The sequence below is a fragment of the Elaeis guineensis genome, chromosome 1, assembly GCF_000442705.2.
Source record: "Elaeis guineensis isolate ETL-2024a chromosome 1, EG11, whole genome shotgun sequence".
In the NCBI taxonomy this organism is placed as follows: Eukaryota; Viridiplantae; Streptophyta; class Magnoliopsida; order Arecales; family Arecaceae; genus Elaeis; species Elaeis guineensis.
This window is the reverse complement of record NC_025993.2, coordinates 7,705,211-7,843,320: the sequence shown is the minus strand read 5'-3', so window position 1 is coordinate 7,843,320 and position 138,110 is coordinate 7,705,211. Positions and strand designations below refer to the sequence as shown.

General features: G+C 38.5%; 5 protein-coding genes across 8 annotated transcripts in view; 1 reads left to right on the top strand and 4 right to left on the bottom strand.

Moving 5' to 3' along the window:
* Positions 1-17,254: 17,254 nt before the first annotated feature.
* LOC105037157 (PHD finger protein EHD3) lies at positions 17,255-37,030 on the bottom strand. Of its 2 annotated transcripts, XM_010912854.4 has the most exons (7): positions 36,577-37,030; positions 25,950-26,426; positions 20,696-20,926; positions 20,313-20,606; positions 19,139-19,228; positions 18,854-18,898; positions 17,255-18,752 (listed from the first exon to the last, which is right to left on the bottom strand). In XM_010912854.4, the coding sequence occupies exons 1-7, from the start codon at positions 36,691-36,693 to the stop codon at positions 17,784-17,786; spliced, it is 2,223 nt and encodes a 740-aa protein (XP_010911156.1). In that variant the 5' UTR covers positions 36,694-37,030; the 3' UTR covers positions 17,255-17,783. The 2 variants fall into 2 exon arrangements, with proteins under 2 accessions (XP_010911156.1, XP_073102738.1); XM_073246637.1 differs by lacking the exon at positions 25,950-26,426.
* A 5,542-nt stretch (positions 37,031-42,572) lies between these two features.
* LOC105037169 (BTB/POZ domain-containing protein At4g08455) lies at positions 42,573-48,951 on the top strand. Its single transcript, XM_010912864.4, has 2 exons — positions 42,573-42,961; positions 48,267-48,951. Exons 1-2 carry the CDS (start codon positions 42,683-42,685, stop codon positions 48,735-48,737), a joined length of 750 nt encoding a protein of 249 aa, XP_010911166.1. The 5' UTR covers positions 42,573-42,682; the 3' UTR covers positions 48,738-48,951.
* A 6,535-nt stretch (positions 48,952-55,486) lies between these two features.
* On the bottom strand, positions 55,487-90,616 carry LOC105037179 (SNF2 domain-containing protein ENL1). Its single transcript, XM_010912873.4, has 20 exons — positions 90,375-90,616; positions 89,603-90,303; positions 88,104-88,234; positions 87,953-88,007; positions 87,540-87,776; positions 87,336-87,391; positions 87,160-87,250; positions 85,316-85,453; positions 85,074-85,151; positions 83,408-83,617; positions 83,248-83,319; positions 81,737-81,817; positions 81,527-81,645; positions 65,107-65,218; positions 64,650-64,718; positions 64,370-64,464; positions 63,305-63,433; positions 56,167-56,232; positions 55,935-56,076; positions 55,487-55,814 (listed from the first exon to the last, which is right to left on the bottom strand). The coding sequence occupies exons 1-20, from the start codon at positions 90,472-90,474 to the stop codon at positions 55,635-55,637; spliced, it is 2,862 nt and encodes a 953-aa protein (XP_010911175.1). The 5' UTR covers positions 90,475-90,616; the 3' UTR covers positions 55,487-55,634.
* Positions 90,617-100,506: 9,890 nt separating this feature from the next.
* LOC105037194 (putative pentatricopeptide repeat-containing protein At5g52630) lies at positions 100,507-107,444 on the bottom strand. Of its 2 annotated transcripts, none has more exons than XR_003799733.2 (2): positions 107,144-107,444; positions 100,507-100,910 (listed from the first exon to the last, which is right to left on the bottom strand). XR_003799733.2 is itself a non-coding variant. In XM_010912887.4 (2 exons), the coding sequence occupies exon 2, from the start codon at positions 106,876-106,878 to the stop codon at positions 104,713-104,715; it is 2,166 nt and encodes a 721-aa protein (XP_010911189.1). In that variant the 5' UTR covers positions 106,879-107,008; positions 107,144-107,386; the 3' UTR covers positions 104,650-104,712. The 2 variants fall into 2 exon arrangements, 1 of the variants encoding a protein (XP_010911189.1); XM_010912887.4 differs by lacking the exon at positions 100,507-100,910 and adding an exon at positions 104,650-107,008 and having other exon boundaries at positions 107,144-107,386.
* Positions 107,445-132,269: 24,825 nt separating this feature from the next.
* The window catches only part of LOC105037205 (F-box protein At5g39450), a 7,487-nt gene continuing 1,646 nt past the window's right edge, over positions 132,270-138,110 (bottom strand). Inside the window, exons 1-3 of one of the 2 annotated variants that reach the window (XR_012135769.1) lie at positions 137,835-138,110; positions 132,621-132,700; positions 132,270-132,530 (exon numbers count right to left, since the gene is read on the bottom strand). The exon at positions 137,835-138,110 is cut by the window's right edge and continues 1,646 nt beyond it. Coding sequence is in view for 1 of the 2 variants with exons in the window: in XM_010912896.4 (XP_010911198.1) it covers positions 132,688-132,700; positions 137,835-138,110 (289 nt within the window). In the remaining variant the exon portion in view is untranslated. Of the gene's footprint in view, positions 132,701-137,834 lie in introns of both variants that reach the window. The other variant, XM_010912896.4, reaches the window with a different exon arrangement.

The window sequence follows — 138,110 nt, the reverse complement described above, 5'->3', positions numbered from 1 at the left end:
CTTTCAGTCCCCTATGGCCGTCCCCCTCCTCCTCTCCGATGGCCCTCCCTCCTCTCGATGCGAGAACCCCGATCCCTCTCTCTCAGTCCCCCGCGGTCGTCCCCCTCCTCTCCAGCGGCCCTTTCTCCTCTCAGCGCGAGAACCCCGACCCCTCCCTGCTCGATCCCCGGTTCTTCTTCTCTTGGCCTGCCCCCCTCCTCCTCGGTGCACTGCCGCCGATATTCCTTGGTGCGTCGTTCCACCCCCATCTAGAGAGGCACTCAAGGATAATTTTTTTTAATTTTTATGATTTATTTTTTATTTGAATTATAAATTTATTTTTATAATATTTATTTATATTTTTACAATGGAAGGTAATTTGTACAGGAGGAAGGTAATTTAACGTAAATATAATATTTATTTATAAATAAATTATCAAAATAATTTTTTACTTGAAATTGTTTGGTTGGTTGGGTCTAAAATCTCACGGGATTCATGGTCCAACCACCATAAGTATTGGATTACAAGCTAGTTAAGCCTATATTTTTTAAAAATTTTATATTACATAGATTCATAGACCCATCTTTTGATTAATGTACATATTCTAAAACATCCATACAGTTATACTTTTTTGTACGGATAGAAGAATTATGTATATTGATCAATTGATTGTCCAGTTTGGACAGTTTAAGAATTGTAATTAATTCTATAGATAATTATGGTAATCAACTGATGCACAATAAGGGCCGAAAGAAATTTTGGATAGTATTTTTCTTTAGTTCTCTTCACACATTTTCAGCCATATGGGAAGAACTAAAGAAAAATACTGTCAAAATTTTTTTTGGCTCCTATTGCATATCGGTTGATTATTATAATTATCTATAAAATTAATACAATTTTTGAATGAAATAAGATCTAATTTTACCTAGTAGACAGCGATAGGATGTATTTATTATGTAGTCATTTGAAATATTAAGTACTTCCTCCTAGTGAACATCTATTTATATGTTCATGCAGTTATTTCTCACAATAATTTTCAACAAAATAGATCTAAGTCTTGTCACTGTTATCTTCTATTGGGATTGGAGGATCAGTCATAATGCTAATGGTGCATATTATGATAGTGGAAGGATCCGGATGACTATAGTGGATCGTAACGTAACATACCTAGAACTTGTGCGAGTCTGCTATGCTGTCACCGAATGAAAACCTAATTACTATGGAGTTTTCTTATTATGTAGATTTCCGACGCATATCGTTGAACAGTATTTGGCGGTACCTATTGAAGATGATCAGAACACGAACACCATATTGGGCATCACATCGGAGGAGATTTTTCAAGCAGTTGAATTTTTTATTGAGCCGATAGCGATAGAAGTTTCGGACGGTGGCGAACAGCATGTTAATGTGTCTCAAGCTGTATCTGCCCCACTTGCGCAGTCGAAGATGGATGGTTCTCTACCTGATACAGCTCCAATGATCGATGAAACTGAATATGAGTACGGAGGCATCCCTGTATGTACCATTGGTGGATCAGCAACATCCGTGACTGGTAGTCCTCAATACATAATAGGTACAGAGTCTACATATCAATATTCATATAACACTATATTTGATGATACGGATGACGGTCTTAGTTATGTAGCAGCTACTATAGAGCATATGGAGCACGAATCTTACAATCTTGTATCACTTAATCAGCCATATACAATATGTGCCAGACTAGGAAGATTGAAAACTATAATGGTTGAGACAACTTTATTTGAAAATAAAGCTGCTTAATTATGATTCTAATCCTACTGATGATGAAGATGAAGATGATGATGCAGAGTCAGATGGCAGTGATAGTGGAGAATCTAGTGCAGAAGAGGATATCCCACCAAATGAGGCACCACTTGTTCCTAAATTTAAGCTAGTTGATGCATCCGACGACGATGAGGCCGCATCTTATAGAGCATTGCCAGCACATCCATTCTTTGGTGGAAATGAAGAGTTAAGAAAAAGAATGGTATTTAGATCAAAAAAATAAGTCCAACGTATCGTGAAACAATATGCTATTCGCACCCACCATCCTTTCAAAGTCGTCGAGTCAGATAGAGTTAAATAGAGCATCATGTGTAAACAGTCTGATACTTATAATTGGCATCTCCGTGCATTCCTTCGGACCAAGATGCAGCGATGGGAGATTATGGTATATAAAGGGCCACATACATACTTGAATACAGATATGATGCGAGATCATTCACAACTTGATACACGCATGATTGCAGATATCATTAGAGGATCAATTAGAGCAGAGATATCCATATCCATATCAGCCAGCCCGGCTTATGTACGTGATGCATGGCAGTGCGAGGCATTTCACAGAAAAATATGGATAGCTAAATAACTTGTTATAGGCAAGCTGTTTGGAGATTGGATAGAGTCCTATAATGCATTGAGTCCTTGGCTAGCTGTGGTTCATCATACCAACGAGGGGACCGTGGTAGATTTTGTAAAATTTTCTACAACATAGACAAACACAGAGGTGTTCTATTGAGTTTTTTGAGCATTTGGTCCATGTATTCAAGGCTTCCAGTTCTGTTACCCACTGATTAGTATCGATGTAATGCATCTATACGGTCGATATAAGAGTACTCTCATGATAGCTGTGGGAAGGGATAAAAATGAAAGTATCTATCCTCTAGCATTTGCCATTTGTGAAGGTGAGAACCATAGTAGTTGATCATGATTTTTATGACGTTTGCACTATTATATGGCACGTGATCGAATGAGGATTGGCATAATTTCAAACAGACATAAAGAAATATTAGCTGCTGTTTCAGATGAATCTATCGGATGGACAGTACTATATGGGTATCATAGATTATATCTTAGACGTATTGAGATTAATCTAAATGATCGATTTTATGATGCTATATTTTAAATTTATTTCCATCAAACTGCAAAGCAAAATCAACCCTGAAAGTTTGATTGAAGCATGCAACACATTGAGGGAACATGACCCAATTGCTTTCCATATCTGAAAACATATCCACTAGATGATCTGAGTAAATAGGCACTGGTGCATGATATAGGTGGATATAGGTATGGAATAATGAATACCAATCTATCTGAAAGCTTCAATAAGATATTGAAGAGGGCTCGCTCATTGTCCATTACCGCTCTTGTTCGTCTTTCCTTCAAACGCTTGTTGAAGTGGTTCAGCGTCAGATGTGCAATTGCAGCACAAAGAAGGAAGACTAACAGGATATTCACAAATAGGATTAGATGAAAATTAAATGGACAGCAACTAAAGTCTAGAGAGCATTGTGTGATTAAGTATAATAACCAACCAAATTTGTATGAGATTCGATTGAGATGAAGGTATTATAACCCTGATGAACCTGATTATACACAGACAATCGACTTAGGGGCACGTACATGCATATGTAGGAAGTGGCAGTTACTGCATTATCCATGCTCTCACTTGTTTGCTGTTTGTGCCAGCGAGAACTTAGACTGAAATCAGTTCGTTGATGACTGTTATACTATTGCACATTATGAGCAGTCATATATATTTACCTTCCATCTTCCAGAGAGTCCATATTATTGGCCTGAGTGAACTGCATCGAGACTGATACCGCATATATCCACAAAAAGATAAGGAAAGAAGCATCCACAGTCAAGAAGGATTCAAAATGATATGGATGTAATGGAGCGTCAAAATATTGTACGGTGTGGATTGTACAAGGAGATAGGGCATAATCGACGTAGATATCCCCAACGGCACTGATTTATCTCTATTTTTCATATGGACTATCTTTATGTAATGCTTGTGTTCTTTTTAAACTATTTTGATTATGTAATCATATCATGTAAACGTTTGAAAAAATATATGAAATGATCATGTTGTTAATATTGGCTATTTAATATTCTTACTATCTTTGTTGTACACTTGTCTTTATATTTTGCACCTCAGACATGGCTAGTTCAGACTCCAACGTACATCCGGGGCCGATTGATCCTATCGTACTCTATCTCTAGACTCGACATCATAGTGATAGTATATATTCTGAGGAGGACATGGGGTCCCTACACTACAGACACAGAGGCTCCACCGTGATGCGCACCTGACGGTCACATCAGAAGATTGTAGAGTATCTTTATGTGGCTGATTTTTATGAAATTTTTAGAGTTTATGACATACAGCTTGATTAGGCCCGCATTACAGTTATGGTAGAGTGATGGCATCAGGAGACTCACACTTTTCACCTCTGCATCGAAAAGGCGATAATCACGTTGTAGGACATTGCTGTTTTCCTTGGATTACGAGTGCATGGGTCTGCTATCACCGGTACTATGCAGATCATTTGGTCGGATCTCTGTGAGGAGTTGCTTGAGATTAGACTATCAGAGATGATATTGTCGAGGTCTTCATTGAGATTTCACTAGCTTCGCGATATATTCCACCACTTATCGGATGATGCAGATGATAAGACCGTACGGAGGCATACAAGGATATTTATTCTTTGTCTTATTGGTGGCCATCTGTTCATCGATAAGTTCGATTTGCATATGCAGTTATTGTACTTACTCCTGCTACGTGATCTTGACGCATGTGGGCAGTGGAGTTAGGGCAGTGCTACGTTAGCCTTTTTGTATCGCGGGCTCTGTAGGGCCGGTATATCAGATGCACGTGAGATAGTAGGGCCATTGGTGTTGCTTCAGCTTTGAATCTGGGAGCATTTACATATCGGACAGTCAGATCGGGTACTTCCCAGAGTAGGAGCCCACCAGCCGACAGCGGGAGGTGATGTAGCAAGACATGTTCTGTTAGATGTGGATGATGCTGGTTTTGAAGATCCATTTAGTAGCGTATAGCATGATCAAGCTGATTCATTATGATGCAGGTATGTAACCAGTAGTGCTGATTTTATATGATAAATGACTGTATGTTTTCACATAATAACATAGTGGCTTTATTTTGGACAGGTAGAGGACTCGACTGACTGGTGCTAGCAATCCGATGCCGCACACAATCATATATTATAGAGATCAGCAGTGCGATGATCAGATACTGTGGGTGCCTTACACACCAGAGATATTGACCGTATTGCTCGAGATATGCCGATCAGATCAGCATGTATGGAGGACAAGCGCACCTTTTATTTGCTTCGACATCATGAAGATCTATTGTCCAAAGTATGTAATGCGACAGTTTGGCATACATCAGGACGTCCCCCCACCATGCGATACTCGTGACGCCCTCCACCATTTGGATCGACGAGGGTGGCATCACCATGATTGGGTTCGAGAGCATCGGGAGTATATTGTCGCATAGGAGCAGCGAGAGGATTTGATTGTGGCTGGTCCACCTATACTTTCCATGATGGATTATTATGATCTATATCTGCAGTGGTATAGGAGCATCACTAGGCGATTCATCTCGCCAATGATGAGTGAGCGGTCCAAGATGAGGTTCTGTACTTTGGACGGCATGACGGATATTGTCGTAAGTACATTTTGCTTTTATCTCATTTTATTATGTTATTATTGATATACCTATGAATAATATTTATTTTTCTTTTCATACTGACAATTTTAGAGGATCATGTCGTTACACTATGCGGCAAGAAGCAATTTTCATTAGATCACTATTAGATGCAAGGATCGAGCACTTATCGATATTATAGATGGTCTTATTGATACTATGCGAGTTATCTTAGAGGATAGACGGCTTCAGACTATGCCATCGGTAGATGATCCGAGTACCTCTTCATAGCCCAGCACACCTCATACCCTAGCTTTTCGGATTTTGACCATCCCGTAGATAATGCGCCTCTATCACAGAGGATGAGCGAGTCTCCACCTCCCTTCCCACCGATCGATACCGCACCTGAGCCATCACGCCAGCGGCTAGAGATGACACATGTTTACGAGAGACAGATGCACAGGAGGCTCAACTATCTTGATATATATACCTCTCGATAGTTATGATATTTATATATTTTTCTTGCTAAAATAATTTTGTAATCAACTATTGAGTTATATTATTTTGAAAGTAATGTTACAAATTTTTTCATCTGAAAGCACACATTACAATTTATGTTAGTTGCACAAAAAATTAATTATTGATCTTGATACAGGTTATATGGTTGGAGTTTGAGATTATCTAACATTTTTGATATATTATAATAATATAATAATATATAATATATTATACTATATTATTATATATAATTATATTATATATTACATATTATATTATATTAATATAAAATATTGATATAATATAATACTATAATATCATATCCATTATATTATCATAATGTATAATAGTAAAATAATATCATATATTATATTACAAATTGATATAATACTATAATAATATCATAATAGAGTATAATATATTATCTATTAATATTTATAATATATTATAACACATAATAACATAATATTATATGATATAATATTATAATAATATAATAATATATTATATTATTATTTTATAATATAATATTATAAATAATAATATAATAATAAAATATATGATATTATATTATAATTATATAATATACAATAATAAAATATAATAGTCATATAATATATTATAATTATATAATATATTATAATCATATAATATATTTTTATATACTATATGTATATTAATATAATGTAAGAAAAATACATAAAGTAGCCCTATCAAAGGGCGATTTTTTTCGCTGACTCAACCCTTCCACATAGCGTGGAAGGTGGTCCAGTTAGTATCTAAAGTCGTCCTATCATTGGACAACTTTTTTCTGGATAGCATTTGGATAAATACTTTTTAAGAAATATTATTTTGATAAATTATTCTAAAATTAATAGTAAATATACAAAAAAATCCCTTCTTTTGGGTGTGGGAGGGAGATTTCTTGGAGAAAAAATAAATAAAAATATATATTGTATATATAGCATGGAAAGAGAGAAGTAGTCTTAGCTATAAAATTATATATATATATACAAAGGAGAAGAATGAAGAAGAGAGAGAGAAGTAGCGATGTGGGGGGAGAGAGAGGAGTGGAAAAGAATAAGTTTAGCGGCACACCTAAGGGTGCAAATGGGTAGGATCGGATCGGGTCATGAGTGATCTCGATTCGATACGATTTTTTGATCGGATCTTAATGCTGAATTCAAACTCAATCAAATTGAAAATCAGATCAGATCGAATCGGATCCATGATCAAAAAATCTATCCAATTGGATCTTTTGGATCGAGTCGGATCCATATATAATCTGATCTCAATCTAAAAAATTTGGATCTGACTCGGATCCAAATTCTAATCGGACTCGATTCGTATGATAAACTAACATATGCAAAGTTTATGACAAAGAAAAATAAATATTATTTTACTTTGACTATTAATTTATAAGTAATTTCTTAAAATCTTATGGTCAAATTGAGTAAAACTATATAAAAAATAATAATGCTATAATAGCATTTGAAATTTTCATCCCACTCTATTTACTTTATAATTTACATATTAAATTCAATATTGAATTTAGATTAGGTCGGGTCCTAATTCAATAAAATCAAATTCAACCTATTGAACGGGTTCAATTTTAAAATCCGACCTGACTTCGTGTGTCACGCCTCAAATTCAGGACATAACACAACCATGCTACCGAGGGATGGAGCCCACGATAATATGAAGCCAATCCATCATAATCATCTAAAATCTATCAAATAAAAAAATTCAATTCTATTATTTATCAAATAATTGGACCAATATTGGTCCAGAGCATCTAAATCCAAAATCAAATACAAATCTATATCTTAAAATTCATACTTATTTACTATAAGTTCGTGATCATCAAATAACTAAACTTCAACGACAAAATTTCTCAGCTTGCATCACAGATTTCCAAACCTGAATTCTCTTTGTCGGTCCTAACCTTATTCTTCTGTAAAAGAAAAAGAAAATAAAAAAAATATGAGCTACACTAGCCCAGTAAGTAGAACTTGTGCTTTCTTATCGGATTAAGCATAAGTTTTTCATGATAATACATTATCTAAAAAATAACAGATAATACAAAATAAATTATTTCATAAAATATATAATAAAATAAGTAATAAACCAATCATGCATGCATAAATCATGAACATTTCATAAACATATTTTGAAAATCATTCTTGTCATGTGTCCATATCATGTTTTCAAATCTTGCTCACAGATATTCGTGCTATGGTCACTTTATACCCGTGATAGGACCAGTATTCTTAATCGACAAGTTCATGTTTCGTATGCCAACTTTATACTCACTGGCAGGGCCTGTGTTCTTATAGATGCTAGTTCCGGATGTTGACCTTCCCGAAAATATTCGTTTATAGCTATCTGAGAGCCTTTAAAATTATTATATCTTTTTCTTAAAACATACATATACATAGGTGGCAAAATCATAAAATTCAAACTTCATAACCATACTATTTTCATAGGACATATTCATGAAATTAATGCTCATAATAAAACATATTTTTTCATACCACATATGCTGATCCTTATTTTATGAAAAATATGATTTCATCAATAAAAGATCATATACATGAAAACATGGAGATTTAAAAATAAATAAGGAGCGTAAGATCCACTTACCTCAATCATCCTAGATCTTTAGTCTTCCTTAAATGAATCAGATAATCTTATTTAAAATATTAAATCAGGATCAATTTTTATTTTATTTATTTAATAAAATTTAATAATAATAGAAAGTGGTTGATTGGGTGACCAGTCCGATAGACTACTTGGGCACTGAATCGATTCGGGGTCATAGGTCCCCAGAAAAAGAAAAGATGGCATTATACGAGATCTATAGGTCTTTCTTAGAGACAGAAAGAAGGAGAGAGAAAATATGTAGAGAGATAAAGTAGAGAGATAAAGTGGAGAGAGAAAAGAGAAAAAGAGGGACAAAAAGGGGAGAGAGGAGAGAGAAATTTTCTTTTCTTTTCTTTTTTCTTTTCTTTTCTCTTTTTTTTTCTTTTTCTTTTCCTTTCTTCTTCCCGTGGCCCTCTTTGGGTGAAACAGGGGACCGAATGGTCCCCTCCCTTTGATCGACAGTCCAGGGTCGCAGCCGGCATGACGGTGACCGACGATAAGAGGTGTCGACGGAGCGGCCCAGAAGAACCCAAAGCTGGCGGTCAGCGGTGACCACTGGTGCCGAAAAATCAAGAAAAAAGGGATGGAACAAGGGCTGTCTTCCTAGGCAAAAATCCGACGACTCCGATCGCCGGCGACGTGGACACTGATAAAGGAAGGAAGGGAGAGAAGAGAGGAAGAGAGATTGCGGCTTACCTCGAACTCCGATGATCTCTCCGGCGAAGAATTGTGGCGAGCACGGTGATAGTTTTCGTGAGCAATTTCCGACGATCCTCGCCGTTTCGCTTCGAGACTTCTCGATGGGAGGAAGGGGGAAGGGTCCCCCCTTAAATAGAGTCAGAGGGGAGGAGTTTGACTCCTCCCCGACGGGCTTTTCCGACTCCGATTAGGAGTCATCGATGGTGGAAGAAGACTCCCTGCGGGAGTCTTCTTCAAATTTTTATTTTTTTATTTTTTTTGGACTTTTGGGTTTAAGGCCCAACAAATCGGGTGTTACATTCTTCCCCCTAAAAATAAATTTCATCCTCGAAATTTGGTATATCCTCACTCTTTTACCAATAAGGATCTTAATCTTTATACTATCTTTACTATACTCTTAAATCAGGTTCTATCGATCCTAACTTTTTTTTTCCTAAAATGAGATAATTTAATTCAAATTTTTTTTCAAAAGATGTAAAGGAATGAGAAAATTCATAATCAAATAGTATATGAGCATCTATGAGGTAACTAGAATGGTACCTGAAACTACTTGATTGCTTGCACTGACACCTTGTTGGGTCAAAGCAGACATCCGTGCATTTCTTTGTTGTTTCTGATATGCTAGCTTGGAAGTTTTTATACTATCCTTTTTCTTAATAGGACAATCTCATGCCACATGTCCTATTCTGCCGCATGAAAAATATACTCCCAGCTTTTTGAGACATGGTCCATAATGATTTTTGCTACAATATTTGTAGATCATAGCTTCTTTATTATTCTCCATAATAGTAGAAGAATTTTTTTGTTGATCATTTGAATTTTCTATTGGTCTCGATCTCTTTTTGTTACTCCTCTCCTGTTCTGATCTTTTTATCTCGGATTCCACTTTCAAGGTAAGTTCTAACACATCTTTATAATCATTAAAAATATGAGAAGATAATTGAGATCGAATTCTATATCTTGACCCTTACTTAAATCTATTAACTTTGCTCTTTTCGAACTCCATAAGCTAGGGACAGAAGCGACCTAGCTTGTTAAATTTGTTGGCATATTTCAATACTGTCATGTTATCCTTTTGTTTTAAGATCAGAAACTCATTCTCTTTTATCAATCTCATTGTCCCAGGGAAGTACTGACATAAAATATCTCTTTGAACTCCTCCCAAGTCAGTTGGTCATTATTATTCCCATAAGCAGCTTTTATTGCGGTCCACCAAAACTCAGCGTTCCCTTTTAACATAGGCACGGCTAATCTAACCTTCATGTTCTCGGGATACTGCAAGGCATCAAACATCTTTTCCATCTCTCGAATCCATATCTCTGCAACTAGAGAGTCAGGTCCACCCTCAAACAGTGGTAGATTAAGCCTTCTAAATCTCTCATAATATGACTCTAAAGATGGTGCAGGTTGAGGAGCAGCTTGTGTCTGCTGTTGTTGCTGAATAAGTTGAGCCACCACTTGACATACTCCAGCAATATCAGCCTGAGTGGCTGGTGCATTAGGAGCATGCTCAGCCGACTGGTTGGCATCTCTCCTCGTAGTTCTTCTTGCTTCTCTCTTTCTATTAACAGGATTTGTCAAGACTTTATTCCCTCTGTTGCTCATCGCCACCTAAAAATACTAGCATTAATTAACTTCCTTAAATGAGCAATAGAAACTTTAAAAAGAAATTTATCTATTCTTATTTAATTAAATATGATCTAGCTAAATGAGATCTATCTATCCATTTTTAGACTTTTAAGTCTACCCATGATCAAACTTATTACTCTGATACCATTAAATGTCATGCTCCAAATCTAGGACATAATACGATCATGCTATCGAGGGATAGAGCCCACGATAACACGAAGCCAATCCATCATAATCATCTAAAATCCATCAAATAAAAAGATTTGATTCCATTATTCATTAAATAATTGGACCAATATTGGTTCAAAGCATCTAAATCCAAAATCAAATACAAATCTATATCTTAAAATTCATACTTATTTACTATAAGTTTGTAATCATCAAATAACTAAACTTCAGCTACAAAATTTCCAAGCTTGCATCGCAGATCTCCAAACTTGAATTTTCTTTGTCGGTCCTAACCTTATTTCTCTGTAAAAAAAAAATTAAAAAAATATGAGCTACACTAGCCCAGTAAGTAGAACTTGTACTTTCTTATCAGATCAAGTATAAATTTTTCATGATAATGTATTATTTAGAAAATAACAGATAATATAAAATAAAGTATTTCATAGAGCATATAATAAAACAAGTCATAAATCAATCATGCATGTATAAATCATGAACATTTCATAAACATGTTTTGAAAATTATTTTTGTCATGTGTCCATATCATGTTTTCAAATCTTGCTCACAGATATTCATGCTATGATCACTTTATACCCATGACAGGGTCAGTGTTCTTAATCGATAAGTTCATATTTCGTATACCAACTTTATATCCGCTGGCAGGACCTGTGTTCTTATAGATGCTAGCTCCAGATGTCGACCTTCCCGAAAGGATTCATTCATAGCTATTTGAGAGCCTTTGAAATTATTATATCTTTTTCTTAAAACATACATATATATAGATAGCAAAATCATAAAATTCATACTTCATAACCATGCTATTTTCATAGGACATATTCATGAAATCAATGCTTATAATAAAATATACTTTTTCATATCACATATGCTGATCCTTATTTTATGAAAAATATGATTTCATCAATAAAAGATCAGATGCATGAAAATCATAAAAATTTAAAAATAAATAAGGAGCGTAAGATCCACTTACCTCAATCGTCTTAGATCTTTAGTCATCCTTAAATGAATCAGATAGTCTTATTTAAAATATTAAATCAGGATCAATTTTTATTCTATATATTCAATAAAATTTAATAATAATAGAAAGTGGTTGATTGGATGACCAGTCCGATAGACCATCTAAGCACTGAATCGATTCGAGGTCATAGGTCCCTAGAAAAAGAAAAAATGGCATGATACGAGATCTATAGGTCTTTCTTAGAGAGAGAAAAGAGGAGAGAGAAAATATTTAGAGAGAGAAAGTAGAGAGATAAAGTGGAGAGAGAATAGAGGAAAAGAGGGACAAAGAGGGGAGAGAGGAGAGAGAAAATTTTCTCTTTTTTTTTTCTTTTCTTTTCTCTTTTCTTTTTTTTTTCTTTTTCTTTTCCTTTCTTCTTCCCGTGGCCCTCTTTGGGTGAAATAGGGGACCGAATGGTCCCCTCCCTTTGATCGACCATCCAAGGCCGCAGCTGGCACAATGGTAGTCGATGGCAAGAGGTGTCGACGGAGCAGCCCAGAGGAACCCAAAGCCGACTGTCAGCAGTGACCACTGGTGCCGAAAAATCAAGAAAAAAGGGATGGAACAGGGGCTATCTTCCTAGGCAAAATTCAGTGACTCCGGTCGTCGGTGACCATGCACACTGATAAGGAAAGGAAGGAAGAGAGATTGCAGCTTACCTCAAACTCCGATGACCTCTCCGGCGAGAAATTGTGGCGAGCACGGTGATGGCTTTCGCGAGCGATTTCCGACGATCCTCGTCGTTTCACTTCGAGACTTCTTGGTGGGAAGAAAGGGGAAGGATCCCCCCTTAAATAGAGTCGGAGGGGAGGAGTTTGACTCCTCTCCGATGGGCTTTTCCGACTCCGATTAGGAGTCGTCGGTGGTGGAAGAAGACTCCCTACGGGAGTCTTCTTCAAATTTTTTTTTTATTTTTTTTTTTGGGCTTTTGGATTTAAGGCCCAACAAGCCGGATGTTACATTAAAATTATCTAAAATCCATCAAATAAAAAGATTCAATTCCATTATTCATCAAATAATCGGATCAATATTGATTCAGAGCATGTAAATCCAAAATCAAATACAAATCTATATCTTAAAATTCATACTTATTTACTATAAGTTCATGATCATCAAATAACTAAACTTCAGGTACAAAATTTTCAAGCTTGCATCGCAGATCTCTAAACCTGAATTTTCTTTGCCGGTCCTAACCTTATTCCTCTATAAAAGAAAAAGAAAATAAAAAGAATATGAGCTACACTAGCCCAGTAAGTAGAATTTGTGCTTTCTTATCGGATCAAGCATAAGTTTTTCATGATAATGCATTATTTAAAAAATAACAGATAATATAAAATAAAACATTTCATAGAGCATATAATAAAATAAGTGATAAACCAATCATGCATGTATAAATCATGAACATTTCATAAACATATTTTGAAAATCATTTTTGTCATGTGTCCATATGATATTTTCAAATCTTGCTCATAGATATTCGTGCTATAGTCACTTTATACCCATGACAGGGCCAGTGTTTTTAATCGATAAGTTTATGTTTCGTATGCCAACTTTATACGTGCTGGTAGGGCCTGTGTTCTTATGGATGCTAGCTCCGGATGTCGACCTTTCCGAAGGAATTCGTTCATAGCTATCTGAGAGCCTTTGAAATCATTATATCTTTTGCTTAAAACATACATATACATAGGTGGCAAAATCATAAAATTCATACTTTATAATCATGCTATTTTCATAAGATATATTCATGAAATCAATACTCATAATAAAACATGCTTTTTCATATCACATATGCTGATCCTTATTTTATGAAACATATGATTTCATCAATAAAAGATCATATGCATGAAAATCATGGAGATTTAAAAATAAATAAGAAGCGTAAGATCCACTTACCTCGATCGTCGTAGATCTTTAGTCTTCCTTAAATGAATCAGATAACTCTATTTAAAATATTAAATCAAGATCAATTTTCATTCCATATATTCAATAAAATTTAATAATAATAATAAGTGATTGATTGGGTGACTAGTCCGATAGACCACCTGGGCACTGAATCGATTCGGGGTCATAAGTCCCTAGAAAAGAAAAAGATGGCATGATACGAGATCTATAGGTCTTTCTTAGAGAGAGAAAGGAGGAGAGAGAAAATATTTAGAGAGAAAAATTTTAGAGAGAGAAAGTAGAGAGATAAAGTGGAGAGAGAAGAAAGGAAAAAAAGGACAAAGAGGGGAGAAAGGAGAGAGTAAATCTTCTCTTTTTTTTTCTTTTCTTTTTTTTTTCTTTTCTCTTTTTCTTTTTTTTTTCTTTTCCTTTCTTCTTCCCGTGGCCCTTTTTGGGTGAAACAGGAGATCAATGGTCCCCTCCCTTTGATCGGCAGTCCAGGGCCGCAGCCGGCACGGCGGTGGCCGACAGCAGGAGGTATCGACGGAGCGACCCACAGGAACCTAAAGCCGACGGTCGGCGATGACCACCGGTGCCAGAAAATCAAGAAAAAAGGGATGGAACAGGGACCGTCTTCCTAGGCAAAATCCAACGACTCCGGTCACCGGCAACCGTGCACAGCAGTAAGGGAAGGAAGGGAGAGAAGAGAGGAAGAGAGATTGCGGCTTACCTCAAACTCCAATAACCTCTCCGGTGAGAAATTGCGGCGAGCACGGTGACAGCTTCCGCAAACGATTTCCAACGATCCTTGCCTTTTCACTTCGAGACTTCTCGGTGGGAGGAAGGGGGAAGGGTCCCCTCCTTAAATAGAGCCAGAGGAGAGGAGTTTGACTCTTTCCCGGTGGGTTTTTTCGACTTCGATTAGGAGTCGTCGGCAGTGGAAGAAGACTCCAAATTTTTATTTTTTTATTTTTTTTGGCTTTTGGGTTTAAGGCCCAACAGGCCGGGTGTTAAATTCTTCCCCTCACTCTTTTACCAATAAGGATCTTAATTTTTATACTATCTTTACTATACTCTTAAATCAGATTCTATCAATCCTAGCTTTTATTATTATTTTTTTTTGGAGCTTTTGGGTTTAAGGGCCAACAAGCCGGGTATTACATCGTGGATCTTTTTAAATTGGTCGGATTGGATTTAAATAGATCGGACTGGATTGGGTCACGGATGCAATGTATTGGTAAGGAGAAATTATTAGTTAGAACTGTTCCACTGCATATATTCTATACCATCCAATAAAAAATTATCATGATATTCATTATTGAAAAAAATACTGTTATCCAAATTTGATTGGAAACTTTGAATGGAAGAAAGTTTACTTTATTCACTAATTGATACTTTTGGTTGATTTCAATAAAAAAATTTATTTTTTCGAATTGATATGATAATTTTTTATTGAATGGTACGGGATACAAGTGGTTGAACCATTCTATCCAATAATTTCTTGTTGAGGAGAGAAAAAGGTAATCGCGAGATGCAGGGAAGGTAGAGTGGACTTCAATATAGGTAGGTTTCATCCGAGGCAGGCTCGTTTGATGCTAGTGTGTTATATATAAAATAGTAGATTGGTAGTTTTTGTAAGGAAAATAGTTTTGGTGTCTAAACGCAGGCAATCCGCTGATGCCCGAGGTAAATATTTTTATTGGAGACAAAGAGGGTAAAAATATTTATATATATGAATCGTCTCTTGCAAAGGTTGAACCGGAAGCATCCAATATGGACCCTGGTGATCCTAGCATATTACTCCTTTAATTTGTATAAATAGCATGGATCCAGATTGGATTAGAGAATTCCTAGGACTAGGGTTGGTTTTGAAAACCTACATCTTGGAATGAGATCATCTAGAGATGAGCATTAAATTATTACTTAGATTAGTTAAATTATGGATCGAGTTGGTGATTATTCAAATTTTTATAATCATGTTAAATACTCATATCAGGTGTATGTTTGCACTCGTTGTCACATCTTGATGGGGTGTTGCTTTCCTCGTTATGAGTATGATTCCTTGTGTTAAAAGTTCATGCATGTTGTAATGAATACAATCGGCCATGTCCCTTCTTGAATATAAATATCTTGATTTTGAGTTTTGTGGTAAAACGACAATGACCAAATTGGAATTCATGTTTGGAAAACATGAATTTTGAATTTTAAGAAAGATTAGTGATAAAACCATCACTTGGACAAAATGCTTACAGAGAGGCATCAAATAAAGGCTACAAACGACAAGTGCTCTGCCGATGCAAACAATGATTCAATGTCATGACATATTCCTCGACATAATTAACGCATCATTCACCTAATACTGTAGCTCCCCCTACCAAGATGGAAGATTTCATACATCCAGTCCCCAAGATGCATCTGTGCGTCCTCAAGGCTTAAAAAATAAAATAAGTTTTATCTCCATGCTTCTCCATTGTTTGCATCTCTTCACCTTCCACAGGTTTAGAATACTCCTTTAATAAATACACCATCTTGGTTCACTTACAATCTCTCTTATAGAGGAAGAAATCAAGTTGCATCAGCCAAAAGCTAGTATATTTATTGTCAGAAAAACAAAGAAAAGCAAAAAAAATTCTCTACTCAGAAGTCCACAGCCATCCATGCATTAAAACACATGCAGCGCAGATGCCAACAACAGTAAATTTAATTTCCTGGTAATCGAAAATGATTATTGCACTGCATTTTAGACTTGGAGACATGAAAGCTTTAAAATTAATAAGAATATCTAAGATTGTTCAAGTACATTGAAGGAAAGAAACAACAGTATTTTCATGAAAGAACAATATCAAGGGATGGTCCTTGAGAAAGCCATACCTTCAATGATTGGAATTTTGTGCAATGAAAAATCATTACAGAGCATCAAATATGTTGCAAAATTGTTGAACCCTCCTCTCTAATCTCTTTCAACTTCATATTTATTCCTCCCCTCCAGAGAAATGTTTTTCCCTGTGGGCTTCCAGCTCTCATTTTTACCTCAAAAATGGAGAACTGAAATTGTTTATCCATTAACTAGTTTATCTAAAACTGCAGCTACATACTGATCAATGAAAGCAAGTGTGGTTATATGTAAATAAAGATAATCTAGCTTTTGGACAAATCAATTGTTTACTGGTTTTTTTATAGTTCAAGATCAAACTAGACATTTGAGTAGGAACACTAACACTCTTCACTGACAAATGCACTAGTGCATTATAGTGAAAAAAGTAGGCATCTGAGTAGAAAAAACTAGCATTCTTCTCTGGAAAATTCAGTACATTATACTGGAAACTACAAAGGTGATGTGTCAACCAAGAATGCTTTTAGAAAAGATACAGCAATTTGTTGCAACAGCAGAAAATTTTAGGGGAAAAAGAATAAAGAGACATGACCCTCTTGTTGTTATCGGACTGTGTTAAGAAAAAATCCATAGCACACAGCTTCTTCCAATTCCCTTATCATCCCCCAGCAGTTCCTGCCATTATGCATGTCGAGCATTAAGATTCTCATTCGAGGAATAATACCCACTTTGGCAGAACTCTTATATGATAAATCATTCTAAGCTAACATCTAATTGAAGCTACAACGAAAAGAAAAACGGCCCAAGCATCTCTATGGAAGACACAGAAAAGATTTCTAAGTTGGCTGTCACAAAATCAAAATCCTTAGGTGTATAGCACAAGGCTGCAAGCAGTGTGGTAATCTACTTGCTTCCCAATCAGAATCCTTAGGCGTATAGCACAAGGCTGCAAGCAGTGTGATAATCTACTTATCTTGCTTCCCTGATACCAACCGCTCTTCCGAGCTCAGCTTCTCAGCAGCACTCAGTAGCAAATCCATCGACCTATTGGCCTCCCTAACTTGCCTGACATCATTCTTCCTATGTTGCTGTAAGACCCATTGTTCATACCTTCTCATCCCTTCCCTCGCCCTGGTCACATTGCATGGGACACAGTACCAATGGCCCTTAGGAATGCAAGTACGAGCTGGTTTCATGCAGTAGGTATGGTAGGCCTCATCACAACCATCGCATAAGACAATCTTGTCATCATCTTTATCGCAGAGACAAGCTCTACAGAGGCAAGATGGGCAGTACCAATAAGGCTTGTTTTGTTGTTGTGCACTAGCTATCTGACTAGTTTTCAGGCATCTGACGTGGTAGAACTTGTAAGGGCAGTGAGCATGACCACATATCAGGAATCTCTTATCTTCGTCCTCACAAGTTCCACATAGCTTGCACAACCGTGACATAGCGGTCCTTGACTTTTCTGGTGATTCATCAGACTCCATACTTGAAACTGAGCTCTCTCTGGAGTCATCAGCAAGCACAGTCCTGCTTCCACTATCATTTTCTTCTTGTGTTTCTGAAAATTCTAGTCGATCACAGACTGCACAGTCCTGGTGCAAGCTGTCTGGCTGGATATGGGCAGAGACAGGTTCGGATGGTTCCCTCTTGTTTGTACAACAAGCAGAACAGTGCCAGCTTCGACTTGGAATCTCCTCAACAGCCGGCTCAATGCAAGAGAAATGGTACATTGCCTCACATCCATCACAAATGAGGCTGCGGTCACCATTCACATCGACACCACATTTCTTGCAAATGCAAACTTTGTACAAACCAGAGGCCTCAGTTTGATCTGGTTTAGTGGAACGGTCTGACTCACATGAAGTCAACTGTATTGTCGTATATGATTCCGTAGAATTCTTTTGTTCACCAACTACACGGCAAGTCTCCTGCAAGAGTGAAAAGTGAGAATGTGCTATGCAATAAAAGTAGCCAGCATTATGACAGTCCGCATTGTATGAAACATAATTTTCAATTAAATACCACTTGCCTCAGATTTATGTTCACTAGCCCCATTAACCAAGACTTGTCCAACCTGTACACTTTTCAGATCAGCAAATCTTGTCCGCAATTTTAGTGCAGAATATCACAAGCACAAATCAAATATAAACAGCGAATTAATTGATGTAAAATGCCTAGACAGTACAAGGAAGTCCCCTTTTGTCTTAAGTACCGGCAAATATTATATTTTAACAAGCCATTATTTTCCACATAGCACATGAAAGAATCAATGTGGTATGGGCAGTATAAATTATGAAAGGTCCATGACTCATACCTGCTTCTGGTAAGACACCCGTGATACATTTGAAAGACCAGTTGCTAGAAGAACCATTTCTCGGCCAATTTTTTGTAACTTATCCCATACCTGCAGTACAAGGCCTGAGATATTTATTCAGCAAATCTCTAATGAATCCCTGTAACTAATTCAAACAATTACATGGTAATTTGAGTTTCCCCTTGATCCAGGGACTTTTGAATTTAAGGTCCGTTTGAACCAGATAAATCAGATATATCAAAAAGAAGAGAGAGAGAGAGAGAGAATCAGTAATGTTCTACACAATCAACCATATCCCAAAACAGATATAAAACTAGTTCCACAAGATTCAACCTCGGTCCCAGACAATAACATATTATTCCAGCTACAAGAATGATTATCAAAGTAATAAAACATTATCATATCATGTATAATAACTGTACTCTATGGTTCAATTGTAAGTCACAAAAATTCAAGGCAAGTGAACACCGTGTTATCCCCATATCTCCTTTTTGTGTTATCACCTTAACAAATTAGCAGCATCTATAATATCATAGCAATGACTAGATCTTGAACAATCAGGCATCCTCCAAAGATTGGCATTCAGGATTTCAAAACAAATGCATGTCTTGATATATCAAGAAGTTTTAGTCATCAGCAAACAGAATACTGCGGGCCATTATATTGATGAATCAATAACTTACTTGTAGAAGAGAGAAGGATGTCATGTAACAAGATTTGTACAACGTAGCTACTTCAAAATGAAAGATCAAAGAGTATACAGATGCTGCTGAACCATGAAACAAAGTGAAATAAACAATATGATAACCTGGAATTTGATGTATCAATTGCAAACAAACCAAAACTTCAGCAAAGGCACACAAAAGAGACGACAAAACACCAACATAACCAATAAAGTTTACATAACATTCATCAACCAATGATTGTGAATAGAAACAACCAAGTTATTGGTCTTTTTACAATATTGAAGCTTCCCACAAAAGGCACTCAATATGCAGTGAGCTTCTGAAAAAATGCATTCCCAAAAAGCACCTGCCTGAAGGCGTATGCAAATGCATTCTGAAATCTCAATATAGCACTTAATAACTTACATCAAGAAATCACCAAAATATACATCGAAGAAAGGGCACCTTTATAAGATTGCTGACTACAAGATGAATAATTAAATAAATACCTGTTGGATATCTTGATCAAATGACCCAGGCAATTTCTCATAATCCCCATTTTTCATCTTTGAATTTATCAGGCTGAAGTCGAAAAATCTTTTGCCCTTGTCATCTTGCAAGGTCACACAAAGTAAATCGCACAATAAAGCAAATTTCTCCGAGCGAAGAATATCAAGGAAAACATTTTGGCACTTTATAGTGTTGGCATTTACATCTGAAATCCCAGTTTTTGATACATCTGATGTAGAACTATCCAGTATCTGAGACTGACTTTTAAGTTCATTATGGCCATCAGGTCTATCCTGGTAATGATGAATGCATACTCAATTATAAAACTATTTAATCTAAACTTATGAGGATAACTAAGGCAACAAGATAAAATCAATAATACCTTTGGCTGTATAGTGTCCCTGGGAGAATCAACCATCCTGAATTCCCTGGGGAACCCAGAACCACAAATGAGTGCATCATGGATGCAGCTTTGAATACCATTACCTTCTCTCACATCTGGCAACTGCAGCAAGTGTTCCAGTACCTGTCTCCAGTGACTATCTATTCTAGCATGATCATCTTTCTCATAGGTGCTACTGTACAAATCTGTATCACGAGCTTCCTTCATATCCTGCTCAATGTCAACCGACCACAATATAGATTAAAATGGAAATGAAATCGTCCAAATAAGATTACCGCAGACTTACTTGACTGATGACCACACAACAAAGTATGGGAATGGAAACTAGATTAGGAATTAAAATTTTTAACTCTTGGTAAAAGTCAGTTGGCAATAAGCTAGTAGTACGTTAAGCATGTTTCTACACAGGGAAATACAAAGGATGATACAAGATGTGTTCAAACTCTCATTCTCATGCATCAATTAAGGGGTCCTATATACATCCATGTATCTCCTGCATGAAGCATTTACATTTCCATAAATTTGAATATGAACTTCTTCTTTTAAAGATGACGCACAGCACTTTTTAATTATCAGCTGTATATATGCTGTATTTGAGCTAATTACATCCCAAATGAGAAAGCATTCATCATTTTAGCACAAAGTTTTGGCAATGAGATGCTGTCATAGACAGCATAAAACAGATGTTCAGGTACGAAATAATTGATGTGTCCCAATAAATCATACACCAACAACGATTAAAATCATGAATCAACCAAACTAGTATCTTTGAAGACTAGGTATTGCAACAGCTGATAACAGCTCAATTTCTGACCCTAAAGAGCCCTGAAGGACATTAGCTGTTGTACTGCAGAAATCAAATCAATCTAAACTTATTCCCCTATAGCAAATAAGCACGGGTATTTATTCAGTAAGATCAAGTATATAAAAGGATATCCTGTGCACAAGGCTCCCACCACTGCAGGGTTTGGGGATGGTCAGACGTACACGGCCTTACCCCCACATATGTATAGGTGTGCTTTTTTTTTTGAACCCATAGCAACTAGGTACCTGTGCCACAGCCTGCCCTCAGAAAAAACTATACAATGTGTAAAGATAACAAAGAATGAAATTAAATCGGACGACAAAAAGAAGAGGAAGAGAAGGGGAGTGAAGAGTTCAACCATGAATGGCTCCAATGAACTTCCTAATACAGGCGGCCACCTGTTGGTGGATAAACGACTATGGTTATGCATAGGTTCATCCACTAATAGGTATATATATGCTATGTTATGGATCTACAACCAGCTTGTTAAGGCCAATATGCAGTGAATCAAACATACCAAATCTGATACAATAAAACAAAACTGGTATTACACCAAATCACATCAAATGGCACATAAATTTGAAACTCCCTCCTCTAAATTTAGTATGGAAAGCCTCCAAGCTCATAGCAGCATCTGAACAACTATGTTCTTGCTCAATCTTGTGAATATTATGAGCGCACGGTTGGGGGTTGGTGTCTAAATGTCCAATCTTTTCTCTAAGAACTTATTATGGAACCATTCATAAATATCATACTCATACCTATATCCAAGTGTAAGATGCAAGTACATTGGGTTAAACAGACAGGCCCTTGACTAGGTAAATACAACAGCCACATAACCTTGAGACCCAAATATTAATGTGATTAACTGTTTCCCCAAATTGATCATGGACGAAGGCCACTATGCCTGGTCCTAGGGTTAGCCAAACCATGCTGAACTAGGTGGTTCAAAGCTTCAAGCTATATTGAATAGAATCGACCAAGAACCAGGAGGTTTGGACCCATGAGCCCCCATAGTGACCCCTTTGGACATCAACTGTTCGACATCTCTCTCCCTCTCTCTCCTCCCCCCTCCAATTCCATCATGATCAGAGTTTCAAAGCTCCACAGGACCTGATCGAAGGCTCCCCAATTATGGCGAAACCAACGCTCTCCATGATCGATGCCAATGGCTAATTCGATGCCCTAAATCATGGTCCAACCCAGATATGCCTCGCTCTTTCTCCTCCCTCTCCTTTCTCTCCCCCCTCTCCCTGTCCTTCTTTCTCCCCTTCTCTCCGGACCATTAGTTCTACAAGGGTCCGGGTTAGGTAAGGGTTTACTCTCCCTCTCCACCCTCCCTCCCCGCCCTCTCTCTCTTCCCGTCTTCCTCTCCCCCCAGGCCCCTCCCTCTCCACCCTCCCTCCCCGCCCTCTCTCTCTTCCCGTCTTCCTCTCCCCCCAGGCCCCTCCCTCTCATTGTTTTAGTACGCTTTAGCACAGTGCGATGCAAACCCATACCATACCAAACCAGTCATCGACTGATACGAGCCCTGATACCCATCTAGTAGACCTTGCTTGGTTCTCTCATAGTACAATGATAATTATCAATATACAATATTTTTTTATTTTATATTAAAGCTAATTTCCTTGCAAGAAAGGCCATGCCTAAGAGGAAAAGCTTTTAGCGATAATTTAAGCCAAGGCAAAATATTTGTCTTCTAGGCTGCAAACAAACGTCGCAATTTGCTTATTACTCCACCATGTAATTGTAATGCCACCAACAATTCTGTAAAATCTAGTTGTTCCTGTCTGAGAGCCTGCCAATTTTTATAGCAGAATCAATCAATTCAAGACCATTCCTATGACTTTATCCAAAAAAAAAAAAAAGATCATTCCTATGAGAAGCATGCCTTGAACTAGAGCCACTCTCAAAATACTAATAAGTATGGACCTTGGCATCAAGATGACATTTTCTAGGAGCATGCATGAAAAGCTATCTGCATCGACCAAAAACACAAAAAAAGTTGGCAATGAAATACCAGATAAATCAAGTAGCCAATTGGTTTTCGAATATGTCCAGCATCCTCCAACCAATCTCCTGATTTGTGACCATCCTCAAATCAGGATCTGTTAGAAGTACCTATAGCCTTGGTCCAAAAAGGTAATTTTACTACAAAGATTGACAAGCTGTTTTGTCTGACAGAAATTTATTCCATTATAGAGATTATCAACCTCCTTTGTGCGAAAATGATGTCCTAGAAACTTTTTCTTTTCTGATGTTCCCCATATGTGAAAATGATGTCCAAGGCAAAGGATGGCTAAAAAAAATATGTAGAGCAACAAATGCAAAATGATATGCCAAAACAGATGAGGACAAACGAAAACAAATGGGAAACCATAGAGAACCATGAAGAAATAAATAAGAAACGAATCCGTAGCTGTTTCTCATCAGTTTCCTAATAAGTAATGCATGAATCTCCTTTCTTGTTTCCCCTTGCATCCTATATACAACTTCTACATTTTTCCCCATTTTGAAGAGGCTGAATCAAATTCATTTCCTAACTTGTTTCCTAAAGAATTGAGTCGGGATATGTTTTCCCAGATACTACAATGACATATAACATGGAATGAGATATAATGAAATACAATGTGGTATTATGGACGACCCAGATCATTCACATTTTTCTCGAGCTTTACCATTACACTTGAAGGCCTACAAAAACACCAAAGAGCAAAGGGAACTGACATCTATTCTTTCTATGTTGTACATACATCAGTTTTCCCACACCAAGTAATAGACAGAAGCCATAGTCCCCCCTCTTTTCAATTCTATTACCTCATAATGGTCAAACATAATTGTAATAGCACATGTTAGGTCCTAGTCATGACCTAGGTGCAAGCGAATTCAATGGAGACTAATATTCAACCAAGTTATGTAGGCCCCGTTTGGCTGCAGGATAGCAAGTAATCCTAGCTCTTACAAACCCTCCAAGATTCCCTTAATTCTTAGTAAAAAAGTAATGTTTGGTTCAAGTTTCAGGGCTAGTAAGAAAGGTGAGAAAAGAGCGTGAAAAAGAGAGAGAAGAGCACTCTGCAAATTCACTACATCCCACCTTTTTGATGGGATGGAACAAACTGAGTTATCTGACCTCTTGGCCTGTTGATTGAATAAATTCTATCTCTCAAAAGCAACCTCTTTGGAGGGTTAGCAAGATAGCCCAGTCATATGTTGCAGTTATCACGCAACCAAAAAGGGTCTTAAGAATTTGCTTTGGGTTTCTACTCAGACTTAATTTTACAAGGTACACTCCGAAATTTGGATTTTTTTTTTTCAACTGCCAGCCATGTCTAGGTGGGTCATGTAAACCATGTTGAATCCCCTATTCCATTCAACTTAATTAAAAATAGGGTGTAGGTTTAGGTACCGAATCCAAGCCAACTCAGACCTAATCAACCAATATCCAACCTAATCAAAATTCTTGTCACTCTTCATACTGAAATCAATTTCAATAGATTGGCAAGCCCTAAACACACAAAACCACATAAAGTTAAACAACTAACATAAATTTGACACAAGTTACAAGTATGCAGCCCAATCAGGTACAGCTACTTGATTACACTGACAAAAATGCTGCATAAAAGGCAACATTCTTAGAATAATGTGCCTCATTAATTAGTGCCCAATGCCTACAGCTTGTCCATTCAAGTGATACATTACAGTCATCATTGCATTATTATATGAGGTCAATACCTAATAATGTCTAATAATTATTTTTTTCTTTTGCCTCTGATTATTATAACAAATGAGCCACTTCTATTTTAATAAAGGAATGGCAAGTTGTACACCAAAAAAAGAGTGGCAACGTGACTCATAACTCACACCCATTTTTCATTTAACTTTGGGTAGGATGAACAACTTTATAATAAGAAAAGAACAAGTTATCAACAGCGTGAAATAGGAAACAAAATGAAGGAAAAATCATAGATCAGCACAAGGGAGTGAGAATTAGAACGATTGATGTTTATGTATATATGTAGTAGATTTATAGCATTGTGGATCATCTTATACATGGATGTGATCCAATCCATAAAGTGAGAGTGTGTATCGTATGGAATTATGTCAAATTAGCTTGCATTGAAATGGAAAGAAGCACATTCGCAGATAACACATTTATCTATGTTGTAGGTTAACTTCTTTTCAGTTAATAATGTTTTTAAATAATAATTTAATGTAAAAAGAAAATGTCATGAGCATTATGAATGATGTGTTTGGGTCTTTCAAACAAATCTTAAATCTCAAAACATCTAGAACATACATGTTGAAGCTAACAACTATAACCAGAACAACATGAAATACAACATATAAATAACTCATCTCATTTAATTATATCAAGCATGGATCATGGCTATGAATTTAAAAGGATCCACCAATAATAGCATTAGATACCTTAACCATGCCAATATTAAACAGCTGAGTAGTTGGTCTTGATCGCTGACTAGTAGTCCTGGACCGCTGACTAGCAACCCCATATTGTTTAGCGGCTTTCTTAGATACTTGGCTGGCATTCCTCCCCTTCATCTCTAGGTCAATTTTTACAATATCCTTACCACCTAAATCTTCTTCATGATGAAACTTGGACTTCATCTTATCAATACCATCGCGTGCGGCTATCTTCATCCTTCTGTCCTTTTGCTTTGCTATCAGATGGTTCATCATGTTCTTTGCAACATCTTCTGGAACCTTTAGGCATTTTTGAACATGACAAGTACCAGCAATATGTTGCTTAAGCCTAGACACCCCACCACCATATCTAACCAAGCCACACCAATTGCATTTCCAGTGAAACCTATTTCCATCAACTATCACTCCATGCTCCCACCCAATATCCCTAATTTTCCCTTTATGCACAGGCATGTTGGAAACCTACAAATCCACACACATGATCAATTGAACACATAGACAAAACAAAAACTAAAATAAAGATGTGGACAAAATATTCAAAACAAAAACATTATATGCGTATTGTATACATTTTTCTACTAATCAGATTGTGAGGAATATGCAAGAACAAAGTTTGAAACTATAATATAACCAAAATAGATCAAAAACTAAAGTGGCACATGGCATCATTTCCATCTTTTTTATTTTCACAATAGAAAATTATTTGTCCTATTCTATTTGTAATTTTTTTGACAACATAAACATGGTTGGTATGTTATGTTTTAAAAACATACACATGATGATGATGGTCAAGGTGGTTATAGTGGTGGCAAAAATAACGGAGGCCACAATGGTGGTGGCAGTAATAAGGGTGGTGGCGGCACCTATGATGTGGTGGTGTGGCAAAGGTCATGGTAGTGGTAGCAATGGTGGGGGTGGCAGTAGCAACATTATGACAGTGATGGTGGTGGCGACAGTTATAACGATCGAGACAATGGTAGCACTGGCAATGATAGTGGTGGTGGAAACAACAACAACAATGATGGTGACAATGGTGGTAATGGAGATGCATAGCAACGATTAAAGGTGGTGGCGATAATGGTGGAGACGACAATGACAATAGTGACGGTAATAGCAATAATGGTGGTGGTGGTGCCAGTGGTAGTGGTAAAAGACATGAGTTTCACATTTCTAAAAATAGTGAAAGTAAACTTCTTTCTTTCATTTTTTTTAGAATTAATGGAAATAATTTTTGAAACATAGAAAATAAAAATAATAGCACCAAACATGTTTTTGTTCGATTTATATGATTTTATTTTAAAAATAAAAATAAGAAATAAAAGTGATGCCAAACAAGCCCTAAGTTTAAATAAAACTTCCGATAATACATAAAGATATAAGCAAAAGAATTTTCCCATTCAACAATTTCAATCAAAACAACAAAGACCAAAGTTTTTAGCAAGCAACCCCCTCCAACAAAAAGGTTATATGCACTGCAAATTTTGGAATAATTGTGGAACAATCCTATACCATGGCCAAAAATTGAATAAACTAATAGCTATTTTAACAGAACCATAACAACTAATTGTTATCAATGTACACATAAGAATATTTTTATGGATTCTGGAAAACTATAAGCAGAAATAGATTCCACGAATTTCCAATGAAGAAGAGGTTTATGACTTATTCTTGAATTGATTGGTTTCAAAAACAAAAAACAAAAAAAAAAAAAGAACAGCCTAATTTAAAGAAATCATCCATATATTGATGCATGGTTTAAAAACCAATTTGAGTCATTTTAAACCCAAGCCACACCGGCCCCCAACACACGCACACTCCCACGCCCGGCCGCCGGCACGCACACACACACATACGCACACACGCGTAGGCACGCACTCACATGCACGCGCGCATGCACACACACACACGTAGAAACGCACACATGCATGCACAAGAGGAGAGAGAGAGAGAGGGAGAGGAGGGGAAAAAAGCTCCTATGGAATTTAGGCATGTTACATAATGGACCAAGTGGTTGTATTATGGACTAAGCTTAAATATTAGTGAGAGGAATGTTAAGTGTCTATTGCCTATTAATTAGTAGTTTATTGCATTATACTAGACTACCAACTTACTCCCAAAGTCACGGAATCAAAGCGAAAATCATGGATTCTTTGTATTGAATATGACCGCTTAATTATCCTTTATACAACAAAAACTCCTATTAGGTTTCCCACTAGATGGTCACCACAAATGGACAACCTGTTCATTGACTATTGTTGGAAAGGTCACCTATTTTACCAATTAAGGGCATTGCCTTTAAAATCCTTTGGCAAATCAAAATTTAATCTTCAAACATTTTCCGTGTTTGTCTGCCACATTATGTAGTCTGCACCATTTAGATCTTAGGGCAATGTCCAAAAGCATTAAAAAATGAAAAAGTTCACCTTGTCCAAGTGGCCTTTGAAACTCTTTTTTCCCTTTCAAGAATCAAGGAAAAAAAAGGACCTTGCCTCCTAAACAAATCTCCATCTGCTAACACTAGTCCGCAAGAATCTATTTAGGATCACTGCCCCATAGTCCCTAATTTGTTTTTTCTCTTTTTTCAATCATATGGGGCTATAGTGTGGCCCAGTGAAGTTTATTTCTCAATTGTTTGGCCCTCTTTTGCCTCAAGATGTTCCTTGTGGTTTAAATGCCTTTTGTCCTGCTCGATAGTCACCCAATTCCACTTTCATCCCTCGCATTCATTAAGAACCTTACAAGCCCTATTAGAGCTTATGCATCCTCCTCAAACTTACTTGATCATAATTAGAATCTAACATCTCTTTTTCCTCTTACACAGATTACCAAGAGGTTGACATTTTTGTGCCTACAAACAGACTTCTATGGCCTATCGAATGCTTGATCCATTTGTTTACTGAACCCCACTAGCCCACAGATTGTGACTCAGTTTTATGGCAACCAAACAATACCATGATGATGGATGTCTCTACCTGCCAATAGCCAGCATTGAATTGAATGGCACAAACAATTATCATGGTCCATGATCATTTATGCACACACCTGAAGGATCATGATATATCAGGCTGTCATAATGAGTCAAACTAACATAATCACTAAAACAACTTAAGATATGATTTCTGACATAACATGATTGTTGGTATCCTCATCTAGCCCAAATTGGCATCCAGTTCCTAAATGTCCTAGTCCTGCTTCTTTCCATATGGACCCCTAACTGCTTTTTTGAGTCCAATCCATCTCTTGGCTCGACACTAATTCTTGAATCCACCCCACCTCCTGGATGACCACCTTGATTCAAGTCCAATCTCATTGTCCCCAAGCATACCCTAAGGCCACCTCTACTTTTTGCTAATCATAAGGGTTGCTGATCTGCTGATTCTCGTGCAAAGTATTCCTATTCTTTTTTCTTTTCTTTTTTTTTTTTTTGCCATGCTCTTCAGAGAATGGTTATCTAATTTCCTTATCGGCCCAAATGCAATATGCCATCAGAAATGCTACATCACAAGCAAAACAACTGGAACTCCTTCAAAATGTTTCTTAGCATCTATGATCTTTAAAGCCTTTTACTCTTGCAAAGCCTTGACCATATTATGAGGCAACCCTGTAACCTACATGGAAAGCAATAATAGCTCATAAACTTAAGCTCTAAAAGGCATAAACAATTGGGATCATGTTCAACAGCCCATGGACAAGGTAAAAATCAGCCCTAAATAGCACCAAATAATTACAGCCTGTTTTGAGGAATACAGCTGTCTTGTCACTTGAAGTATTACTCTAGCCATGACAAGCCCAAGACACTTAGGGCAAAGGGGACCATTTTCTACATTAGCCCATGTTGTGGTCCATGGCTAATAATTTTATTTTATAGGCTTAAACAGCGCCTATATGCAGTACCCTCCCCCCTCTCCCCCATTAATGTTCGCAGCCTCCCCAATCTCCATCACTTTTTTATCCTACTTAGTGGCTCAGACAAGCCCTTCGTGCATTAAAGCTGCTTCCATGAAATAAGAAGAGAATAACTTCATTAAATGTTCCAGTAATTAATATTATCTTCATCTCATTTTCCTTCAACAGCACCCTATGATACAAATATGTTAGATAATAATTATTTTGGTGATAATGATTACACCATCATATTGAATTAGAATTCATTTCTAGGTCTCAACTTAATATAAACTATCCATTTCTTCCTGAGCTTGTAGATGATAATTATTTTGCTGATAATATGCATGCTATATATAAAATTAGGATTCATTTCTAGGTCTGAACTTAGCATCAACCATCCTTTCTTATAGAGCTTGGGACTAGCACTGCGGTGATGATACATGGCATGGTCCATTGATGGTTCTGTTATCATCGATATGAAGCAAAGCAAAATCTCAAATGATATAAGAAGACAGGCCTTACGCCCTTTAATATCTATGAATATTAGGATTGAGTTCTTTATATGTAAGGGTATTTAAGGAAAAAAAATGTGCCAATCTAACCACCTTACAATGTGAAATAACAAGCTTTATGCCTTTTTGCTACTTCAGAGGTGCTAAGATTACTCTCACCATGCCTAAAAAACATTTACAGGAAAGAAAATGTACAGAAAATGATCAAATGAAGCTCCGTTTGATCAATGTATATATATATTCAGATTTTCTTGTAGAGATTTCTAGCTCTTCTTCTAATGTTCTGTATGATTGTTTCAGAAATATCTGGAATTGAAAGTAAATAATCAATGGCCAGGAAATGCATTGTCCAAAATTCTTTCAAATCTGGAAAACTTATTACCATCCAAACAGCTGGGAAGAAAATTCTAAAAATTTCCTTTTCCACACCATCATAATGATAGACATAAAACTTGTTGGATTAGAAGTTAGCTTCAAAATAGGCAAGGTGACTCTAGAAAGACAGCTGAATTATAAAGCCCAAGTACTGACAAAATCCTAAATCTAACAGGAATTCTTTTCTTTTTTTTTTTTTGGGTACATAATAGGCATTCTTATTTGCATCACATCCCCATACTTGTCAACTGACAATGCGGAAAAACAAGCCATTGTAAAAATTCTCAGGTCAGCAATTCTTGCATGCATGAACCCCATCAAACTTAAAGCCCACAGAGTGATCAACAATTCAATATCCAAGTCTATAAATGCCCATAAATTAGGACCAGCTCATTTTATCACATCCACAGGAAATGGATGAAGCTTGCAAAATGGTTCTTGGAACTTAAAAAAGTGATCAACAATAGATATCTAGTGTGTATAAATGGCCATCAATCAGGACCAACCCAATTTATCACATCCACAGGAAATCGATAAAGCTTGCAAAATGGTTCTTAAAGAGCTTAAACAAGAATAAATAATAAAGAATAGGGGTGGCAATCATGTCACTTCAGGTCATATATGGGTTGGGTCTGATACAGGTTTGGTCAGAAAATCCTATACCTAAACCAGAGCTGTTTATTATACAGGTCAAGATTTGAAACCTAAACCTATTATGCTTAATTAGTAGGTAATCTAACCTGCCCTATTTAACCTATTTAATAAACAGGTAAGGTCAACCTATTTAGTGATAAGTTTAACCTGTTGAGCATCTGCACTGGTGTTCGAAGATGAATCGGAAAGTGTGATCAGCGAAACAACAAACAGCAGAAAAATAATGGTAACACAAAACAGCATTTAATGGTGCAGTTAAGAAAAAAATAATTTGGTAGGAACTTTTCTTGCGAAAATAAATTTTTGTATTTTTCTAAAGGGAGTTTCCCCAACCCTTGGCCACCACCGCCGGCGATTAGACCTTTAAGGTGGACAGACAACCCTTCGAGGGAAAAAATCGATCTCTTGGAGGGAGAAGAGAAACCCTAAACCCTAGCTACGGGCTTAGGGCTTGAGGGGGATGTCCTACTAGTGCTGACGTCAGAGGGTTTCATAGCAGGATTAAGGGAGGACAAAGTCGGGAGAGGAGGAGAAGGGGGAAGAGAGAGAGAAAAAGAGAGAGGCATACCGATTGAAAGGATGCCTCCGAGGTCAACGGCATTGAGATTGATGGCAGCAGAGAGGGTGAGGCCGAGATCAACAATGACGAAGAGGATGAGGCCAAGATTAATAACAAATGGAGAGGGTGGGTAAGGCCAAAGAAAAAAAAAATGAAAGAACTGAAAATTTTCAAAATGGAAATGGGAAAGAAAGACGACCTTAATTCGAGGAGGAGACCTCCATTTTGCTAGACTCCTCGTCATGGAAGCCCTTGCTGAATCTCAATGCTGACTCCAAGAATCACTTCCTCTCTAGTGCTAAAGCCTATCGTCGTCATCGAAGCCCTAGAGGAAACAAGAAACCAAGAAGAAGTGGCCATGGAGAGACGAGAAGGGCCGCTAACCTAGAGGTAGGGAGAGATTCAAAGCTGTCATTGCCATAGGCAGTGAATAGTGACAGCCACTGCCCTGTGTCCACAAGAAAATCCTAATCAATGATCATTGTACCAGTACCAAGATCCAAATCAGTGTTGTTAAAGGCCCTAGGCGCACCAAGGCGCTAGGGCTCCCTGGAGCCTAGGTACAAGGCACAGGCGCACACCTGAAAGAAGTCAGTCGCCAAAATAGAAAAATAGAGAACTAGCTATAGGCAAGAATTCCAGCAAGTAAAAACTAGCATCCTATTACTAAAAAGTAAAAACAGAAAAAGATCTAGCTATAGGCAAGAAGTCCAGTATGTAAAAACTAGCTCTAACCCAAAAATAATCAAATAAGTGTTTTCTAAATTCCTAATTGGCTAATCCTCATCATCATCAAGCAAACCAACTTCATCATTTTCTTCTTGTTCCTCTCCAATATCTTTCTCATACTCATTATTTGTCTCCTCCTCTGATTCATTTACAAGCTGCACTTGGGATAGTCTACTAGACTTTGATCTTGATGATGAAGCTGAAGCTCCCTCTTTGGAAGATGTTTTCGCACTAACTCTAATGCGATAAGCAGGCTCATAATCTCCAGAAGCTACAGCAATAAGATCCCATGTCAAACCATCATCACTATCACTAAATACTTGTTCTTGTTCATCATACCCATCTATATGAACTCGCTTCATTCTTCCAATCAACCACTCATTGAAATCGTCAATATCTTTTAATGATATAGGGTTGATGTGATTTCATCTAATATATCTCATAAGAGGTATCTAGGTGCTCTCAAGCATAAAAGGTGGAAAAATGTCAAAGTAGGATTCCACAAAGAATGGAAAGCCATCTTTGAAATCAAAAGCTTGCCACACTTTATGGTAAGTGCAAGCATTTCCGCAAGAGGGTATAAGGCAAAACTGATGAGGTCACCAGAAAGAGTAATGGGAATTGCAAATGCCCAAGTAAGAGACTTCACCCTAAAAGAGGCGATTGAGGCTGCCTATTTTATTGACGTCAGAGTTTGGCTCGTAACAACCCTACTCATTACAGGGGCAATCTGGTGAAATGCCCTTCCCGAAGAGATTTTCAATTAGCCACTGACCATCTGCTCGCCAGAAGCAATACAAGCTATTCAGGACACAAAGGAATGCTGGACCAGAAATACGCCTTCTATCAAGCAGAAGAAAAAGAAAAGGAGAAGAAGCTCGACCGGAGAGAGAGGCGCTATCTAGTACAAAGATTACCTGTCCTTCAGTCTTGCTCTGCCGAAGGACTGACCTCATGAAGGAATGGAGTTAGTCGGGATTGAGAACACAACACAGGAATGGATAATAGATTGAATGACTCTTCTCAAACCTGAAAAGAAACTAATTCATTACATGGCTCGATCTAAGACAAAAGAAGCCATCAAAGATTGGGGACACGGCCAGCTAGGCTCTTAAGCATCTTATTCAGAAACTCACTCTTGTTGTGGTTGATGTTAGCTAGGATCATCGGTTATAGCTTATAAGTCACAAGCTGCTCAATAGATGCATCAAGGCCCTATTATACTTAACAAACACCAGATCATTCAAACATTGTTGAGCAAACCTGGCCAGAAAAGAGAGCATGTCAAAAGAAGAAAAATAAGAAGACAAAGAAGAAGAAGAGGAGAACAGGAGGAGAGATGACTTACATGGTGTTAGGTAATGAGACAAGATGGAGGTGCTTCTTAGGCGATGAGATGAGATGGAGTCTGATGGAGACGCTTCAACTTCTGCCTTCTGATTCTTTTAGGTGATTCTAAGAGCCTCATGTAGATTTTTAAAGTCCATTTGACTTTCAATGGTGCCTTTTCAATCCCTATTTACTCTAATTGATCTTTCCTATGTACTATAATTGATCTTTCCTATTTTTTAGAAACTAAAAATTAATACTTGCTGGAATTCTGCACCTCTAAACAATACAGAGGCGTGTGCCTGAGGCGCCTAGGCTGTGCCAGAGGACTGTCACCTCACCTAGAAGGTACAGAGGTGATGGCCCTTGCGCTTAGCACCTTTTGCACCTGATGTGTGCCTTTAATAACACTGGCCCCGATTGGTTGCCTAGCGGCATGGTCAACACGCCCCATGCCGTTCCGTGCTGGTCCCATACCGATATTGCAAAAAAGGTGGGGGAGAGAGAGAATGGAGAAATGAATGGAGAGAGTGTAAGGGAGGGAGAGAGAGGAAGAGGAAGGGGAAGAGAAAGAGAGCGTAAGGGAGGAAAAGAGAGAACGGGGAGAGAGAGAGACCGGTAGACGATTGACAAAGGACCAGGGAGCCACAGAGGAGGGGCCCCACCTCCGATTCCCCTGTTTCATTTGAAGGGTCTCGAAGGAGGGCACTTTTTTATTTCGAAAAAAAATAATTGAAGTCAACTAAAAGCCTTGATCCTAACCCCAAGAGATGAAGGATCTAAAAACCAAGCTTCACGAATAAAGCGTACACAAGTTGGATCCAAGGTAGTTGAATTCGGGCACGACACCAGTTCTATCCATTATATAACTTAAGCAAGCAAGCAGGTTTAATTAAACATGTTCCACCTAATCCGACTTGAGTAATATTAAACAGGTTAAACAGATTATGAACCTGGAACCTAAACCCAACCCATTTAATATACAGATCAAAATGGGTCGACCTATTTACGACCCAAACATATTTAGACCAAATCTAAACCTACTTATGGTAGATCAGGTACGGATCAGATTAACAAGTCAGATCATTATTTGCTAGCCTTCATAGAGAAGCGATCTAATTGATTCAGACAAGCAAACTTAACAAAATTCTCAAAGAAACAAAGAAAATGTACATTCCCTACAATAATGAGAGCAAAGGACATGTATTAACCTCAAATGATGATCCATTTGATACCTATCATGGTGAAATGAGCTATGACACAAAGCCTTTGATTACCCAAAGGGTGTCTTAACCAATGACCCCTTCAATACATATCATGCTTCAATGAGCTTTAATATAGAGCTATTGAGTGCCCAAAAGGAGTTACATATCCTAGACTCCATAGGAGAAAGCTAACATGATAATAAGGAGCCTAGGAATATGAAACCACGCCTTTGAATATGCCATTGAGCAAATGAAAAGCCTTTTAATATGACACGCTCTAATTGCCCAAAGATTTAATACCTTACATATTTTTAACAAAAAATGAGACTCGATGCCATACAAAATGAAAGGCTTGCACCTTAAGCAATGTTAGTCAGGTAAAAATATGCTTGATAAACAAGGTGAAGAAGTTGGATGCTTGCCACTCAATTTCAACATGTTCATGACCCATGACAAATGATATTGACAATTACACAGTCACAAAAAAAAAAAAAACACTTATTCTTGTATTGGAGATGGCACTGAGGTACATCCCTGCTCTCTATAAACAGCATTTTTCATAAACTGAGATTTACCAAGTCCTAAAGCATATCATAGGAAATGCTTGATCAAAATCAACATAAGATTTAACATTTTGGGTTGGAATTTATCAAGTCATTACCATCCAAAGAGATGAATGTCATGTCCACTATGCTGACCAAGATAACATTTCCATATGAATGATACCAAATTTGTAACTCAAGGATGGTATTCTTTTGAGAATATGATCTGCATGTTCTCAGAGGTTTCTATAAACCAACAACAAAGAAGAATTTCAACCAAGTAGGATTTCGTATTAATTTTCACCATCTTGGGATTGAAGGTCATAAGATACAATGCATAGGCTGCCATGTCGCTTCTAAATACCTACTAGGGTTCCACAAATGACAGTACAGCACAATTATGTCAACTGCAATGTGAAAGCTTCAAACTCAACTACTCCTCTTTACATAGAAAATAATTTCCCACTTGAAAAAACATCACTTATTTTTTTTCATTTCTTTCTCAGAAAACCTGCCTATGATCGCTTCTTATTGGATACATAAACTTTCATCCCTTTTTCCCTTCTCTTTCCAATTTGTTGCATCAAAAAGTAATCTTAACAAGATCATTGGGTTCAAAGTTCAATTGTACGGCTAAACAATATAACAGCATTCGAATGACTTACCACATCCCCGCAGAGCTCGAGTAACTAAAGCAAACCAGGGAACCAGATCTCAAAGAGGGTAAAACTACGACTCCGAACCCCAATTTTCATGACGGTAAAGTTAAAAAGATCCAATTTTTAGCATAAAAAGTGCAAGAGAACAACAGAACTCCCTTACCTGGCCAGCATCTGAACTTGACCTACCACGCTTCCTCCTCTTGTAGGTGATCAAACCCTCACCAGACGAGTCCTCGAGCTTCACAAAACCATTACATTTCTTCTCTTCGACGGCCATTTTCTAACTAAAAATTCGCCCCACAATCTCGAGTTAGGGTTCCACCGAAACCCAGCCCATGGAGAAGACAACAAAAACCAGATCCACGGCCTGACACCGCAATAAATTACCCAAGAAACCTCCAAAGAACAAATTCTCGGGGGACTCTCAAGCAAAGGGGCTTACAGGCGGGCAGAAGAGGAATAAAGATCGGATCTTGGGAAGCCAAAGATCAAGAATTAGAAGTTGGGGAGGAGGGGGGGGGAAACCCTAGCTTTCGAGGATGAGGTAGTTTTGAATTTGGGGAAGGGAGGGGCGAGCTGAACGTGGGTCAGTTTGTGGTCGCGGACGGTAAGAACGGGGACAGGTCAGGTCTCATAGATCAATGGGCGCCTGACACCACGCTGATAAAAGCACTCCTGGTTTTTAGATATCTGCGCTTCTTTTGGTGCCATTCCTAGGCATAGGCCAAGTAGAGGGATAGGGGTAGAAGGGTAATGTTAAGGAGTTCGTATGAAGGGGATTTTCTTGTTCCCATTCCTGGCTTCTAGCCGAAATTTTAAAATTGGGCCACCATTTCTGGGGCAGTGAATGTTATTTGGAGAAATATATTATTTAAGGGATATAAATTTTGTTACTGTTTAAGTAGGCATCCAGATAGGGTGCAATTAGGCTGATAGTAGGGATGTTGCCAGGTTGGGTTTGGACCGTTTGGCTTGATCCCGCTATTGCCTAATTCAGACCTGACCAATTAGACAAAGTCTATTTTCAATCCATACTTGATTATTGAAGAATTGCATCAAATAAGGTTTGTGTTCGATTAAATCTAAGTCTAAGTTGGATCAAGTATGGATCAAGCCCAAATTTGAGTCTCGAGCAGGTACCATTATTTCAAAAATTCAATTTTTTATACCCTCAAAATTATTTATAATAACATAAACTCAAATAATAATTAATCATTCAGCATAAAATGTAAGGGATTTTTTTTTTTAGAAAAAAAAAATCAAACTTAATATATTAAGAAAAGATCGTAGACCCTCCGAACATGTAAAAATAGTTACAAAATTATAACAATACAAGCAACAACAATGTGAGGGATATATGTTTCGAGTTTATAGTACATATTGGGAGAATTACGAGGTATGGATCAACTTTCAGGACATGTTGGGTCGGATCAATAAAAATCAAACCAATGTATGTATGATCAGGTTCAAGTTGGATAAATTTTTAGAGATCTAAACCTAAGCATGAATATAGGGGTCTATCTTTAGACCTATACCCAACTCATACATGTGTAGTTCTATATTGGGTCTAAGTTGGGTAGAAGTCCTGGGTTACATTGACAGGCCTCCCTAATAGCAAACTAACACAATCTAAACTCGGTTTCTAATGGATCTGATTATAATGCCAATCCAAATTAATTAAGTTCAAGAATATTACAGAGGTTCAATGAGCCAACATGGAGCAGACCCCTCAACTTGCTAGGAGAGAGACAATAATCATCCCACAGGAGTCACAAGACTCACAACCAACCTTGATAGCATGGCTTATAATCCATTCTACGACAGATTATCCCTCAACTTGCTAGGAGAGATGATCCATTCTACAACAGATTATCCCTCAACTTGCTAGGATAGAGACAATAATCATCCCATAGAGTCACGAGACTCACGAGCAGCTTTGATAGCATGTTATAACCCATTCTACCATAGATTGCCTACTCCATTGAGGTGAGAGGCTTTAAAGCACGGGCAGAACCAGGACTTCTCCCTAGGGGGCCAATTATTGAACCTATAAAAGTTCATTAATAAACCATCGAAAACTTTATTCTAGCAATATACTAGCAAAAGGATGTATGCAATGCATGGTAAATTATTTTTTAAAAAAATAACAAAGAATAAGAGAGTAAAACGAATGAACTAAAAAAGAATATGGGTGTTTCGATCATTTTTTTTTCTAATTTTACAAAAAAAATTATAGAAACACTTTTACACATTTACTTTAAAAAATGATAAATTATTTCTTCAAATTTTTGAAATATTTCAAAATAATCTTATCCTTCCCCGACCAATAGACGAAATTAATAAACCATTTCAATTAATGAAATGCCCTTATCTTTTTTTTGCCTATTCTAATTTTTAAGATTTGTACAGATGGATGAATAATCCAAATCGTCCACATGGCCGCTTTGAGATTCATCCAAACGAATGAATATTCATATCATTCATGCAACTGCTTTAAGATTTATGCAAATAAATGAATAATTTGGTCATCCATCACGCATATCTCAAAATACTCCAAACTTCTTTATTCATCAACCAACACAAAATTCAATATTCTCCTTTTTCGATCTCGATATAGTGATATCTTCTATAGAAAAGGCTTCTTCTATATGATCTCGAGCCTCTTCTTAATCTCTTTGTATTCTTCTTCAACCCTCATGCATCCAATCTTGCTTTATTTCTCAAATATCATGGCCCTGGTGATTTGCATCACTATCTTCTAATCCAGTTACCTAGCTTAGTCCCTATCTACCTCCATCGGCCTCTGCTATGATAACTATTGCCTCTTTTACCACTTTGCAAGGCCACAACTCCCTCTCCCTCTTTCACCGGCCATTGCCACTTCGACAATGACCATCCATCGCTCTCGACTCCGACCGTGGTTTCAATTGATCCAGGGCTTCTAATTGGTTCAAGACCCCAAGTTTCAAGTTCTCATCATCTTCTCCAAAGATCCCTTGATGAAGGATTGCCACATGCCAAATATGACTATTGGCTTGCTCTTTGTCCTGGTTTCTAGCTTTGGCTTGTCAACATCTGGCATCAAAATTTTTGGGATCTCACCTTCTATGGCAATATGGTTCAATTCCTTGTTGCTGCTTCCATTTTTGCGCAATAGAGTAGTTGCTATGACATCCTTGCAAATGAATTAATATTTGGATCTTCACAATTGCTTTGAAATCTGTGCAAATGTATGAATAATCATGATCATACACTAATCATTTTAAGATCTATGCAAAAGGATGAATGATCTGGATCATCCATATGGTTGTTTTGAGATTTGCATAGGCATATGAATAATCTAGATTATCTACTAATTGCTTTTGAGATACATGTAGATAGATGGATGATGCTAATTATACACTAGTTGCTTTGACATCCATACACATGGATGATCCAACGGTGGATTTGCATAGAGGAAGGTTAGTCTTGACACCATTGTGTAATAGGATCTTTTTGATATAAAAGGTAGTTTGATCAGAATATAATTTTATATTATCATGTGATGGTTACATAATGTCACTCTGTTAATAGAGATTAACAATGGGATTATTTTGGAATGATTTGTAAACTTAAGAAATCTGTTTGAAACTTTTGGGATATCTTTAAGATTGGCCTAAAGTTGAGAATGTTTCTACATGATTTTTTCAAATTTAAAATAATATGATGGCTGATTAGATGATGGCTGTATAGGACACCAGTAGGGGTGTCATGTATCAGGTCGAAAAGAGTCACGAGCTATCCTGAGTTGATCTAATTTTTTGATCAGATCCTAATATTGAACTTCGACCTAATCCAATAGAAGATCGAGTCGGATCGAGTTCAGGTCCAAAGTCAAAATTTTTGACATAATGGGTCATTTGGTCAGGTCTGATCCATGCATAACTTAGCCTCAACCTAGATATTTGGATCTGGATCAAATTCAATTCAAATTCAGATCAAACATAGCTAATTTTATTTTAATTCATATACTTAATTACTATTGACCATACAAAATAGATAATAAACAATATTGCTCTCAAAATAGATTAAGATATAATTTTTTTAAACCTATCTTTATGTTAAAAATATAACTCATATAAGTCTTAAATCATAACTTAGAGGCTCAAAAAGGTTTGGGTCCTAATGGTATATTAGGTTCGTGTTAGGTTGGATCAAGTTATAGAGTAGAAGATCCAAAAATTAAAAGAATCTAATCGTATGTAACCCATATCTGATTCAAAAAATAAAATAGATCTAATTTTACAATCCGGTCCGGCCCTGTGGATCCTATGAAATGGATCTGATTAGGTCTAAACATGAAGGGTTGGATCAAATCATGGGTTAACTTGATCCACTTGTAGCCTTAGGTGCCAGAGAGTGACTGATAATAACAGAAGCTTCACTATCAGTAATGGAAGCAGATTCGCCAAGATACAAAGGATAAACTAAGCACTATGCTCTTATAGGTCGAGTGTAGAGATTGCTAACTAAATCCAAAGTGTCGGATAGCACATCCGTCTATGCCACATTCTAATCAAAATAAACGGCTGGAAGATCAACTAAAATCTCACATTTTGATCCAAATGCCCATGTACAATCTACTAATTACATCTATGTCCCTTTAGATAATGTGCGAATAAGAGAGGAGCGGAGTGCGCTGCTCAAATCCAAACCCTCATTGGCTAATAACAGAGGACCGTGTTACTCAATTCCAAACCTTCATGAGCCACGGTAGGCCAAGTGGTAATTAAAGAGCGTCGACTGGAATAAGATCAAGCGGTGAGTCATTTGAGATAGAGGCTGGTATCGAAGAAAAATTATGATGAACATAGGATAATTGCAAGTATCGCCTATCTAAGATGTTAAGTCTTAAATTAATAATTTATCATATTCTATGTTGTTTGTGTTGCTATGAGAAGTTATCGACTTGACACAATAGTAAAGACCTGATCAGCTGCAACAGTTATGGGACATGAGAAGTGATGAATAATTTAGAGACAAAACTGACTGTGGCAGGCATTAAGGAAAAGTGACCAAAATAGAGTTAGTTGAAGATAACAAATATCAATCCTTTAGAGAGTCAACTATCTAGCAATAAAAGAGGATGTATAAGTTTTAATTGTAATTGTAATCCTAAGAGTAGGCCTTTCAGCAATCAATGACTAGCAATTTTATTATTTTTATCTATTTAAAATCTATCATATTTTTAAATCTTTAGAAAAAAATGCAAGTGTAGTTATTATAAAAATACTTAAAAATTTAAGCATAATTTTACCAGTATTATTTTAGAATTGAAAAATTAAAAAATTGAGTTACTTTGCATAATCGAATGATAAGGATAAAATAAATCAATATATTGTAAATTCTCGAAATACCAGCATCTCTTTTGTGGCCTTTTTACCTCTATTGGAGAGCCTCCAAAATTTCACGGTCCTTAATTTTCTCTCACAATAATTATATTTACTATGATCATTAGCATGATGAGTGGAGACAAATTTTCTTCTAATATTCAAAAGAACTGAATAGTTACCTCAATGATTGAACAAAATATAATCATAATTATGCCATTGTGCTATTATCAAATATAAAATTAAAATATAATTAAATATAAATCTCGAACATGTAATATAGATTAAGATAAAATATAAACATATATCAAGCAAATTATTTGATTTGTTGCCGCCTTTAGTACGAAAAAATTATTCTCTAAATTTATACTATGATGATGGTACATACCATATATTACGATCGTTCATTTTTATAATAATGCATCAAGATAAGCACTTGATGAGTAAGATCTATAAAAATGACATATTATGGTTGATTGTATGTAAGGATGGTATAATATATATAGTGTAGGAAATAAATTTATTTTGCTAGAAAATAATATTATGGATGGCACTAATACACTGAAAAGCTATATTTAAACCGTTATTATGTACTCACTTAAATGTATAAATTTTAAATAATATTTTTAATGTCTACATATTTGTAAGCGTTTTTATTTTTATATTCGGGCTAAAAAAATGATTTATAAATATATATAAATATTTATATACGTGTAAAGGGATCGACACTGCCATGATGTCAGAAGTCACAAAACCTAGTGCTTGTTTAAGGTAGGCTGTCTCTTCGTTTTGTCCCGTGCGGTCCCATCAAGAAAGCGGCACAATACTCCCCGGGTCGCTCCTCTATCGGTCCCCTCAACGACGGCGGCGGCGAGGGCGGTGATAGGGAGAGAGAGGATGTGGTGCCAGTCTTGCCGAGAGGAGTACGAGGAGGGTGACGCGGGGACGTGCAAGGAGTGCTACGAGGAGGCCAGCGAGACGGAGGAGGAGCTCAAGCGGGAGATCGAGGATCTCAAGGCCAAGATCACCTTTCTCCGCCTATGCTCCCCCCTCGACGGCGCCTACTCCTCCTCCTGCTCGTCCACCGACCTCCTTCTCCTCCACGCCGCCCCTCTCGAGTGTTCCTCCGCCGCCTTCTGCCCTTCGCCCGCGGTTCCTGCCCACCGCGCCGTCCTAGTAACTAACTCATCGCTTTCCCTTTCTGTTCTTTTTTTTTTTTTTCCCTTTCCTGACTGATATGAGCCAGATTTGGAGCAGCAGATGATGCGATTTTTTTTTTTTACGTGAATTTATTTGATTTGCGCTAGAAAGTTTTGGTTTCTTGAATTCTTAAGCGGCAATCGGCTTCTGGATTTTTTTTTTTTTTTTTTTTGTTGCTGCTTCCATCAACATGGATCTGTTTGCTGGCTGGAAATTTTAGCATCGTTTAGTTTATTCCAGGTGAAATTTGTGCTCATTCTCTGGTTTTTGCTTTGGCAGAAGTCCAGTCGATGTCTGAAAGATTTTGGTCGAGAAGAATATTTATTAATGATGGGGGTGCTTCCATCAGTTTGATGGGATCGCAAAATTTTGAAGGAAAGGAGATTTATTTAATTCAAATGGATAAATCTGGCCATTATAATTGCAGATTGTTTGGTTCTATCTCTAAGGAATTCAGGAATATATTTGCTCATATTAGTTTCTAGTCTAGATCCAGATGTTGCAATTTTTGGAACAAGGTATGGCAAAGGGGCAGTGTTCTGATGAGGTTGTGCTCCTCTTTACTTGCTTAATGATGCAAATTGGAGAGGACGGTGGAGGATATGAGAGGCTGCAGGATGAAGCACCATCGTCTTTTACTGTAGGTTTAGGTTTCATCTCCTTTAAGGTTGTCAATATTTGGATCCCTATCCTGCATGACTGGGACGATCATGGATGGAAGGGAACAAATTGCTGAAGGTGGCAACTCTTCAGTCATGTTATTGTTGGAGGTTTGGGAAGGGAGTCTGAATATTCTTTGTGGGTTGCAAGTTTTACAAGGGCATAGTACAGAACATTGCTACTTTCAGCATCTTTATTGGTGTTAATGGTTAGGGGAGTCAGCTAATTGCGATGGCATAAGGGTAATTCTAATGAATCTCTCCCTTCTTTTGTTTTCTTTTTGATAGGCTATGCAAACAATTCTTTTTTTAAAAAAAATTCCCCTTTCCTTTCATTTCTTCTCCCATCTTTTCTCCTTTATCCACTTCTGAAGGATGTAGGCATTCCTATCGGGCAATGGGCAACATCATTAGATTTTGAGATTTTCACTTTTGATTAATGATAAAGAGTCAATTATTGCTATGGTTGATCAAAAAAAAAAAAGAGAGTGCATTCAAACAATATCTGGACAACAAGCTGAAAGGTTTATCTTATTGATGATATCGTTATCGCTGATACTGATGATATCAATATTGATGATGACCTAGATACGGAGCTACTAATTGTGACTGTGATGAATGTGCTAACTATGTGTATGACACAAAAAAATAGACCGATTTGATATTACCCTTCAATTCTAATTAACAAAAGCGACATCTCCTTACATAATATGAATTCCAAACATTTAGGATCTCTATGTGAATGAGTCATTATCAATATTCTTATGGTTACTTCAACTCATATTCCTCAAAGGGTGGATCCTGCTGTAAGATCTCTAAATAAATTAGATACATGCATTAGGATACGGAAGTCATTTTATTCCACAATAGTGAAAGCATTTTCCATTGTTTCATATACTAGGAGATTTGTTTGGAAAAGGAAATGTTCCGTACTATGTTTGAGTCCAAAATCATGGGTTCCGATGCATGAGATCTTGTAGAACTTATCTATGAGGCCTTATCAATGAGTATTACATAGAAAGAAATCAATGATAGAAACTAATATAATTAGATAAGCTCTTCATAAACAAACTTGGGAATTTCGATCTCAGGTAAGATCGGTTCAGGATCATGGGATCATTTTCTATCAGATAGGAAGGACAATTGCACAAATGTACTTCTAAGTAATTATCCAATAGATTCTATATCTGTCTATATGAAGAAGAAATCATATAAGGAAGGGGATTCTTATTTATGCAAATGGTACTTCGAACTTGTAACGAGCATGAAAAAATTAATGATTTTGCTTTATGTTGAGTTGTTGTGATGGATTTGTCACTCAAGATCTTCGGTCTTCACCTAGATCCAATGAATAAATTGGATTAGTTCTTATGGATTCATTGAAAATGATTCTAATGTAGTTCATGATCAATTAGAAGTAGAAAGCACTTTGTGAGATCCTCACAAACCAAAAAAAATTGCAGTAAGTTTGATAATAATCAAGTGACATTACTTCTTCAGTGCGAACCAAGGGATCCAATTATATATGATGCAAAATAGATCTTGTTTTGTCGTTGGTTAGAGAATTCTATATGAAAAATATGTATGGGAGTTTGAAGAAGGGGAAGGAACTGTTGACCCACGACATATAGATGAAGATTTAGTCAATCACATAGTTTGGAATCCTAGAATATGGTATTTTTTTTTGGCAATCTATTTGATTATATCAAAAGGCCCACTAAAAGTGACAAGATTGACCTTATGATGAATGACAGTAAATTGGTATGCTGTGAGTTTTTATGATACTTCTGTAATTTTTTTTTGGATAATAACGATGTTGAGTTGCTCTTGTTTTATTGAAGTTTAAAAGATATCAAGGAATGGTTTTTAACCAAGTGATGAAAAATTAAGGGTCTAAAATGAATTGATCACCTTTTTAAGCTAACTTAGGGCCCGGTGTGATGCTTAACTCTAGTAAATGCAGTCATCATTTTTGTTTATCCAAATTTGGATGCTAAATGGATATCCTATTAGGTTCAACCCGACATAATACAAGAGAAGCAAATAAGGTGCGATCTCATGTAGTTCTTTTTTTTTTTGTATGTGTGTGTGAGAGAGAGCGAGAGGGGGGGGGGGGACCCAAACTATAATTACCTATGTCCAAATTTTTTAGCATGCACCACTCTTGAATCGATCCTTGAACCTTTGGGTGCTAAGCAAAGGGGTTGTTAATGTTGGGGCATGAGCCAATTCACATGTCCTCACATAGTTCAGGGAGAGGCTTGGAAAAATCTAATTAGGTCAAAAGCACGGTAGCTTATAGTGCTTCAAGGCATGTTAGCTCTTGATTTTTTAAGGTGTTCTATTCTCCATTACAAGATTATTCCTGGTTGTGATGGAGGTTTTTTTCCCCTTCTACCTGTGAAGTCAGTGTTTCACCACCTTCTAGATTCCTTACTTGGCTCTCTATGGTAGGAAAATGCACTAAATCAATATAAAGGAAATGTTATACTAATCCCTCTTTTTTAACATTTCCATCCCTATGTAACTTCAGCTATGCCTAAAAAAGAGCAATCTTTCAATACAATTGTGCTTGGGGTTGGGGGTTTGGAATCAGCATTGTGCTGATATTTTCTCATCAACTGCCTCCCATTCCACTTGAAAATCAAATTACATCATCACCTTCTCAAATCCATCTGCCTTTCCTCTAGGTACTTGCATGAATATGATAGACCCTCTAACTTCTGTGTGCTTAGGATGAGATACATCACCCTCAAAGAATGGTTAATGTTTTGTTTCAAACTTCAGAACAGAAATTGAACATTTCTATTTTGGTCGGAATTAATGTGAAATTTGGGATAGATTTAAAGTTTCAGCCAGAACTAGCCTTTGAGGTCAAAATGTTTGTATATCCAATCTATTGTGCCAATTTTGTCAAGATTGAATTTAGTTTCATTGGTTTTGAGAAGATATGGTAGCATATTTCTAGAAGAGCTTTTAATTAAATATTAGACATTGAGATGGCTAAATCCTAAAAGGCTAAAAGTGAAATTTGATAGAAATCTAGATTTTCATATATTAGATTTGTAACCAAATAATAATTGCTGTAATACATTCATCAAGAAAAAAAATTTGCTGTATTACACTCTAGACACTATATTAACTTATAATTTAAATTACTTATTTTCTGAATGTGAAGTCACAGAATCCATGCATCCAGAGGTTCCAAACTATATATACTTTGAGATAATGTCCAATTAACTTTATTAAATAATTTTACTTTTTGTTTGCATGTTATGTCTCTAGTTTTAATTAGCATTATTTAGTATTTTGACAGTTTTCAATTGAAAGTTCTGAATTTTGAACGGCAACCAACAAAGCTGCTGAAACTAAAACTTACTTGGGATAAGCCAAAACTGAAATTGAAATTGAAACTAAACTTTTCCTTGATTCAAACTATTGCCACTTGATGAAACCGAGCTTTATCTGGTCCTTCAAACTACATATATTGACTGAATCTTTGCCTGGGGAGAGATCTGTGGACTTGAGAGTTGCTTCCCTAACCTTTAGCCTCAGGCTTGGTTATTCACTTAAACCACATTTCTGTAGATATTTGATACCCCCCAGAATCCTCCCCACAAACCTTTAGCCTTCGGTTCCCACATTGAAAATCCTTAATCCTTCTCTTGGACTGAAATCTCTCATATTCCATCACTTCTGAATCTTAATTTAATTAAAGTTTGTGCCCATCCTCTAACCATCTTGGAAGTGATCACTTTTGTTCTTGTTTATGAGGACTAGATGTGTTGATCTGTGGTCTAATGTGAAGGAAAGGGCAAATTATAGAACCACTACTTCAGTACTGTGAACTGTTACCCTATTTTGCATCTCTTGCCCTGAGCTAATCTTCCCTTCTTCTCTCCATGTTCTTTTTTATAAGCATTCTGTTTTTTTTTCGCTATTCAGTTTTCAATTTCACTCTTGAAAGCCACTATATATTTTTTTTATGTGCCAGGTATTTATTAAGGTCTACTAACCACCTCAGAGACCACGACTATGTGGTTTTTTTGTGATGCCCTGAGATCTTTTTATCAACCAGGTAGTCGTACCGCATGTTTGTAGATAGGAGTCATTGGCATAAGGGATACCTTTATAGTGGTTATTTTGGGATTGTTAGGGCGTCAAGAGGTGATCACAATAACTTATTCATCGCCAATATTAAAGTATTAGGTGAATACTATACTTTGTACCTTAACAGCCCTATTTTGGCTTTAGGTTTTCCTATCGCTGTAGTTTGCATTAACATGTAACACATAAAACAGATATTCATTCATCTTATGTAAGCACATACAGACTGATAAAGCTGGTAAAATTGACCTTTCTGTGGTGATGTAAGCCAGTGGGATATGTGTACGTATATATGTAAAGAGCTGTTATATTGTTGCATGCGATAAACAGAAATAGTCTTTGCCATATTTGTCGACATTCTGGTGTGAGTGATGATTAACTGTGAAAACTAATATAGTCCTTGCTTTAAAAACATTTCTGAAAGCTAATTGATGTGTACTTTATTTTTGTAATACAGAAATACGATTATTCTCTAATAGAAGTTTCATTAACAATTTTATTTTTTTTCCATTCAGATCAGTAGGTCCCCTGTTTTCAGGGCAATGCTGGAGAATGAGATGGAAGAGAGTAGGAGTGGCATGATTAAGATCCACGACGTCTCATATGATGTTCTTCGGTACTTTGTCCACTTCTTGTACACTGCAGAAGTGCTCCTTGATGAGCAGCTGGCATGTGACCTTCTGGTCTTGGCAGAAAAATACCAGGTGAAGCATCTCAAGGCCTTCTGTGAGAAGTTCATGACATCGAAGGTGAATAATGATAACGCCATCGCACATTATGCCTTTGCTCATCGGCACAATGCCAAGCAACTGCTTGAGGCCGCTCTATCCCTAATCATGGACAACATGGCCACCCTAACTGAACGAGAAGAGTACAAGGAGCTTGTGGAGAAGGACCCGCGGCTTGTAGTGGAGATCTATGAAGCCTACCTAACCCGGCAGGTCAATACTGCTGCCGTTGCCAAGGATTTCATTTTGCCGCCATAGAAATAAAACGAGCGAGCAAGAAGACTGTGTGCCGTACATATACGCTCTATTTTAATGGTAAGGAATGTGGATGATGAATATACTAAAGAACTTGGGCATTTTTGTGTTAATTCTTTTATGTGCATTCTTGTGATTTTATATCCTTGTTAGGTCTAATTTTGTAATCCAACTAAATTGCAACCATGAATCTATGGCTTCTGACCTTTGTTTTCTCGGTGAACGCGTGTATGATGGGAATGAGATGGACATGCCATTACCTGCACAGGCTGCACCGCACTTGTCCGATGATGGGGAACCACGTGCCCGTCTTGAGGATATACTTAAATTCCTAAAACCGCCCTGCTCCCGTCTAAAGTTAGATGGGGTGGTAGATGGGGTGGGAGTCCTTTACCGCATTAATTTTATTTTAAAATTTTTTTAACAGATTGAGGTAAGTTTTAATTTATTTATCAAATTAATATAAAAATTAAAAATATTATTTAGAATGATATTTTTTATTGAAAAAATATCATTTTAAATGATATTTTTTTGATCCAGTCAGCCAGTCTTTCTTGATCTATGTAGAGTTTCATCAAAAATATATATATATATATTATTCAAAATAATATTTTTAAAACTATTATTCTGAATGGTGCTTTAAAAACTGTCATTCTAAATGATATTTTTAAAAATATTTTTTAAAATGATATTTTCAAACTGTTATATATATATATATTAAAAAAAATAAACGATCCTACCCCTTCTTCTTCTTCCTGCGTCCTAAGCTCATTCTCGATGACTTTGCCAACGTCGATCCCTTCCATCCGATGTCTTGCAGTCGGTAAGCCGTCGTGCCCTCTCCCTGTTCTCCTTTTCTTCCCACGGCCCTCTCTTCCTTCTCTCTCCCCTTCCCCCTCTTCCTCCCCCGACCCCCCTAGGCCCTCTCTTCCTCTCTCCCTATGCCCACCCGACCGTCCGTTCGACGCCCCCCTCCCCCATGCCCCTCTTCCTTCTCTCTCCCTCCTCCCTCCAACCCTCTCTTCCTTCTCTCGCTCTCTGCCTGCCTGACCGCTCACCCAGTCACCCTCCTTCCCCCTACTCGACGCCCCCTCTCCCTCCAATCCGACGCCCCCCCCGCCCCTCTTTCTTCTCCCTTCTCCCTGTCCGGCCTTGTCTTCCCATCCAACACCCCCTCCCTCTCTACCCAACCCCCCTACGCACCCCTCTTCCTTCTCTCTCTCTCTCCTTCTGGGCTCTTTCCGTCATCTCTTCTTTTGAGCTAATGTACTCGTTAAATTAATGTATCTGTTAATGTTGTTTGTTATATTATTGAAAATGGGCCCGAATCTAGATTTTCCTAAAATCATCGGTCCTAAGCCTGACTTGAAGCTTGAAAAGAATTTTCGGACCAGACTCGGTTAGGGGTAGTGACCGGTCCAGCCCAGCCCATTTGTAATGCTACTTGATATCGTGGTAGATGGCTAATTTAAAGAATTTAAATATATTACATTACATAGAATCGTAGATCCATCTTTTGATTAATGTATATATTCTAAGGCATCCATACATTTATATATTTTTGTACGAGTTGGAAAATTATATATATTGATCAATTGACTGTCCAGTTTGGACAGTTTGTGAATTACAATTAATTCTATAGATAATTATAGTAATCAAACAATACATAGAGGATTCGAAAAAAATTTCGGACAGTATTTTTCTTTAGTTCTTCTCACATATCTTCAATCGTGTGGGGAGAACTAAGAAAAAATGATGTCGAAATTTCTTTCGATCCCTATTGCGTATCGTTTGATTACTGTAATTATCTATAAAATTAATATAATTTCTGAATGGATAGAATCTATATATACCTATTAGTTGATAATATGATGTATTTATTATGTAAGTCATTTTATTAAAATAATTATTAGTACTAAATATTTTGATTTTGATATTGTCGTAGTATTATCTGAGAAAATGGTCAAAGCTAGGGTTCATCTACTATTGTATTATGATGGCACAATAGAAAATGATGAAGATGGCATGTAGTACAGTCAACTTGCGAGCCGGATGGTTAGACTGTCTTTATCATATCACGTCAAGAATTATTGGATCATTTATACAGTGATATTCCTATAGATAGAGAAAAATATGAAATCAAATTGAGATGGTGATTTCTTAATTTATCGAGACAGTTAATGCAGAGCAAGTATATCTTAGTTCCAATTGATAATGATGAAGATGTCTAAGAAATATTGACATTTTTTTTAAAATTTTCAGAATATCGATATATTAAATTATATTGAAAAGAAAGATATACCCTCTATTAAAAATACTACTCAAATGATGGTACTGAGGTTTGGGTACTGTAGTATGCTTTTAACCCAAGAGGGCAATACTCCTGGACCTTCCTTGCCTTTCATAAGTCCTATGGTGTGAACCGTTGGTATTGAGGCCATGTTTGTAGAACAATATTCTAATATTGTTGGTCTTAATTATCCAATTATTCAAAGTCTTATAGTGACTTCTCCTATGATGATTTCTCCTATGGTAACTTCTCCTATAGTGGAAGTAGCAGTAAGTGCGGGATACGACACTCAAATAGGGGATGATGATTGGATCAGTACTGGAATAAATTTTGATAATCGAGGTTTTGAGTCAGATGAGAATAAGGCTGAAGAAGAATGACTTGATGAAGTAATGTAAGCATTCTATTTCTATTCTTACTATTTATATTTTTATAAAAAAAATTTTGTTAAAGTTATATACGTTATTTAATTATTCTATCTTATTGCAGGAGCCCAGGCACCTTCGATTACGACGAGCTGATGCTGACATATGGAGGACGGAGGACATCTCAGATAGAGTTATAGATTATTTATGATATCTGGGGTTCTATGAAGTGTATCGGATTAGGCAGATATAGATGGACGTTAGTCTTATTACTGCCTTGTTTAAGAGATAGCGCCTAAAGACACACATATTTCATCTTTTATTTGGTGAGGCAACTGTCACATTACATGATGTTAGTGTCCTCACTGGACTATCACTTGATGGTGAGGTAGTTACAGGAGCTGATCCCATTCTTAACATTCCAGAGTGGTAGGTTATGTGTTATTGATTATAATCGTTTCAACTCGAGGCACAGTTCTTTGATCATTCGTGACTGAGGATAGACTATTTGAATGATTATTATTGATATTTGCACATTGGAGATTATGCACCAGAGGAGATGGTGTGACAATATGTCAGGGACTATGTACTGCGGTTACTAGGGGATATCCTTTTGCCTGATACTTCATCTAACAAGATGAAGTTGATGTTTTTACCATTATTAGAGGATTTAAATTTTTCTCGTAGACTCAGTTGGGACAGTACAATACTAGCTTGTCTGTACAGGGCTATGTGCCGGAGTTCTATAGTAGACCAGCCAGAGATTAGTGGTTATTTTGTATTATTGCAGGTATGTGATATACAAATTTTAATTTTCTACATTCTATTGTAACTTTGATTGGGCATATCATGTATGATTTTTTTGGAATTAGTAGATTTAGGCATGAAAGAGGATGTCGACTATCAGTCCATTGTGAAGACAATTGCTTGAGATGCTACCAGAGCAGTACGACTCTGATGTTCCATTCAGACTAAACGCATCTTAGAGATATAGGTATAAAAATATTGATTCCATTATTTGAAACTTGGCACTATTTTTAATCTGATGAAATTTAATTAATGTGAACATACTGTCAAGCAGATGGAATGTTGCATTCAATATTCACCACATGCCGATGAAGGTAGTACGAGTTTATAAATACCAGCTGGATCCATTGACTAGTACACATAGACGGATAATTTTAATTTATGCATAAATATCATTTTATAGTATTCATAATCTCCTAAAAAATGAGCTTACTAATCTAATTTTATTTTTAACTTTATCAATTTTTGTCGGAGCCATACACAGATTAGAACATGTCCATATTACCACAGATTTGAACGGATGGATATGATATATGGACTGCTAGGGTGCTGCTTATTTATTTTGATGTGGTGGAGTGGCACCTTTCGGATCGTATGCTGCAGCAGTTTGGTCAGATTTAGGGCATTCCGAAGCAGTTTGATACCAGCTAGCGACTTCATCATCTTAATCGATGAGGGAGAGCTCATATTGACTGGCGTATCCGACATGTAGAATATATCATCATTTGGAATACACAGTGAGATTATATAGTTCATGATGATGATATATTGGGAGGCCATCCATATACCGAGGACTACATGGCTTGGTTTCTTAGCATTATAATATCGGTCATTGGGCAGCCTTGGTATGCAGTTTTAGGATACGAGGGTGAGAATTTTATTATGCGCATGTCGGTAAGATCATTAAAATTATACTTTATATTAATTTTATATTGAATTTTAATTCATTAAATTTTTATTTTACTTCTAATCATTAATGCAAAATATTTTATGTAGTTCTGTTATATCTTTATTTTATGTTCTATAATGTTATTGCTAATTTTATTTTTGTTATACAGATTGATCATTTATCGGGTCTTATGTTGAACACTCGTCGTGTTCTATCTACGACTGATGAGGATGAGCAGATCCAGATACTGCGGGAGATGGAAAGATCATGTTTAAGGATATTGACGGTGATTAACTATGACCTAGATAGCTGTACACCTTAGCATGGGGCATCCGATGCGTTAGATATGAAATATGCACCGGCACCACATGTTCCACATATGCCATCACTAAATATTCCGCAGATTTCATCGCATCATACTGCACATATGCCACTACTTTTTGATCCACAGATGCCAGAGCCTTCATCTTCCTATATGTCCCAAATGACAGTACCGGATCCGAGTTGGCATCATGAGTTTTCATGTAAGTGGTCTGATCCTTTTGTTACAGACCTATCTTTGGATCCAAATGAGGGGGTCACTCAGCTCGTAGATGCTCTGACAGCACCTGTTATTCTTCATATACATAACCAAGAGACGCCACTGATATAGGAGAGGGGTCATTACAGGTAACACAGGAGCATGAGCGACTGTTGAGAACCTTCCTAAGAAGGTTCAAGCGGCCACGGGCACCACGATGCCCTTGTGGGACTTACTATTTTTGGACTTGTAGACTGTGAGATTTTTTTTTGTAGATTTGATATTTTTATTCTATCTTATATTATTAATTATTGTTTCTATCAGAGTTTTAAATATTTTGCTTGTTTAATTTCAAGTGTTAGGATGCTATGGTTTGTAAACATGGATACAGATCTTCAGATGTTTTTCAAAAAATTGAGGAAGAAAATACCATGCTAAAAGAGCTATATAAATCAAAATATAAATAATAATGAGAAACATATCACGCATCAAAAAAATTAGTTTAAAAAATTAAACTAAGGTGCCAGATCAGGACATCATGCACTAAAAAAAAAAAAATTAAAAATACCATTTGGAATGGCACTTTTAAAATCACTATTCTAAATAATATTTTTAAAAACTCTATTCCGAATGACATTTTTATAGTAAATATTTTTATAGTGGAGTTCTACATAGGCTGAGAAAGGTTGCTGACTAGGCTAAAAAAAATCAGTTGAAATGTCATTTTTTTAGTAGAAAATATCATTTCAAATGATATTTTTAATTTTTATATTATTTTAATAAATAAATTAAAATCTGCATCAATTTGATAAAAAATTTTTAAAACAAACTTAGTACGGTAAAAGATGGGGCGGGCCAAGGCAGGTAAAACTGTAAAAATCTTTTTTTTATCAGCACATAAATTCAAGAAAAAAAGATGTAACATCAGACCTTGTTACCTCATATTACGGTTCCAAAACATAGTGAATCAAATATTCAACAGGAATTTAAACAACAAATAAAAATATTATTTTTTAGAAAAAAAAATATCTTAAATTAAGAAAAGAAAATAATTAAAGATTATTTGAATAAATACCTTGTATCAGATTTAGGGTGGGTATGCTATTACTCACCTCCCCTCCGAACCAACTACAGTTCTTTTCTTTTCTTTCTTTCTTTTTTTTCTTTTCTTTTTTTTTTTTAAATATTTGTCCTTGCCCCTAACCCTAAACAGGCCGTATAAAGACTACCTCGTCAGGCACCGGGCAAGGTCAGGTACCTAACAAGCAATATAAACCAATAGCAGGAACTAAGCCTTTGATTGTGCCTCTGGAGCAATTTGGCCTTGCCGTAGTGGGGAGGAATAGTTTTGTTTGCAATACCATGTAAAGGAAGACATTATTCATGTCCTATTCATGTAACTAATATGCAGATGAAAAAAAAAAAATGTTATCAACATGTTTAGGTTCACTTTGAGGGCACATAGCCAGTTCGATCATTTCACTTTGTTTCAGATAATTAAGATTTGATTTTAGGTCAAAGCAAGAGAAGACACTGGTGAACTATTGGTATTCTACGAAAAGCAACATCGGAAAGAGGTGGACAGCGGGAGTATATGATGCCCTCTTTAAGAATTTTCCAACGCTGACATCCCTGACATGCCTGTTATAGCCCATTCTTTCCAGCTTCCCCATGTTTCTTCGCTGGGAGCTACGCCTCTATGGGTTTTCCAGAGAACTCATGAGTTAACTGGCCTGTAGCTCTTGTGCACTTGTCCAACCCTGTGAAGTTAATTCATACAAGCTTTGGAGCTCAAGGGAAATGATGCTTTACAATGCACATAGCTCAGGCGCAAATCTGTAAATCTGAGATCATCCCCTACATTCGTAAGAAACACTTAACTGTCATGTGAAAAGACAATGCCGCATTATCACTCTAAATTCTGGACAACCAAAACATTTCAGCGATTAAGTTAGCATAGGTGGACATCAGTTGATCAAAACAGTCATTACTCAAATGACCTGAATATGCAAAAGCACATTAGTAACACTTAAACAGATAAAATCCTTTGCATCCCCTCAGTAAGATCATCTACATCAATTATTTCTGGTTCCTTCCTTTCTAATGAGTTGTCAAGTGGTGATTCACTGATTGTACAGATCTGTTGATTTAATTCAGCTATCTGTTTGCGTATCCTATCTCCACGATCTGGAAGTTTTGAAACCAGGACCTGCAACCCATTTTTGTCCAGGGGTTAGCAACCAGTCAGAGATCACAGTTCCACAGTCGCAAATATAAGTATTCACAAACATGCACATGAGGGCACACCAAATAAATCGAGAAATTCTACCTTGTCTGCCAAAGTTTTAGACAAACGTTTGATTCTTTCCTCAATGTTCTCAGGACTGTCTTTTGCTTCATTCGGTGAAGTCCTGGGAGTATATGTTCTGGAAGTGAACTTCAGATCTTTTGGGTTTAGTGCATAAGCTGCCCTGTTAAAACATAAAATGAACATTTGTTAGATTTGTTTCAAAAGCCACTCTTCTATGGTAGATTAAGCATAATAAGTTTCCAGTTCATACCCATTCACTGCACGTTCAAATGATGTCCCTGATGTTGAACTTCTAACAATTCTGTTTCCCATCTTACTGCACAAAACCATCAGTTTGGCATAACTATGTAACCTAAGGAAGAAATTTAGTGAACATAACAAACAAAATGTCCACACAATGGTACAAAGTGAAAAATTTCTATGCTATAATTTCACAACACGAGGCATACCTTACTGAAATGTTGCATCTTTAAGATTTATACGGACATTGATACAAACAGTGGCATTCCACTTAGATATATAACTTTAAAATGCAAAATATCTTCCTAAATTTTCGGTAACCTTTTCTGCTTCTTCATGTCTAGTTTAACCCAAGAATACATGCAAGCAATTCCCTTTTCTATCATGTTAAAACATTCATTTCATCTCGAATTTTAGGGCCTGTATGAATGTATCTAGTCCCCATGGTATTTCATGGTAATCAGGCATACTACGGGAACTCTATAGTCTAGACCATAAGGAAAACATCCCTAACAAACTATTCAGATGACTTTAACAGAAAATCATAGTAAAAAGGTGATTCCATGAGGACAAAAAAATAAAACCCACTATCTTCTGTGGTTTTATTTCCAATGTCTTGTGTTAGGAGCCCCTTTTTCACCCCATAAAAGTTTCCTCCTTGATCCTACTCGGAACTTAACACCCCTGGGCCCCCTCCACCATCCTTTCAAAAGCTCCAAGGCCGAGAGCCTCTCATCACATACAATGACTACCATTGAGTTCCATTCTCAAAGCTCCCACTCCAAGATCTCTCTCTCTCTCTCTCACTCTCTCTCTCTCACACACACGCACAAGCACTCACACATGCACGCACACACGTGCGCACGTGAACACACAACCCACTGACATGGCCACCTGCTCCCCACTCCCAAACCCATCCCACTGGCCACCCACTACTTCTTCCCACTCCAATCCCACCTGTTTGCCTTTCCTTCTCTGTTGCATAAGGGAAAGATAGGTATGATGGGGGCATGTGGAGGCTCAACATGTGGAGTGTTGTGAATATGGAGAATGGGCAAAGGAAGGGAGAGATGAGGAAAATGCCTCATCAATCCTTAATTGCTGAATATGATAATAAAAAAATTAAGTTTAAAAATCAAAACTTGACCTTCTCCTAGCATCAATTTAATCTATGGCAATGAACTGGTAATCAATATTAAAATCAACCTACATATTGCATTGCATGATATATATTCTGATCTTAGCCCAGTTCAAGCGAACTTGAGCAGGCAAGTCTCATGCCAGACCAAGCATTTTTCCTGACCTTGTGTTTTGGGAGGGTGGTATCAAAAAATGACAATACAATAATTTAATTAAGACGAAGAGGAGGTTTCAAGTTCATTTGATTATGAATGTGCCATGTGGTGAATATATTTACTTAATAAGAACATTTTATTTCCCACAAACAAAATGGTCCAATAAATCTCCCCCGAGTTACAAAAACAGCCACCGCAGAAAAGTACAATTTTTATTGGGATTCTGTTGCAAAATCATTCCAAACCTTTACTTTTCCTTAGAAGAACTTCTAGTAATATGTGCCATGGCATCCAAACAAGGCCCTGCACCCTTTTTAGTTCCTGAACAAACATGAATAAAGTTAACCTTTTCACCTTTATCCACATCTATTCGGCCAAACAATTTTATTGGTTCTTGAGGGGCACATTTGGATTTTCATGAAAACTGAAAAGTAACTTTGCGGTACTCAAGCAGTTTTAACATGGTTCGAAATATTTGAGGGAGAGGGTCCAAATAGTTTTAGTTGATTAACGAGTAAATACCTATTTGAATAAAGTTATTCAAATATACTGGTCAGATTTATTCGGGAACTAAACACAACCTTAGTGTCAAAAGAGGAAGCAGAATTAGATGTATTTGAGGTCAAGAAAGCAGTTTGTGACATTAGCAAGAAAACTTCTGACACAGTTTTCCTGAAAAAGATTTCTGTTGCAGTAGAAAAAAAAGGCTACGAGAGCAAAGCTCAAGAAGATGGAATGTGAAATAACCATAGAAGAGAACTACGATAACATGTGTTCTGAGAAACTGAACTACAAAAAAGGTCATATACACAAACATACACGCATAGAAGAAGCACAGACATGCGCCAAGGAAGAATAAAAGATAATTTAGTTGACCAAATTGACTTTTGGGTAAGTGCAACCACTCTCCCTTTTGGAAAAAATCTCTCTGCATGCAGGGTAAGGCTATGCCCATCTGACCTTCGCCACATCCAGTAGTGGCAGCAGGAGGCTCATGCACTAGGCTATCCACCGCAACCCCCCCCCCCCCTCCCACTTTTTTCCTAATTCTGCCATAAAGCATTGTACCTCTGAATTTCTAAATTTCTTTGATGGAGAATCATGAATAGAGATAACCCCATCATTTGAGGAAAGTATCATTCCTTGATGGATCTAATTATGGGATCATCAGCCACAGCAATACGAGTTGTAAGTTGCAACAAAACATTTAGTTAAAAATTGCATAAAAATTTGTCATCTTCAAATGTCTCCTAAAATTAGAAATGTGATGCATCTATTGTTGAAATAGTTCCTGAACAAGCTAAACATTTTTCGATAGTCAAAAGACATTTAAAAGAGGCAATAGATGGGCAAAATTAGTATATCGAATAAAATCCTCTGAAGAAAAATAACCAACTACAAATGTCTTGATCAAACTAAAATCAGAAACTCAGGTGAATGCCACATGGATGCTTTCTGTGGTGCCACATGGTTAACTATAATGGACGGTGATTTGCGAAATTCAACACAAGCAATGGTCCATTTTTTCACCTTGTGGAATATTTTACACCAGATAGAAAGTTTGATGTCATGTACAATTGCTGGCTTAGATTAGCACTCTACCAAATTCTGACTAATAAATTGTTTCTCCACTAAATCTCCATATTTACAGCTGATACATGAAGCATATACCAGGTTTTTCCAGCAGATAATATCTGGCAAATCTTGGGACAAGTAGTCAATATCACTAACAGAACCTCACTCCTTAAGAATAATGAGAATTAGTGACCATCTGCAGAATGAAACTGATAGACTAATTTGGCCACAGCAGGCATGCAATTGTCTGCCAACTGCAGCATTCTTTTGCAACTCTTCCATAGGAAATGGGTGTCAAAACCAACCAATGTCATCAATGTCAATCAAGGTTTGCCATACCATACCGACCCGGGTGGTATAGGGTGTACCATACTGTACCCGTTTAGTATCTGTATACAGTACAGAGGATGTACCGATACTCGGCATGCCAAACAAGCCCCATACCAACACAAAAATAGATTGGCACCGGTATGGGGTCTGTACCGAGTCAGCAAACTTTGCTGTCAATTGTTTTTAAGTTCGGCACAATGTGATCACCAAATGGACAAGTACTAATAAATTGGTAGCCTATCAGCTACTCAGCTAAATGATGGCTTTATGTGTGGATGCTCCATGCATATACATGCCTCATATACACAAATAAAAGGGCACCTCCAACTAAAGAATTCTAGAGTTTCAGAACGAATGTTGCTATAGGTAAAGGGAAGTAAATATCTTGGACTCTTAGTCTTATGATCTGTTTTGGTAAAAGAAAAATGCAATTGTTCTTAAGTTCGGCATAATGTGATCACCAAATGGACAAGTACTAACGGATTGTAGCCTATCAGCTACTCAGCTAAATGATGGCTTTATGTGTGGATGTTTTATGCATATACATGCCTCATATACACAAATAAAAGGGCACCTCCAACTAAAGAATTCTAGAGTTTTGGAATGAATTTTGCTATAGGTAAAGGGAAGTAATTATCTTGGACTCTTAGTCTTATGATCTGTTTTGGTAAAAGAAAAATGCAAAACTCTTGCACTACCTGGAGTCTGTTCAGCTACCTGCATGTAAACTACCTGCATAAGCAGCCGCAGCAACCGGCTCAAACCCTATGTTTAGTTTGCTGCAGCTTGATAGAGCTCAAATGGCTGATCATGCATAGCCATACATTTTTGTTGCATCTTAGACCAAACATAAGCATACATCCTGATGCAATACCTTGTGTCAAAAAGACACCTCGTGCGACTTGAATGGACTGAACGATCACCACCTGCCCTCAATAGAAGTCCTCTCCATCCAACTATCACCCCTTACCCTCCTCAAAAGCCCTCTACATCTCCTCCCACACCCACTGAAAAGTTCGAATTGTCAAGCTGCAAACATCATTTCCAGCGGCTCCCTCCAAAGTCGGTGGATGGGTCTCCCCCTTCAATTTGGACAAGGTTTGCTCCAATCATTTCTAGCCACCATCTCCACTTTCCATAATATTTGATGCTTGAATGTAAACTATACCCTCTGTGTTATCTTACACCACCATCACTGCCATACACCGCCACAATATATGGCCACCTTTCTTCTATTCTACACCCTACCCATCTTCCTTTATCCATCCCTTGACACTGCCCTTTGTAACAGACAGAGACCTCACCCATCCTCTAACTCAGCCATTTGATAAGAGAGCCCCACAAACCTCTTCCACCATCACCTCAATCAGCTCCTCTAGCTCCAACTCCTCATCTACTGCTCATCCATCCACCACTTCTCCCTAGAGCACTGAGGCCTTCCCTTCATCTGCCACAAGAGCTCCGCTTAGCTCAGATTAGGGGGCATAAGGCTTTCTATTGTTGCCTTGTTCTGGTTAATGTGAGCCATGCCCATGTTTGAAGATGTGTACCCTCAGTTTGCCTCCTAAATCCACCTACAAAGGAGTTACATAAATGGTGTTTGATGCATTGCAGTGACTTGCACAGCTAGATGTACTGTTACGCATGTCTGATCTATGTGCTTCGCAAATAGGTTGAGGTTGAGATGATAATTGATTTGTTTTGAAAACAATAAAGATCTAGGATTATACTAAGTGTTGTTACCTATGAAGTCTTGATCTATGAGTTGTGTGTGAAAAAGACAGATGACATCTTTATGTCGAAGGAAGACAGTTATTACAGATATAAAGCTCCACTCTTTTTTGATTAGACTTGTGAAATGGGAAAAACCTCACCGCTCCAAGTATGAAGTCATGAGACTCATAAAGGTTTATCTAACCAAATGGCAGAAACTAGGGCTGAGCATGGGTCGGATTCGGTCGGATTGAGAGAAAAATTTCATCCGACCAAACCCAATCGGATTGAAAAAAATTCAACCCGCTACTCACTGTTTATCATGTATAAACCATTTGAAACTGAAGTGAATGGTTTGTAGCGGGTTCGAATGGGTTGTGTCAGTTTGGGCTTCAATGTTGATTTTAAATCCAATGTTGGTCCACTTAAGCTTATTTACCTTTTTTTTTATCAATTTAATGCAAAAAAAGCCTAAACCTTATGGGCTCGTTCTTTTGTGGGTAAATATCATGGGAAAGTTGGTCAACTTTCCTATTGACGAACTTACCCATGTTCTCACAGATTTCAAGATGGGTAAATTATTTTCCATGGGTGGCATTTACCCATGAAATAGGAGAAAAATTTTACCCATCCAGGGGATGGCTAAATGATTTTCCCATCAACCGGTAAAGTGATCTCTTAATTTTATTCCTAAAATATCCTTTTTCTCATTTCCGATGCCTCTATCGTTAATAACTAATAACTCAGACTAATAAAATATATCTTTATTAGAAGTTGATAATTTTATTATGTTAGGATAATTTGGTATAGACTAAAAGCTTAGTTTGGTACAAAAAAAATTATTTAGTTTGGTACAAAAAAAATTAAGCTTTATAAATAAATCATCAAATTTGACCCAAGAAGCATAAAGGGTATTATGGGAAATATGGATAAAGTTTAGCAACTTACCCGGGAAAGTAATAATGCAAAAGAACATGGGTAACAGATTTCAAAGCCACTTTCCCATGTATAAAAGAACATAGGTAAGATATTTTCCTGTCTAAATGTTACCTGGGAAATACTTACCCAGAAAAATATAGTTTCATGGGTAAATCTTTTACCTACAAAAGAACGGGCCCTATAAGTTACAAATTTTGGATTTATTTTTGAATCTATACAAAACAAAACAGAAAAAGAGAAGATTTACTCATCTGAAAGCAACTACATCTGAAAGTTTTTACTTTAGAATTGTCTCAAATTAATATGCTTCCATTAACAATTCAACGTTAATATTCCCATGAATCCAAATGGGTGGATGGGGTGTTTTTTAGAATGAAGTATTGAAGTCTAAATGATGTCATCCTAAAATAAAAGTGAGTTTGTGAAATATTACATTGGTTAGGTTCGGTTTTGTACGGGCTAAAGGTGTAGGAACTGAATCCGATAGCAAATAATCAATTTTTTACAAATCCCAACCCGATTTCATCCGATTTATGTCTTTCAACTGACTGAAACCGATGTTTATTGGGTCGGATTGGGTGGGTTTCTTCGGATTTTGGTTATTTGCTCAGCCCTAGCGGAAACCTAATTACATTTGCCGAGAGCAGCAGATCTATTGCAATTGCATCAAACCAAATTGGACTAATAACATTTCTCCGAATTAGAGGTGCATGAACTTGTAATTCACTGCAGAAACCAGTTGCAAGAAACCAACTAGTTCCTTAATATGTTAGATTTTCAAGGAAAGCAGTATTACATGCAGAAAATTTATAAATGTTGGACATGTATGAAGGTAAGGTCCCTCATGTGCATGGCAAAGTTGTATCTCAGGGAGTGTACAATCAATGGTTCCAAAGATAGAACTAATTAAGTTCTTCAGCCTAGACTTTTGCTTGTTATAAATGAACTACGATTTGATAACCCATCTGTTGATTCCCAATTTGTTTAGCACAAAGAGTCCATTATGAACCACCATGAATTTGATGAATAAATGAACTTGACAATGGTCGCAAATACATAGCAAACCTACCATAGTTCTTCTAAAATATGACAATCACAAGGTCGGAGAAAAAAAAAAAGATTAAACATAAGATAGATAAAGAGCTTATGACATACTTATACTCAAGCACAATAATTTTATCATACATGTAGGCAATACAGAGATAAGAACAGTCTTAAAAACCTTTTGTATTTTTAAAAGCAACATTCAGCAACATAGAATTAATTCAAAACCAACTAAGATAAGTAAAGACTGACCTCTGGACTTCATTACTCTCATGCACAAGTGGTACAACTGCAGTCTTAGAGAAGAGCAAACTATGATGACTAACACCAGCAATACCTTGACTCTCTAGAAACTTCATATGATTCAGCAAAGAGTCATCCCTGATAGAACACAAAACATCAGGAGAAATACATGATGTTACAAAGACTATTCTATAGTGAAATTTGATATTCAAGGGTATGTTCAACAATACAGAAATAGGAACACAAATCTATTTTAAAAAGGTAATCAGAAAGTTATTTGAGCATTGCCTTTAATGAGCCTCAGGCACCTTGATCTATTTTAGAGAATAACATGCATCGTAAATATACACAATAAAATAACTCTATTATCTTTGATTTGCTATGGAAGACAATAGAACACTACCGTACCTGCAGATAGCTTGCTCAGTGCATAAGGATTCAGAAAGCATACCATATAGTTGGGAAAGGCTTGATATATATGGACATGAGACTAAGTAACACCACCAATGCAACTACCAAACCAAGATCAGCATCTAATACAAGGTCGATAATTAACATCTGGTCAATACTGAGTTATTAAAAGGACCAAAACTTATGAAGCAGAGGAACCAAAATAGTTGGGACAAGTTTGAAGATAATGGTTATGGTTGTGGTAAACTAGATAGCATACATATATATGTATACATACCAATGTATATAACTCTTATAGAGTTAGACCTTTTTTTGAATTGAATGATGAGAGTCCCACATTGATGATCGGATTGTTGGATGTGATCTATTACCTCTAAACTGCTTATACAAAAAAAAAAAAAAAATCATATGATTTGGAGACCCCTAGCCTATGTATCAAGTGGTCAAAAAGTTTCATGTTATTTAAGCCATCCAATTTTAGACTAATATATACAGACAAAATAGACATTGGTATAGATATAGGAAGAAATATAGATAGATTGATTTTGCAAAAAAAAAAAAAAGAAGAAGAAGAAGAAGAAGAAGAAGAAGAAGCAATTATTGCACTAATAAAAGTTCAAACAACATAAAAGGCGGATCAAACTAAGGAAATAGGGTCGATACATTGTTTGCTGCTGATCATGCTCCTCATACAATTGTTGCTGAGTTAGCGAAACATCAAAACCTTGTTCAGGCAGGCTAAAAAGCTCTTGAATGTCCTGATATCATTCAACATTATAATAACCAGAAAACAGTAGTAAGGCATGCTATCACAGGGTACAAAATAAATGTTAAAATGCTGAATATTACTATAGGAAATGATGATAATAAAAAGGAATTAAAATAATAATTATTTCATGAGCAAAAACAAGTTACTAACAATGAAAATAATTTATGAGCGTACCTTCTGGCTGAAGTAACGAGTTTGTTCTTTGTTTTCTGTGGCAGTTCTAAATAAACCACCCTTGAAAACCTGGAAGAATTTTACCCATTCAGGTCCAACATATTTGTTTGAAAAGATTTTGTCAAAAATAATATACAAAAGCACATAAATGGCAGCAGAAGTTTGACATTAATAATGTTGAAGTGTAACCAAATAAAACAAGAAACAAATTTCAGTAAGCTTTAGAAACATATGGTAAACTGATTTTGAATGTACAGCTGAAATAAGACCATACTAGATCAAACTGATCCCTTTTAAGCAGTAAAACTTGATCCCAGAGCTAATGTTTACGACTCCAATGGCATTCTCAAGAAAATAAACCAACAGATTTCAGCAGTCACAAAATATGTATGACATATCTCCTTTTTTTTATAATTATTATTATAACAAAATATGCATAACATATCAAAATCCAGACCTGCATTTTGTAAATCTTTTCTTCAACGGTTCCACAAGTCATCAGTCGATATACAAGGACATCCTTAGTTTGCCCAATTCGATATGCACGGTCCACACTCTGGTTGTCCGTACTATGTAAACAACCAAAGAGCAATAACAATTAAGTAGAGATATCCAAGGTAAAGATAACCAAATCTAAATAACACTAAAGAGAGGTAGAAAAATTCCCTTTGGGGGAAATCGAGACTGATCAAAAAATATAAGCAGTAGAAGCAATAGTACTAGTACTAGAAAACTACACTTAAGAAGGTTAGATGCATATGGACTGGCAAAAGTTTTAATGAGTAAGGTGCTTCTTTAAACAAGGCTTGTTTGACATGAGCAACATTATCCAGTCAATACAAACAGTCATTCAGTTATCACTGTAAGTATAATATGTAAAGCTTACATGGTAGTTAGAGGCGCATGAGACAAAAGAAGATGGGTGGTTCACTAATGAAAGAAAAACAAAACCCAATAAAATGAAGTTAAGAAATGCATAGAAGAGAAAAATAAGGTAAGCAATCACAACTGTATTCCTACTTCTTGTACATTTCATAAATCATAATAATAGTGATCAACAAGATGCCATAAGCCAAGACAGATTATTCCTGAGTGGTCTACAGCATAATCCAAACCAATCATTTGGGGTCGAGTTTTCAACTTGGAATTGCTAAATCACCAAGATTAGTTCGGGGAAGCGGATCTTCTTATTAGAATATCAGTAAGTCAAGTGAGGAAGACTCAAAATGATATCCATAGTTTGGAAATGTTCAACTCAGAATGAATCAAGTCTGGGCCAAAATGAATACAAGTGTGCCCAAAATTCAAATACCACAGTTGGAATAAAGGATGCTGAGGTCAACTTAGACTTATATACAGGGAGCTGTAAATGATCTCAAGAAATTTTCTATGCAGAGCACTTCTCATTGGAACAAACCCATAGTTAAGCAGGAATTGTATGGCTAAGCCAAATTAACGAAAGAAGGAATCAAGCTCCTGCTTATTACTTTGCATTATCAATCTAATCAATCAATTGCTTACCTGACTCCCATTTGTTTTCATTGTATCTGAACCAAGTAAACTGCTTAGTGGTCAAAATCCTAGTGTTGCCACAAGGCTCCGGTGAAGTGCTGATGTGGTTGGAGTAGGACGCCAATCGAGATTTGCAACGCCAGAGAGTACCTACAAAGGAAGTCCACATTCATCGGGGATGTTTCGATGAAAGACCTTTCGATGCTTAAGTTAGCTGAAATTTTGGGAACAATAGAGAGAAAAGATTGCAAGAGATGAGCGAGAGCTCTAGAGTGTTTGTGAGTGTACTTGCATACTTGTCTCCTCCCCATTGAGGTCCGCTTTGAACCTTTTATTTGGAGGTTGGGCTCTTAGGCCGCTAGCCAGAATCTGTGTTTGTTTGGCCTAGCTCTGCAGGCCGTTAGACCACATTCTGACCTTCATCGCGGAAGAAATCTCTCCCATATCTCTATATCGAGGTTGTTAGTCGTGGATATCAGGCGCAGGCTTCACCTACGCGGCTGGCCGAATGGGTGGTCTCTGGATTCACAGCTGGTGTGACCTCACCACCTCACCTTGGGCATGCCTCAATGGAGGATTGGTCCTAATCGGCAGGCCTCTCCTACAACATATGCCCCCCACTCCCGAGTTCGAAGTGGCTTTTGGGTTTTGAGTGAAGGTAATATCCATCTTGGTAGTTGGATGGCCGGTCGGATTCCTTCTTAGCCATGTCTGCATTACTACTTTCAGAAATAATTTTTGGGGATTAATGATGCGTCACTTCGTGACTCGCACCACCTTTATCAAAAAGGAGGCTCGAGGAGTCATGGAACGATGCTTTCGAGAGAAGAAATCCGATGATTGCTCATGAACTCATATAAGATTTGCTATGCAACAAGTTATGGTAAGTTTCAAAGCACGCTTCATGAGTTGTTCCATGCAGTTCGATCAGATAAGGGAGGAACGAAGAGCCACGTGATCTGCCATTTCAGGGCTGACTGAGTGGCACAGTCTGGCGATTTGATGATCGGATCCACATTGTTGGTGGCCTATATAAATGGGCCACCCATCCGATAGGATTTCCTACCATCCAACTCCTACTTGCTCTCTTATCTTTGGGGGGTCCTCATCCAAAAAGGCGAGGAGCACTTAACTAGAGTGTTCTGCCTCTAACTTGTGGCAGTCCTCGATGAAGATTGGGTCGGTCGCGGTTGTAAGGCCACACGCTGCTGCATCGAGGTCGCTCCAGGCTCCTCCTTCATTGGATTGGGCCCCGCCTCCCTTTGGAGGGTTAGTTCGGGGCAGACCCTCGTCTGTCCGGGGATAATCGGGGGTTCATCAAGGCTGTGATGGAGCTTCCCATCGACGCCAGGCTTCAATGCATCAAGGAGCACAAAACCTCGATGGACTTTGAGGATGAGCTAGTCGAGTTGAGGCATCTTCGGCTGGGTTCATCCAAAGCTTCGAGGACTGTAAGACACGCGTAAAGAAGATGGTCCCAAAGATGGATTTAAGGCGCCTCCGCCCTGACAACAGCGACAAGGAGGTCAAGGTATTCTCTTCAGACGAGGACTAGGTTTTCAACCTTTTGTATTCGCTCTTGGGCGCTTTTGCCTAGAAGAAGCTCTGTAATAAAATTTTAATTAATGAAAAACATATTTCATTAGTGTACCACTCGTTTTAAGCCTTTGCTTCTCTATGATGTTGGCGTGATTGGCTTTTCGCCTCAGTCAAGGGCTTGAATGACTTAAATGGATTTGCTGAATTAGTTCCGTGCTCGAGTTGAAATCTTTGTTCGAAGCTTTTACTTCGTATGCATGTAATGAATGGTCTTTTGAAAGTTACGAGTCTACGCACGTGCCAAGTGCTGAAAATCGATTGGTGTTGCATCGCTTTTGTAAATTAAAGAAGACAATTCGCCTCATTATTATGCGGTAAGGAGCCATACAGTCTGAAGGTCCGATCGGGCTTGCATATAACGCTGATATCTATTTTTCCGGGAACACAGCTTTTGAGGCCTTTATGGTGGTGATATTTGTTGCACAACCAGCAAGGCGTTTGAATTCGCCTAGGCCTGCCCCTTCTATAAGTTGGAGCTCTGTTGCTTGGGGCTGGTATTGCCTTGGTTATCTTCATCGATGTCGTGGTAGAGCTGTCTCGCCCGATGTCAATGGGTTGTCAATGCTTTTCTCAGGCTTGGGAGACTTCTCCCTTTTGATCGATCATTGAGTGCTTTGAGGGAACACTTCAGTCGGCATCCTGCTTTGGCACGGGAGGTATTGGAAAATCCCACTGCTCCAGTTGAGGGGTTGCGGAGGCGACCGTCTGAGCTTCTTGTCGCCTTAGCTTTAATGATCAAATCTTGGACCTTTCTAGAGGGTCTGTTTCTTCCCTTGCCTGGTGTAGATTTCTGGTCTTCCTTAAAGATGCATCATGAAGGCGAATGGGTTTCCGATAGGAAAGCACCCGCACCGTCGCCGATATCCTTTTGAAGAGGGTCGATAAGCGTCGCAAGACAGGGAGTTCTATGCTCTTTGTTGGGGATCGCATCGACTCAAAGCTTGGCTCGTGCTTCAAGAGATGTCGATCGAGCCTGAGCTTTGTATTTTTTCTTCTTTCTTTGTTGGAACGAGTTTCACTCAACTGTAATGAGTTTCTCTAAAATATACACGAACCCTCTGAACGAAATGCTCTTTACTTCGAGGCTTTTTTTGGTGTGATGCAAAACGAGAACGGGGATGGGCTAGATAAAGTTCTAACTGATCTAACAAATTCTAAATTCAAGAAATGATTCTTGAGAACAAGAGAACAATAGATAAAGTCAAAAAAATTTCTAATTGAATGGTTCACTACAATTGAGCTTTTACAAGGGCTGTTTATAGTCATAACATTAGAATCTGAAATTTCCTAAATATCAAAATAGAATCTCCTAAATACGGCATTTGAAAATTATAATAAAAAATCTCTTAAATATCAAAACAGAATCTCCTAAATATGGCATTTAAAAATCAAAAAAATATCGAAATAGGATTCCCTAAATATGGTATCTGAAGATCAGAAAATATAGTATGGTTAACTAAACAAATGAAATATCAAAAAGAAAAAAGCCATGATTTCATTCTTGGTCTAAGCTTGACAGCTATTGATCTGGCCAATCCCCTATAATTATGTTCTGCATTAGTCTCCCTTAGAAAGAACTCACTCTTGAGCTATTTCTCAAGATAAAGCAAACCATCAGGTGGGTAGTACTTGTAGATATATAGCCCAAATGGCATTACAAGCCATTTGCATAGGCCCTCTGTTTTGAAAGTAGTCTTCCACTCATATCTTGACCTTTTGCGGATTTGATGGTAGCCACTATGCAAGTCGATCTTCAAAAATACTGTGGAACCCTCCAAGTTGTCCAACATATTTTCAAGCTGGGGAATAGGGATGATGGCAAATTTTTTATCTTTCCAACTAAATAAATAGTAATTCTTTCCACCCCTGTGAGTAGCATCAACATCATACTGTCAAGGCCTTCCCAATAGGAGATGACTAGCATCCATATCAACTACTTCACAAGCAACATCATCCTTATAAAATTTTTCAATTAAAATTGAAACTCGGCAAATTTTACTTGCTGTTAATTTTGGCCCTTTCTTGATCCATCCAAGATCATAAGGCTCTGGATGTGACATTGTTTGTAACTGCAAGTGATCCACTAATGCCTAGGAGACAAAATTTTCATAACTGCCATTGTCAATGATTAATTTGCACATTTTATTGTTGACAGAGAATCTGAGTGAAAAATCCGACGCCGTTGCAAAAAAGTGTCTTGCTTGAGTGTATACAATAGCCTTCAAACAATACTAAAAATTCTCTCACCTTCTTCCTCAGCAATTTCGACATCTTCCAATTCAGATTGAGCTCTACCTCCACCATCGTCCTCATCTCCATAGTCGGTCAAGTGATGCGGATTTGATAGTAGCAACTATGCAAGTCGATCTTCAAAAATACCGTGGAACCTTCCAAATTGTCCAACATATCTTCAAGCTAGGGAATAGGGAATCTGCATCCGACAGTGATTCTGTTGATAGCTCGATTATCGACACACAATTGCCAACGCTTGTCCTCCTTAGGTGCTAGTAATGCAGGGACTGCACAAAGGCTCATACTCTCTCGAATATGGCCTTTGCGAATTAACTCTTCCACCTGTAAAATCTTACTCTCAACTGGATTCATCCTGTAATGTGGTAGGTTTGGCAAGTTGGCTCCAGGAGCTAAGTCAATGTAGTGTTGAATGTCACACATAGGTGGCAAATCAACTGGTAAGTCATTTGGAGCCATCTCCTTGAATTCCTCCAATAAAGGCCGCACAATAGTTAGAACATCCACTGCAGGTGCTTCCTTTCCCTTCAAAACAAGTGCATAGGCCTCACCTTTTAGTTCCTTCTCACTGCTAACGATAGGAAGCAAAGCTTTCCCCTCCTCTAAGGAAATTGTTGGGCTCTCTTTCTTTAGGAATGGTGACAATTTTCTTACCTTTCCAACTAAATAAATAGTAATTCTTTCTACCCTTGTGAGTAGCATCAACATCATACAACCAAGGCCTTCCCAATAAGACATGACCAACATCCTTATCAAACTTCACAAGCAACATCATCCTTACAAAATTTTTCAATTGAGATTAGAACTCGACAAGTTTTACTTACTGTTGGTTTTGGCCCTTTCTTAATCCATCCAAGTGTTAGGATTCAAATGCACAGTAGAATTGAATTTTAAAAATTTTTATCATGCATCAACAATTGAAAACATGTGATCCGAACCCCAATCCCAAAATCACCTTGATGTATTCAATCAAACATAAATTACATAGCATATAAGTGAGAGATTAGAAATGTTATACCAAATATATAGATCTGAATATCCCGATAATCCGTATCCTCGAGGCATCCAAGTGTGTATCCTCCAACAGTGATCCACACGGGTCTCAATCAAGGACTCTCCCCCATCTGGATTCGCTGAATTTTCTTCCCAAGAATTTCAGCAACTGCTCCTATCATCCATTACCAACTCTTGGTAATTCTCTCATCTCTTTGCCATCATGCTGTCCAACAATTGGACCCATATAACCACACCTAAGATCTGAAATTTGTCCTCTTAGATCCAACCCTTTAGATCTGAATTTTGATCTCTCAGATCCACACATCGCTTAGGCCCTTTTGCTGTCCAACATTTGGACCATTTGCTGTCCAACAATTGGACATGGGAAACTCACTCATAAGCCCCATGAAGTCAGCCCTCTTGCTGTCCAACAATTGGACAATTGAAACACCACACATAAGCCCAACCAGATTGACCTTTTTCAGCCCCAAAACATGACTTAAACAGAAGTCATGATAAGGTGTCGAACACCCTTGAACCACACAACTTTTGGGCGTCAAAAACCAGGAGCAAGAAGCCATAACTGGCATGTAAGATGGAGTGCTTCATGGGCGTGAAGACCACCTACATTTCAGCATGAAGACCTTCATTTCAGCATGTAGACCTTCTACATTTCAGCATGAAGACCCTCTTCATTTCAGCATGTAGACCTTCTACATTTCAGCATTTTTTGGGCACAAGCAAAAACCACATGCCAAGCCTTCTCTAGGGGGAATAAATAGTACTTAATGTCCAACTCTTGGACTTCCCAAAACCAAGTGACGTGAGCGCTGAAGATGATTATGAAAAACTCTTTTTTCATATCATTAAATGGCATGAATTTCTAAGGGACTTATGAAACAACCTTTCATATGTCATTAAATGAGAGAATAAATGTGGAATGGATAAAGAGGTGCCATCTCATGGTGCTTGGACCTCTTCCACGTGAATTCCCAAGAGACCTTCAATTAATATGGCATGGAGTTATGGCATGAGGATTTATGGTACCATGAAATTAATGCATGAAAACTCTTCTCATGCAAATGAATCAAAAGATGTGTTGATCATGGCATGGAGAACATTAGGATGCATGAAACTTTTTCATGCAAATGCATTAAATGCATCCAATGCATCCAACACTTGGATGCTCACAATTCAAGGGGCCATGGACCCAATTCATGATAACCCCTTAACCATTTAAAGGTGGTTAGGAGTCCATTTAATTTGGTCTTGACTAATCAAAACCCAAAGCCACAAATGAATCCAAATAGATTAGGCATTAAGGTTTAGACATGTGCTAGCATGCTTCAATCAAACCCATTACGATCAAATCCATATTTAATTAGGTTCAACAAGACCTAACCAAAAGTCCAAGACCAATTTTCTTTTGTGTGTGATCCATTGAGTTCCACATCTAGCCAACAGTAGGTCAGGTTCATGTGTACCTAATCCAATTAAGTCCAATACACAATGAACCCAAATCCATCAATTAAATAGAATCCCTTCTAATTAATTTGCTGAATTAAACTCCTTTAATTCATTGGGATCTACAAGTCAAGATTGATGCCTAGCAACATGTCATGACTACCCAGAAGGTGTGGAATTTGATGGAATACCAAAATTATCCTTCCATGGCGAGTTATCGTGCAATTCAATCCTGCGATCATACAACATTCCAGACAGGCCATGGGCATGGTATCATGTCAAGTCCAAATATCTATCCATATGTATTTCGATCTAATGATGATGACTCGATTGATGAATCAGTAGAAACACTTTTTACTGTTCATCTTCGCTCTGACCAGAGACTCTCCGAGTCATCATCCTATAAGATCATATAGGATGTTCCTCCTCTTACAAGGAGTGACCGATTCCTTGTTGACCACTCACAACTTTCATGCACACTTTACCAAACCCAGAACATCCCACACATATCTCAATGGCATGCTAGGGAATGAACCAAAGTAGGGATCCATATACACAAGATACCATGGTGATCTCAGATCAAAGGATCACTTGCACCACTACCACTGGAGAACCATCTATTGACATACTGTAAGACTCCATCAGATGTTCTCTCTGTAGATCAATTCAGTGAACTTATTCTCCAATGAGCACCAACATTCTTGTATTAGTGTTACCATATAAGTGATTGTGAGATCACTCACCCTCTCCATCGAGTATACATAGGATGTACCAGTCTTACCGATATCATCGATCCCCGACTCGATGATCCAACAACTAAAAATATTTTAGATTGGGGCTAACATGATTTTAGATCTCACTGGCATGATCTCATAATGATCCTAAAATTATTGCCCTAATCTATAGGGTTCGTCATAATCATGAATGTGATACAGCAAATGATGAAACACAATGCCTCATAAACATATATAAAATAATCAATGTCATGCAAATGAGCAAGAAGATAACTCAAAATAGTCCCATCGCATCATCCATGCGATTGGCTTATAAGGTACTATTCTTTCACCAAGATCATAAGGCTCTAGATGTGGCATTGTTTATAACTGCAAGTGATCCACTGGTGCCTGAGAGACAAAATTTTCATAATTGCCATTGTCAATGATTAATTTGCACACCTTATTGTTGACAAAGCACTCTGAGTGAAAAATCCGATACTGCTGTAGAAAAGTTTTTTGCTTGGGTGTATACAACAACCTTCGAACAACACAAGAAATTCTCTCGCCCTCTTCCTCAATAATTTTGGCATCTTCCAATTCAGATTCAGCCCTCCCTCCACCATCGTCCTCATCTCCATAGTCGGTTAAATTCATCATTTGGCGTATAGGGCAAACATTAAAGGTATGACCATGCTCAAGGCATTGGTAGCACCTGACACCTGTATTTGTTGCAGATGATTTGTTGAGTCTGCCTCTGGAATTGGCTCCACTGTGGATTTTGTGGCTCCACAGCCAGTAGTTGCCTGACTAGTAGATGAATGAGTAGGTGCTGCATCAATTTATTTTTTCTTGCTTGCATATAGGTGACTACTGGTTGGACTGTACTCTCCCGACCGACGTGACAAAAACCTTTCCATTTTGAGTGCCAAATTGTGAACTTCATCGACTGACCAAACTATTTGAAGGCCAATCTTCTCTTAATGGCCTGTGTAAATGATGGTCGAGAGTTGAAGTCGAGGCCATCCTTGCTCCGATGAGGCCCATTTTGGGCTTCGTCGAGGCAACGCTCGATGTTCTGAACTCTCTTCTTGAGCTTCCCCTTCCATTGGGTCTTCCAAACTTAGGAAAGTAGGCCGATAATAAACCATCGATGGAGGAAAAGCTCTTCTGATGTGTCCTTTCTCTCAACCTTCGATAGGAAGATGAGCGAACTGGGATGGCAGTGGAGCGGGGGGAGTGCCACCGAAGTGTGGATCTCGAAGTGAGACCATTGGCTAAGATGGGAGGGAACCGTACGAGGGTTCGGTTCCACGTGCTGTTGCCGCTACTTTGTCACTTCTTGGAGCCGCTGCACAGCACCGATCAATGCCTGGATCCGATAAGACAGGGCTCTGAATAGTGGGAGATCTATTATGGTCGGAGACTGCACCACAACGAATCCACGAGCAGCATTGCTCTGGCTACAACGGAAGAATTGTCGGTGGGAGGCAATGAAGTTTTGTACTCATCCACACCATCTTATCTTTTCTTTCAAAGGGGCCCAGATTCTTCCTCTAGCACCAATCTGTTACCGCAAAGCTCTGATCAAGTACTGATGTAGCAGGAGCTGGACGTCGATCGAGATCTGCAACATCGAAGGATACCTGCAAAGGAAGTCCACACTCATCGGGAGTGTTCCGACGAGGGATCCTCCGATGCTTAAGTTAGCCGAAGCTTTGAGAACAATAGAGAAAAAAGATTACAGGAGCAAAGCAAGAGCTCCAGAGTATTTTTGAGTGTTCTTGCTTACTTGCCTCCTCCCCTTTGCGATCCCCTTCGTACCTCTTTTATTTGAAGGTTGCGCTCGTACGCCACAAGTCGGAATCTATATTTGTTAGGCCTAGCTCTACGAGTCATTAAACCATGTTCTGACCTTCATCGTTGGAGGAATCTCTCCCACGTCCCCCGCATCAAGGTTGTTAGTCGTGGATGTTAGAGATAAACTTCACCTACATGGCTGGCCGAATGGGTGGTCCCTGGGTTCACAGCTAGTGTGACCTCACCACCTCACCTTAGGCGCACCTCAATGAAGGATTGGTCTCAGTCGGCAGGTCTCTAATGCAACACAAGTTACCCTAATACATACACTAGGTTTCACCATATGGTATAGATGCATGTGGTGGAGAGACAACACTCAAGGATTTAAATTTAATAATAAAATAAATATGTAGAAACAGGCACATGCACAATTTTTAAGACATCTTTGCATCCAATCCTATGGTCGTCATCAATAAGAACTTATGAGGTATTATCCTGGATAAAAGGGACTAGAAGATAGAAATAAAGTTTATCTATGTCACCTTGTGCTCGTGCTTAACGAGGGAAGAAAATATGACATTAGTTTAGAAAACAAACATAAGAGGAAAATTAAAACCAAAAACAAGATAATTGAAGAAAAGATATCCCCAATAGAATAAAGAGTTAGCATAAGAACGTTTGGAACCTTGAATTTATGGGCAAAACATTAAGTATGAAATCTTATGGAGAAAAGCAATATTAGACAAAAATGTGGTGAATATTTTCATAAGAAATCTTAATCCAACTTGTATGTAGATAATGAATCGATAGTCCACCAACAAGTTTGATGCTATCTTGCAAGTTCAATTTTTCAAGAATTTTTTCTATAGCTGCTTTCCAAGAGGTTTAAGGAGCATAATATTTTTCAATACAAAATGCACAAGCATGATTGAAAATAGCAAAGAACAAATTTTTATGGTTCTAACTTCTAATATATTTCAAAGAAAGCAACAAGTTGGTACGAAGAGTTAGCAGGGGGAGTATGTACAATCTCTACAAGCAGTCACCCTCAACTGAGGACATAGTAAGTGCACCAAGCGCTCCAAACCTTCAAATTATCAACTCAGTTTGGCACGTGAAGGTGATGGAATACAATTAATTATTTAATACAATGTATATAATAGTCCGTCAAATGTATTGCAACACAATTTTGAATTAAGAAATGAAAATACAATACAGCATCTGGAATTCATTATTCTTTTATTGAGATATTATCCTATCCATAATTTTTAAGGAGCATCCTGTTAGAATTAGAGTAGAGTAATAGTTTAGCTTATGTTGTTCCTTTGGAAGAACTTATCCTTAAAATGTCTATTTAAGGGCTGTTTTTTAGTTATAACCATATATTAAGTTCTCACCATATTTAGTATGTGTCCAAGCATATTGTATCTAGCAGCCTATAAAGGTCCTTTGAGAGGCTGAAAGAAAAATGAAAAATATTCTCTTCCTTCAACATAGTATCAGAGCAAAATCCTAGCCGCGCCAAACCCTAGCCATCATCCTCTCCTTCTTCCCGCAGCCTCCAGGTTTTCCCTACTGTTTTGGCCCTGATTATGGTGTAGATTCCCTACTTCTCTTATCTATGCTGTGATCAGGACACCTCTTACTTGTGTGCTGCCACTGTTATCCTCGAATCTATATGGTGTCATCTTCAGAAGTCCCGAAGTCCATTCCTTTAAGCACCACGATCAAGTTGAATGATGATAATTATGTCCTCTAGGCTCAGGCTTTCCGCTTCTTTGTTGGTTCTCAACACAAGTTGAAATATCTCACCGACGCCCCTCCTGATGCCTCCTCTTCCTCCAAGTCTTCTGATGGCGAGACGACAACTAAAACAATGGATAAGTGGCAGGATGATGACTATGCAATTATCATTTGGCTTTTGAATAGTTGTGAATTCTCGGTAAGTGGCAATATTATGTTTCTATCTACTGTGAAAGATATGTGGGATGCTCTCAAGGAGATGTATAGGCATGAGAAAAATATTAGCCGTGTTTATGCCCTATATGAGCAAATCTTTAATCTTCGTTAAGATGGACGATCCATCAATGACTACTTTGCTGCACTTAAGGCAAGTGGGATGAACTAACTGTTTATCATCCCATTACTATTGATGCGACAATCTTGAAGCAACAACATGAGAAATTTCTTATAGCCAAGTTTCTCTCCAGGTTGGATGATAGTCTCAATCATGTTCGGCGGTCTCTCTTGTCTGACTCTGCAATCCCATCATTGACTAGTGCCCTTACTCGTATGCTCCAAGTATCTACTACCACGGCTACTTCTGAATTTTCTCCTACACCTGTTGATCAATCTGCTCATGCTGCTTTTAAGGGACGTGTTCAGGGTCGTGGTCGCAATTTTTCTCCATGTATTCACTGCACTTGCACTAACCATCCTTCTGAGCGGTGCTGGTAGAAGTTTGGTAAACCACAGACCGCTAAACCGACTGTTGTTACTCCTGCTGGTGCTGTCCCTGTTTCTGAGACCACGAGCGATGTTATTACACTTACAAAGATGGAGTATGATAGATCATTATAGCCACATGCCTCTTCATTCCTTGCATCTCTATCTTCTAGGTCTGCATCGACTGCTGCCCATAGTAAGTGCTAGCTTCTAGACTCTGGTGCCTCCACCCATATGACAGGTAATCGATCTCTATTTTTCATTTTGTCCCTTTCTTCTACTCATCCTCCTATATTTATTGCTGATGACTCCTCTCATGTTCTGAGAGAGGGGTCAGTGGTTGCTTCCTCTTCATTCTCTTGACAGAGTTTTCTATGTTCCTAATTTTTCTATTAGTCTTCTATCCATAAGTCACCTCACCCACTCTTTGGACTATTCAATTACTTTTTTTCCTTCCTATGTCTTTCAAGATCTTTGGATCGAGAAGCAGATTGGTGGTGGGCATAAGTTGTGGGGTCTTTACAATCTGGATACGAAACCTACTATCGCTGTTGCTGCTTCTCCTGCTGCTTCTCAGGATTTAAATCTCTCTCTTTGGCATTACAGACCCGACCATCCTGGTATCTCGTCGTTGAGCAAATTTATGTCTGTTCCTTCTATTTTGTCCTATTTGCCATGTGCTGCTTGTGAGTTTGGCAAGCACCATCATGGTTTTTTCCTTCTAGTGTCAATAGGCAGAGTAATACTCCTTTTGAGATTATTCATTTGAACATCTAGGGTCCAAGTCTTGTGTCATTCCGTTTTGAGTTTCGCTACTTTATTATCTTGATTGATGATTGTTCTCAAATCACTTGGGCATATCTTCTTCGGAGTCAATCCGATGTCTTTAGTATATTCAAAGAATTCTATATGAAAATAAAGACTCAATTTTTTGTGTCCATTAAGACTCTTCGCATGGATAGTGCCTTAGAATTTGCAAGCTCTTTGTTTAAAAAATTCTGTGCTTCTAATGATATTGTTCATTAGACCTCCTATGCATATACTTCTCAATAGAATGGAGTTGTTGAACGTAAACATTGTACCCTCCTGAATATGGCCCGCACCTTGATGTTTCAGATGCATGTGTCTAAAAAATATTGGGGGAATGCTATTCTTACTGCTTGCTATCTTGTTAATCATCTCTCATCTTCTGTTCTTACTGTTCAGACACCCTTCTCTTGTCTGTACCCGAACAAATCTCTGTTTCCACTAAGTCCTTGGGTGTTTGTCTGCGTCTGCTTTATTTACTTGCTCGGCCCTGGAATTGACAAACTATCCCCTCGATCTGTTAAGTGTGTTTTCTTGGGTTACTCCCGCACATAAAAGGGGTATAGGTGTTATGATCTAGTTTCCGACGTCACTTTGTTTTTGCTGATGTTACTTTTTTTAAGTCTATCTCATTCTTTTCTCCTTCCGAGGCTACATTAATACCCTCATCTGGACCTTCTCTACCTACACCAGCTCCATCACTACAAGTTATCCCTTCCTCGGATCCTGAACAACCCTCAAAGACACTGCCAATGGCTTCTCCTATTTTGCATGTTTATCGATGCCGCCAGAAACCTACAACTCATGTTCACTCCAATCTACCTTCTCCGGCTCCGGATCCTGAGGTATCTGATCTTGATCTTCCTATTGCTCTACGCAAGCGCAAACATACATATACCATGCACTCTATTGCTAATTATGTCTCCCTAGACCATTTTAGCCCCTCTTTCTGCCATTTTGCCTTTTCTATATCCTCAATGTCTATTCCCATGTCTTATTCGAAAGCACTGTTCGATCCAGCTTGGAAAGCTGCTATGGATGAAGAGATGAATGCTCTTACCAACCGTAGTACATCGAAGCTTGTGCCCCCTCTTATGGATGTTAAGCTTGTTGCGTGCAAATGAGTGTTTACTATCAAACACCTACCGGATGGGTCTATTGATAGATACAAGGCTCGCTTGGTTGCCGAGAGATTTATTCAGACTTACAGGATTGATTATTATGAGACTTTTTCTCCTATGGCTCGGATGAATTCTATTCAGATTGTATTCTCTATTGTGGTTAATCGAGATTGGCCTGTTTTTCAGATGGATGTCAAGAATACGTTTCTTTATGGTGAACTTCTTGAGAATGTCTATATGAAGCAACCACCTGGATATATTGCTCAGGGGGAGAATCCGCTATGCAAGCTCAAGAAGGCCATCTATGGACTGAAGCAGAGCCCTGGAGCTTGGTTTGACAAGTTCACAAAGGTTGTTGCCAGTGTAGGGCTCCAATGCTCACAGCTTGATCACTCGATCTTTGTCCGAAAAAGTTCATAGAAAATTGTTGTACTTGTAGTTTATGTGGATGATATCCTCCTTACCGGTGATGACACTGAAGGCATCACTAAAGTCAAACAATATATTCAATCTCATTTTATTATCAAAAATCTTGGCAGGCCAAGGTACTTCTTAGGTCTTAAGATTGCTTACTGTGCTGATTGGGTTAGTCTTTCTCAGAGAGAGCATGCACTTGACTTGCTAGTAGAAATCGGACTTCTTGGCTGTAAGCTTGTTAGCACTCCCATGGTTACCAGTCACAATAACCCCTCTGAAAATGATGAGGGTTCCCCAGATCCAGCTCAGTACCGTTGATTGGTTGAAAAATTGATATACCTCACCGTTACACGATCAGATATTTCTTTTGCAGTTGGACTGGTCAGCCAATATATGCATAAGCCAAAAAGAGGACATTGGGAGGCAGCCTTTAGAATTCTCCATTATATAAAATGCTCTCCAGGGAAAGGACTACTTTTCCAGAAATCTAGACATCTTAACATCGAACCCTACTCTGATGCAAATTAGGTAGGGTCTGTGGATGATCGGCGCTCGACCTCTGGCTATTGTACTTATATTGGAGAGCACCTAGTCACATGAAAAAGCAAGAAGCAAAATATGGTGGCCAGCTCCAGTGCAGAGGTAAAGTACAGAGCAATAACCCATACTACCTATGAAATGATGTGGCATAAGTCCTTTATGGAGGATTTGGGGGTTGTTTATACAAAGTCTATGTTTATGCATTGTGACAATCAAGTGGATGATCGACGCTCGACCTCTGGCTATTGTACTTATATTGGAGGGCACTTAGTCATATGAAAAAGCAAGAAGCAAAATGTGGTGGTCAGATCCAGTGCAGAGGCAAAGTACAGAGCAATAACCCATACTACCTATGAAATGATGTGGCATAAGTCCTTTATGGAGGATTTGGGGGTTGTTTATACAAAGTCTATGTTTATGCATTGTGACAATCAAGCAACAATTTATATTGTTAGTAATCCAGTCTTTCACCAGCGGACTAAGCATAAAGAGGTGGATTGCCACTTTATTCGAAAAGCTATTTTGAATGGCAAGATTATGACACCCTTCATGAGTTCAGCAGATCAGCTCGCAGACATCTTCACCAAAGCTCTCAACTCTACTAGATTTTCTGCTATATGTTCCAAGCTGGGCTTAATTGATGTATATGCTCTAGCTTGAGGAGTGTTAGAATTAGACTAGAGTAGTAGTTTAGCTTATGTTGTTCTTCTGAAAAAATTTATCCCTGAAATGTCTATTTAAGGGCTTTTTTTTAGTAATAACCATATTATAAGTTCTCACCATATTTAGTATGTGTCCAAGTATATTGTATCTAGTAATGTGTCCGAGTACATTGTCTTTGAGAGGCTGAAAGGAAAATGAAAAATATTCTCTTCCTTCAACACATCCAAACGAAAACTAAGCTTATGAATTATTTTGGTCATCTAAATATTCTTCTGATTGCATTTCTTCTATTATATAAGTAAAAGTCCTAAAAAAAATGCAAATCAACATATTTTTCCGACATTATGACTGACAAAACAATTGCAAGAGAAAGTAGCTTCTACTACAACATATATTTGGAAATAGATAGAAATATTAGACTATCTGAAAACTGAAATGGAACATACATTAAGGACAAAGAAGGCGACATGAAATCAACAGTCACAGGTATCAAAAAACTTGTCAATTATGTGATATAAATGCACGTCACAACAATCATAAATGAATTCACCTTGGGTTCCATGCTGGATCAACCACAATAACACGATCTGCTTTTGTAAGTGTCAACCCAAGGCCACCAACTTGTGAGGTCAACAAGAAGATGGGAGCACCAGCACCTTCTTGAAAATCCTAAAATGGGAAATAAAAACACCTATAAAATGCAAATAACCAAGCAGAAATCACATAGCTCGGTACATATCTAAATGCAGAAAATATTGACCTTCACAATCTTTTCTCTATCAGAAACTTTGGTAGTACCATCAATGCGTAAAAACTTATATCCTTCCAATATCAGTGCTTCCTGCATATATACTTATACAGTATGAAGCCAATAAATATAAACTATGATAATTCAGCATAATTAATATTCAAATGTACAAATTCATCACTTTAAGCATCGATCTTCATACTTCCTTGAACACTAGATCAGAACTATTACTGTGGTACTCAGAAAATAACTCTTCCAAAGAAAGACCCAAAAAGAGAATAATTGTATGAATTTTCTGTAGAAGGGTTGACCAACAGTTCAAGTGTGCTCCATCACTCGCTAATTAGTGAAACTATGCAAAACAAAGAAGCTTGGTAGTGTTTTAAGGCTCTTAATTTGATGATGACAAAATTAGGGATTTCTTATCACAAATATTTCTCTTTGGACTGATAAGTTTGACTTGCAAAAGGTGGCAGTGGTTTTGTCATGCTTCTGTTGGTCATTGTTTCCTCACCATTCTTTCTGCCTACTGTCTTACTTCTCATTTCCTTTCCAGGAATTCTTAATTGTACAAGTTCTACTCATTTAATTTCAGAATAAAACTGAGCCAGAAAATAAGTCAACAGAAAACCTAGGGATTTTATGGATGTTCTGGAAAATCATGTTATTAGAAATTGCTAATCATGATTTTGTAATAAGGTGTATTCAGTTGTGTGATGAGATCGCAAAAAGGTCCTAAAATCAGAAAATTGAGATGTCCACTTTGAGTAGCGTTTTTCAAATTCACAATTTCCTCACTTTCATATCTTCAGTTCTTTAACCATAATAATCAAACACCTCCAAAAAGAATCTCGACTTTTAAAACTCAAAATTTTGAATTCATGAAAGAGATAAATCATGTTTTTAAATCTAAATCCCCCAAAAGCAGACCTAGTTTTGAACATATCCATATGGTTAAACAGTCATATTGACAGAATTCTCACATTTTTGTCTTTGAAATATATACAAAAGCAATGTCTATACATATTAAGATTTTAAGCAAAATAGAAAGTAATATATTGTTTACAAAAATTCCTTGGTAATTGTATGAATCAATTTTCTGAGGATAATAGTGTTACATTGGTCAAACCGCACAGTGTTTTGAAGTCCTGAACTGAATTTTCAACAGTTGACAAGAGCGAATGCCTATTTCATTATTTTTTTGGTACAATGTCTCTTTCATGGCTGACTTGTGGTTAAGGGTAATATCCATGTTTAACAAATAAACATCTAAATTTCCATGGATCCCTGTACCATATAACACATTGCCGATTGGAACTTTAAAATTCAATTCATTCAAATTTTAGCTAACGACACTTAGATTGGTTGTCATGGAAAATGTCATCTTTATCAGCATGTGATTAGGGTACTTTCCTCAACAACTGAAAGAGACATGCTTTAGTGTAACTACTTAATGTATGTTGAGCATCACATGCATGTGAAGGCAAAGAAAAAAAAAAGCATGTACTTAAAGTGACAAGAACCTGAATAAGATTTAACATTTTACGAGTCTGGGAAAAGACCAGCACAACATGTCCCTCTTGAATCAAGTTTTCCTGCCAGATAAGGATCATATTGGATAAAATTTTCCGGAAAAAAGATTGGCATTAAAAAATTATCATCTATAAAAATGAAGATGCTGACCAGTAAGGACAATATAAAAGATATCTTGCATGATACATTGAGATCAACTTGTGGAGCATCACCATGATCAGTCATATTTGCTAAATTCATGGCCATCTCTTCAACCATGCTGAGCTCTTCGCGATTCAACATTGTATCCATCCCTTCAAGCACGCCTTCTGCAGCTTTTTTAGTCAAAAGCAATGGGTGGTCACATATTTTCTTTAATATCTGATTCAAAGCAGACAAGATTGGATTAGGTACTACTGTAAGAAAAAGTTTGCAGCCATAGGACATCATTATATCCAAAAATTTCGAAAAATATGTCTGCACATCCAAATCAGATACCCTTCAAATGTTTTCCATTAAATAAAAAATGATATTTGGTTATATTAGTCAAATTTAGACCAAATTTAGACCATCATATGGAAAAGTTCTCTAATCAATAATATCTTCAACTGAAAAAAAGAAAATCCAACGAGTATCAAATAGAAATCATTAAATTTTAGACAGAATATTGTCATGTAACCATTTGTCTGATGAGGTTGTAAGACCATACCCCCTCATCTAACTGTCAATGAATAAGGCCAAGTAATAGCTTAAAACAAATATCCATAAAAAGATGGGGCGATTGTTAATAACAATGAAATTTTATTCTTTGGCTTATAGTTTGTACTTTAGAGATGAAAATATTTCCATGTTTCAATATTCTCCACTTCACCTGAATTCTTTCCAAGTTGATTGGAACTTCAGAGGGTCACTCCTTGGTTTCATAAGCTTAAGCTGTGAACCAATGACCAATGTAGGTCCCCACATTCACCACTTAACCTTCTAGGTTTCATGGCAAGCCCTCTTTTTGTAAACAGTTGCCATTTTGGCCCCAATTATCAGAGTGTTAACATCATAATTGACAACTAATTGTAAGAATAAGTTAAATCATCGGTAGGAACTTCTTCACTTTGAGTTTTGCCTTCATAGACAAACAAATCTAGTGGAAGTAGACTTGGTTCATGGTGATGATGATAATACTGATTATTTCCCTTCACAATCTGCTCAGAAAGTAATTTCCAGATCATGGTATGTCAAAGTTAACACTGACTCAGGAAAAAGAGTTACTCATTTACAAGCTGAACATTTCTCTTGTTTCCAAGTTTGCTTCCATTTGTTACCAGAGTTCTATAGAGGACAATTTATAAATAAGTGGACTTTTAGAATGACATTTAGCAGCTCAAATGGCCAGTGAATGTTTTAACCAAGTACATAGCTAAAAATGGTTTGGAGATAATAATGTGATAGACTTAAATAATTGAGATTACAAGCATCAACAATTGCATCTTAAGAGTGTGTCAACAGGGCACCACGTATATGACCTGCAGCCCCTAATTTTCCATGATTTCATACTCTGCTCTATTTTTTCTTTGAAAAAAAAGACAAAATTGACAGTAAGAATAAGAGTCTTCAATTAGAACTTAATTGTATATTATATTGAGAACCAATGCCTCAAGAGTAATTTTTCAATGAAGAACATGTAAATAGCATAAGCAGAAATGGTGTCGCTTAGAAGCTATGCAAATTAGATGCATGAGAAAGATGAAATCCAAAGTACGGCATTATAATTTATAAAGATGGAAACATGCTTCTAGTTAAGCATTGGCATGAAAAGCACACAACTGAAGGTGATCATTACTGTTAATGCAGCTAATGGTGAGCCCTTGATTGATGAATGAACTAGGTCGCTATTTAAAAAAGCTTCATATAATTGCCTCTGCAACCAAAAGAGAATTACAATTAACAAAAAAGGTAAAAAGTACAATCAAGTATCAACAAATAATAAGAATCAGAAATGACAAAATTATCATACAAGAAGGATTTCAACAAATAATAAGAAACAGAAATGACAAAATTACCACATGAAGGATTCATACATACCTGACAAGATGTTAGTTTTAGCCAAACGATTATCTCATTCTTCTTAGAAAGTTTAGCATTTGTGGTCGAATCATCTTGAAGAAATACTTCATTCTTTAACCGCCGCAAAAAAAATGGCTTTATACGCTCTCTTAACTCCTGTAGAAAAGACGAAGTACCAGCAAGATTTCAGAAGCCAAAACAAACTAGCATGGACACATAGGTCATGTTATGGATCAAATACATAGAGAAAAAGACAGATTATAAGTGTGATACATTTATGTAGTAAATTAGAAGGTCAATCAGGATTAGATAACTTTAGCTCAGGAAGATAAAGAGAGCACTGTAAAAGGAACAAAATTATAGTTAGCAAGCTTTAACTGGCATCCCAACTATTGTGGATAGGAGATTTTCTCACTATCTTGTATTTACATATCACACAGCTAGGATTTATGTTTCAAATAATACCGATGTGCATCAGCCAAGATAATCAGTACCGGCCATATGCAAGAGAGTAAATGGTCCACAATGCCCTACCTTTCTTTCCATGCATATCAGGCCCCTGGAGATGGACCTTTACAGGCCCATATCAAATGATACTACTATGTGCTACCCACATGCAGCTACCTATCCTTTCTATTCCTTTCTACTCCAGTCAATTCTTTTGTCTGCCAAGGATCATGCATTAAGGCATAATGCTATCAACTCCCACATCTTCTATCCATGAAACTGTTAGTGCAAAATTTTAGCCTGTAATAGAAGGTTAGAGAGTTTTCCAACACACAACATTTACCAGTGGTTTGAGCTCAAATCATAGATAATAATGATGTAGGAACTCTAAGAGATATCTACAAAAAGCAAAGATTTTCAGATCATCAAGAATCCTATCTTCATGGATGCATAATAATTTGTGTATGTCTCTGTATTACTTCAGACAGGTTCACTTATTCTCTGTGCATCATGAATGACAGAACTTTATTTTTGCTCCCTAGATGCACATAGTTGAGTTTCGACATGGGTATTAATATTTTGACATGGGTGTTGGTAGATGAATAAAACTTCCTGAATTTATGTATTTGTACATGCACATTTATTTCACATCACATTTAAGGCATTGGACTTTGGCATAAGTTTTACAAATTGTAATTTCCATGTTGTTCATGCCACATCCTGAAATTACAGAAAGTTTTTGGTATCTATTAAATGTCTTTTGAATCAATGATGTTCTTCACAGTTGCTTGATCTTATCTGTAGGACTATCTTACTATGGCATGTAATTTGTCATCATCAGCTGCCTATACAACTAATATATCCAAAAGACTTAGATACAGCTCCAAAAAATAATTATATTAGTTGCTTATATCCATACAAAAGTAAAAGTTTCTTACTCTAGACAAGGGAGGGTGACAGTATTATACAATCATAAATGCCAATCTCAAACCAACCAACTTGGAGGTTCTAAATCTGAAAAATAACTCTAAGAGCATTGTATTAAAAATTAATAGCTGAGTCTACTTCAGTAATGATTTTTCATGTGTCAAAAATAATATAGAGCTGAAGTCCCTTCATTTTTAGGTGATCCTAAAAATGATTTACCAAATTTTCCATGTTAAAGAATCGGAAAACCAAAAACAAGCACAAATAATAGATTCCATGTAACAAGTTAATCAAGAAGGAACTTAAATACAGAACTTCATATTATCTCCAAAGCCTTTTTGTTTAACATTCAATATAAGTGAAGTGTGAATAACAAATATTCTAAAGATTTTAGCTTCTGAGTAACAGTTATGTTGGAGATGTTAGCTTCTGTAGACATGCAGAAGAGAAAGTACAAAATATGGATGCAACAAATGAAAATTTTAAACCTTTGCAACCATGGAACCAATATGTTTTTCCCGGTCGGAAGCATTTTTGTCATTTCCACGAAGGATTGCATTTTCATATTTTATTTTAAACCTGAAAAAAATAAACAGCATTCAATGTACGGTAACTGGAAAAAAAAAAATGAAGGCCAACTAGAATGATGAAAAAGGTCCATTACTCATCCTTATCACCCAAGATTTCTGGACAGCAAAAGTGGAACAAAGCCCATAGTTCCTAGTCAAAAGAAAAGATCAACATCAAGAACTCTTTAGCTTCAAACAAGTTCACTAATACACACACACATGCATACACATATCCACCATGAGCTTATAAAATGAGAACAATCATGAGAAAGCAAAAAACTCAGAAGAAAAGGTATCACCTTCAGGTTGTTTTGTATTGGTGTCCCACTAATAATAATGCGGTGAGCACTTGGTATCTCAAATAAACTTTGGGCCCTTTGCGTTTTGGGATTCTTTATGATATGCCCCTCGTCAAGCACAGTGTAATGCCATAAGACTTCTTCCTCGCTCCCATCTCCATTAGCATACCAATCACCCCTTATAGCTTTAGAGTTGTTTCGCACAATGTCATATGTTGTGAGAAGAACACCACCTTCCTGTGGGACAGAACCATCAATTCTAAGCAACAGCCTAAGAAAATCATATTCAACCTATTCGACATATATTCATCCTAAAGCATCACAATATGCTTATCCAAGAAGTAACAAAGCAAAATTACAAATTAATATGTAGATGATTCAGAAGCTACTAAAAAGAGAATAAGTAAGAAGACCTTGAGTACATATTGAAGTTCATACTGGCGAAGTTTTGCATTAGCTCCAGAGTAACTACATGAAAAAGAGAAAACATGAGAAAATATCAAATTACCTAACGAAAGTCGATTTGTGACCAGAATAAGGCAAAAGAAGTCAAATGGATCTCACTCTCTAATCTTCTCACCAAGCCCCACGACTGACAGCTCTTTTATCCAATGACCAAGAAGTGTCTTTGGGGCCACAAGCAATGCCCTCTTAATCAAATAAGAATGAAAAAGACCAGCCAAGAAAGCAGAAACCTAAAGAAAAATCAAAATCATCAACAATATAGAAATATTTCACTATGCTCTACAGGAACAAAAAAAAACATGAGGCTTAATAGTCAGAATGACATACTCCAGACTTGTAGGAAAACATTTTCTACTGATTGATTACGGGCTGATCCAGTGGTTAGCTCGGCCATTGATAGAGGAAAAAGCAGGAAGTATTTCCAGGTGGAGCCAATCATCACAAAGATTTGAGAGTTGATCTCAAGTTTAGGGTGACATAAAATATACCAATTTTTTAGTTAATATGACATGTGAATGCATTTAGTCATGTAGAACAAGTATGACATTCATAGCTAAGTAATTTTGACTAGGATTCAAGCATATAGCATACATGGCAACGAAACAATGCCTTGTTGGACCATAAGTTAATATGACATATGAATGCTGAAATAGTAACATGACAAAATAATTTACCCATATTCCCAACTAAGGAAAATAACCCAGTTAAAAGAAATCTTGATCACAAGAAGAGACATAAACTATTATAGCCCCATAATTGTCCACCATATTACTTATTAGAAGAGTAGTTATAAGTATGAGAAATACTTTCTGGTAAAAATGCCAGAAGAATATCTCCTTAAAAAGTTTTTGAAATGGCTTTGGATCCTTCAAACACATGAATGCCACAGGGGTCCTTCAATTTATTTACAGTTTAGTATCATTGAAACACATGAGGGAGAGGGGAGTTTCTAATTTGAATGAGATTTGGAGAGGAGCATAAAGTCAATCAAGCTATATCTGATGGATCCTACCACAATGAAATGCAAAACATGATATGAACATTACATATATGCTGGTGCTCCGACTTGAATGAGGTTTCAAAAGGAGTGTAATGTCAGTCATGCTATGTCCAATGTATCTTACCAGAACATGTGATGCATAACATGAGATAAACATTAGATATATGCTGGTGTCAATGTATTTTGGAGTTCACTCAGCAATGATAATTAGCATACCTTAACCTAAATCAAAACTCACCACTTTTATGGTGTCGACCTTTTAAATCAAGTTTTCGACTCGTTTTACAGTTTTCATTCAACCTAATATTGGCCCTCTATCAAGTTGGTGTTGCAATCTTTCTCTGGCCAAGAGAGAAGCCTGCAATAAAACCTGGAGGGCTAGTGAAAATGTAACCTGACCTAACTCCAGTCACAGGGTTCAAGCTCAATGATGCATGAAGACACCTAAAAGCCGGATATGGTGTATTGACTGCATTCATCCTTTTTTGTCAAGTGCAAATCATAAGCAGTAAAGCAGAACAGTCTAAATATGAGCTTGATTTTTAACTGACTGATAGGTAGAAATGTAGACAAGAAAGCACTACCACATGCTTTATACCTGCATAGTCTTCCCCAACCCCATGTCATCACCCAAAATCCCTCCAGTCCCACTGCAGTGAAGGGTCCACAGCCATTTCAACCCATCTCGCTGATGCGGGTACAACATCTTTGCAATCTTTCCGGGTAGTGTATACATCCTCGACTTGCTGGTGCCAATGCCGGCCATCGTGAAACAATCGCCCTCATCATCATCACTCAAAGCCCCCACGGACTCATCATCAAGGACCTCAACCAATCCATCCTCGCCTTCTCCCTCATTCGATTCTCTCCTCCCACCAGTCTCTGAAATCACACAAACCTTTTCCTCCTCATCCTCGAAAGCCAAAAATCGTCCCACGGCTTTCCCCTTGACCACCTCCTCCTTTTTCTTAGCTTCTCCTTCTTCGTCCTTTCCAGGTCTAGATTCGACAGATGAGGGAGATAGGGAGGAGGCGGCGCTCTCGTACTCCACCTCAGGCTCCGGATCACAGGACACGGGCTTGGGCCTCGGCTTCTCAACAGATAGGGCATCCAGACGCGAGGTGAGATCGTCCAGAATGTCCCTGATACTCTCTCCACCGCCTCTGCCGCCGGCGCCGGCGTCCTTCACTCTGGGCGGCGAATCAACCAAGCTTTCATCCGGGTTCTCGTCGGGGGTCCCCGAGGAGAGCTTGCAGAGGCGGCGCCGGCCCTCCAGCTTGACCTTACGGACCCTCCCCTCTGATCACGAGGAAGAAAGGGTCAGCGACGACCGATCGAATACGAGGGTCTAGGGATCGAAAGATTGGTACCTGGGCGATGGGGTGGACGAGATTGAGATTGAGAGAGCTTCTGGACGAGGCGCTGGTGGCGCTCGTTGAGGCTGAGGGGTTTCCTTTCCTCCTCCGTCATCTCCGATCGCTCGCTCGCTCGCTCGGTTCTTGCCCTTCGCTATCACGAAAGAGATTTGGGGAACAGAGGGGTTATAAGAAGCGAATAATAGTAGACCCTCTCGGCGTCATATCTCGCATGATCGGTTTCCCGCTCGGCTTCGATTTCAAACTAAAGGGAATGCATTTCTAACATTTTTTTTTTCTCGTGTTCAATAAAAAGAAATCAACTGATGGAGGATTTGGAACCAAGCATTGAGTTGCTGCGTTGAAGGCTTCGAGCTAAATAAACTGCGTCCGCATAGGAAGACGAAGAGGAAAAAGGGAGTGGTTTCAGTCACCGGATTTTGCTTTGAGATTGGTGGCATACCCTTTGTGAAATTTAAAGTCGTTAATGAAGCAGACGACAGCCAAAAGCAAAAAATAAATAAAAAATACTGCGGCATTGAGGATATATGGTCCATGGCAAAGAAATTAGTACTTGATCAATGTATTGTTGGTCTGGTGACTGAAAGGATTGTGCTCGCTCCATTTGCATGCATGAACTAATTCATTCACTTTTTCCCATTTCTCTTAGGAAGCTTACAACAAACAATACAATATTTTCAAGGCTATTCCAATGCATTGATTGTCAAAAGTTAGACTGCTGTTTTTTTTGTTGGTAAAAAGAAAAAAAAGGTTAAGACTGCTTTTTGGTGTTGCAATCCATGGCTACTTTTCAGTGTTTGCCATCCATCCACACCTACGCGGTAAGTAATGCAAACGCCCCTTAAAAGGTATACTTCGCATTCTACCGAAACAAATATATATATATATATATATATATATACTTGGCAGCACGAAGCATTGTCAGCCATACCTCACTGTTGAGCACCAGTGGAGATTCCAACACCAATAGATGTGTGACTTGGAGACAGAACTACAGCAGACTACAAACACCCATAATCATTTTCTGGCAGTTTAAACCATGGAGGATGCAGCAAATGCATGTACCTCCTATCGGGAAGAAGACTCCCGATAGGAGTCTTTTTCTCCGACGAGATCCAAACAAATTGAGAGTCCTAGGACCTTTCAAAGTTCTAGGATCCTGTATAAGAAGACCTCCCCTATCTTTAGAAACTGAACATCGGCCTCCTCCCTCTCTCTTTCTTCCTGTTTTTTCCGATCGAAGTTGCGGACACCGTTTGGTTTCTCGCCGTGATTGTTCGCCGGTGGGGTCACCGGAGGCCGAGGTAAGTCTTCCTTCCCTTCCTCTCTTCCTTCCCTTTCCTCCCATACCCTTGAGCGTGACGGCCGGCGACGAGTGTTGCCGATTTTCGGTCGAAAAAGAAACCCCAGTTTTGGGCCTCTTTTTCCTTGGATTTTCCGGCGCCGGCGATCGCAATCGACCGCCGGCCATGCTCCTCTGTAACCGGGAGAGCAGCCTCCCTCTGCCGCCGGCCTCCGCCACGGCGGCCGCGGCCTGAAGGGCCCGGCAAAAGGAGGGGACGCCGGTCCCCTGTTTCGGCGTGGAAAGAGCCGAGAAGAAAAAGAAGAAAAAGAAAAGAAAAATAAGAAGAAAAAAAAAGGGGGAAGAAAGGAGAGAGAGAAACTTTCTCTCTCTACTCTCTCTCTCTCTCTTTTAGATTTTTAGGATTTATGGAATAAAAAAATAATAAATAAATAAAATAATAATAAAATAAAAATAAATAAATATAATTAGGGTGTCTATGGATTAGTCTGAAAATCCTAGATGCTGTTGTCAAGTTGATCCTTGTGGGGACATTAGATTTTAATAATCTTAATTATTTTTAATTCGATAAAATTTTGATTAAAAAATATGATATTTGACGTATCAGGTTCAGAGAAGGATTTTCGTGATTCCTAGAATTTCTAGTTGGATTTTTTTTTGAGGTAAGTAGTATTTACTTTTATTGAATTTATCTGGTAAATTATAAATTCTGAATTAAATAGATTTATGCATGCTTGTGATTGAAATTATTTATTGACATAATTGTTGAAATTATTTATGATTAAAGTAATTTGTAGAAAATTATTTATGATTGATGTTATTTGTTGAACAATTATTATGATGATGTATGATCACAAAGAATAACATGATTGATTTGACTTGAATTTTATTTATTTATATTATTTTAAAAAAAAATAATATATGAATTGGAAATATAATATGAAATTGACAACCTGACTGTGTTGAGGACCCCACCAATGGGGGCATATACGTTGGCAATTGACTGTCCTGAGGATTTATGTCACCAGCGAGACCAGCGACATGTCGCCAGAGAGACCAACGACAAACCGCCAGCGAGACCAGCGGTTTCAAAGGACTTGGCTGCCAGATGATTCGCAGCCCACCGCAAGCAGATACGCGGTATTATGACCCTGCCACAGGGATAATGTGGTCATAGTCATGGTTGGTAAGAAGAACTTAAGAAATTGATGAATTTAAGATGAAAAGCATAATTTAAAATTATGATGAATTGAATTTTGTATATGATTGATAGTATGATTATGATTTCATGAAATTACATATTGATTTTGTTATTTTCAGTAAATCGATATGTATAGTATTATTTGCCTGGTTTATTCAGTTAAAGGTATACACTGCTTACTGAGCTGTTTAGCTCATGATGAGTTTTATGTTTTTCTTACAGATCCAGAAAATTAGCTTGCTGCGGGATTTCGATTGGGAGAGCGATTAGAGATGGAGTTAGCTCATTGATTTAGGATTTTCTTAGAATTGATTCAAGACTTTTAGTTTTTTTTTAGTGTTGTCTTTGTCAGACAGTTATTTTCTTTTGAACACTGAGTTTTGATTTGTTATTTGAACTAAGGTTTGATTATTAAATATTGAAAAAAAAAATTATTTAACTTTGTGTGAAGATATCATGATGAGATGCCTTGCATGCTTATGGGAAAAGTATTCTATGAGTATGCGGCGGTTGTCATGACCCTCGATTCAAATCTCGGATCGGGGGCGTGACAATTAATATGGTATCAGAGCATAAGTAGATAGATAGAGACATGTAGAATAGAGTGAGTGAGTGATGGGTAGATATTAGGAAATTGATAGATTAGTTATGATGATTATGATTTGACCTGTCACAAGTAAATTATAACCTTATTAAGGATAAGTTATTATCTCAAATCTATCATAGGTCAATATGCCTCCACGATGAGCGAAGAATACTCAAGGAGCGGTAGGAGGGACATCAAATCCACTTGGCGATAACACTCCTCAATTAAATAGCGGCACAACTCAGCAGGAGGGAATCCTTGATCCTACCGATAATACTCCGACAGTACAGGAGGAGCCGAACATGACTCAACTAATGCAAACTCTGATCGGAGTAGTTCAAACACAGCAACAGTTACTTCAACAACAACATGCACAGCCACGTCAGCACTTTCCACCGACACCTGGACATGGAGAACATCCGATGTAGAGAAACAATATCGTCGAATTTAAGAAGCTAGCTCCTCCAGCCTTCAAAGGAACCATCGAGCCACTGGAAGCAGATAACTGGATTATGGAAATGGAGAAGGCTTTCGCCGTGCAAGAATGCCACGATGAAGAGAAGATCCGCTATACAATATATATGTTACAAGGCGAGGCATACAACTGGTGGCGTATACTGGAACAAAAATATGAGCACGATAGGATAACACTCACTTGGGAGAGTTTTCGAGGTGAATTCTTTGACAAGTACTTCCCCCGAAGTGTCAGAATATAGAAGGAGCAGGAGTTCATTCATCTGAAACAGGAAAACAGATCCGTTGCAGAATATGAAGCTAAATTCACGGAGTTAGCCAAGTTTGTTCCAAGATTAGTTGAGATTGAGCAAGACAGAGTACACAAATTTGAAATGGAACTGAAGACAAAAATCAAAAAACAAGTTGTACCCTATGAGCTAAGTACCTATCCCTCAGTTGTAAATAAAGCTCTAATAATTGAGAGAGAAGTTAATGAAGCTCATGCGGAGCGAGAACGGAATCAGAAGAAGAGAAATAGGTTTAGTGAAACTCAAGGACAAAATCACAACAATAAGGGTTCAGCAAAGAAGCCAGCAATTGATAAGAATCGTGAGAATGAGGCAACTAGATGTTCGAGATGCGGTCGAAGAGAGCATGAGTCTTCTAATTGCCCATGGAATACTGGTTCGTATTTTAGATGTGGACAGAAAGGACACAAGATTGCAGATTGCCCCCAGATGGATGAAAATAGATCAACATAAGCAAAAGACAGAGGTCAAAGGCCGAAAACTCAAGGAATGATCTATGCACTCACACAATAGGATGCTCAGGTCTCCAATGCTGTGGTGACAGGTACCATTCCTGTATCTGATATTCATGCTTCAGTTTTGTTTGATTCTAATGCTACACACTCCTTTATATCTACTACTTTTATTAGACAACATGATATAGTATGTGAACCTATGAAAACCAAATTATATGTTGAGACACCTGTAGGTGGTATTCTGAGTATCGAAAGTGTGTGCAAGTCATGTAGTATCAAAATAGGAGAAAGAGAATTACCGACAGATTTGGTGGTCCTGGATATGCATGATTTCGATGTCATTCTAGGAATGGATTGGCTGGCTACTTATCATGCCTCTGTGGATTGTTATGGAAAGAGAGTGAACTTTCACATACCGGAAGAATTAACTTTCAGTTTTGATGGAAGTACAGGAACCACCCCTCCACGTATTATTTCATTTGTGCAAGCTAGACAGATGCTAAGAAAGGGATGTAGAGGTTACCTAGTATCAATAAAAAATAAAGAACATGATGAATTGAAGTTACAGGATATTCCTATCGTAAATGAATTTTCGGATGTATTCATTGATGATTTAGTCGGACTACCACCAGACAGAGAAATTGAATTTACCATTGAGTTGGCACCCAATACCAGTCCGATTTCTAAAGCTCCTTACAGAATGGCCCCTATGGAGTTGAAGGAGTTAAAAGATCAATTACAGGATTTATTGGATAAAGGTTTTATAAGGCCTAGTGTATCTCCTTGGGGAGCTCCAGTCTTATTTGTGAAGAAGAAGGATGGTACTATGAGACTTTGTATCGACTATAGAGAGTTGAATAAAAATACTATCAGAAATAAGTATCCTCTACCTCGAATTGATGATTTGTTTGATCAGCTGCAAGGTGCACAAGTTTTTTCGAAAATTGATCTTCGTTCAGGATATCATCAGTTAAAAATCAAAATAGAAGACATACCAAAGACTGTATTTAGAACTCGTTATGGACATTATGAATTTCTAGTAATGCCTTTTGGGTTAACCAATGCTCCAGCAGCCTTTATGGATTTAATGAACAGAATATTCAGATCCTATCTTGATAAGTTTGTTGTCGTATTTATTGACGATATCTTGATATATTCAAGAAGCAAATTGGAGCATGAAGAATATTTATGGTGTGTACTACAAATATTGAGGAAAGAAAAGCTTTATGCCAAATTTAAGAAGTGTGAATTTTGGCTGGACAAAATAGTCTTTTTAGGACACATCGTATCTAAGGATGGAATTTCTGTGGATCCAGCAAAAGTGGAAGCTGTGATGCAGTGGAACAGACCTACAAATATTTCTGAGATTCGAAGTTTTCTGGGAATGGCAGGATATTACAGACGATTTGTAGAAGGATTCTCCCGCATAGCTGTACCTTTGACTCGTCTTACTCAAAAAGGGGTTAAATTCGAGTGGACCGAAGATTGTGAATAGAATTTTCAAGAATTAAAACAACGATTAGTTTCAGCCCCTATCCTTACTATACCAACAGGAGATAAAGGATTCACAATATATAGTGATGCATCTAAAAAGGGACTTGGTTGTGTATTGATGCAACATGGCAAGGTAGTGGCCTATGCCTCAAGATAATTGAAACCATATGAACAGAATTATCCGACACATGATTTGGAATTAGCTGCAGTGATTTTTGCCTTAAAAATTTGGAGACATCACTTATACGGTGCGTAGTGTGAAGTGTTTACTGATCATAAGAGTTTGAAGTACATTTTTACGCATAAAGAATTAAACATGAGACAGAGAAGGTGGTTAGAACTGTTGAAGGATTATGATTTAACAATCCATTATCATTCGGGAAAAGCTAATGTTATTGCTGATACCCTTAGTAAAAAATCTGTGGGAAATTTGGCAGTTTTAATTACACATCAAAGTCAATTATTGGAGGATATAAGAAAACTAGAATTAGACATCCGAATATATGACTCAACAGTACAGTTAGCCAACATGAGGGTTCAGCCAACACTCATTGAAAGAATTTCAGTTGCCCAGAATGATGATCCACAACTAATGAAAATAAGAAATTCAGTAGAAGCTGGGGTTCAATCTGAATTCAAGATACATGAAGACGGTTCGTTGAGGTTCGAAAATAGGATTTGCGTACCCAATGATTCAGCACTCAAGCATGAAATACTTCAGGAGGCACATCAGACCGGTTATACAGTTCATCCGGGAGGTACTAAGATGTATAGAGACTTAAAGAAAATATATTGGTGGAATAATATGAAGAGAGAGATCGCTCAATTCGTGGCTCAATGTTTGGTGTGTCAACAAGTTAAAGCTGAACATCAGAGACCTGCGGGACTACTTCAACCTCTTGATATTCCAGTATGGAAGTGGGAACATATCACTATGGATTTTGTAACTGGACTACCTAAGACTCCAAGTAAAAATGATGCAGCCTGGGTGATTGTGGACCGATTGACAAAGTCTGCACATTTTCTACCAATTAGAGTTGGATTTACTTTGGAAAGACTAGCAAAGTTGTATATGAAAGAAATTGTAAGGCTACATGGAATTCCAGTGACCATCGTATCGGATCGAGACACCAGATTTGTGTCACAATTTTGGAAGAGCTTACACAAGGTATTAGGAATAAAATTGAACTTCAGTATAGCTTTTCATCCACAGACTGATGGTCAGTCAGAGAGAACTATTCAGATCTTAGAAGATATGTTGAGAATCTGTATTTTGGATATGAAAAATTCATGGGATGAGCATCTACCTTTGATTGAGTTCGCTTACAATAACAGTTATCAGGCTAGCATTGGTATGGCACCTTATGAAGCTTTATATGGTAGAAGATGTCGATCACCGATTCACTGGGATGATGTTGGTGAGCGAAGAATATTGGGTCCCGAACTTGTTCAACAAGCAGTCGAGAAGATTCAATTAATTAAAGAATGACTTCGGGCAGCACAAAACAGACAAAAAAGTTATGTAGACAATAGGAGACGAAAATTAGAATTTCAAGTTGGAGACCATGTATTTCTCAAAGTATCTCCTTCAAAAGAAATCTCAAGATTTGGCATTCGTGGCAAATTGAATCCTAGATATGTAGGTCTGTTTGAGATTTTGGAAAGAATTGGTGAGATGGCTTATCGACTTGCCTTACCCCCTTCACTTGCAGGAGTACATAATGTTTTTCATATTTTTATGTTAAAGAAATATTTACCAGACCCAAGTCACATCGTGGAACTTGAACCAGTACAAGCCAGAAAAGATCTAACATATGAAGAATATCTGATACGGATCGTGGACCGTAAAGAACAGGTGCTGAGACGTCGCAACATTCCTTATGTCAAGGTACAGTGGAGTCAACATTCAGAAAGAGAAGCTACTTGGGAGCTAGAGGAAGAAATGAAGCAAAAATATCCCCAGCTCTTCGAGACTACAAGTATGAAAAATTTCGAAGACGAAATTTCTTTTTAGGGGTGAAGAATGTCATAGCCCAAGCCCAAGCCCATAACGTCAAGACCCAAGCCCAAAAAAAAAAAAAAAAAAAACAGAGAGGAAAATCGGGAAGAAGACTCCTGATAGGAGTCTTCTTCTCCGACGAGACCCAAGCAAATTGGGAGTCCTAGGACCTCTCGAAGTCCTAGGACCCTCTATAAGAAGACCTCCTCTCTCTTTAGAAACTGAACATCGGCCTCCTCCCTCTCTCTTTCTCCCTGTTTTTTCCGATCGGAGCCGCGGACACCGTTTGGTTTCTCGCCGTGATTGCTCGCCGGTGGGGTCACCGGAGGCCGAGGTAAGTCTTCCTTCCCTTCCTCTCTTCCTTCCCTTTCCTCCCATACCCTTGAGCGTGACGGCCGGCGACGAGTGTCGCCGATTTTCGATCGGAAAAGAGACCCCTGTTTTGGGCCTCTTTTTCCTTGCATTTTTCGACGCCGGCGATCGCAATCGACCGCCGGCCATGCTCCTCCATAACCGAAAGAGCAGCCTCCCTCTGCCGTCGGCCTCCGCCGCGGCCTGAAGGGCCCGGCAAAAGGAGGGGACGCCGGTCCCCTGTTTCGGCATGGAAAGAGCCGAGAAGAAAAAGAAAACAAAAAGAAGAAAAAGAAAACAAAAAGAAGAAAAAAAAAAGAAAAAAAAAAGGGGAAGAAAGGAGAGAGAGAAACTTTCTCTCTCTCTTTTAGATTTTTAGGATTTATGGAATAAAAAAAATAAATAAAATAATAATAAAATAAAAATAAATAAATATAATTAGGATGTCCATGGATTAGTCTAAAAATCCTGGATGCTGTTGTCAAAGTTGATCCTCGTGGGGACATTAGATTTTTAATAATTTTAATTATTTTTAATTCGATGAAATTTTGATTAAAAAATATGATATTTGACGTATCAGGTTCAGAGAAGGATTTTCGTGATTCCTAGAATTCCTAATTGGATTTTCTTTTGAGGTAAGTAGTGTTTACTTTTATTAAATTTATCTGATAAATTATAAATTTTGAATTAAATAGATTTATGCATGCTTGTGATTGAAATTATTTATTGACATAATTGTTGAAATTATTTATGATTAAAGTAATTTACAGAAAATTATTTATGATTGATGTTATTTGTTGAACAATTATTACGATGATGTATGATCACAAAGAATGACATGATTGATTTGATTCGAATTTTATTTATTTATATTATTTTTAAAAAAAATAATATATGAATTGAAAAGACAATATGAAATTGACAACCTGACTGTGTTGAGGACCCCGTCAATGGGGGCATATACGTTGGCAATTGACTGTCCTGAGGATTTATGTCGCCAGCAAGACCAGCGACATGTCGCCAGAGAGACCAGCGACAAACCGCTAGCGAGACCAGCAGTTCCAAAGGACTTGGCTACCAGATGATTCGCAGTCCACCGCAAGCAGATACGCGGTATTATGACCCTGCCACAGGGATAATGTGGTCATAGTCATGGTTGGTAAGAAGAACTTAAGAAATTGATGAATTTAAGATGAAAAGTATAATTTGAAATTATGATGAATTGAATTTTATATATGATTGATAGTATGATTATGATTTCATGAAATTACATATTGATTTTGTTATTTTCAGTAAATCGATATGTATAGTATTATTTGCCTGGTTTATTCAGTTAAAGGTATACACTGCTTACTGAACTGTTTAGCTCATGATGAGTTTTATGTTTTTCTTACAGATCCAGAAAATTAGCTTGCTGCGGGATTTCGGTTGGGAGAGCGATTAGAGATGGAGTTAGCTCATTGATTTAGGATTTTCTCAGAATTGATTCAAGACTTTTAATTTTTTTTTTAGTATTGACTTTGTCAGACAGTTTTTTTTTTTTGAACACTGAGTTTTGATTTGTTATTTGAATTAAGATTTGATTATTAAATATTAAAAAAAAATTTATTTAATTTTGTGTGAAGATATCATGATGAGATGCCTTGCATGCTTATGGAAAAAGTATTCTATGAGTATGCGGCGATTGCCATGATCTTCGATTCAAATCTCGGATCGGGGACGTGACAGATGTTCCCATCATACAAACGGCTAATCTGCTGTTTTTTCTATGCACAAATTAATAACACTTGACGATATTTTCTCTCAACAAACTAGAAATTAGTCAATTACCAACCTGTAATAACCCATTCAGTGCAGTCTGTATACAACATTATTTCATTTTTGTACATTTGGTGTCTGCAGCAAGAGGACTGTCCTTCACACAGCTTTCATGCATTAAATACACTGCAAGAAACCATCAAAGAACCAAAATGTTGTAATTAAGATGGTTGAGGTTTTATTGCAACAATGTGCATAGTTTCAGCCCCAAGGGGAATATTCTGATTCATTTTTATACATCTCACAAATTTATGACAGTCAATATTTCTTGATTGATGACATTAGCCGAACGCATAAATCCACTTGACAGAGATGATGACTTCAAAAGAATTGTCCCGAAACTCAACAAACTTCCAAGCACTTGTTCATTTGATTGACTAATTATCAAATTTGTGGAATAAGACACAATGGTGAGATGTAGAATTGCTTGGTACCTTTAAACCTATAAATTGCTTGAAAATTTTAATGATGTGTTTGACCTCAGAGATGGAACAAAGCTAAAGTCCTATCTTGCGCCTTCGTATGTCACAACTCTAGAATCCACTGTCAGTTATATTGCCTGCATGTAAAACTTCAGTTAGGATTCCCCATATGGAAATACATTTTAAAAACTTTATTGTTATAATAAAATTAGTAGGATATCATCTCACATGGTATGGAAAGCATTTTAGTATAACATCTATCAAAGATCCACGTACCAAAGAAAAAGATATTCCATTTTTATTGCAGTGGAAGCCAACAATACATTGTTACTGGTAAGAACTAATGGTTAGCCTCCTGCCACATAAACTCAAGATGTATCTCACAACGTACTATAGTTTGTGGACACAGCATTGTATCCACAAGCTGCATAGCAACCAAGACTGATGATTTGATGCATATGAGAAAATAATTTCCATCGTAGCTTGGATGAGACTAGCTAATTAAGTATATGAAGTCCGCAATTTGCCGCAATGCAGGGCACAGAGAAGCTAACTCCATATGCTTTGTCCATTCATGTAAACTAGATAATAACACAATCATGATACCTGGGTTATCAAATTACCCAGATAGACGTAATAAAACCCATATCAGAAACAAGATGATAAAGAACAAGCCTAGAAGCTTTGTGCCAGTTGACATCCTATTTACATGCATAAGCATGAAACACAATTCAATTTCCTTGTTTTTATCATGAGTTCACAAGATGATCGCTGATATCACCACGCCAGTCAATACCAGCATAAGTTGCAAGAATAAGTCTCCACCATGGAACCAAGGGAGATGAGAAATTAAAAAACTCGGTTATATTATTCTTTGTAAATGTATTCATTAATAGTCCAAGAGCATATTGGGAAATAATGGTGAAGGAATATGCATTCATGCAAAGGTGCATCAGTAAACATTTTTGTATCTTCTAACGGAGTATTTGAGGCCTAAAAGCTAATTGAATCTGACTGAAGCTGCTTGGCTATTCACAGCTGCAAATCACAATCCTGGAAGTTTGTCTAAAGAATTTGCAGGTCTTATTTAGGTTTAGGTGTAGTTTTCCCCTTCCATAACCCTCTCACGTAGATCCCATCCACTCTCTTTTGCTAGGCATGCTTTGATATTAACATGCTCTGCCAGTTTCAACTTAAGCTTCTCTACATTGCAAAAACCAGACTACCATTGCCTTCGGAATTGATTTATTTTCACTTCCACATACATTTGTCTCCCCAGGTGGTCTCTCTAATTTCTCAATTCCTTGATGAGTATACTTGATGCTCTCAAAACAGGAGACCCATCTATTTGGTTGCTTGGATTTGGTTTCACCATGTTTCAAATTTCGACCTCATATCAGCCAAAATAAACAAAATAACTAACGTTTGATAGTATTTTGACATCCATAAGTATCAGAAAGATTCATTTGATACGATCACGATCTAAGTTCAATTTCCATTGTTTCACACTTGCAATCTCACCCATACTCTTTATTTTACAATTGACATTAGAAAGCTCCTTTAGCTTCTTTATGTTCGTTCTTCTACCTACATGAAGCAATTTGCTTCATACAAAAGCAATTTTCACTTATTAATTTAATCAATTCCACTTTCTCGATCATTGCCTTGAAGATTGTTGGATATTTCATAATTGTTATTTGAATTCCATTTGGCATATTTTGAGTTTTTTATTTCATTTTTTTTTTTCATGTTCATATCCTTTATTTTTCACCTTCTTGTCTCTTCATGCTTTGAGGCATGTATGACATCCATTTCTGATGTACGCATAGGCAAAACCAGAATTTTCCATTTCTATTGTTTGGAGGTGTGGGGGTTGTGGGTACGGGATTAACAGTAGTCAGTAAATTATAAATAAATAATTGCCCTTTTTGATTAATATTAAAGAGCTTACAAATGAAATAATCGATTACAATTGAAAACTAAAGTCATTATTGCTAATTCATTTCCTGCTTTCAGGAAATTTCCTTTGTTCTACTCACTGTCAACAATAAACTCCTTATGCTACAGAAAAGCATATAACGATGGAAAAGCATTATTAAAACTTTTTCTAAAAAAAACAGATCTTAAATACGGGTACCAAACCTTATACTATTTTCCCATTTAAATGGTATCATATAGGTACAATTATACATGCCAAAAGTGCAAACATCAAAAAAGAATAAAAAATAGTCGATACCAACCGGGATGGTTGGTATGGTGCCGTTGGCACACACTAGTACAGATTGATACGAACTGGTATGGCCCATGCATATCGGCACAGATAGTTTCTACATCCTACACCTGTATCAATTTCAGTTTCGCATCGGAATACCAACAATGTCATCCTGTTCTAGCAATTTTTATGTCCATGCCGATAAATAAGAATTATTATCAAGGAAGGGCACCAACTATTAGAGTTGTTTCTTTAAAGAAAGAAAAGAAAAAGAAAAAATAAATTATTAACAAGGGATTTCCAATTATAATCATATGCAAAGAGAATTCATTTGTTCATGACTTGCATGTACCAGGGAAAAAGGAAAGAGGAACAATAAAAAGAACAAGCGACAGCTGAAAAATTAACCAGGAAAAAAGAAAAATGTGGAAAAAATTCGCATCACTCTCTCTCACAAACACGTGCATGTTTTTCAAGGAAACGCTTTTGCTTATTTAAGGAAAGACTTTCGCATAAATTTCTAGTCGCAAGATGGTACATATATGAATGTTTTTTTGTCCACGCTATGTATGTTTTTATCACAAGAGGAGGGAGTATTCAATGGATGGCTGCAACCTAAAGGACCAGGAAAGGAGGCACATTAAAAAGGATATGGGTGTGCAAGAAGATGGAGGCTTGAACTTCTATCTTCTTTTTCTTTGTTTGTTTTTGTTCTTTTGACTTGGATGCGTCAGAACTCTCAAAGCTATCGTTATGGCCCTCAAAAAGGTCCACCTAAAATAATGGTGAAGTCCAACCACAAAAAAAACCACACAAACTTTTGGCATTTAATAATAAAAATATGCAATCCATGCCTTGCAATAACTGATAACAATGCACTCATGCAACCCAAAAAAAGGATCACCAGTAGACACTTTAAATACTTCCATTTTGTGATCAGTCACAGAATATAGTATATTTTAAAAACTTTGTTGTTATAATAAGATTAGTGGCATATTATCTCACATGGTATGAAAACATGTTAGTATAACATCTATCAAAAATCCACATACCAAAGAATTCGATCTTTTTTTTTTTTTTTAGTTGTTGAATTTCTGTTTGATCAATATATGACATTCCCATCCTTTTTTATTCATGTCAACATGCTGTGTAGAAGTTATTACATCAGCAATAGTATTCCCATCCACAAAGGACTATAATTTTTTATGCCTCCTAATTTTGAGATAATCAACATGTTATCTTTTTTTTCTTTTTTCTTTTTTTTTTTGAGTTATGAAATTTTAAAAAATATATGCATATTGATATAATTAGAAGAAACAAGAGCAACTCTGAGTTAATAAAATAAAAAAAAAATATAGTGACTTAAAAAAAATAAGAAAAAATGTAACGGCAATTTTCACTTCTGGATCTGGCAAACAAATATTCACCCAACTTTACTCACACTTAGCCAAAATTTTTCAAATCAGCCAGTTTAGTTTAAGTATATAAGAAACTCATTCTCTCTCCCCATCATCCAATATCTATAAACTAAGGATCCCAATTTATAGAAGTTTTTTAATTATTAACTTTTAGATCTGGCATATCTGTTTCCTTTTTCACTTTTTTAGTGATGCAGGAATTATAACTCTCCAATTTTTGAAACCACACTGGGATTAGGCGCTAGATGGTAGCAAAGACTGACTAGCACTGAGCAATAATAGGATTCCAGTTACACAAACACGTGCGTTCTACCAATAATCCCCACAAGAACATATCCCCTCGGTCACGTGATGAAAGCAATTGGAATCCCTTAGCACGATGCTCCTCCCGTACACCTTGGACACCATCTTGATCGCAGTGTGACAGTCGCCACATACCCGCAGGTTCTTGTACACCCGGATCACCGCGCCACGTGGCATGCTGATGAGCCCAAAGGCCACAGCCAGCTTCTCACTATGGTACGCCAATCCCATCTCCTTCCCCTCCTCCCCCACATCGTGCAAGGCGAATCCCGTGTCCGCCACGTACCCCTCCTCCTCCTTGATCCTTCTCAACATCTCCTCAACCTTCGAATATATTTCAGCCGTCCGTGCATGCCCCCGATCCTCCACGTGGAACACGTGCACCACACCACCCATCTCGATCCAGCTACATCCCGGTTCCTTCATCACCCCTCGGGACTTCATCAACGATCGGATCCTCGACACGTCACCCCATCTACCGGCCGCGGAGTACATATTCGAGAGTAACACGTAGGGCACTGCGTCCGTTGGATCCAACTCGAAGAGCATCACAACCGCCCGTTCCGCGAGTGCTATGTTCCTGTGTACCCTACATGCAGCCAGTAGCGCCTTCCACACGGTGGCGTCCGGTTCAGTCCCCATCCGGTCCAGCAGCTCCGCCGCCTCCTGGATTTGGCCCGAGCGACCTAGGAGATCAATCATGCACGCGTAGTGCTCCGGTCCGGGGACAATTCTATAGATTCTCTCCATAGACTCGAAGTGGGCTCGACCGGCCACGAGCAGACCGGCATGGCTGCATGCGAAAAGTAACCCGATGAAAGTTACATAGTCCGGTTTAAGTCCGGTCCGGGTCATGTCATCGTAAAGCCGGAGGGAGTCTCTTCCCCGACCGTTTTGGGCAAACCCAATGATCAAAGCCGTCCACGTGATGGCGTCGCGCCGGGCCATCGAATCAAAAACCGTCCAAGCATCATCCACACACCCACTCTTGGCATACATGGTGACCAGCGAGTTCCCCACCGAGACGAACGAGTCGAACCCGCCCCGGAGGCTACCAGCGTGGACCTGCCGACCGAGTTCTAGCAGGGTCAACCCCGCGCACGAGCTGAGCACGCCTGCCGTGATGAACTCGTCCGAGTTGATGCCGAGTTCTCGCATCTCGGAGTAGAGCTGGAGAGCCGACTCATGTGACTCGCGGCGAGCAAGGCCGGTGAGGAGGGCGGTCCAGGTCACGACGTCCCTCTCGGGCATCCGGTCGAATACCTTGCGGGCACAGTTTAAGCTCCCGCACTTGGCGTACATGTCGACGACAGCGTTCGCCACGTGCAGGTGGGCCTCAAAGCCGGCTTTCAGGATTAAGCCGTGGAGGGAACTCCCGTTGCACGCGTCCCCAGCGGAAGCGACCGAGTTGAGGGCGGAGGGGTACGTGAACTCGTCCATCTCAAGCCCTCGGTGGCCCATTTCGGCGAACAGGGAGAGGGCGTCAGCATATAACCCGCTACGCGAGCAAGAAACTATCAGAGCGTTCCACGAGACCGCGTCGTCCGACTCAGCTGATTCAAGGACTGTCCTGGCGCTGGCGAGATCCGAGCATTTGGCGTAAAGGGTAACGAGAGAGCTGGTGACGAACGGGCTGGAGGCGAACCCAGTCCGGACCGCACACCCGTGGACCTGGGTGCCAAACCGGAGCGCACGCTCGGAGGCGCAGGCGGCGAGGATGGTCGCGAGGGTAAAGGAGGTTGGGCCTACGCTTTCCATCCGCATCTGGCGGAACCGGTCCATGGCGCCAAGCGTATCGCCAGTTCGGGTGAGGCCAGTGATCAGAGTGGTCCACATGACGCGGCTGGAACGTGCCGATGGCCGGGCGGAATCGAAGACAAGGGCAGCGGAAGCTGCGTGGCCGCACTCGGCGTAGGCGCCGATGATCGCCGCGGCGACGAGGGGATGGGTGGCAAGAGAGGACTTGAGGGCGAGGGCGTGGGACTGCTGGGCGGGGCGGAGGAGGACGGCAGAAGAGCAGGCGTGGAGGGCGGCGCCGAGGGAGTAGGGATCGGGAGGGAGGCCGGCAGCGAGCATGTGGCGGAAAAGGACGAGGGCGATGGAGGGATCGCGGCCGCGGCCGCGGCCGGCGGAGATGAACGTGGCCCAGGAGAAGGCGTCGCGGCGGGGCATTCGGTCGAACAGGCGGTTGGCGTCGTCGGGGCTCTTGGAGAATGGGCCTGAATGGAAGCATGGCTCGAGGCTGGGGGACAACGGCGTGGCGGAGGGACTGGCTCACATGGTATTTAATAAACACTCCGATCTAACGAAATAAAACCAAGAACCAGATCTAAATCACTATACTCATCACCAAAAGGAAGGAAAACAAATCCCAGGAATCAAACCATCAAAACTTGATCGAAGAGAAGAAAGCTCAAGGAATCCAAACACTTCATACCTGTAAGCAGGAGCCCTAACATGATCCCGGAGCTGCGATGTCGCATGGATCGATCCATGGCTCCTTCAGGAGCTTCTCCTCCTCGAAAACCCAACGCTGGAGACGGATCTGATGGAATCTCTCCCTCTCCCTCTCTCTCCCCCACCCTCCCAGAGCTCACGAAACTCGCAAGAACGAAGGGTTTCAACGGTATTTAATCGAAGGGTTTGGGTCACCGTGGACCAACATGGAATGGGAGGTCCAGTTGTTGTTGGGGCGATCTCAACGGTTCATTCCACGTATGCAAACGTGAAAGGTTCGCGAGATTTGGACGCGCGAACAAGAAAGTTGATGAGACAGAGAGGGGTGTAAATGGAATGGGTTGGATTGAATTATATTTAAATTTAATTTTAATTTAAAATATTTTTAAATTAAAAATTTAATTTAAAAATTAAATTAAATATTTTTTTAGTTCAATTCAATTTAGATCAAAAAATTTTGGTTAGATTGAACTAAATTTTTGAGTCTACAATTTACAATTTAAAACATAATTCAAAAATAAATTATATGAATTCAAAATATATATTACTTATAGATACTCTATAATACCGTCCTATATTTAACAACTCATATTATAATAACAATAGATAAGAAATAAAAAATACAAATTTCAATATCATGGATCTCAAAAAATTTCTAATATATATTATATTGGTACTATTTATAATATTAATTTATTATATATATACTAATTATTGCCGTTCAAATCGATCGAGGCCGGAAGACGGACGTTTAAGGTCGGAAATCAAATGTCTGGTCCTAATGCAGAGATGCTGGCACTGGAGAGACCTGCAAAACAAGTCCCAAACCGAAAGTTGTAGCTTCGGTGAGGATCCTCTGACGCTCAAATCAAAAAAGTAGAGAACAAAGGAACATCAACTAGTTCTCTGAGAAGGATTTAATTGGACTTATCTGGATTCTTGAGGCTCTGGTTGTTTATATAGATGGATATCGGATAGCTGGTTGCATAGCTGTGTGAACGTACGATCTTGAGATTATCGGGCCGTTGAAATTACCATAGTGGGTAAGATAATTCAGCCCTTGATGGCTCCCGCGAGATCAGGAGAGATTGTTACACCGTATGTTTATCTGTTCAGGATGGACAGCTGTAGCACACAATAAAGGAATAAGTCGGCTGAGGTAGCTTATGCACAGATTGGACTTCGTGGACGCCTCAGCTCAGCAGGAAGACTAACTCCTCAGCTCGTACGACAATCAACGGTTGTGTTGACAATCTGAGAGCCTAAAATGCCTTACGATGCAATGCTGATCCGAGGTGCTCATGGTGAAGCGAAAATTTAGTGCAGGGGCAAAATGGTAATTTTAAAACTTTTTTAAAATTACTATTTTACAGTAAAATTATTAATTAATTTCATTAATTAATACTAATTAACCATACACTAGGATCTAAATATAATACAACAGCATGCATTTAAATTTGAAATTCAAATTTGAATCAGTAAACATTTTACAGTACTGTGTTCAGAACACATCACCTTTTGCGGGTAGTCGATCACCACAATCTGATCACCGTCGGAGGGCTCTGATCATCACGTCGCAGCCACCCAACTGTCTGACCTCTGCGGATCGTCCACACGAAGCTCCCGTCTGATCAGCTCCTCACGAATGCTAGTTCGTGATTTCACCCTTTTGATGACAGATGTTGATCGAACTCCTTCGATCGATGTGTGCTGACTTCTCGGATGCTCTGGATCATCTGCACAGTTACTTGAGAGGCTGATGGATCTCTCTCTAAAATTTGGTGGACTCACGACACTCGTGGCACACCAATCTCACTTCCCGAACCCTAGGTAGAAACCCTAGGGTACACACCAAAAACCCTGCGCCCAATTTTCTCTCTTTTCTTTCTTTTTCTCTCGGAAGGTTTTGGACCTTCACCTTGCGCAGAAGCCTTCCTCACACCCCAAAGTTTCTCTCCTAATTTTTCTACGCACATCCCACCTTTCTCCTCTTTTTAAAACAACGTCGAACGTGTCTTATCCGCGTGAGAGGATAAAGACAAGAGGTTACACATTTGAATTCAAATCAAATTTGAATTCAAACGAAAACCAACTTATCCCTATCCTTTTGGGCGTGAGAAGAGAAGGGGCGTGGCTATTTGTGTGTGGAAAAGTTTCACGAGAAACCTTTTCTCATGTAAGTAATGTGGCGCACAAAATGGATAAGGATGAAAGGGCAAGTGATAAGTTATCCATTCAAATTCAAACATGCTTTGAATTTGAATGGCTAACTAATTAATTTATCCATCCATATGGCACACAAATGAGGACGTGGGGAAGGGTTTTACGTGAGAAAAATTTTACGAGAAGTTTCTTCTCATGAATTCAAATGGGTGCAAGGAAGTTGGGTGACGCAGGGAATTTAAAACAAGGTGGTTTGATTCAAATTGAGCCAACCTAGTTTAAAATAGGTTGAGCACAATTAGACCAAATTAAACCCAACATAATTAGGCTTAATTAGGCTTAATAAAATCCTAATCAAATCAAGAATTAACTAAATCTAACCCCTGATCAAATCAGGGACTAAACCACCTTAGCGATTAGGTCAACATTTAACCTAATCGGGTCAATCCAAACTGAATCCAATTCAATTGGACTTGATCCAAAAATAATTACTCAATCAAATTGAGTTAATTAGTGATTAAATTACTAATTAAACCTCTCATAAATATTGAGTCCAAATTCGATGGGCAATCAGGCATCAGAGACCATCGATATGAAACCCTGATCAAAGAGTTCAAATTTCAAATTCAAAATTCGAAATTCAAAATTTTGACCCCGGTACCCAAAATGTGTGGAACTCATGATTAGAGAATCCTAATTCTCAATCATGGAGTTCCAGATAGATAAGACTCATAATCAGCCATCAGATCAGAAAGGAACCTCTAATGTGTGTGACCCCGCAGGTTCGAACCTAAGCCGGTAGCACAGGAACCAATTTCTGTACTAATCGAAGTGACCATCTAGCAATGGTACCCGACGACCGGATAGGTCGAATAATCGCAATCGCAACATTCAGAACCTACGTGAATATGGTTACCGTATAATTCATCCCTTTTGACCCCTGTGTTTAGGATGACTCAGGGTTAAACTGTCAACCCTGATCATATCATCCGAATCGTGCTCAACTCAATTAGTCCTGTGACTCCTCACTAGGACTACCCTGGCCAAGGTTTTGCTAAATTGAAACACGACTGTACACAGCTCCTAAACTGGAGTAGTCAATCCCATCTTGACACACGCACCGACAAGTCAAGTACTTGACTACACCCAGCAACCTTCCGTCACTGAATTAGAAATTCAGGTAGTCCAGTGCCTAAGTGCAGTGAGTTGCTTGCAAGTCACCATGGCGGTCTCAGGTCGGAGGGACATTTATACCCATATCCCATCGGAGCAAATCTTGACAGCAGAAATAGCTCCGGAGTTGGTCACGCTCAGTGCAGATGTACCATTACATCTCACCTGTATGCTATACCAGTGTCTCCACACTCTTTGGTTATGAGGACAACCAACCCATATGGCACACAACGACCTATGCTCGATAAATATTGTCGTCCTTGGTAACAACGTATCATTTGGTCGCGAACATGTTTAAGGACTAAACGACAAATCCTCCTTTGTCGAGTCTAAATAGTCCTAAGGACTTCACCACAACACAGGAGTTCATTAGAAGATAAAACATTTGTGATGAAAAAATACCAAAATAACTTTTATTTATTTATAATTCATATACTAATACAAAAGGAGCACAACCGTCAACAGGCTGGCGATTGGCTTTGGGACACTATTCCCGACAATCTCCCACTTGGCCTAAAGCCTATCGGTGCAGTATCTAATACCCATCTTCGACTTGTAGTCGTTGAACTCCTTCACCGCAATGGCTTTAGTGAATGGGTCGGCCAGGTTCTTCTTCCCGTCGATCTTCTGAAGGTCGACGTCACCTCGATCCACGATCTCCCGGATGAGATGGTAGCGGCGCAGAATATGCTTCGTCCGCTGGTGTGCCTTTGGTTCCTTCGCCTGAGCAATGGCTCCAGAGCTGTCGCAGTAGAGCAGAACTGGACCAACAAGGGAGGGTGCTACTCCGAGCTCGGTGATGAATTTCTTCAGCCACACCGCTTCTTTGGCAGCATCTGATGCAGCAATATACTCCGCCTCGCATACTGAATCAGCCACAGTGTGCTGCTTGGAACTCTTCCAGCAGACAGCCCCATCATTAAGGGTAAAAATAAATCCTGACACACTCTTGCTATCATCTCGATCAGACTGGAAACTAGAGTCTGTAAACCCTATAAGTCTCAAGTCCGATTCACCATATATAAGCCACTGGTCCTTAGTATTTCTCAAATACTTCAGGATGGTTTTAACAACCTTCCAGTGATTCTCTCCTGGATCAGATTGGTATCTACTCACTACCCCTAGTGAGTATGCCACATCTGATCGTGTACATGTCATGGCGTACATGATAGATCCCACTGCCGAAGCATATGAAATCCTACCCATACGCTCTCTCTCTTGAGGTGTTGTCGGATAATCCCTCTTCGAGAGAGAAATTCCATGGCCTATCGGTAGATAGCCTTTCTTAGAATTTTCCATGCTGAACCTTTTCAGCATAGTATCAATGTACGTGGACTGGGATAAGCCAAGCAACTTTTTGGATCTATCCCTATAGATCCTCATCCCTAGGATGTAGGAAGCTTCTCCCAGATCCTTCATGGAGAATTGTGACGATAGCCAAATCTTTATTCCCTGTAATGCAGGGACATCATTCCCGATTAAGAGAATGTCATCCACATACAATACAAGAAATACTACTGCTGGACCATTAGCCCACTTATAAATGCAGGGTTCTTCTCCGTTCTTAACGAAGCCATACGTTTTGATCGTCCTATCAAAACGTATGTTCCAACTCCGAGATGCCTGCTTAAATCCATAAATGGACCTCTGTAGCTTGCACACCTTAGACTCATCTGTGGATGTGAACCCTTCAGGTTGTATCATATACACCTCTTCGTCCAGCTCTCCGTTTAGGAAAGCTGTCTTCACATCCATCTGCCAGATTTCATAGTCCAGATGGGCAGCTATCGCAAGCATAATTTGAATAGATTTGAGCATTGCCACAGGAGAAAACGTCTCGTCATAGTCTATACCATAACGTTGACGATATCCCTTGGCAACCAGACGGACTTTATAGGTCTCCACCTTTCCGTCTGCGCCCCTCTTCCTTTTGAAGACCCACTTACACCCTATGGGTTTTACTCCTTCGGGTGGATCAACCAATGTCCACACATTGTTGACCTTCATGGACTCCATTTCGAATTTCATGGCCTCTAGCCATTTCTCAGAGTCAGGTCTCTGCATTGCATCCATGTAGGTGATCGGATCCTCATCGTTTTCATCAAGTTCGATAGGATCACCATCCCGGACCAAGAAACCATAATATCTGTCCGGTTGATGTGGTACTCTACCAGACCGCCTTAAGGGTGCATAATCAATGGGCTCCGAATCTGATCTAATCAAATCCGGTTCAGGTTCAGTAACATGTGTCGGTTTTTTCACCTGTCGAACTTCGTCAAGTTCGACTTTAGAGGCAACAGTTCCTTCACTAAGGAACTCCTTTTCTAAAAAGATTGCCTTAAGGCTGACAAACACCTTTTGCTCATCAGCAAGGTAGAAATAATACCCTTTGGTCTCTTTTGGGTACCCTATAAAATTACACTTGTCAGACCTAGGTCCAAGCTTGTCTGTAATTAAACGTTTAACATAAGCCGGACACCCCCAAACCCTAAGGTGCGAGAGTACTGGCTTACGTCCTATCCATATCTCATATGGCGTTTTGGCTACAGACTTACTCGGAACTCTATTTAGAAGGTAACAAGCCGATTCGAGCGCATATCCCCAGAGGGAGATCGGCAGACCAGCAAACCCCATCATGGATCGAACCATGTCTAACAGGGTCCGATTCCTCCTTTCAGACACACCATTATGCTGTGGTGTTTCAGGAGGAGTCCACTGAGAGAGAATCTCATTCTCCCCTAGATACGTCAGAAACTCATTGAAAAGGTATTCACCTCCTCGATCAGATCGAAGAGTTTTAATACACTTCTCAGTTTGTTTTTCTACCTCATTTCGGAATAGTTTGAACATTTCAAATGATTCCGACTTATGCTTCATTAAATAGACATACCCATACCTAGATAGGTCGTCTGTGAAGGTTATGAAGTAGAAAAATCCACCTCTTGCACTTGAGCTCATGGGTCCACATACATCAGAATATACCAGACCTAAGAGTTCACTGGCTCGCTCACCTTTTTCAGTAAAAGGTGACTTGGTCATCTTTCCAAGAAGACAGGACTCACAGGTTGGAAGTGATTCACAATCACTAACTTCAAGAATTCCTTCTTGAGCCAACCTGTTTATCCTGTTCTTATTGATATGACCTAGCCTACAGTGCCAAAGGTAGATTTCTGACATATTATCTATTCTAGAGCGTTTACCGAATTTTTGAACCACATTAACAGGCTGTGATAGTAAGTAAATTCCATTATTTAATTGTCCAACAAATATTGTAACACCATTCAAAATGATATTGCAAATATTTCTTTTTATTAAAAAATCATAACCGTACATGGCCAAAAGGCCTACAGAAATAATATTTAATAAAAAACTTGGACAATAGTGACATTCACTCAGAATTACATTACGAGAATTGATTACAAGACTCATGATTCCTAAAGCTAGAACTGGAACTTTGCTTCCATCTCCAACATTCAGGAACCTCTCGCCTTCATCAAATCTCCTACTGACCTGAAGACCCTGCATCGAATTATAAATATGATAAGGGCTTCCGGTATCCAATACCCAGGCAGTAGTATCACAAATCGAAAAGTTGCAAGGAGTTATCATATAATTACCTTGCTTCTTCTTTGGCCTGTTCGGGTCCAGTGAGGCAATGTATTGAGGACAGTTCCTCTTCCAATGCCCGTGCTTCTTGCAAAAGAAGCACTCCGCCTGGCTCTGGTCATGCTTGCGCTTCTTGGTCTGACCCCGTGCTACTGTCCCAGCATGAGATTGCACCTTCTTATTTTTCTTCTTCTTGTTCTTCTTCCCCTTCCCAAAGGGTTGACGACGAGAAGAAGACCCTCCCACTACATTCACCGACTCCTTATGGAGTTGGTGATCCTTCTCAAAGTTCTGCAGCAACCCCAACAATCCGTGGTAGTTTACTGCAGGCTTTGTCATTCGAAAATGAGTAAGGAATGGGAGGAAGGACTTGGGCAAGGAATTAAGGATCGCATCCTTACCGAGCTGCTCGTGCAGAGGAAAGCTCAATTTGCTTAAGCGCTCAATCATCTCAATCATATACAGTACATGATCAGTGACTGAGGCCCCATCCCTCATCCGAGCATTGAAAATAGCACAACTAGTTTTGTGCCTTTCAACGTCGTCAGGCGTGCCAAAGGAGTCATTCAACATTTGAAGCATTTCCTGTGGCTGGGCGTTCTCAAACCTTCGGCTGAACTCGTCATTCATTGCTGCCAGTATAATACATCGAACGGTGGTGCGGTCATTGAGCCACTTCAAGTAAGTGTCTCGGATCGCTTTACTAGCGTTCGGAGCTGGCTCCTCAGGTGCTGGATCCGTTACTACATAAAGGATCCGTTCATGCTCAAGGATGATTTTCAATTTTCGATACCAGCTATCGAAATTGGGCCCCATGAGCTTGTCATTATCTAATAATGACCGGAGCGACAGGGTAGTGGCCATAGCTGCTTAAAGAAAAACGAGACCTCTATTAGTACATAAATTAATACTAAAGACTTGGACTTTAGTCTAAAGTTTTTTTCAATATTTTTACGAACTGGTAGCCTCATCCTCCAATTCGAAAAATTACTTTAATTCCTTAATGGGTACTAGAATCCACACAGACTACACACGAGTCCAACTTTGGTTGGTCAACCCATGTGCATCTATGGGTAGGTTCTTAACCAGTTGTTTCTCTAAACAACTTCTAGTAATTTATTTTGCCTCAGAACCTAATCAGTAGGCTTTGGCCTCCACTGAAAAGATCTGGTTAGGTCCAACCATTAACATGACTTAATTTAGTGAATCGGACCAATAAATGATCAGGCCCGACTTTGGCCGGCCAACCTAACCACCATCAGAAAGACTCAATTAAATTATCATATTATGAATAATAATTTCATTAGCCAATGAGCATCAGGCCTTTGGGCCTCCAATGATCATTGAACTAATGGACTCATTATCATTCACTTAATGGGAGGCTATGACTTAGTTATCATTATAACTTAATCATTTTAGGGACCTAATAATTTTTGAGGATTTTATTAAAGAATAGTAGAGAAGAAATCATCCAGCCAATTTCAATCCTCCCACTGACTTCACCAAGTCAGATTAAAAAGGATTTAATTAAAGCTGGCATTAGGAGCACCTAAATCAGTCATACTGATTTACCTAATGACATGGGTGAGCTCTAATCACCAAGTGATCTAATCAAAATCTAACTTACCAGATTGGCCAGGTAAGTGAGATCAGTGGTGGGGATTTGCCATTAACTCGTCAATGATCGAATCAATGCGAGTAGCTCCCGCTTAAGAACCACTGGTCAAAACTGCCGAACTTACCTTAGACACCAACCGGTTTATTAGTTTTAATTTTGATCAACTTAGTAAATAGAGCTCCACCGCGTAGCCATGAATTAAGTCCATCTTGGTCTAGTTAAAGACATGGACCCATTCAACTACAACTATTGAAGTTGAGTCTAGAGTATCCTTGACCTAATCTAATTCAACTTTTGATTAGATTTGACCAATTACTCCAATTCGTCCATTTTTTAAACTAACCTTAGGTCTAACCCAATTATGGACCTAATTCATCTAACCCATTGACCCAAAAGTTTATGCAATTGTCTTAGGTCTTAATTCACAATTCTAGACCTACTAGACAATACTTAATTCTTTTAATTAAGTACTTGGGCTGATGGGTCAGGGTTTGGCATTTCGAAAACAATTTTCAAATTTGAAAGATTTTATTTTCTGTTCACCAAATGTGTTAACTCATTTCACAAACGGATCAGCACATTTCATAAACAGCAATTCTATTGCTCATTTCATAACAGAAAATAACTCAAAATAAATCATAAATTTTTTTTTTAGATCTAATCTAACACATTCATGATAAATTTCTTAATTAAGTCCTTTCGCTGCTTCATCGGCATGGGATATAATTACATCGGCACCCCTACCGCCATAGGAGACCCCATCGAATGGGAAGAGAGGGCCTTTAAACCCTACTTTTCTCCTATGACCGGACGGCCATGGCAACCAACCCAATTAGATTACTTGCTACTTGGATCATGTATATCTAAATATACAAATTTCAAAATTTAAATTTTGAATTTCAAATTTCAAATTTCAAATTTTAAATTTTAAATTTCAAATTTAAGATTTCAACCAAATTTTAAATTTCGAATTTTCAATCTTTGAATTTTAAATTTTGAATTTTGAATTTCAAATTTCAAATTTCGAATTTCAAATTTCAAATTTCAAATTTGAGATTTCAACCAAATTCCAAATTTCAAATTTTGAATTTTGAATTTCAAATTTCAAATTTCAAATTTCAAATTTCAAATTTCAAATTTTAAATTTCAAATTTTGAATTTCAAATTTGAAACTTCTAACAAATTTCAAATTTCAAATTTCAAATCTTTTTAAATTTCGAATTTTGAATTTTGAATTTCAAATTTAAACTTATAGATTACACCTTAATCTACGCATGCATATGTATATCATATTCTAGAACCTGCTCTGATACCAATTGAAGCAAAAATTTAGTGCAGGGGCAAAATGGTAATTTTAAAACTTTTTTAAAATTACTATTTTACAGCGGAATTATTAATTAATTTTATTAATTAATACTAATTAACCCTACACTAGGATCTAAATATGATACAACAGCATGCATTTAAATTTGAAATTCAAATTTGAATCAGTAAACGTTTTACAGTACTGTGTTCAGAACACATCACCTTTTGCGGATAGTCGATCACCACAATCTGATCACCGTCGGAGGGCTCTAATCATCATGTCATACCCACCCAACTGTCTGGCCTCTGCGGATCGTCCACACGAAGCTCCCGTCTGATCAGCTCCTCACGAATGCTAGTTCGTGATTTCACCCTTTTGATGGCAGATGTTGATCGAACTCCTTCGATCGATGTGTGCTGACTTCTCGGATACTCCGGATCGTCTGCACAGTTACTTGAAAGGCTGATGGATCTCTCTCTAAAATTTGGTGGACTCACGACACTCGTGGCACACCAATCTCACTTCCCGAACCCTAGGTAGAAACCCTAGGGTACACACCAAAAACCCTGCGCCCAATTTTCTCTCTTTTCTTTCTTTTTCGCTCGGAAGGTTTTGGACCTTCACCTTGCACAGAAGCCTTCCTCACACCCCAAGGTTTCTCTCCTAATTTTTCTACGCACGTCCCACCTTTCTCCTCTTTTTAAAACAACGTCGAACGTGTCTTATCCGCGTGAGAGGATAAAGACAAGAGGTTACACATTTGAATTCAAATCAAATTTGAATTCAAACGAAAACCAACTTATCCCTATCCTTTTGGGCATGAGAAGAGAAGGGGCGTGACTATTTGTGCGTGAAAAAGTTTCACGAGAAACCTTTTCTCGTGTAAGTAATGTGGCGCACAAAATGGATAAGGATGAAAGGGCAAGTGATAAGTTATCCATTCAAATTCAAACATGCTTTGAATTTGAATGGCTAACTAATTAATTTATCCATCCATATGGCACACAAATGAGGATGTGGGGAAGGGTTTTACGTGAGAAAAATTTCACGAGAAGTTTCTTCTCGTGAATTCAAATGGGTGCAAGGAAGTTGGGTGACGCAGGGAATTTAAAACAAGGTGGTTTGATTCAAATTGAGCCAACCTAGTTTAAAATAGGTTGAGCACAATTAGACCAAATTAAACCCAACATAATTAGGCTTAATAAAATCCTAATCAAATCAGGAATTAACTAAACCTAACCCCTGATCAAATCAGGGACTAAACCACCTTAGCGATTAGGTCAACATTTAACCTAATCGGGTCAATCCAAACTGAATCCAATTCAATTGGACTTGATCCAAAAATAATTACTCAATCAAATTGAGTTAATTAGTGATTAAATTACTAATTAAACCTCTCATAAATGTTGAGTCCAAATTCGATGGGCAATCAGGCATCAGAGACCATCGATATGAAACCCTGATCAAAGAGTTCAAATTTCAAATTCAAAATTCGAAATTCAAAATTTTGACCCCGGTACCTAAAATATGTGGAACTCATGATTAGAGAATCCTAATTCTCAATCATGGAGTTCCAGATAGATAAGACTCATAATCGCCATCAGATCAGAAAGGAACCTCTAATGTGTGTGACCCCGCAGGTTCGAACCTAAGCCGGTAGCACAGGAGCCAATTTCTGTACTAATCGAAGTGACCATCTAGCAATGGTACCCGACGACCGGATAGGTCGAATAATCACAATCGCAACATTTAGAACGTACGTGAATATGGTTACCGTATAATTCATCCCTTTTGACCCCTGTGTTTAGGATGACTCCGGGTTAAACTGTCAACCCTGATCATATCATCCGAATCGTGCTCAACTCAATTAGTCCTGTGACTCCTCACTAGGACTACCCTGGCCAAGGTTTTGCTAAATTGAAACACGACTGGACACAGCTCCTAAACTGGAGTAGTCAATCCCATCTTGACACACGCACCGACAAGTCAAGTACTTGACTACACCCAGCAACCTTCCGTCACTGAATTAGAAATTCAGGTAGTCCAGTGCCTAAGTGCAGTGAGTTGCTTGCAAGTCACCGTGGCGGTCTCAGGTCGGAGGGACATTTATACCCATATCCCATCGGAGCAAATCTTGACAGCAGAAATAGCTCCGGAGTTGGTCACGTTCAGTGCAGATATACCATTACATCTCACCTGTATGCCATACCAGTGTCTCCACACTCTTTGGTTATGAGGACAACCAACCCATATGGCACACAACGATCTATGCTCGATAAATATTGTCGTCCTTGGTAACAACGTATCATTTGGTCGCGAACATGTTTAAGGACTAAACGACAAATCCTCCTTTGTCGAGTCTAAATAGTCCTAAGGACTTCACCAGAACACAGGAGTTCATTAGAAGATGAAACATTTGTGATGAAAAAATATCAAAATAACTTTTATTTATTTATAATTCATATACTAATACAAAAGGAGCACAACCGTCAACAGGCTGACGATTGGCTTTGGGACACTATTCCCAACACATGGTATCCCCTATAACACTATCCCCTACCTTCGAGTATGGGAATCAGACGAAGGGAGTATTTCAAAAGTGCCTTGAATTCGGTGTCAAGAATTCTCGCCGTCACGCCTATCCTCCACATTTAAGGCTCGTAACGTCAACTTGATACGGCCAATGCGGATGGACATAACTGATGGGACTACTTAGACGACGGTCCTGTCGTGACTTTAATTATTTTGCAGTGGCTTTTCATTTTCTTCTTCCTTTAAATTCATGCTTTTAAAGAACGAGTATCCACAGATTTTCTTGTGTTAATTTCTCATCACTTCCTTGGGGCAGGATGGATCCACAGCGCGTGATGAGGCTAGAGCAGATTCTGGCTCGAAGGAGACAGGTTGTGGTTTCAGTTGTTGAAGCAGAACCTACGGTTAGGGAACAAGATCATGCCACTCCTACCATCGAGCCCACCTCTCCATCATCGGAAGCTGTGGTGCAGAATTCGTCAGAAAAAATTTCAATCGATGGGGCACCTTTGGAGGTAGCACTGGATATGAGCATCATGGGATGCATCAAAGAGGATTCGACTGAGATATCGTGGATGGAGAAGGCGGTTGTCAATCCTGAGAAGGATCTGATGATGGCGACAGAAGCTGGGAGGTCTCTAGAGACAGCAATTACTACTTAGTGTCTTCCTGCAGCCACTTCTCCTATGGGTCCTTCAGGTCTAACACTTCATGTTTCATCCACAGGAGAGAAACTCCAATCTGCAATGGAGTACCTGAGAAATCTCCTACCGCTAGCCGAGAGGCTGTTCCTCAATGATCAAAGGGGGGAGAAGCGATTTGCTGATGTTTTAAGGTCCCTTGCACATATAGGCTGACATTTGATGAGATTTGCAAGTTCCAATCTTGATGTTCCGATAATGGAGAAGGAAGAAATCAAATTGCTGAAGTACCGATCAGAGCAGCTAGAGAGGAACAATGCCGAGCTGGTCAAGAAACTCAATTTTACTGAGGAGGCTCTCCAGAAGGCCCAGGAGTCAATCTTTTGTTGGGACGAAGAACTGGGGCGGGCCAAAAGGAAGATCAAGGCCTTTGAGTAGTTAAAATCTAAGGATGATGAGAAGATCGAAGGTCTCGAGGAGCATATTAGAACTCTCGAGAAATAAAAGTCTAAGGCTGAGAAAAACTATCGTCGAGCCCGTGATGACTTTGGAGCATCTGAGGAGGGCACCTGAAGGAAGAAGAGGCTCTCTTCGTCTTGAAACTCACCCTCGAAGGAGCTCCAGTGGGGGTCCGTCCAAGAGGACCGGGACTTTCGAGGAGATGAGCTGTGGAGAGAGGATTTCTTGAGGAGATGGGCATTCTACTTCCAAGGAAATTTAGACCTCTCCAGAACTGCTCTCAGGAATCCAGGAGGTTGGATCAGAGGTGAAGCACCTGAAGAAAAAACTGAAAGAGAAAAAAGTAAATTACAAGCTTCTCTGGGATAAATTTGTAGATCAGAGGATTTTACTTAAACATACTGAAAGCAGGAGAAAGCAGTTGGAGAAAGGAGGAGCTAAGATTATAGCCCAAGCTTGCAGGGCAACATTCTTTGTGAACTTTGAGAGGTGCAAGTCCATTGTCCAGGTGCACCTTCCTCCTGACTTCATTCAATAGCTTCGAGCTGATTGTCTGGACGAGAATTTGCAGGCAGTGTTGTTTGATAATTTATCAAAGTTCATGATGACATCCTACTTTACAGATGAGACAGATAAGACCAACGCAGCCATCCAAATCGAAGGCATCGTCTGCATCGAGAAAAACCATCCTACAAATGACTGCCCTGGCAATCCCTTTGAAGAATGATTTATGCTCTCCTCTTCTGTTGTTTTTTGTTTTTTTTGTGTGATTCGAGGTTCTTGATCTTATAATAAAATCTTTACAGGAATAAATATAATCCTTCTCTATTGATAAATATGACTAATATATATATATATATATATTAAATATGTAAAAAAAATTAATGTTTGCTTTTAACAAGGCACGAGTCAAGCCGAAGGTAGGGTTAAAATCCGAGCTGACTCGAGTTGCGATTAGAATTGCAAGAGATTATAATTTTCATTATGATCCAACACAAATTTTCATACCTATCAAAGGTTGAAATTCGAATTGCCTCCATGTGGGAGCAGCTGGCACACATCTATATGCACCCCTTCAAGAGTGGCATAAATTGTGATTCACCTGCCACTGACATTAACTACCATATCGATGGTACCAATCATGTCCATTCACAGTCTCTATGCGTCGCACGTATGTTAGTCCTCCGAAGGTGTATGTCACCGCAATTAATACGCAGATGGAGTGTGACTTTTGGTGGTCCCCTTCGAGTCTAAGGTTATTTAAATTCTCCAAACAAGACGAGACACAGATCTTACAAAGCTGTGGTTACCTTCTCCTTCCATTGCGAATTCATCTCTTCTTCATCTTTTTGTGGCTTTTTTGCACGAAAGAGAGAGAGAGATATGGCCACCACAGAACCTAACTTTGCACCGCTGGACTTTCGATCAGAAATGACAGAGCAAAACATAATTATACTGCATGAGTAGTACCAAATACCTCCCATATTTCAATTTGAATTTTCGGGACCAGATGATCGAATTTACCATCCGCCTTCGAGACGTATGGGCTTCTATGAGGAGTGCTTTCGAATTGGGCTGAGGCTTCCTCTCTATCTCTTTTTTGTAGTGCTCCTCCAATACTTCGAAATATCGTCGTGCATGGTAGTTTCGAATGCATGGCGGCATATCTGTGGATTCACTGTGGTATGTGTGTTGGTTGGGGTCATGCCGAACATCACATTCTTTTGCTTTTTCTTCAGCATCAAGCGGCATCCTGACTCACATGGGTGGTGGTATGTGACTCCGTGAAGAAAAAAGGATGGCTTTTGCTTGATGTTTTTGGGTATGCCATTTGCTGTGCACGGCTGGAAGTCAAAGTTTCTCTTCATCTCGCAAACGTCAGGCTAAGACTAAAACTTTACTGCCTGGGATGAACCCCAACAGTCTTCGTTAAAGGAGCCTTCAATGAACAAGACTCCAGAGCAGGAGATGGCAGCTCTGTGGGGTTTCAAGATTCCAGAGTTGAAGGAGCTACTGTCGGCTCAGATATTGTTTAATGCTGGTATCAATCAAGTTGCTCCTCAAGGTATGTGAGTAAGCTATTCTGATCTTAATTCTTCTGACTTTATTCGTCTTACAATTAGATCTCCATGATGGTTGTAGAATTAGAAGTCGGGAAGAGTTCGAGCCTGTCAAAAAGAGAGAGAAAAATCTTATGGAAAAGAGGTGCCAAGTCCGTTGTCGGGCAGAACCTGCAGGTTAAAGTTGGAGATCCTATGCAACCAACCCTGCAAATCAGGGAGTCTGAACCCTCACCTCTGGAGGGTCATGAGATTTCACAGGTGAGGGAGGATTTGCCTACTATCTTTAACACTACAGGTTACTGGGTGGGTCATGCAGAGCAAGGCCTGGAGGAGGTGATTCTGAGCTTATCCACTCCTTCCAGTTCTTCGATCCGACGAGCTTCACCCACCGTCGAGCCTTCCTCAGATGAGGCTCCCGTCAGGTTGCCAGCGCATCCAGGACTACACTACCTGGGTTGAAGCTTGAGGCTTCAGCACTGAGAGATCCCACACTAGCGAGCAAGCTATTTTCCAGACTGCTCCTCCTTGTCGATGCAAACGAGCTACTGGGCGTCCCTCGAAGGGAGATGAGGAGTGGAGCTGTGGATTGCTTTATCTGGGTATGTTAGAATTTTCTCACTTAGCACATATTGTATGCTCATTTTTTATTTATGAATTTTTTCTCTACTTACCAGCTTGTCCATTACCTGAACGGTTATATTGAGAGTTCCCATGAATTGGTCAAAGAGATGAAGAAGTCCAGGCTCAAAGTCAAGATGCTCAAAAAAGTAAGAGAGAATACTGAGAAGAAGGTCGATGAAGTCTTTATGAGAGCCGATGCCATCGAAAGAAGAGCCGAAGATGCCGAGACGGCATTGAGAAAGACTGTCGAGGAGAATTCTCGATTGCTTGGAAAAATAAAAGAGCTGAAGGTCCACCTGGGGGCTGAAGAGAAGCAAACAACTGAGGTCGCTTCTCAGGCTATGGAGGAAGAAAGGACTGACTACTCCGCCAATGCTATGACGCTGGAAGGCAGTCTAATCGAGCCCGAGTTGCCGCCAAATATCCAGGTCTGGATTTGAATTTTTTTGATGAAATTTGAAATCCTATCGTAGCGGATGTCTCATCGGTCAGCACCTTAGATCAAGGCACCATCTCGTAAGTTCTGTATTTCTTTTTTTTTGATCCTTTTGGGATTATTTGTAAGAAAACTTGAAAGGAATAAAATACCTCAGCTAGTGGATTTACTTACGCCGATCTGAGGCAATTCAATTCGAGGTAATTCAATTTTAAATGATAACCTCGTTTTGCTCCCTTAAATATGGATGATTATGAAAAATGATGGTTGATGACTTCATCCAATAAAATTACGTGTAGAAAATGGCATGGGGCCTGAGAAAACGCGCCACATGGATCCATTTTGTTTTGTGAAGCATCACAGGGATTTATTCCCATTCTGGAGGGAGTGCATCATTAACAGCTTAAGCATTAACTCCTGAAAAGCGTCGATTGATGATTGATGCAGTTGCTAGTGCCTATAAATATGGAACCAAAGAGCAAAGGGATCTCCACTTCTCCTTCTATGGTAAGGAGTCTTTTTTTTCGACTGCTGCCATGTCTTTGCCTTCGAATCTACCATCTTTGAAGCAAATCAAAAAATGAGTGAGAGAGCGAAATACCTTTACAAGGGATGCCCATCCGAGGTATCTAGCTCACGAGAGGAAAAAAGCTAGACAGACTGGCGCATTCTCCTCCCGTAGGGCTCCCCCTCCTTTGCTTCCTACGGCTATGCATCCCCCTTCGCTCGAACACATTCTGCCTGCAATCCAGGAGTGTTGCATTGCAGAGTTTCAAAATTCTGCGGCATTCAGAAGGAAGATGCTCGACATCACCTTTATCCAGGGCTTTGATGATTGCAAGATCCGTCTGCAGAAAATAATGTCGCATCTAGAACTTCATGGCATAGAAGCTGGCGGCACTGATGAAGAGGTGGAGGCCTCGACAGATGAAGATTGAATCAGCTCACTTGGATGGTGTGGAGATGAGGTCCCTGATGGATGAAGATCGAACCAGCTCATCTGATCGGTCTGATGTTCTGTCGATTGCAGTGGGACATCCTTCCTCATCCTCTTTTTTTTTATCTTCCTCTCCATCTTCTCCCGTCTCCCTCTTTTTCTTCTTACCTTCCTTATTTTTTTCTCTTGTTCGTAAAATGTTATCTAGAGCAATTGTCCTCTCTTTGTAAAGCATGTATCAGCTTTTTCTTTGTAAAGACTTTGAGAAAATGAATTGCTTTGCTTTTGTCTTTAAATTTGAATTTGTGAATTCTGTATGAATCTTACTCGACTTGTAGAGAACAGCGCAGCATGCGCTTTGCTTGTCTCGCAGAGATTAGCACAGTCAAATGCTTAGATTAGCACTGTTCAGCTCACTACGAGTGAAGTTCTAAGTAGCTCAGCTTTAGCATAACTGAGGCATTATAATAGCCATCTTAACACTACCTCCCTATTCTTAAGTCTGAGACTTTAGACGGAAGGAATGCTGTTGAGATGATTACTCTGGCCATATGTTATCTTTTTTTTTTATTTTTTTTATTCTTCCTCTAGTGCCCGATTAGCTATTTCTTACAAATGGCATTATGTGCCTGCAGCGATCTCATGCCTACAGCATCTAGCTCTTCTTATATTTGCATGAGAGGCAGTGTGTGCCAACGACGAGCTTGTGCCTGCATCTGTACTCTCAATGGCCTTCTGAGGGTCTGATTAGTTATCTCTTCGGAGGTTTTCTAAGGATTTTCCTCTGCTTTTCGAATGACTCAGGCTCTGCAAGGGTCTTGTAAGTTAGCCCCATCTCGAAATCATCGAGGTCTTCTTTAGGATCTGATAAGAGCCTTCACGAGTGGATTTGTATGCCTGCGGTGATCTTATGTGTGCGGCATCTAGCACTTCTCATCTTCGTATGAGAGACATTATGTACCAGCAGTGAGCTTATGCCTATGACATGCACTTTCATTGGTCTTTGGAGGGTCTGATTAGTTATTCCTCATGAGTGGCTTTGTGTGCCTGCGGTGATTTTGTGCCCGCAGCATCTAGCACTTCTCATCTTTGCGCGAGAGGTATTATGTGTCGGTGGTGAGTTTGTACCTGTGGCATGCACTCTCGATGGCCTTCTGAGGGTCTAATTAGTTATTCCTCATGAGTGGCTTTGTGTACCTACAGCGATCTTATGTTTGCGGCATCTAGCACTTCTCATCTTCGCGCAAGAGGCATTATGTGCCGACGGCGAGCTTGTACCTGTGGCATGCACTTTTGGTGGCCTTCTAAGGGTCTGATTAGTTATCCCTCACGAGTGACTTTGTATGCCTGTGGCGATCTTGTGTCTGCGATATCTAGCACTTCTCGTCTTCGCATGAGAAGCATTATGTGCCGGCGGCGAGCTTGTGCCTGTGGCATGCACTTTCGATGATCTTTTGAGGATCTGATTAGTTATTCTTCACGAATGACTTTGTGTACCTGCGGTGATCTTGTGCCTGCGGCATCTAGCACTTCTCATCTTCTCATAAGAGGCATTATATACCGGTGTCGAGTTTGTGCCTGTGGTATGCACTCTTGATAGTCTTCTGAGGGTATGATTAGTTATCCCTTACGAATGGCTTTGTGTGCCTACAGCGATCTTGTGCCTGCGGCATCTAGTACTTTTCATCTTCGTATGAGAGACATTATGTGCCAACGGTGAACTTGTGCTTATGGCATGCACTCTCGGTGGCCTTCTGAGGGTCTGATAAGTTATCCCTCACGTTAGTTGATCGTCATTGTGATTCAGGATCTCAAGTAAGAGGAGAAAGTGACTTTTGGAAAACTCAAGCGCCCATCGTAGACTGATGGCCCTGCAAGTTTTATTTCTATAGAAAGTATTATTGCATCATTGGTAATATATGCAGAGGTTTGCCGAATTTAAATTGAAGTTCCTTCGAGCTACTTTAGCTTTCTCAGCTATAGTCTCCTGACGTTCTGAGACGAGACTCCATCTCTTATGATTTTTCGATCAAAAAGTTGGGTCCACCTTTAGGTGATGGGATATCGTTTCAATATTGATGCCAGGCATGTTTGTAGCAGTCCAAGTGAAAAGATCCGTATTCTCCTGCAAAAGATAAATTAATTGGTATTTGGTTACCTCACATAGTTGTGAGTCGAGTTTCACCATCCAGCTCGGATTCTCCTCCTCAGCTGATTGGGGGCATTCGTCAACCAAGCCTTCTCTAAAATCTAGGTCCATCGGGGGCCCCAAGTGACCCCCAGTAATCATGTGAATTTCTTCTCCGATAGATCGCTCTTCTTCCACCAGCTACTCTCCAACTTGATGCCGCTCCTGTCGAGCTAGCGCCTGCTGTGGCTGAGGCAGAGGGAGAGGTTGTTAAGGCATTTGAGGTGGCTGTGGAGCTCTCGGAGCTTGGTGTAGAGAGGCCGCTCTCTGATAAAATGATTCAGTCATTCCTGCCTAACAAGCCTCTCGATCTCGTTGCGAAGCTGATGGCAGTCTTCAGTATCGTGGCCACAGTCACGATAATAAAAACAGTATTTAGTTGGATCCCGATGACGTTTCGACCTCATTCTCATCAGTTGAGGCGCAGGTAATTCAAGCCCCACTTATAAAAACACCTTGCTTTGAGGGACAGTAAGGGACGTGTAGCTATCATATTGCCCAGATGGTGATAGTCGCCAAATCCTTCTTGGGGGACTCCGAGATCAATAATCTCGACTCCCATTATTTTGCCTTAGAGGTGGAGATTGAGAGCACAGGCAATTTTTCTCTATTCACCTCAGATGGCGCTCCTTGCTGAATCCTACCATGACTGAATCAGTAGGAGTATCATCGACAAAGATCTCTTCCATGCGGACATACTTCTCCGTACAGACAAGCATATCCGAAAAATTCTAAGGATAAGTTTTATTAATGATTTTTTCAAGTCATTCTTCAGCAGACTGCTCATCATTGCGGCCATCGCGGTCGACTAGTCCAAGCTTTGAACCTCCAAAGTCATCAAGTTGAATCTATTCATGAAGGAGCGGATCGACTCATCCTCTTTTTGCTTGATGGTGTGGAGATAGTCAGACCACTTCTGCTGTCATCGGCTGCTGATAAAATGGCCGATGAAAGATTGGCACAGATCTTCAAAGAAATGGATTGATGCCGGCCTCAGACTCGAGTATCACTGCCAAACAGCCTCCTCGAGGGTTGGGGAGAATGCTCGATAGAGGATTGCATCTGATGCCCCTTGAAGGAGCATTGTTGCCTTGAAGGTCTCCACATGGTTGACGGGATCGATGGTCCCATTGTAGACCTCCAGTTGAGGCAACTTAAAGTGCAGAGGGAGTGGCTCTTGCACAATCCTCGGGATAAAGGATGGCTGGCTATTATACCCTTTGTAGGGAGCACTAAGGAGCCATTATTGTTGAGGGCTTTTTCTATTTTTTGGCCTAACTGCTGGCCGAGCTTCTGAAATCGCCTTTCAAAGTCGGTCTCATGGATGGTGCCAGCCTCAAAGAATAGAGGAGATCGACATCTGGGGGTTGAGTCATGGCCTGATTGTGGGCTTGGAGATCGCTGCCAGGCCGACTGCTGGGCCCTAGGATGACTCTGATGAGTCAGCCTCCTCTCCGAACTTCGAGGAGGTGCTTGCGGCTCTAGTTGAAGTGGTGGTTGCGGAGTTGCAATTGAAGCAGAATTTTGCAGAGGCACCACTATGGATGGCACAGGCGGCACCACCGAGGGAACCGTGTGATGCACCACCATGAGGGGTGCAGGGACAGCCTGGGGAGGCTGTGGCACTGCTTGGAAGGGCGCAAGAAAGATCTGGACCGTCTAAATTGTGATCGTCAGATGTTGAACTTGCTGAGAGAGCTGACCAAATTGGTTGGCTGTGACTGGTGCCGGGAGGACCGATTGAGCCAGTAGAGGAACTTCCAGTGTCAGTGGTTGAATTTGATTATTAGCTTGACTGGCCACCTGTCGGAAAGCGACGGCATTGGAAAGTCGGAAAGATGTCCATCTTGGAGTCATGAATGCAAATATAGGCCCTTCTTCTATCTATTGCCGCTTAAATCGGTCGAGGCTGGAAGACGAACGTTTGAGATCGAAAATTAGATGTCTGATCCTAGTGCAGGGATACTGACACTGGAGAGACCTGCAAAATAAGTCTCAAACAGGAGGTTGTGGCTCCGATGAGGATCCTCTAATGTTCAAGTCAGAAAAATAGAGAACAAAGGAGCAGCAATTGGTTCACTGAGAGGGATTCGATTTGACTTGGGTTTTTGGAGCTCTAGTGTTTATATAGAAGGATATCGAACGACTGGTTGCATAGCTGTGTAATCATGCGATCTCGAGATTATTGGACCATCGAAATTAGCATAGTGGGTGAGATAATTCAGCCCTTGATGGCTCCCACAAGATTAGAGAAGACTGTTATGTCATATTTTTATTTGTTCAGGATGGACAGCTGTAGCACACAATGAAAAGATAAGACGGTTGAGGCAGCTTATGCATAGATTGGACTTCGCGGACGTCTCGGCTCAGCAGGGAGACTAACTCCTCAGCTCGTACGACAATCAGTGATCGTGTTGACGATCCGAGAGCCTAAAATACCTTGCGATGTAATGCCGATCCGAGGTGCTCACGGTATCCCCCATAACTCTAATATTATAACAGCAATAGATAAGAAATAAAAAACAAAAATTTCAATACCAAGAATCTCAATAAATTTTTAATATATATTATATTGGTAAATAGTATATAGTACTAATATAAAATATATTAAAAATTTATTGAGATTTTTGGTATTGAAATTTATATTTTTTATTTTTTATCTATTGCTGTTATAATATTAGTGTGTGTACACGCACACATATATATATATATATATATAATCCAAAAATTCAGGCAGAAGAATGGATTGGATTTGATTTGGGTCCATAGTTTGGACTTTGAATTGGATTTGAATTTTATAACATTAAATTCAAATTCAAGTCCAAAATCTAAAATTTTAAAAATTGACTCCGACTCTAAAACTAAAGTCCAAAATTTCGATCCAATCCTCTAGTTCGGTTTCGATTGCTTTGGATTTCGAATTTTCTCCGATCCACTTGTACCCCTAGAGCTGATCAGGGAAGTTCTGCTCTATGTCTTGATCCTGTTGAAACAGGGAGACCGGAGGCAATGCGATCCTGTTTCAAATAGCTAAAGACCTTTCTTTCCTTCTTCTTTTAACAATAATTCGCCAAATTTTAGTCTTAGATATATTTTGTATATGTTTAGGGGAAGATAATAGCATATATTCCCATGATGTATTCAATACATCCCTTAGATATATGAAACAGCAATTATAAACAAAATCCAAACAACTTCCAAAATCTCTCTTTTCAAGATTGAGAATTTCTGCTAACAGTAATTTGCAATCTATGCCATTCTAGAAGTAGAGTTGGCTTGGTGGCAAATAGAATTTGTAAATTTAACCATGAAAAAAAAAATAAAAAAAGAAGTAATTTAATATGTATCAAAAAAATAGAGAAGTAATTAGTCAAAAAATAATGGACTGTTAGAGAATGAGTAAATGATATATGAAACTTAATATACCTTCTAAAAAATATATCCGTGAATCATCACATGCTAGACTAAAGCAGATCAAGATGATAAATATAATGTATATACAAAATAAAAATCAAGAAAATATAAAATAAGAATATGAGGTCCATCCTAGTATATTCGTTGGTCAACCTAGTCAGGCTCTGTTTGGTGCTAAAGCATGGCCTAAAATGGCCCACTCCACGCAAAGCCCCTGCGGACTTGTCCCCCTCCCCGGTCACTAATGGGGCTAGGAAACATAGCCTCCGCTAGCTATTTAACTTGCCGACCATCATGTGAGGTGGCACCCTACACACACTCTCTTCTTCTCTCTCTCAATCTTTTCTTGGGCACCCTTTTTATCTTTGTTGAATTCGAACCCAACCTCATGAAAGATGAGGCAAAAGGCACACCACCTCTTCATATTTTTTTTCTCTCCATGTTTTCCTATCAAGGGCCATCATCGTTAACTTGCTTTCATTACATGCATCGGATTTCCACTGTGATGCATCAGATGCATTCATCACTTGTCATCAAACAGCCAACCATAACTGCTGGCACCACCACTAGCCACCCAAACCCCTCTTTACTATTCTTAGGAGAGACAGCTAAACCCTCTATATTTCACCCATCTTCTCTCTTCTTTTCTCTTTCTCATTTTTACTCCCTTATGTTGGGTGGACCTGGAAGAGAGTCCCTCGTAGTCTTGCTCAACCCAATAAAATGATCCTAAATCACTCCAGTGGCCGTGTAATGCATCGACCCCCACCCCAACCATTGTCAGGTACAATTGCACATCATCTTCAATCCCACGTATTAACAATATCCTAGTCTGATTTTTATTTCGCGATTTGATCAGGTGGATTACTTGATTAGATCAACCTGAGCTATTGAACACTGCCACCTAGCTAGCCCTCTTGAGTCCTTCCATCAAATAGTAATGTTACAGAAAACCACGTGGTCTTGCGCGTATAATTAAGTGGTTGAAAAATTTTATCTCAACCAGATAGATTTTTCTAACACTGTGACATTCCAGCCTACAGATGTTATTTGCTCTGTATTCCCAAGATGAACACAAAATATCTTGATTAAATACTCAATCAACCATTTTCATAGAATTCACCTATTTGTTTTGTTTGTGGTTATAACATTTTTTTTTCCCTCTCTATTCCAATGGAGATTAGTAGTTCTTGTTCACTCGTGGTCAAGATTTTGCAAGGACTGGGTTAATATAGCATGTGGTTTTGGCTAATACATGGTCTATGTACATGTTTGAGTTTCTTAGATTGGGTTATATTTGTCTTTCCTTGATTTTGTATTTTGTATGGTAGATATCAAATGTTTTAGAAACTCAGATCCTTCTAGCCAGCAATTTGAAACGTTGGTTAGTTGAGCAAATTGCAACAAATTGCAAAGGAGATTCTTTTGATGTCCTGTTCTTCTCCGTACCTGGCTTCTAGTGGTATGGTAGCGTTTTAGTGTGAAAAAGGATTGGCACGTTACGATATTGCCTAAAAACATTACTGTTATAATAAAATTAGTAGTATATTATCTCACATGGTATGGAAAGCATTTTTAGACCATGGAGGATGCAGCAAATGCATATGCCTCACTTTTTTTTTCCATCTTTTTGGAGTAAAATACTCATGTGCTTCATGGAGTTCTCGAGTGTTCGTTTGATGTTCCCATCATACAAATTGCCAATCTACTGTTTTTTCTATGCACAAATTAATGACACTATTTTTTTTTTTTATTGTAAGTTTCCAAGCACAAAGTAATGACACTTGATGACATTTTCTTTCAACAGACTAGAAATTAGTCAATTACCAACCTGTAATAACCCACTCAGTGCAGACTGTATACAACATTATTTCATTTTTGTACAATTGGTGTCTGCAGCCAGAGGACGGTCCTTCACACAGCTTTCATGCATTAAATACACTGCAAGATATCATCAAAGAACCAATATGCTGTAATTAAGATGGTGGAGGTTTTATTACAACAATGTGCATAATTTCAGCCCCAAAGGGAATATTCTGATTCATTTTTATACATCTCACAACTTTATGACAGCCAATATAAATATCTTCTTTGATGACATTAGCTTAATGCATAGATCCACTTAACGGAGATGATGGCTTCAAAAGAATATGTCCTGAAACTCAACAAACTTCCAAGCACTTGTTCATTTGATTGACTAATTATCAAATCTGTGGAATAAGACACAATGGTGAGATGTAGAAATTGCTTGGTACCTTTGAACCTATAAACTGCTTGAAAATTTTAATGACTTGTTTGACCTCAGAGACGGAACAAAGCTAAATTCTTATCTTGCGCCTTCATATGTCAGAACTCTAGAATCCACTGTCAATGATATTGCCTGCATGTAAAACTTCACTTAGTATTCCACAAATGGAGATACATTTTAAAAACTTTATTGTTATAATAAAATTAGTAGTATATCATCTCACATGATATGGAAAGCATTTTAGTATAAGATCTATCAAAGATCCACGTACCAAAGAAAGAGAAATTCCATTTTTATTGCGGTGGAAGTCAACAATACATTGCTACTGGTAAGAGCTAATGGTTAACCTCCTGCCACATAAACTCAACATGCATCTCACAACGTACTCTAGTTTGTGGACACAGCATTCCATCCACAAACTGCATAGCAACCAAGACTGATGATTTGATGCATATGAGCAAATAATTTCCATCGTAACTTGGATGAGACTTGCTAATGAAGTATACGCAGCCAGTAATTTGCTGCAATGCAGGGCACAGAGAAGCTAACTCCATATGCTTTGTCCATTCATATAAACTAGAATCTAGATAATAACACAATCATGATACCTCGGTTATCAAATTACCCAGAGAGAGGTAATAAAACCCATATCAGAAACAAGATGATAAAGAACAAGCCTCGAAGCTCCGTGCTAGTTGACATCCTATTTACATGAATAAGCATGAAACACAATTCAGTTTTATTGTTTTTGTCATGAGTTCACAAGATGATCGCTGATATCACCACGCCAGTCAATACTGGCATAAATTGTAAGAATAAGTCTCCATAATGGAATCAAGGGAGATGAGAAATTAAAAAAGCTGGTTATATTTATCTTTGTTATGTATTCATTAATAGTCCAAGAGCAATTGGGAAAATAATAGTGAAGAAATATGCATCCACTTAAAGGTGCATCAGTAAACATTTTTGTATCTTCTAACGGAGTATCTGAGAGGCCTAAAAGCTAATTGAATCTGACTGAAGCTGCTTGGCTGTTCACAGCTGCAAATCACAAGCCTGGAAGTTTGTCTAAAGAATTTGCAGGTCTTGTTCAGGTTTATGTGTTTTTTCCCCTTCCATAACCCTCTCACATAGATCCCATCCACTCTCTTTCACTAGGCATGCTTTGATCTGCCAGTTTCAACTTAAGCTTCTCTACATTGCAAAAACCAGACTACTGTTGCCTTCAGAATTGATTTATTTTCACTTCCACATGCATTTGTCTCCCCAAGAGGTCCCTCTAATTTCTCAATTCCTTGATGAGTACACTTGATGCTCTCGAAACAGGAGACCCATTTATTTAGTTGCTTAGAATCGGTTTCACCATGTTTCAAATTTCAACCTCATATGAGCCAAAATAAACAAAATAACTACTTTTTGATAGTATTTTGACATCCATAAGTATCAGAACGATTGTTTTGATACAATCGTGATCTAAGTTCAATTTCCATTGTTTCACACTTGCAATCTACCCATACTCTTTATTTTACAATTTACATCAGAAAGCTCCTTTAGCTTCTTTATGTTCTTTTTTCCACCTACATGAAGCAATTTGCTTGCTACAATAGCAATTTTCATTACCCACAGTACCTGGTAGAGGTGTTTAACTAACAATTTGTCACTTACTAATTTAATCGATTCCACTTTCCCGATCATTGCCTTGAAGATTGTTGGATATTTCACAATTGTTATTTGAATTCCATTGGACATATTTTGAATTCTTTATTTCTTTTTTTTTTTTCAGGTTCATATACTTTATTTTTCACCTTCTTGTCTCCTCATGTTTTGAGGAATGTATGACATCCATACCAGATGTACACATGGGCAAAACCAGAATTTTCCATTTCTATTGTTTGGAGGGGCGGGGGTTGTGGGTTGTGGGTAGGGGATTAACAGTAGTCAGTAAATTATAAATAAATAATCGCCCCTTTTGATTGACAAGTATTAAAGAGCTTACAAATGAAATAATCGATTACAATTGAAAACTAAAGTCATTATTGCTAATTCATTTTCTGCTTTCAGGAAATTTCCTTTATTCTATTCAAAGTCAACAAATAAACTCCTTATGCTACAGAAAAGCATGTAAAGATAGATTAGCTTTATAAAAGCCAAAAAAAAAAAAAAAGATTTTAAATACTGGTACCAAACCTTGTCCTGTTTTTCCATTTAAATGGTATTATACAGGTACAATTATACATACCAAAAGTGAAAACATCAAAGAGAATCAAAAATGGTCGATACCAACCAGGATGGTCGGTATGGTGCCGTTGGCACACACTAATACAGATTGATACAAACCGGTATGGCCCATGCATATCGGTACAGATGGTTTCTGCATCCTACACCTGTACCAATTTCAGTTTTGCATTGCAATACCAACAGTGTTATCCCGCTCTAGCAATTTTTATATCCATGCTGATAAATAAGAATTATTATCAAGGAAGGGCACCGACTATTAGAGTTGTTTCTTTTTTTTTGAAAAAAAAGAATATTAACAAGGGGACTTCCAATTATAATCATATGCAAAGAGAATTCATTTATTCATGACTTGCATGTACAAAGGAAAAAGGAAAAAGGAAAAAAAACATGCGACAACTAAAACTTATTTAAGGAAAAAAGAAAAATGTGGAAAAAATTCGCATCACTCTCTCTCACAAACACATGTGCATGTATTTCAAGGAAACCCTTTTGCTTATTTAAGGAAATACTTTCACATAAAGGCAAAGTTTTCTAGTCTCAAGATGGTACACATATGAATGCTTTTTTGTCCATGCTATGTATGTCTTTATCACAAGAGGAGGGAGTATTCAATGGGTGGCTACAACCTAAAGGATCAGGAAAGGAGGTCCGTTAAAAAGGATATGGGTGCGCAAGAAGCTGGAGGCTTGAACTTCTACCTTCTTTTTCTTTGTTTGCTTTTGTTCTTTTTACTTAGATGCATCAGAGCTCTCAAAGTTATCATTATGGCCCTGAAAAAAGGTCCACCTCAAATAATGGGGAAGTCTAGCCACAAAAGAACCACACAAATCTTTTGGCATTTAAAAATAAAAATATACAACCCATGCCTTATGATACCCATGCACTTATGCAACCCAAAAATAGGATCACTAGTAGACCCCTTAAGTACTTTCCTTTTGTGATCAGTCACAGAATATTGTATGAAAAGAAGCACTTTGTTTGGCAAAGCATGTTAAAATATACCAATGGGTTGGGATAGATTTTTAGGAAGACTGCAGTATATGTTAAGGGGCTATGTACCACATTTCAATTTTCAAGGTGGGCCAATGGGAATGGTTATGTGGCCATAGGTCAAGGGCACCATTAAAATATCCAAATTCTTGTTTGGGGGTTGGGGTTTTGGCAGCAAGCGGTGGAAGGGGTACCAATCAGCACTTTAGAGTTATAGAGCATAGAGCATAGACATGTGCCAAGATTCGCCACTAGTAATCTAGCACCCCTATTAACAATGATGGTCTATAAGTGTTGCTGATATTACCTTACCATGTACGTTGACTACTGTTTTCAATAGCAAATTGTGCTGTTGTTATTAAGAGATATGTTTCTCGAACTAGTGTGATTTTCTGTACATTTCAAATTTCTTCATTTACAATAATTCCTTTAATTTACTGGTTTCTTGAGCATGTTACTGTCAAGCACATCACTGTCATGCCTTAGCCAAGCCCTGAAACCTGTCCCTGCAGCAACTAGCTCCTCTGATTCCCCATTTGCCTCAGCTTTATCGATCTCACACACATCTCCTGCAGTAAATTAGGTTCTATCTGGATTGTTGATTTAGATGTGGGCATCTAGTTTGGATCACACCCTCACTGTACAACCTTTAACATTTTCTTGAACCATGTTCTATCTACATGTTCTTCAGATACTTACAATTGCCATGAATATACCTTTTTTAGTCTTCCAACTAGCTAACCGCAATAACATCACATAATGGGCTGAGGACCACCATCCTTATGCAACCTTGATGCAAGTGCACTGTGCTTCCACAGTTTTATGATGCCAGCACAACCTTTGCCAATTCTAAGTTCCAGACTTGATCTGGTGCCGTTAATAAAGTTCATCGCATCTAGAAGATGTTAACTAGCCAAACAACTGAATCATCCCTAGGATCAAAGCACCATATTGCAACTTTTCACTTGATCAAATCTATCATACAAATCTCTTAGGGTGACCATGGCTGGTATACACTGTTTATCAATGACTTTTACACTCTGCTCTATCAAATGCATCATAACTCTCAACTTAGCAAGTTTCATTCGCATCCTACCATATGGTTTACTCTTGGTGTTTTAAGCTCATAAAAATACTGCATTTTCATATATTTTGGCCTTTTAATTTTTCTAGCATGCTTATCTCAATATCTGTGTCCTTATGCATCACAATAAAATGGTACGTTTGATTTTAAAATACCCTTGTTGCAATCCATGAAATTAAACATGACCTTTCTTCCACTAATTATTGTTGTTTCTCATCTTCAGCATTTCTGTTATCAGTTTCTACATATTCACATCTTTCATGGTGCATAATTTGTTGTCCTTTGACCTACCAAGCAAACAGACCACTTTGCTCAATGGCAACATGCCACTTGTGGTCCGGTCTTGAAGACCAGAGTATCAATACTGTCATATTTACACATAAACAATTATACGCCACCCCTATAAGGCAGCCACTGGGACATGTACCCCTCACTATTTACCCCTTCCTCCATTACTCTTGAGAATTGTACTAGTGCAATGAAGGAAATATCACAATCTGATGGTGGCACCTCTCCAAAGCTTTTGTGGAAGTTTTGGGACATGGCTTATGCTTTAGTCTGGTGAAAGATAAGGGCAAGTTTGAAATTGAACTGTCTCATTACAGCCCAGCCAGATAATTACGGAAGCAAAAGACTTGCACCATATAAATTAATATAAATTAGAGATAGCACCAGGACTCTGCTATTTTAATTTCTACTAAAGTTTCCCATGATAAATCTTCATGCACAGACACATATAATGAAAGAAAACATAATTAGACAGCACACCAGCCAGCATGTATACTCTTCTCTCTCTATCAAGTACGTAAAGCACCAAGCTACCATACATTTTGTTAGAAACTGAAAAGACACAGTGACTATAGCAACTTTAGAATCCAAGCAAATCAAACCAAACAAATTTAAGTGACATACTGTATTATAGAATAAACATTTCAGAAAAAACACTAATCGTACCGTGGTGAGGTTGAACAACTCGAGTTGCTAGGGAGGCCTGCAAAAACATTTGAATATGATTTCGTTAAGTAGGCAAAATTGTCAATTGGAGGTAGAGAGGGTACTCGCTCTCCTTTCTTCAGCAGCTCTTCCAAGTCGAGCCTCTGCAAAGTCAAGACAGCCTTGGACTCCCTCCAGACAAATGCAAGAAGCCCATTTTGGATCACATAGAGGGAACCAGGCTTGGATCCAGGGTACCGGAACCCATAACCACTCGCAATGCCCTCGCCAGAGCAA

Bases quoted from the DNA above. Each gene is read 5' to 3' on its own strand.
- LOC105037157 (XM_010912854.4), bottom strand. From the start codon at position 36,693: ATGGCCGTCGAAGAGAAGAAATGTAATGGTTTTGTGAAGCTCGAGGAC. The intron at 19,229-20,312 runs GTATTTATTTAA...CTTGTACTGCAG, and splicing joins TTGATCAAGATATCCAACAG to GTATGGGATAAGTTACAAAA. The intron at 18,899-19,138 runs GTATGAGTCATG...AAAAGTGTACAG, and splicing joins GGGTGTCTTACCAGAAGCAG to GTTGGACAAGTCTTGGTTAA.
- LOC105037169 (XM_010912864.4), top strand. From the start codon at position 42,683: ATGTGGTGCCAGTCTTGCCGAGAGGAGTACGAGGAGGGTGACGCGGGG. The intron at 42,962-48,266 runs GTAACTAACTCA...TTTTCCATTCAG, and splicing joins CTGCCCACCGCGCCGTCCTA to ATCAGTAGGTCCCCTGTTTT.
- LOC105037179 (XM_010912873.4), bottom strand. From the start codon at position 90,474: ATGACGGAGGAGGAAAGGAAACCCCTCAGCCTCAACGAGCGCCACCAG. The intron at 87,251-87,335 runs GTAATGGACCTT...TATTTTTTTCAG, and splicing joins ATCTTGGGTGATAAGGATGA to GTTTAAAATAAAATATGAAA. The intron at 55,815-55,934 runs GTAGAATTTCTC...AATGGGTTGCAG, and splicing joins CTAAAACTTTGGCAGACAAG to GTCCTGGTTTCAAAACTTCC.
- LOC105037194 (XM_010912887.4), bottom strand. From the start codon at position 106,878: ATGCCCCGCCGCGACGCCTTCTCCTGGGCCACGTTCATCTCCGCCGGC.